At 33.4% G+C, this 144,179-nt stretch overlaps 1 long non-coding RNA gene across 3 annotated transcripts; it reads left to right on the plus strand.

Moving 5' to 3' along the window:
• Positions 1 to 18,120: 18,120 nt before the first annotated feature.
• LOC106028138 (uncharacterized) lies at positions 18,121 to 87,098 on the plus strand. Of its 3 annotated transcripts, none has more exons than XR_010046993.1 (6): positions 18,121 to 18,284; positions 19,590 to 19,652; positions 22,298 to 41,808; positions 46,498 to 46,579; positions 47,773 to 47,863; positions 79,299 to 87,098. It is a non-coding gene; the product is annotated as an uncharacterized LOC106028138 (long non-coding RNA). The 3 variants fall into 3 exon arrangements; XR_010046994.1 differs by lacking the exon at positions 79,299 to 87,098 and adding an exon at positions 59,208 to 61,744; XR_001201751.3 differs by lacking the exon at positions 79,299 to 87,098 and having other exon boundaries at positions 47,773 to 61,744.
• The last annotated feature ends 57,081 nt before the right edge of the window (positions 87,099 to 144,179 follow it).

Consider the following 144,179-nt stretch of genomic DNA (forward strand, 5'->3'; position numbering starts at 1 on the left):
GGCTGATATAGTAAATGACCTAAGAGGACCGATTTTTATTTAGTTATAGATAACATTATACACATGATCTAAAATATCTGGAGTTTCTTTCAAGTAAACCAAAATCAATGAATAAATAAGAACACGCTGTAGTTGTGGAGACTATCACAAGGTTTGGTTAAATATTTCTGAGTGATGTGGAAGGTAAGACATGATTACAACTTTCATCTTTGAAATCACTGTAATTTCAAATTTTGGATCAACTATGTGAAAAAGCTATTCAAAATAAAACATATTTAAAGCAGAAAGTAGATGAGAGTTGAGGATCACTAATACTAGGAATGATTTTCAGTTCTCTGTTGCATCTACAAATTCAATTCACTTATAGATAACAAATTAGTAACAAGAAGTGCCAACACCAATGACAATATTGCAAGGTAAAAACAAATACAGTGGTACTTCAGTTCATGACTTAATTCTTTGCACAGTTCTGGTCACAAAACAAATTGGATGAGAACCAAATCAAGTGCAATGGTTAGGTTAAATTTGGACCATGCAGGAAAGTTCAACTGAATCTTGTCAATTTGGTTGCTGATAAGAATCATGGAAAGAATTAAATCTTTAAACTGAGGCACTACTGTATAAAGTTGTGACTATTATGACTTGTATTTGGATTTCCCCTACCACAAGCTCATGTCTTCATAGGTGTGACTTTATGGAGTTGAGTGTATCTAGGGTGTGTTAATATAGATGGACGGTGAAAGGTTTGTGATAACTAAATTAGTCTGTTGAATGGGTTAGCATATTTCTGGGTGTGGGTAATACTGTGTGGACAGTACCGCGCAATAGGCTTGTAGCCTCAATTCAACAAAAGGAAAAAGAGGCTTACTCTTTCCTGCCTGCCCTACCATGAACTATTTCTTCTCTACCATGTCCCTGTGCCACTCAACTGCAGACTGAAACTTCTGTATACTCTGAGCTAAAATAAGCCCTTCCTCCTTAACTTGGGTGTTAGGAATCTTATTTCATCAACAAGAAAAGTAAGAAAGTGGCAAATGTTGCTGTAGGTAATTGGCAGCTCAATAGAAACACCTGAAAATGCTTTATTATATAGTTCTTCATTGCCTCGTCTTAACATAATTATGTCCCTACTTTAGTCCAAAACTTTAACAAAATCTACATCTTCATATCCACAGTTGAAGATTGCTGAAAAGATAAACACTCCCATGTTGACCTGTTTATTTTCAAGCCCCTGGAAGGAACTTCTGTACTGACTCCTAGTCCTTTCCATATTTGTTCTTCACTGTTTATTATTTCATATCGATTTTTTGTTCCATCTTTGGTCTTCACTAGTAAATGATGATTTCATTTTCTCTTTCCCTAAGAATATTCAAGTACTTTAAAGAGAACTTTCAATAAATGGTAATTTTATACCTGTTAATTCTGTGAAGACTTACCCCAATGTATTCTTGGGTATTTTTATTTCTCTTATTATGGATAACATCGTTATTGTGAAGGATATTACCCCCTCCATTTAAGCACACAAGTGATCATCCTGTCTCACCACTTAGTGGCATGTATACATCACTTCCATATCAGTCCCTTTGCCCTGTGCTGGGTAGTTCTCAAGGACATAGACAATAGACTACAACATCTTCATTCAGAAAGGAAAAACAGTATTTCTTCATATGTCATATCCCTCCAGCTGCTACAGTGTTTTCTCTCTTTAAACATTAAAAATTTCAACTTCTTTTTTTCTCTCCAATTTCTATCTTGTAATATCACTTAAACCAATTTCAATTAGAAATTTAACTCCACAAATCCACTGAGAAATTTCCTGCAAAAAAGAACATAATGCCAAACACATTGCTTATTTATTTTTATTTGATTTATTATCGGGAATCTATTGTGACTTACTTTTCCTAAGTTTCTTTTCTCCAATTGACTTTCAGTGCTAAATTTCTTTACCTGTTCTTCTAATTTTCTCTATGTCTTTGCCAGTGTCTGATCATATATCAAATATGTAAACATTATAGGGATACCTGTATATAAATTACTTTTTAAGTGACCACATTTACTCTCAATACTTAATATTGCTATTCAGCAGCAACTAAATACTTTATGTCTACATTTTAGACATTTCTGTAGATTACATTTGAATTCTGTCTCTGAATCTCTACTTGAATTTCTAATAAGTTATCTTCAACATAATGCATTTGACACTCACATTTTGCATTCCACTCCCCAATAACACTGTTCCACACAACTACATACTTTTGTCAATTATATGTTTTAGGTATTTGAAAAAAAATCCTTAATATCTCTCTGTTCTTTATATAATAAATGTAAACCATTAACAAGTTATGCTTGATCTGATATCAAAATATGTCCAAAATTTTACTACTTATCTCACCATTCATTTTGAACATTTTTGTCCAAGACACTGTATAATATCTGGGTTACTGAAATTATAAAATGATATGTGTACCTGCTTCTTCCCATGCTATTGGTTTTATATGAACACTCTTTATGATTATTATAACTCTCATCATATATTTCAAATTTTCTGTTATATGAAGTCCTAACTTACCAATAAGTTCTATATTGGGAGAAAATTTGTAAATAAAATTAGTTCATAAATCTGAAAAAATGAGTCTAATACAGCTTTGACATAAGTACTCAATGTAGAGCATAAAAATCTAATACATAAATAAAGTAGGCCCCCAACTGTATTCATAGCTGTGTGCTGTTGCACTGTACGGTAAGCACAGAACAGTACAATTGCAGCGATGTCTTGCAGGTATGTGAGCTACTTCTATGATTTCCTCCCAGTCATGCATGTTCCTAATGTGAGGTCTGTCTGTATCTGTAAAAGGACATATCATGCATGTTATTAAGTCAGGTTTCTGTCTTTACTATCTGTAATGCTTAAACTTAATGAGAAATGGGATTACTTTTGGATCTTTCATGGCTTATGTTTAGATTTCCCCACAAAGACTCATGTGATCATAGGTGAGAATTTTTCAGAGGTGGCTGGATATAGAAGGTGCCAGGCAATGCTAGGTTCAAGGGCACTAGGATTATGAGTGCAAGAGCCACCTACTCTACATAGCCTTAACAAAATATAAAGGACAGGAAGTGCTCTTGCTCCTTGTTTGTTTTGTTACTTTCTGACTGCCATGAACTGGTTCTCCTCTGTGATCTCCATCTGCCACACTACCCTCACTTGGAGCCAGTTGGATAGTTGCAAAGATGATAGACTTTGCTTTCAGAAGAGAATTCTAGAACACCATGTTCCAGAGTGACAGCAGCCAAGGAAATTGTGCTTTAAATTTGGTTCATAGGCACTTGACCCTTATAGCTGAGCGAAGGAAGCACGGCTACTGCTCCAACTGGTGATGGACTTGGTATCATCCATGTGTACTGTTTTTAGGTTCATTCAGAGCACAAAAGCTGTAGGGTCAGGAAGGCTTCTACCCAGATTTTTTAAGACCAGACTCTATACCAAAGAGGGCAGTGTGTAAAGCTGTGATTGGAGAGCCAAAGATGCAGTGGAGACTCCAAAAGTTTGAAGAAGCCAGGAATGTGGGTCCTCTGAGGAAAAGTCAAGAAGAGTTCAGAGCAGGCCCCCCAGGGAAGGTACGGGAGCTATATATAGGAGCAGTACTGTGGGTGTGGAGCCACCCAAACTCGTTGGAGTTCATAACTCACCAGCGAATCCCTTGGAAGCTGCATATAGAACTGCAGGAATTAATGCTTTCTCTACGGCATTTTGGACTTGATTTAGTTACATTCCTTTGTAAGCTCTTATTTGTACCTTCTGGAATGGTAATGTTTGTCTTTTGCCATTGTATGCTGGAAGTGTTTAACTGTTTTTTCATTTGCACAAGGGCTTTTCACTAAAAATTTTCTTAAATCTTCAGAGGAGTTTTGGAACTTAGATATTTCAAGAAAAAATTATAGGGCTTTGCAACTCTTAAGAATGGATTAAATGCCTTCTATGTAAAGCAATGTCCATGTGTCTTTGGAGGTCAGGGGCAGAAGTTTATGGTCTGTGTCCAGAAGTTTCACAAAGTGTCCTGCAGTCTTAGATGTTGCTTTTTCAGAGGTGACTAAACCTAGTGTATGTGAGGATAGAATTAAAGGTACATGGTTGCTATATCAGTAAACTAAGGTTTAGTTTCACCCTAATCCCAGTAGCCTAGATAGAGTTTAACAAGGGTCAGAAAGAAGTTCTTAAGGTCTCTATTTTGCTATCTTCTATCACCATTAACTATTACCCTTCTGCCACACGCCACTCTGTCTTGGAACTAAAAAATCATGGACTGAAATCTTTAAAAACTGTGATCTACATAAGGCTTACTCCTTTTAAATTTGGGAATTGAGTATTTTGTCTCAGTAATGAGAAAAATAACTAAGACAGAATCCAATGAACAGCAGGTTATGATTAGACTAAAGACAAGAATCATAGAGAAAATAAGTCAGTATTTCACATGTGAAGAAATTAATGAAATAGTAACTCATTTTTTTCTAAATATCAAAAATTAGATCTTTTATCATTGAGTGAAATTAGAATTTTATTTATGGTTAATCCTTGACTTGTGTTTAGAATTGCCAAAGAATGAATGGATATTGCCTCAATAGATAATAAATACTTATTGCAAGTATTCAGTGAATACTGGATTCTCACACATTGGAGAGAATTTCTTGCACTGGATAACAAGGTATTTCATTGGATCAAACAAATTATATCTTTCTTATTACTTTGTAGCTGAACAGTGCTTACTGATACTATACAAGCAAGTCATGCTTCTTACTCTTTCTTTTTTGTAGTTAATAGTCTGTTAGTTAACGAAAATTATGTATACAATACAATTTATAATAATACTGAGTTTTCTATCATTATCATAACAGTCTACTATAATTCAGTTTTTAGCCAAATTATGATCTTATAGTTCTGTAGGTCAGTTGTTTTACACAGAACTTGCTAAATCAAATAAAGGCAATGAAAAGATTACCATTATTTTAGAGGCTTTAAGTAAGAATATCATGATAATTTGTAGTGGAAATATGTTATATTTTTAAGCCACAAAAAACATCCTTAGAACATTGGGCAGAAATTATGTATGGAGTTTTGATTACAGCTACATATCTAAAGCTACATTTTACTTTAGCCAAAAGACCATGAAGCAATGATACAGCTATAGTCTGATACACTGTTTGTTGCACTAAATATAGTATGATATTTATTTTAATTTAGTTTTTAACATTTACAATAACACAGGATAGAATGTTCAATCAACTATGACATCCACCCTCAACTGTTTCATATATTTGTAGGAAATCTCAATAATTAAATGAAGACCACTGCATAATAAAATATAAAGTATACTAGGGCATCTAAGGTGTGAGAAGACCACTAAATAAGAGAAAAGATGAAGACGGTAGAGTATGTCTGTTAAAAAAAAGGATTTGGTAAAGTATTATACCAGACAAAGGGAAGTATGTTAGTTGAGAGTATAGTGCATCTTGAACTGGAGATGAATGCCCAAGTTAGAGAATTCATGACACAGAAAAGCAGGTCAGTAAATGAAAATTAAATTAAATTTAAATTAATATTGTGTATGTTATTTTGATAAACACATCGGAACTACATTATCATACCTGTTAACATGATGATTGTTTTCTATTCTTTTTTTTTTTTTTTTAATTTTATTTAAGGAGAAAAGAAAAAAAAGCAGAGAAAGGGTACAAGTTATACAGATTTGCAGAAAAAAAAATGAACAGTAGGAAATTACTAGTTAATGGATTACATATTGTCATCTTAGAAATAATTGTTCAAGTCACAAAATTAAAGCTTGTAAAGTGGACATTCCATCAATGATACTGCAAACAGTTCTGTTCAATGATCCAATAAAACTCTGTGATATCATTTTCTATCTTATACACTTAAATATACTTGCAGTTATATAGTACAGAGCACTTTCTTTTCCTCTCTTTTGTACAATGACTATTACACATTTTGGGTTTCATTGCTCCCATGGTTCTTATTACTTTTTTGGAAGAGAGTAAAACCAAATGTGACATAACAGAACAGAATCGGTCAAGTCAAAAGGGTGGACATAATAGATAATGTGAAAACATAATACAAGGTGATCAACAATGGTTACCATAATGCCTCCCGCTATCTCTAATAGAATTGCCTATATTGTTAGTTACAATACAATTGAACAAAACTGTAAAGAATAAAACCGACAAAACCAAAACATTGGAGACATTGTAGGTCTTCAAAAATAGATAAAAGTCAATGAGAATGGGCGTTATAATGAATCTCATTATCTTCACAGCTGATGCCTAAATTTTCGAACCTGATACTATCCAGCAAAACAGAATAAGGGAACATCAGTTAAAAACCAGATGGTGAGAGTAATACAGGGCTTTAAATCGAGGTAATGGAAAGTCAAAGTGGGTTACTATAATATATCCTGCTATTTTTTTCCTTTAATTAAAAGGATAAAAATAAAAAAGTAAATAATGGAGTGGAGATTGAGATAAAAGAGGGCATAACAACGAAACAGCACAGATCAAAACATAACCATTTAAGCAGAATAGTGTTTCACCACCAGATAATCCTGACCTAAAAGTAGTTACCATATTATCTCTTTCCTTGAAATCCTTGAGTACAACTTCGTATACTGTAGCATTAAGTATATCAAAACAATGTAAAACCATTTAAGAGAATGACAGCATTACAGAGTATTTAGAATCGACTAACAGAAAATGAACAATGGTTTCTGTATAATCTCCTTGTCTTTAAAAGGTTTTTGCTTATACTATCATACATAATAAAATCCAGTAAGATACAACCTATTTGGACCATTGGAGACAGAAGGACAAAAGCTAGATGAGACTTCAAAACAAGATGATACTAAATCAGTATTACCTATTAAGATGTCATTTTCTCCAAAATAGCTGTTCCTATCATCCAATCTTCTCTGCCTCATTTCTGTTGAGCTCTTATTCTGTCAGTAGCTGTCAGTTTGTCTTCTTCACTTTGTTCTCTGCTCCATTCGTTGTGGCCTCCATTATTTCTGGATTCTTTGTATTTTTCTTTTTTTAGAATATCCTGCAATACTCTCTGTAGAGTTGAATTGGTGGTTGCAAATTCCCCCAGTTCCTCTTTATCCTGGAAGCACTTTGTTTTTCCATCAATTTCGAGGGACAGTTGTGCAGGATATCTCAATCTTGGCTGGAAATTATTATCTTTCAAAGCTTGAATTATCTCCCCCCAAGCTCTTCGTGATTTGATGGTTTGTGCAGAGAAATCTGCTGTAATTCTGATGGGTGCTCCCTTGTAAGTGGTCTGCTTCTTGTCTCTGACAGCTTTTAATATTCTGTTCTTGTATTGAATTTCTGGAATTTTTATTATTATATGCCTGGGTGTTGCTCTGTTTGGGTTGTAGGTAGCTGGGGTCCTGTATGCCTCATACATCTGAGTATCTTTACCTTTTGCTAAATTAGGAAAATTCTCCTGGATTATTTCTGTGAGTAGCTTTTGTAGTTCATTTGTTTGTGTCCCTACTTCTTCTTTTATGTTCTTAATCCTTAAGTTATGGCTCCTCTTATCATCTTCTTGTCTTTGTATTATTGCTGTTTGTTTCTTTGTTATTTTTAAGAAGTTTTTCATTTCATTCTCCCATATTACAATTCTGCCCTCCAGTTCAGATAGTCTGTCCTTAGTTTCTTTCAAGCTGTTATGCCAGTCTTTGATAGACTTCTTAGTTTCTTGGTAGTCCCTTTGAACCTGCTTCACGTATTCTATGCTTTCCCTGTTTTCTCCATCAAACACTTCTCCCCTCTTTTTCTGTTCTTCCATTCCACCATCTGTTTTTTCTTGGGTGGTGCTTAGTATTTCTCTAACTATTTTGCATACTTCTAGCTTCAGGTCGTTGATAACTTCATTCCTGAATTGGTCTATGAGGCTCTCTATATGGCGCCTTATGTGTAATGGTGCGGTGTCTGTTATTGCCTGTTTCTCAGAATTGGGGGCCGAGGAGCCTTTCTTGTTGCTGCCTCTTCCCATATTCTCTGTTCATTATATATGCAAGCTTATATGAGAGGCCTAGCTTCTCTCTCTGTCAGCCACAGCCTGATCGAATTGCGCCGGTTAGGTGTTTCCACTCACTGCTGCACACCAGGCAGCCTACGCGGGGGCCCGCCCCTCCCGGCCACTGTCAGGCTCTGGGATCTGGGTTGGGCCAGCCTACGGGGTCCGCTGGCAGCGTCACGCAGGCCAGGCACTTTTCACCAATCCCGCCCGACAGGGGAATGTGTGGCTGGAGTCGCCAGCGCGCCCTGCTCCCGCAGGACTGCCCGGGCCCAGAAAGTCCGCTGGAGTCAAACAGTGGTGGAGTGTCAGTTTCTCTCACTCACCTCGCCACAAGTCAGAACATGCCTCCCTGCCCGTCCTGTTTTCGACTCCGTTCACAGACTCCCGTTCTCAGAGTTTCCGTGCGTCTCTCTCCTTGCCGAGCCGACGTAGAGGCAGCCAGCCACCGTGCGGCGGGAAACCCAAATGGCGTGGGGTCCAGCCTCAGCAGAGAGGCTTTTCTGTTCCTGTTTTAGCACCAGGACCGCATTCCAAGTTGGTTTCTCTCAGCCGAGTTCGTTCCTGAGTCAGCAGAGCATAACTCCCCCTGCTTATGTCTCTTTAGTCCGCACCATACCTGGCTTCTGAGCCTAGTTTTCAGAGAGCCTCCGGTAGTTGCTGTTATCTGTCCGCCATGTTCTCCCGGAAGTCCTGTTTTCTATTCTTGTTGATTGCATTTCTGAGCTACCAGAATCATTTTTCTGAGTAAACATTATAAAGTTATTACACACACCCACACACACACACAGAAGCACATCTTAGAAGTTTGCATTTGTGTCTCAATCTACATGGAGCTATAGTTAAATCAGTTACTGCTTCAATAGTAAAATATATTCATTCATTCATTCATTCATTCATTCATTCATTCATCAGATCATTGCTGGTGTAAAAATAGCCAGAAATATTATCTCTCCTACTTTCCTGAAAGCATTCTATCTTTTATTTCTTATTATCAATGTAGCTGTGTGAAATTAAGTGATGACAAAATACACATAAAATTCTGAATATCAAGTGTGGTTTATAATGAGACAAGTTAGTTGTACAACAAAAGAAATGATTGATGATTTGTTCATTTGTACTTGCAGAAGGGAAATAGATAAATATTAAAAGTCTGACAGACACTGATTCAAATTGGAATAGAGGATCAACCATTTATTTCTGTATGACTTCAGCCAATTGTGCCATTCTTTTTAAGTCTCAATTAGTATCTCAGTTTTAAGTGAAGATAATTATATTGATCTGACAGACTGGTTGCAGATGTATAACTTAGATATACACAGGATAAAATATACTTTCTACAATTTATTTCAATTCAATTGTTAATACGTAGCAGATTTTTAAAGTAACATTTAGCAGATTTAAATTTATTTTTACTTAATTCTTTTAATTCAATCACCAGCAACATCAAACTTTTTCATTTAAATGGATGACAGGCAAGTTTGCATAAGGTTGACTGCAGTTTTTTTCCATATGCTTACTTTCAAAATGAAGAATTATCACTAGAGAGGTTAATATGAATGAAGGAAGTTGAATCCCTGTGGGAAACCCCGAGAATATATATATTGGTTTCATCCAATACTAAGGAAACAGTAATAGCTGTCAATATATATTTGTCAGTGAATTTGATGGACCATTTATTTTATATAAGTTTTCATTTACTCATTAAACTAGTATGCACCATTAGTTTGTAGTTTAAATATATAGTAATGTAATAAGCTACTTGCAGACACTCTCTGGAGTCCTCACACAGGTGAACAGAAGTTAACAAACTACTTCATATTGTGTATGTTGTCTTTTCACTATGCACAAGCTATTGCATTGCTTTTCATCCTGCTCTAATAGTCTGTTGATAGTCATAAATAAACAACAACAACAAAAAAACAAACTCATGGTGAAAAACATGCATTAATATTTTGTCTCAGTCAAATTCTTTATTAGCCTCAAATATCACACTGGTAGCCTTTGTATTTAAAATTTCAAAAATATTCCATGAAATTTTCACTGAAATATGATGTAGTTTTGTAATGAATAAGTGAACCTCTTTGAAATGTTATCTATTCTGGGATTTTGAAATTGTGACAGTATCTAAAAGCAAACTGGCTCTCATCTTCTCTCACATTGCTATTACCACACATTAAATGAATTATGCAATTTTTGCCTGAAATAATGTTACAATGTTTGTATGTAGCTTTGTAACATTGAAGTTCACAGTTTTTTCTTTGAAAAATGAAAGTATATTTTGTTGAACAAGATAATATATATTGCCATGACAAGACAAAACCGAACCAAAAACACACAAACAATAGCAGCTAACCAATTTAGGTAGCATCATTCCATATTCCCTTCCCAAAGTAATCAAAGACAAAATAAATCATACAATGCAAACATAAATATCACAATGTCTCTTGTTGTTGTTAGTACTAATTATTTTCAGTGTTCTGTGTCAACTACCTTCTTGCTTAAAATATTCCATGTTATTCTTCACTTCTGCATGATCAAGAGAATCATTTTTCCCATTCTATAGCAAGAAAACCATTACAGAGTTGTTAAGTAAGTTGCCTAACACCATTAGCCAGTGAGAACAGTTTGATTTTAAACTCCACCTTCTTAATGAACAGCTCTTATTTAGGGTAATTATAAATGTTACAGAAAAGCTGACCAATTCTTTCTTCATTTCTCTTTTAAGATAAACCATTTCCCGACATACAACAAGCAAGTGCACTGAGGCAGAAGGAGAATGAGTCTAGGTGGCTGTAAGATGGATGTTCTTACATCTCACATTGCAGAACTCAAGGGAAATGATGAAAATGAGAGACCGGAAACAGTATTCAAACCCTCCAATGCCATTATTCAGGAATTTACTTTTAGCTGAAAGCATTGACAATCTTCCCTTTGTTATAGCCCTTCATAGTTTGCAGTGAATGTTCATATAGATGGTATGATTTAATCTTCCTAAGAAAACTAATAAAATATGATGATCCTCAAACTACTAATAAAAAAATATGATGCACAGAGAGTTAAAACACAGTGAAGTCATAGCAAGAAAGTTTTTGTGAAATGGGAAGGAAGTTTCTGTGAAAAGGAATTGTTCAAAAGAAAAAGGAACTAGGAAGGGTGAAAGAGGAAAGGATAGCAGGGGGAAAGGAAACAATGCATGCCAGTTATACTATACTATACGGTACTGTACTGTACTATACTGTACTATGTATCATAGAGTAATGGTCTTCTACCATTAGTAACTATTTAAAAGTAATGTGTAATGTATTATCTATTGCTATTCACCTAATATTTTATTATGAAATTTTATTTTATCTTTTCCATTGAATAAAATAAAAACAAAAACCTCATTTTTACTAATATTTCTGATTTAACATCAACCAATACACATAATACACAGTGTGTATTATGATGTCTGAAAATTGAGAACAAAAAGTCCCACTTGAGTTATAAAAATAATACTGAAATTCTGTCATAATGACTTTTTGTGATGTATCATTTTAATGTTCACAACTTTTTATAGCAATTGAGATTTCATTTAAATACTAAATTGTGACATGACTTCTCTTTGACCCAGGGACTTCACATAGGTGATTACATCCCAGGACTAGTGAGTAAAGCTATAATATTAGTGGAACACTGCACTGAAATTTTTTCTGAAGAGACTTGAGTGGAGTTTTTAATTGGGAGTGTCTACAAGGACACATGTAATTCCTCTACATTTTAACAACATTAGCAAATTCTGAATTTTGTCTTTAGGCATTTGTGGTCCCAGTTGCATATCTGGGTAATGTGGACACAATAATATTGATACCAATATATATATATAGATAGTCTGAGGCAGAATGCAAATAACAGATTCTGCAGCACCTGGAACTTTTAAGTCAAAGACAGAATAGATCTTTGAATCTGAAATACATCTCCAAAAATTGCAGAAAATGGTCAGCAAAGAAGTTTACCCACAATATCTTGCTATTCAGTAAAGTCTCTGAATTTCTTCCTTAAAGGCGAAATAGATCTTTGAGTCTGAAATAAATTATCTGAAAATTGAAGAAAATGATCAGCAAAGAGTTTTATCCACACCTTTTTGATATTCAGTAAAGTCTCTGAATGTCTTTCTTTGCCTAAGTTATCTGCTCTAGTCCTCCCATGTACTTCACTTTCTGAGCTTCCTCTTCTTTCTTCTAAAAATGTTCCCTTCAAATAAAAAAGAGGTATGTATCTTCTGTCTCTCTGTTGCCTTCCTACAATTATATCTATTTGGCTTATAGCTTTCTCATTGGGGAACACTGTCATATCAGAAACCGGCAGAAAGATGATGCTGGGGTACCATTGCATAGTGGGGACAAAATATGGTCTTTGTACCAAGTTCTAGGAAGGGCATTTCTAAATCTTTAGAGGGTTTTTGTTTTGTTTTATTTTTTAGTGTTACTTTGCTCTTTGCTATGTATGCTGGGCTCCGAGGACAATTTCTGTGTTTATGCCAGTGAGATCACTTCTAGTGGGCTCCAATATGGTTTTAGGATGGGGAATGGCCATACTCAAATGACCAAGTCTATGAATAGAGTAGATTCTTTGTGCCAAATGTTAAATGACATATCAATAAACCTCTTGGGAAGAGAGAGGTATAAAGATTGAGTTCAATTATGTGGTCATTAATTCAAATAGACATACCTAGCTAATGATACTCCCAATAAAATTCTGAATACATGTAGCTTTGAGGCACCACCTAAATGGTGAATACATCAGAATGACTGTAGAATAACCAAACCGGACTCCATGGGAAGAGAACATGGAGGGTCCTAAGGGCTCATACTTGTGTTTCTACTTTCGGCTGTCCCTGATTTGTATCCATCTTACATCTGAGTATAGGACACTAAGTACTATCAGTCACTCTACTGTCTTACCACACCTGAAATTCTAGGGGAGTTCTTGCATTTGTAGCTTGTGAGTCACAAGATCAAGTGACATGGAACCTCTGATTTGTAGCTGGTTCTGGCAGTGAGAGCATTTTTGTTTGCTATTATTGCTTAAATTTAAACAGTTCTTGTTAATTTTGGGTCATTTACCTTACAGAATAGGCATACCAATACTGATTTTATGAGATTTTTTCTTAAGAATGAGTTAATATATGAAAAGTATACACAGTAATAAGTGCTCAAAAATGAGAGAAAAGGGATGAAGAAATGAATGAAGATGTGTTATGAACATGTACCAGCTTCATAGTAAGAATGTACACATTATATACTGCTCACATGTACTAAATAAAAACTACACACACACACACACAAACACAAACACACATATGTGTATATAAGCTCAATGGAAACAAGCAAAAATAAGTGCTCAATAAATGTTTCTGTCTTCTGTTTGTTGAATGTTCTACTTCAGTTTTGAGTTTTATTTATTTTTGGTGCCACGGATCAAACTCAGGATCTTAAGCTTTCCAGACAGGTGTTTATGCTGTTGAGCTACATCCTTAATCCCTATTATAGTGTTCAAAGTAGAGATGATAAAAGTCTTTCTCTTTCTAAAAGTGCTTATTCCTACCCTAAGAAGTGAATGCATATGTCTCCTATCCCTTGCCATCTACCATGCTACAGAACATCCTCTAGCATTTGGTTCAATAGGTGCTTGCATTCATCTAATATTTAATTACGATTTTGGTCTAAGCACTAGAAATATGCAGGTAAACAAGGCAGACAAAACCTAATTATAACACATAAGGTACAAATAAAAGTGAAAAAAAATAAGGTCATTGCTCTTCCACTTGACAGAATAACTGGATTGGAAATTGTGGACTCAGTGTATAGTAGTGAGCAAAGGTCTCCCAGCATATGAGGCATTTGAGCAAAACAATGACATATGAAGAAAAGTCAGTCATGAAACAGGTCAGGGTGAAGGATCCTAGATAGAGGAATCAACAATTGCAAAAGTTGCAGTGCCCTCTGGATAGGATAAAAACTCTGACCTTTCAAAAATAAATTAAATATCAACACAATAAAAAGAACTAGTATTTTAGAGTTCTCTGACTAGCACAAATCACTTCTATTGAGATATTCCTTACATTCAAATAAAACAATCTACCTTAAAGCATCAGAAAGCAGGTCATACATTTTAGGCCCCCTCTTTGAAATTTTCCAATCAATGTAAAATTCAATATGTCAAATATGTTGATTTGATAAGAGAAGGAGAGGGAGGTAATGAAAAAGAGAGTATCTCTATAATCTGTAAAACCAATTCACATGTAAGTACCTAGAATTCCAGACATTTGATTTGTTTATTTAGAATAATGCTGAGTTCTCAGGGAGACCAGACAAGCTCAAAGAGTTAAAAAGAAAAAAAAAAAAAAAAAAAAAAAAGGTAAAATGTCAAGTATCTGCTCATTCTTACCCCAAAATAATTTCTAGACAGCTAGCTGTTGAAATGTACAGCAGTTCATTCAATCCACATTCCTCTTCAGATCTATGCTTTTCTCCATTTTGTTTAAATCAGTTTAAAATATTCCAAGATGCAAGATAAGATTTCACTGAGTTTCTAAATGCTCTGCGACGATAACACTGAAAAATTCAGTTGTGCTATCTTTTTCCAAAAGGAAGAAAACCTTGCCATAATCAGTGAAGCTATTTTTAAATTTCACGAGGGCAGGAATGAAGGTACAAATTAATGAGCTGATGTCATATTAATGTAGTCTTTTTGATCTTGTAATCATGAGCTCTTTATAAATCATGTTTGGTTTCAAGATTCTGATTGGAGACTCCTGGTTGCAGACATATAATTTAAATAACATTAAAGGGAGCTCCAGATGTTTCAAGGGAAACATTTCATACATTTAAGAATGAAAGCACAGAAGATAATCTTGTCTAACTAACAGTGTACTCACAGACAATTTGTTTTACCTTTTAAGCCTTTATATATTTTATTTAGAAGGTAGATTTAGGGGCTCTTTCTGATTTAACATAAGATGAAAATTATTCATGGTGGATAAATCCAGAAAAATAAGTCATAAACTAGAAGGTTTCAGAACCTGATCAGGTGATAAATTTTGAATTATTATTAAGAAAAAAAAATCCTTGGGGCTGGGGATTTAGCTCAGCGGCATAAGCGCCTGCCTTGTAAGCAGGCAGTCGTGAGTTTGATCCCTGGTACCAATGAAAAGGAAAAAGCCAAAAAAAAAAAAAAAAAAAAAAAAAGAAAAGAAAAAAAAAGCCTAGATTACACAATTTTTTGAGAGATTATATTTTATAATTCTACTTTAAAACTATCGTCACCTACATGTGTCCACTGGTTAAAAAGGTCAAAATATAGATAATGTATTTTTGCGATGAGAGCAGATTTTAAGCAGGACTTAAATACTTCTATGAGATCTCTAGACCTTCTACATCATTTGACGAGGTGGGAAAGTTTTCACTACAAAATATATTTTGATAAGTGTAGAGGAGATAAAGGAGGAGAAACAAGTGAAGAAAAGAACCCAATAACAAAAAACTTGACATTTAAAGGTGGTTTTTTTTTTAAAGCCAAAAATCTGAATTACAAAGGAGCTAGTTCAAGATGACTGTGTGGCCAGAAACAGTTCCTATGAGAGAAGGCAGAATAGCAGTTTTATTTTTTCAATGGTGAATGTTTTTGCTCATCTCTGAATTTTCTTCATTAGGTAAAAGCTATTTATTTATTGAAGGTCAGAAATTTTAGCTTAAGTACTATAACAATTGAATAGAACATGCACTGTGATTTCTTCAAGGACCACTCAAGGAAATTTTCCTCCTCTGTGGTTTAAAGGCTTTCTGTGGTGAATTTTTGATAGATGTGTTGTTATGAATATTTATAGTATTGTCAAACATGAAAAATAAAATGTTGCCATTGTAGTATAAAATGTGTTAGATGCTTTCGGAGGAAATAAGAAAATATAATAAAGTATGATTTTTTTTAAACTACGTATCGTGTCTTGATTAACTTTGGCACATAAGACTCTGCCATGCAGTGGTTTAGTAGTGTGTAGTTGTATTAATCAGTCTTTTTCCTTTGGTTTTTTAAATTATCACTCATAAAATTATCTCCAGAAATGAAATCTATTGTTTCACAAATAGTCCATTAAGATTTCTAGGTGTTATTGTGACTGCACATAAAATACTTGGGTATCCAAAGAAAACTAATCAGACTATAAAATGCTGAATATGATGTACAAAGTAGTAGACAGAATCTTCAGCCTGATCACATTACCTACACCTGTCAAATTTACAGTCATTAATATTTATCTATAGTCTTAATTCTATATAATGTATATGTAGAGTATATATACACATTATGTAATGCATATATAATATATATTTAAATCTCAGTTATAAACAACTAAAAGTTATTTCATTAGTTAAATCTGTTCAAATATACAACATCATTGGTTATAGACAAATGCTTACTTCACAAAAGGAATGTTATTTTTGATTGACAAAAAAATCAAGACTGAGTTGTATATGACACATTTTAAAAGAAATACAGGTGCATGTGAGAAAGATTGAAGATGCTCCTGATAAGGTCAATCCTATATATAACTGATTTCAGATCCCATATAAATGTGGACTATTTAAATGTTACTATGTAATAGTGCATCCCACTCAGGAATTATGCAATATTATTGATTTCTAACTTTATTTATTTTAAATATCCTATTTATTGATTTAATTTCAATGTCTACTTAAGGTGACTGTTACAAATATATGAACCATCAAAATTTAAAATATTATAAAAACCAAAAGCCTCACTAGTAAGTACGGGAACGTACTTTAGTGCAAATGGAAATACAAACTAAAGAATGCATTTATTCAGAAAAAGCTTGGATTAGGAAGTAACACAGAAGTTAGGAGTATACTGCAGCTTGAATGTCACTGTATGAGGTTTATTCTGATGAAAAAGAAGAGTGATCCATTTACAAAGTTTGGAGACCAGTTTCATGGTTGCTGCAGTGGCCTGGCGTAGGCTTGAGAGGAATCTCTAATATCTCAGGGACAATTTCAATTATGTGAGACTCCAAGGTCACTATACAATTAGGGTAGTGGAGATTGTGGGAACATTTAAATTTCTTTGAGAATCTGTTATCATGGTGTCCTTAGTCTTGAAGGATAATGAGATAGGCTGGGTTTTGTTTTGAAACTTTTAAACAGATACTTCCTAAATGATGACTTGGACACATGCACAGCTGAGAATAATTTGACTCATGTTTTTACAAAATGAAGATCAAGCTTTGTCGTATTTTAGTTACTTATTGTAACCTGTATGTCAACCTTAGTGAAGAGTTATGATTTTTACCCCCACAACACTTTTTAAAAAAATTTTATTTAAAAGGAAAAAGAGAACAAATCAAAACAAAACAAAGTGGTGTAAGGGTACAAGTAATATAGAGCTACAAAAACAAACAAACAAACAAACAAAAAAAAAAAAAAAAAAAAGAAATCACCAGTTAATAGATTGCACATTATCATCTTAGAGATAGTTGCTCAAGTCACAGAATCAAAGCATACAAGTGGACATTCAAACAGTGAGACTGCAAATAGTTGTGTTCAATGATCCAACCAAAAACATTAATATGGTCAGCTATTAAACACCCCTAAACACACTTGCAGTTGTATCCTTTAGAGCACTTTTTTCCCTCTCTTTTTTACAACAAAGTTTACACATTTTGGGTTTTATTACTCCTTAGTTTGAAAGAGTTAACTTTACAGCTGCAACCCCTGAGCTATCTGTACAAAGCAAGAAGGGACTTTCCGTTGGTCAAAAACCACAGGATGTTCTGTTTCAGTGAGTTAGGCAAGATAAGTAACAGTTCCGGGAACACAGTGACCGGGCTAGGACCCCCGGACACCAAGGTTACCTAACCCTGGGCCCCTCCAATCAGCTTCTGCCAAGCCCTGGCCGTTCAAAACTAACCAATGTGATCTGCTTCTGTAACATCGCCTGCTTTTGCGGTTTGTGCCTTTAAAAACCCTCTGTAACTTCCCTTCGGGGTCCTCCGCACTAGTTTGCTGGATGGACCCCATGCGCATGGAAATAAAGCCTTTTTGCCCCCTTAGAGACGTGGGTCCTTGAGGTCTTCTTCCCTGTGACACCGGCCTTACAAGTTCTTCCCTGTCTTCTTCAGAAGAAAACACAAATCATGCCTTTTGTGAGTAACAGGTTAAGGATCAGGGAGTTTGTGCTTTGGATTTATAGTGATTTCTGACTATGTTATGATATGTCAAAAGTATAGTATGACTATCTTTTGAAGAAGAGAATTAGCATTGGAAAAGATAGTGCAAAAGAAAATTAGCATGCAAAATGTGTATCACTATATAATTTTCTGCTTCTCCTCTTCTTGTTCTTTTTTCCTCTTCTTTTATTGTCTTCTTTTTCCTCTTAGTTAAAATGTAAGTTACATCATATTATGTTTTATTGTCTTGTTATTTATTCATGTTTTTTATGAGCTTGCAAATAAATACTGAAAGTTTATTTGTAAATATCTTATGAGAAAACTTATATGTATTAAAATTGTGAACAACTCTCAAGATTTTATTGTTCATCTTGAATTTATGATATAAAACTGCCACAGGAATAACACTCATTCAACAAATGTGTAATTTACAATTTAATTAAAGTTCTGACAGCACCAAGTTATCAGCTAGAAATGTAATCTCAGTTAAGACAAAAACAATATTTACCTGAATTTATTTGAATGAATTCTTCAGGAGAAACTGTGAAAGCTAGTCAATATAAGAATTTCAAAAGTGAAAGACTCTAATGTCCCAAGAAGAAATCTTTTTACCAATCTTGCATAAGTAGAGAATAAATCATTAACAGTATTCATTAATATTAATGATTTCCATCATCATCACAGTTAATCTTGTTTTCTTTAAAGTACAAGTTCATGGAAAAAAGACAGGAAAAAGGAACCACTCCATTCTTATCTGGAATGGAATCAAAAGTTCATAAAAATTTGCAGTTGCTTCTGGGATAGGAAAGAGGAGTTGTGTTATTGAGAACCAATGACTGTTATGCCTGTATATTGCTTTAGTGTATTCTTCAAATTACTTAAATAATGTCTCATAGTATTCTAAATACACTTGATTCTAATAATCTTAAACTATATTCTTCTATGACTAGATTGTTAAAGTTAATTTTTGAAGAAATTGGCTCTGAGTTTTCTTTAAATTGCATAAGAAAAAATAAATACATGAACTCTGCAACTAACTTTTTCCCATTGTTTACCCTTTAAAATTACGTCCATGTTATTTTGAGAAAAGATGACTGGGAACAATATTTGTTATTAGTATTATCATCATCGATGAGGTGTAATAGAATCCCTGAAAGTCATGAGCACTCTGAAACCCAAAGCTTTAGAATGACTTCTTACTAGTACCTCTGAAGGTGCAGGGCATGTAGCCTTGTAGTAGACTGAGAATTTTATACATAATCATGTTTCATGATTTCACAGTGAGAAGCCTGATATCCGTGAAACTCATGATTTGGTTTTCTCTATAGAGCCTTGAAAATACAGGTATCTATTTGTTTTATTTATACATGATTTCATTCCTTAGTCCTGATTACAATATGAAAGAAGTAAATAATACATGTTTTTAACAAACAGATTAATCTATGTTTTTAAGAATTGTCTTCCTAGTAAAAATATCATGCCTTATTTAACTCAGGTTATAAAACATACAATATATCTATCATGATTGGTTTGAGAATTGAGAGATTTCTAATTTTTCCCAAAGATACTTGTAGTTTTCTCACCCTTAATTTTAATGTTATTCTGTTCCTATATATTTCTTTCTATATTTCCTTTCACTAAAAATATTTTTGCTCTTTTTTATATAGAGTTTCCAACAGTTGAGATTTCATTACTTAATTAAATTATTCAAAGGCAAATCTCTACCCAAAATTCTTTATAAATTATATATACATATTTTTATCTATCAAGATCTAGTATCAATAAAGCTAATTTTGAGACATGTTTATACACTGAAATAAACATTTGCAAAACCCAATTTTGTGAATTTAAATATTGGTACAAAGAGGAAAATTCTTCAAATGCTTATATTATGGTGAATGTATGAATAAATAGTATAAGATTTGGGGGAAATATGGAAATTTGAGGAAAAATGAGAGAGAGAGTGAGAGAGAGAGAAGGAGAGAGAGAAAATCTATTTTTTCCTTATCAGAGATCCTCCTAATTCCTTCAGAAACAGTGACAAGAAAAAGCAACATGGTCTCCCTGTATAATTGAATACTTGGAGTTCTATTTTCTCACAACAGAAGGAAAAACTCAACAGGGAAAAAAATCAAAGAAAACCCTCTTTAGGAAGATTTTGTTCCTGTGCAGATAATCCACAGTGCTCTATAGACATGTTGACCCTGAAAATTACATTAGAATGAAGGCCAGATAATGGTCTCTGTATTTGAATTGCAAATTTGTGCATGGTTGCCTGCATTTATTACTAAATTTCGCTTATAGAAGAGCAGATGGTTCCCTGTGCTCCAGATCAAATACTGTCAACTACTTATTTGATCACCTGCATTGGGGTTTTGATTTAAATAATTGAGCTTTTGCAGTCATGCGCTTCTGAAATCTGACCTGTTTCTTGCAGCTTTTCCAACTGCAGTAACCATCACTGGCTCTCTATCAAGGTCTATTTACACCAATGTTTTGAGTACTTAAACCAATACTTAAAATCCTTAGAAAAAGTTTTTACTTCTCCCAAGTGTAAACTTTTCAGTCTTCTGTTGAAATAATTAAATGGATGACACTGTACTTGATTTACAAACAATTAACCACAAGGAAAGGAAATGGATTCATTGATTTTTCTCATGCCTGCTTAAGATAGATGATTTGCAAAAAAGATTCAATCAGCCCTGCCTTTTTATTTTCCCCCTTTAAGAATGAAATGTTGGAGATTTTTCTGTGAGGAGGTGGAATTTGTTTCCTCACCCTTTAAATTTGTTTTAGCCTTAGGACTTGTTTTGAATTATAATATACAGCAATAAGAACATAGTGATAAAGCTGAGTCTAGCAGGCCTCCACCCACACTTGCTACTTTTCGCCTTTCACGACATAAGATTTCTGAGTTATCCCAAAGTCAGCAAGCATCTACGTGACCTACAGTTACCACCAGTCTCCTAGTAGACCTGCTGGAGATAAACAACATGGTGGAACAAGCCTGAATTTTCAATTCATAAACCCAAAAGCTAAGTAAAGGTTATTTTAACACATTGTGCTTTGATACTGTTCGATATATAACAATAGCTAACTGATAGAACTTGTATTTTATTTTCCACTAAGCTTTCTTTCCCACATAGCTTAGGAGTTTAAACAAACACAGTTTGGAAACCTAGACAGTATTTCCAGTCTGTTTACCATTGATGAATTTACTTAACTTCTGGGTGTCTATCTCTATTCGGTCAGTCAAAAGACATCTAATTAAATCCTAACTATACACACAGTCACTATGGAAGACACTGGAAATAAGGCAGTGACCATAAGAAAAGCAAACCACTTATAATACTTTTATGCTAGAAAAATAATAATATCCATATTTTAGAGTGTTATGAGAAGTAAATTAGGTGATGAATATGCAACACACAAGCACATGAGTGTCACTGGCACAAAACTTACTACTCCCTAGATTCTTTCAGAAGAAAAAGATACATTATCTTAGAAATTATGTCTGAAAACATTTTAAAAAATATTTTCATTCTTATATAGACCTAATCAGTCCAACAATTTTTCATGGCATGTATAATTTATTTTATGTATTATAAATAATCCAGAGATAGTTAAATCATACAGGAAAATATTATACCACAGGTTATATGAAAATCTTATACCACATTACGTGAGAGACTTGAGCACTGATGAATTTTAGTATCTAAATAGTGTTCTGGAGCAGGTGTGCCTTGAATATCAAAGATGACTGTCCTTAACCTCTTTAATTTTTGTTTCTAAAAAACAAAAACTGACCTCATAGTTCTAAAATCATTTGATTAGAATAGGTCATATCTCATCTTCAATTTATTTGCCTTAATATTACACATTGACAATGAGATCGTTGTAATCATTAATAGTTCTAATTAATGTTCTCAGAAATCAAATTAAAAGGATAAAACCTTGATAAAGTGATTCCCAATATATTTTTGCTCAAGGTGTCTGAATGCAAATGAAATCACCCAGTTTTTCTCGAGCTGTGGATGATCCTCAGAAAGCTGCTCCTGAGCCAATCCCCATGTGAATTTCACAGATTGCGTAGTTGAACTGAGAACATGATCGGAACATCCAGGAACTTCAGATCATTAGTCATTTCACAGGGGGAAGCAGATGGCTTCCCTAGAAGCGGGAGTTTTCACCTCCCACAGAATTTGGACACCATTATACAAGAAGGCCTGACTGTTTAGAGAAGCATGGGTAACTTTTATCCCAAATCTGAAGTTTGCCTTTGTCTTCACCTTTCTCTCATGGTATATGCATACATAAATAAAACATTTTCCATCTGCAGAAAGGTCTGCTAAAATAAAACTATTACATTATTCTGAATTTATCATCAGGGATCCTTTTCTGATAAGTGTGCAATGGGATACAAATAATTAAATATGCATTGTTGTCAGGGAATACTCTACAGAAATATAGTGTGTGCTCTATTACTATACTGTACAAAATAGCTTTGTTATCCTCAGCATTATTGATATTTGCAATTCAATAATTATTTCTTGTAAGGGACAGTCTGGTGCAATGTCGAATGCTTGCTGCAATACTGACTTCTCCAACAGATAATAGCAATAATACCCATCTCAACTGTGGCAATTAAATTTGCCTCTAGACATTCCCAAATATTCAATGAGTTAATAATTAATAATATACATATATAAGACTATCAGTAAGAAAAAGGACATATTTGTTATATTCAGTAAAGATCAACAGAGAAAGTAGATAGATGTAAGCCCACCTTCACTTTTATATAAGTATGACTTGGTATTTATTTCACAATTATTTCATCTGCTTCTGTAGGTAAGACAATGAGGAGATAAAAAATCTTCAGCATTTTTCTCCCTGTATGAACATGATGCATAATCTGAGTTATTCAGGAACAGAGAAAGGTAGGATCACAAGCCCAAGACTGTCATGGACAACTTAGAGAGACCCCGTCTCAATATAAAAGAATAGAAAAGGACTGAATATGTATGTAGCTCAGTATCAAGTCCTTAGATTCCTAATCTCCCAAACAAGTGTACAGCAAAGTATATATGGTATGGTGTGCTTTGGTATGATTTTAGGGCTCCAGGAGTGTCAAAACCTTTTAGCTGAGTTCAAGACTCTGAGGGCTAAGACTCAAAGACTTCTCTGCACTGCCCATATTTATTAGATTCAAAACAAAGGCAAGGAAACTGAAGAAAGCATGGGAAATGAGCAGGGTCTTGGGAGCCACTTCAAAGACTCCTCTAAGTAGTAAATTATGTCAATATAGAAGAACCATCTTATTTCCAGGATGACATTTATGACAGGAGTGCGACTGCCAGAGTGAGATTCCTTTAACTGCAGTCTCTAATTATTTAACTAGTTTTGGAGCCAAGGAGTCCTCAGCTGTGGCCTTATCTTGCCCTTTGAGGTATCTCTGATCTCACAGGCCACTATAGGCCTCAGCCAGGGCCAGTGATTCATTGAAGTTCACTTATTATGAATCAGCTCCCATCACCAGGAAAGGGGCTGAGCCCTAGGACAGACTCACAGATAAACGTAAAAGCCAATTAGTTTTAAGTGGCTCAGAGCCACTTCATAGTCATCTTCAACAGCTCAGCATTAAATTGTTTACCTAGCATGCATGAGTCTATGGATACAATCTCCATTAACATATACATACACATGTGGACACTCCCACAGTTGCACATACACAAGCAGATAAACGCAACCCTTACATATCACTATAATCTCATCCTGTTTTGGAGTAAAACACTATCAATCAAACAGTATAGAAAAAACAGTTGCTGAATTTTAAAAGTACCATGAGTTTGGGATCTTATAGTAATAGATATGATGTAAGGAAATGGATTACCTAATTTTAATTCTTATATTATTAATACATGATATTGGAAAATGTCTGTCACCTTTATTATTTGCAGCACTACTTTAATAATATGTCACCAATTTGATGGAATAAATAACAGAAATGTGTTTACTCTCAGTAGATGATCGAGAACAAGGTATTGGCAGAGTTGTTTTCCTCTGAGTCTCTCTTCTGGGTTTGTAGATGGCCATCTTTTCCCTTTGTCTTCATATTGCCTTTCACTGTGTCTCTGCTATAATATCCTTTTCTTATTAAGACATCAGTCATTCGTATTATCTTAGTGACCTCACTGTAATTAATTTCTGGGCTAACAATCCTATCTCCAAATATAGTTATATTCTGAGATGAAGAGATATAGAACTTCAACATATGAATTTGGGAGGTACTCTAGTTTGGTTGATAATGTTACTGGTCCAAGTCTTCATTTCCTTGCCTGTAACATGAAGAAACATAATACATACTTCACAGTAAATTACCATATAGACTGATAGGTAATTAATCAATTTATTACTTGCTTATCCATCTATCTAGTTTTATTAAATGAACCAGTGTCCAAAACATAACAAGTGTATAGCAAAGTAACTATTATAATTGTTATAATTTTACTTTATTCTCAGTTAAGAAACAATGATGAATTAGCTCAGTGGCATAAGTGCCTGCCTTGCAAGCACATGGTCATGAGTTAAATCCCCAGTACCAAAAAAAAAAAAAAAAAAAAAAAAAAAATGATGAGCAAAAGCACTTGTCTTCAACAATGGATGAAACTGGAAAAAAAGATGATAGAGGGAAAGGAGATGCAGATAAAGAGTGATATAGGAGAAAACATAACTCCTAAACTGTTAGATGTCAAATGTACAGAGTTTGTGTTCCCTGAAATCAGTTTCAAAGAACAAGGTGGTTAAAAGTAGGAAAGGGTTATTGGGGAATAAGAATAGCTACTAACAGATGAGTGGGGAGCTAGGGTTGCCATGGAAGCCCTGTGTCTGGGGTAATTTACATAGCAAAGTCACAATGTGGTTGCATGTGTGTCAAACTGCAATCACCTATAAGATTACAAATATAGCTGCCTAGTTAATATTGATCCAATAGGAAAACAGGTCACAAAGCAAGGGTACATGGTGGGAAAAAAAGGTATTTGGGGGAGGGATAGATCCAAAGGTTCTGGTAACATGGGTGACAGATATCTGTCTGAACCTTTTTAAGCAGATGATACTTATAGTATAATTCCAAGTACTACTTATCCATTAGGGAAGGTATGTGGGTCGCTGCATACTTATTTATCTATTGATTTTATTATTTTATTTTTTGTCTTTTTGAGACATTATGGAGTTCAGATTGGCCTTGAACTCACTTTGTACCCCAGACTGGCCTTGAATTCATAGTGGTCCTCCAGTCTTGGCCTCCCTGATTGGTCTTCTTCAGATGTGTCACCAGCCACAATTCTGATGTCTTTATTTTTTTACTGCTGACTTTCTTGAGAACCTAGCCCCTCTCGGACTGTTAATTAATTTCTATCTAATTTAGATGCCTCTAATAAGGAGTTTTCAATCTCAGGAGGACAAAAATAAAAGCAGAGGTATGTAATGCCAGTGACTAACATTTTCTTGACTCTACTATTAATTTTTTTTTTTTATTTACCAAGAGTTCTTAAGAGAATTCCTAGTCTCAATTGGTAGTTGATTGCATAAAAATTCTTCTTATACATAAAGAGTTTTTAGGCCATTTTCTTGTATGTCTAGTCCTAGGAAATGGAGCCATGGTAACTTTGCATTTCACTGTAATATGGCAAGAACCATTAACTGAATATGTGAGCAAACAAGACCGTACATGATAGAAGCGTACTTCTTGGGGAATTTTCTGTTCTTCAGAAGGAGTCAAATGTTTCTCTGATCCTCAGTGACTCCGAACATAGAAATGTCAGAAGTGGAGATAAGTAGGCAAGGCAGGAGGAAGCATTCACTCTGGGGAGAGAATAAGATGCGCTGTTGCACACAGAATTTGTGCTGTTGGAACTCAATCCTTGCCCCAATCTCAAAGAAACTGAAATTATGTAGCTGCTGAAAAGCTGCAGGAATGTCAGTCTGCTTCTCACTCTTGGCCTCTTTGTTGATTGTTAGGAAAGATGAAAAAGAGAAACAGGTAAGGGCCCGACAGGACAGGTTTATTGCATAACAAACCCGAGAGGGACTGCTCAAGGTCTAGAGACCTGACCAGCTGCTCTCCCTTGGGCAACAGGGTCTTTTGCAGGGTAACAGATAGGAAGGAGTTCAGTGGAAGCACTTTGGGGCTATTTTCCAGGAGCAAGGCTTGAGAGGACACAAGCAATAATGGTTGTCTAAGGACAAGGCTTGGGGAACTGTGAGCACTGTCAATAAGAGGGCTAGTCCTGTTAGGAGCTCCGGGTGCAGCTGTGCTGGGAGGGAGCCTTTGGGGGGTCTCTAATGAGCAAGGCAGTGGTGTGGCATTGCTGGCAGTAGGGTGGCATAAAAATATTTACGTAAGGAAGTCTTTAGTAGTTGATTGTATATAACCCTGACATTTCATGTTTTCATACCAATAACACATATTCTGTACTTGACAAATTTAATACTAAATGAAATGAAAATATGTAAATCAATGTCTGGAATTCATACCAACAGAAATTTTATGTTTGTGTGTTAATAGCTTGTTCATTAGTTCTTAGAATGCAAGGCATATTTTTATGGATTAAAAATCAAATTTCACAGTGACATTTCACAACTAGAGGGCAAGAAATATTATTTGCTCTACTACACCAAAAGCACCTTGAAATTCAGATTTTTTTTAAGTCACATTTTGTTGTCCCCCAAACTTCTGTGCTTCTGTAATGTCGGTTGATGTCGATTGCATTAATGAAAAATCTATGTAAGAATCCTTCAATCGAGACAAGTCTAATTTTGAATTGCAATCATTAACTGGGTATACTTTTGTTAACTTCCCTGATTTTAATTTACGTTTTTTTTTTCTACAGAAAAAGAATATAATATTTGGTTTTAAATTTTATAGTTTTTTAAAATATTCAATAAATTAGTTAGTTAAGAGTATCTGGTAAAACATGTTCAAGATTTAAAAAAAAAAACATATTCAACGTAGGCACAAGATATGTGTTTCCCCCAACTTAACCTCATCAGAGAAATATAAATCGCTGTCTAAGGACATGTAGGAATAGAATGAAATGCATTTTCACATAAACAAGTCTCTGATAATTTATTATAACTTAAGGACAAGTTTTTTTATGGAAATACATTTCAAATTATAATTTGACTTCGTATAGCCCAAGAACACTAAACACATCATAAACCACAAAAACAAATACTTACAAAGACAGATGCACAAAGCATTTTCATCAGGACTGCATTTCCCCCAGGGAACCCACCTAACCTGGGAAGGTTTTTATTCATTTATAAAATAATATAAAATATGTGAATTTTCTCCTGAAGGTATCAGAGAAAACATTTCCAAAATGCCTCACTGGAAGAAATAGAATCTTGTCCTTTGGTGTTTTCTGTGTACATATTATATGGTGATAAAGCCAGGTTAGCAGAGACACAGACACACTGTGTGAAATACAAAGAACTCTGAGTACCATAAAGTAAGTCTCAAAATAACTGCAACAAACCAATTCTAAGTTTCATTCCATCGTTCCTCAGGATTCCCTTGCATTTCTTCATTCCTTGATAATTCATCCACTTTCCCATCCACTGCATGAGCGTCTGACTGCTATAATAACTATCGCTATACCAAAATGAACTAAAATTCAATTTATTTTGCTTACCTATCTGGATGTCTTTTCTATTATATACTTAAAAATTCTCTTTTCATGACACAGCATGATCCATTTTCATTGCCGTTCTTTCTCCTGTTTTAAATAACAGTTTAATAATGTCTGCTAGATTTTGGAAAATCTCTCGGATCACTCTCTTGGCCATCTTTCCCTCATGTCTACAATTTAGTAACTGAACATTGGCATGGTAACCATTTCTATGTTAATTTCACTGTCTATATTCTTATTATTTGACAACCAGAAGTGATTACAATTATACTTTATATTTGCACAGCACAGAAAATTAGACTCAAAGTCAAGCAAATTGTTATCAAATGCACAGTGGATAAGAGAAGGAGTGCCTGAGTCTAATGCGGCCAATTCTGCAGTTTCTAGTACAGTAGAGGAATAAAAAGAATAAAGTGAAGGCAGAAGACTAGAACATATAACTGGATTCAAAAACTTAACTTTTGGCAGATGATGATGTTGGGTTCTGTTGAGAATGATGAAGAAAAAAATTCCTTTAAATCCCCATTGTTTAAAATCTGTATTAAAGCTGCATGGCCACAGCAATCTTCCTTTTAATTTACATTTATTTAGGGCCATCTCAAAGGACTTTGAAGTGAAAATAAATTCTCTAAAATTAAGCTGAGACAGGATATTGAAATATAAATGAAGACACATTGGAAAAGAAATGGAAGCACAAAATTGATTTGTGCAGCTCAGACTTTGAGTTGCCTTCTTTAATTGTTCTGTCTATTCTTGTTTTTCATGGTATGCCCTGCGCAGAAAGCTTTTCAGAATCTGCCATTTACAGAGATGGCACTTTTAGTAGATATCTGTTCATTTCAGAGTAATGTGTGTTCAAAAAGCAAACCTCGAGGAAAAAAATTCTAAAAGTATGAACAAAAATAATGAAGACAACTCATCCTGATGGAGAGCTAATGAGACAAGACTATTCAATATCAGGATAAGGAATCAAAATGAAGGCTGTCGATGGCTTTCTTTGACTTTTTGTGTGAGGAATCAAGTCCCACACAGGTAAAGGAAGCCTTAGGTGAAAAGAGACCCTAACAAATAAGAATTGAAAAATGTGAGAGCAGAATGATGGAGCCATTTACCAGGCTGGCCAGGTAAATTCTGTAGAAATTGCAAGTGTAAGCATGCTGCTTCAAAGTTACATTTGTCTACTAGAATACCACCGCAACATGCAACTGAAGCCTTCAGCATTTTTGCTGGCATATTTTATCATGAACACATTGTCCATCCCTCTTGACTCAGCTCAAACATACTTTTATACTTCACGTGGAAGAAACATTGGTCAGCAAATTTCCTAAGTAAATATTTTTTTTATTTTTTATGATTTTTCACATGCTCTTGTCTTTCTTCAATTTATGATCCTCTGTCTCTGTCTCTGTCTGTCTGTCTCCATCTCTCTCTCTTTCAAAGTTACACAATATTGCTCTATTTTCCCTGTATACTGAACCCTTCCTCAGATGCCTTCAGTTAGATTTGAGGACAGTTATGCAATACTAAGGCACTGCGTATTAGTTTCCAAAATAGCACAGATGGTGTTAGACTTCATCTGAGTGAAATGGGGCTGTACTTTATATCCATAATTTTTATACCATAGAAAATTTTGTATTCTCTTTGAAAGACGTTCCTGCTTGTATGTTCATCAAGTCAGTTTACTGCTAACCATCACTGGTACATTAAATCTCTCTTTTTCCTGTAACGAACATCACTAATCTACCCTGCATACTTCTATTGTATAGGTGCTTTGATTCTTTCAAGATTTAGACCTCAAGACAGGATTATCATTCCATCATAAATTATCTGCTAGTGAAAGCTAAACCATTATTTTTAAATAACTAACATATTCAATACGTTTTATGTTATATTTAAAACAGGTCATAGTTAGTCTAGAATACTGTTGATCATTCTGTCATCTAATCAAAATTTAATCAACAAATATTACCTGCAGCTCTTTTTGACATGTCTTTTTCTTGTGCAAAGCATACTGAAACTTTAAAAAGTTGTTCTTTAAGCACACCCTCCATCAGCTGCAACGTGGAAACTTGCAAATATTTGAAAACTTTAAATTGACTAGTTACTAGCAACATAAAATTTTCCAAAAACAGTGGAAAGGCCATAATATTTTCAGAACACAAAGAATTCAATTCAATGGCCAACTTCTTCACTCAGGAAATATATGTGTGCCTTTAAAATCTTAGTATACTCCTAAGCATTGATCAAAATTCTTGTGAAGACTTTGCTTATAAATAAAAATGTTTCCCGTGAGGCCTGTATATGAATCCATAAGAAAGATTCCTCTTCTTATGGTCAGTCTTAATGAGGTATTGCAATGTCTTCTCTCCACATGTCTTTTGCTGTTTCCACTCTGGGGGAGGTTTTGTACATCAGTCCAGGCCTGTCCTAGTTTATGGTGGATAATATCCACCAAATAGCTAAGAAATTCATCTGTGCTCAAATAATGACCACCAATAAAAGCCCTTCAGAGAACTGATTTGCACTATAATGTAGGTCCATTGCTTGTACTAATCAGTGAACCAATGATTCTTGTAATTCCCTCTGGTGCTTTTAAGGCAGGGAAAAAAAGATTACATTCAGTACAGATGAGGTGCAAAATATCCTGGATGCTATAGCTATGTCTTGCCCAAAATGAAGAGCCACGTATTTTTTCTTTAAAAAGCCTGATAGTATTTTTAAAAATCTGACTTAATAACATTTCTTATATCTGTTGAATAATATTATTAGATAATTATTCAACCTGGCTTGCTTATTTTTAAACTAAAACACTATGCATAATAATTTTATAAGTAATAATGGCATAGAGTTAATTATACATTTTTGAAAATTTAAGCTATTGAATTACATATGTGCCTAAGGAGCTTCAATGTGGTTTTTGAAGTTATTCAGAGATTTAATTCTTATGATTATTTTTTCCAGGCATGGGTTCTCTAATACTGCTTTGTTATGCAGTAGTTAGAATGCACATTCTTTTCCTTAGAAGGATATATAGCTACTGGATGGTTATACAAAGATACACAACTCAAAATGTAATGTAAGTGTGTTCTTTATTCCTCTCATTGGATCCTCAGTGGAACCACTTACACTGCAACTCCAAAGAACTTTATGGATTCTCTGGTGCCAGAACTGCCTCTCCTATATCTTATCAGTCTTCCTGTTCCATCTCCAATCTGCCTTTGTGTTCTCCTCTCTTTACTGCCTTGGGTTTTATTTTAGGTCAGTTAGAATTGAGGCTGCATTTGTACTTAGTGAACCTGAAATAACTCCACATTTTCCTGATTCCTCTGTAATTACTTCTTTGTAAGAAAAGTAATTTATTTTGCTAACATTAGGCACTTCACATGACATTAACCTGGTACACACATTACTATAATTCAAGATGGGTATGATTCCAAAATTGTGATAGAAAACTATACTAGGGATAAATCCCTCAGACAAGGATAAAAAACTCAACCAAGAAGTTTAATAATATTGATGATTTTTGGTATATTTATGTTAAAAATGCCTAAAAATGATCGTTTACTTCTAACATCAAACTTAGTATATTAATCTATGATTAAAATGTTGTTAATAATATAGCAATACTTAAAGTTACCAAGGTAACTTAATATATTAGTTGCTAAAACTGTCAATTTATAAGTAGCTGGTACTTAATGGGCATCTCCTAAGCCTTCTAGCACATAAATAATTATGACTAAATATCAAAACTTGAGCGTAAAGAGTAAACACTGATTCAGAGCACCCTTGCCTAGATTTTCCCTCCCCATTCATGAGATTTTTTTTTCCCCTCAGTAGTCAAGAGAGAAAAAAAAAAAGGTAGATATTTGCAAACTTGGCCAGGGAAGTTTGAAGCAATAATTTTTCTGCGACACAATATGGTCACATATGATTAGGTATTAAAAACTGGTGGTCAGCTTAACACCAGCTGAGCAAAGATGTTCCACCTGAGGCAAGCTTCCAGCAAAAACAGAGATGTGGAGAAGCAGAGGTAGGGAGAAGAAGTTATGGGTTCTCCTACGTGTTGTTGTTTGAGACGTTGGTTCTCCAGAAGGACCTGCACACGACCAGCTTCTCCAGCGTGAGTTCAACCATTATTATGGAGGAGCTCGTGACTTTGTTGGTGAGAGTGGCTGTGGTTCACTTTGGGGGAGCTCTGGTCCCTACATCAAACATTGCTTCCTGGCTCTGGAGGGGAAGACGTGTGCTGTTTAATCTCAGCAGAAACTAGTTATGTTGGCTTTCTGGCATCTACTCTACTGTTCTCATCTGAGGAGCTTGAGACCTCCGTATCTCTGAGGGTGACTGTGGTACTTTTCAGGGCAGCCCTCAACCTACCAGCACAGCTCCTTAACCCTGCTGGCATAGACTTTCTATCTTCCTCTGCTCACCCTCAGACCTTCACAGAACAGATCCATAAAAGAGACTGGCATGAATCCTTCTTGTGGGCTGTAGACTTCCAGTTGGACTTGTGGGAGGCATTGTCATGGGCTCTAGGTCTTCATCTAGACTCCTGCAGGATATTGCTGTGGGACCCAGACACTTAGCTAATTATTCTGTCTTTAGTGTTGTTAACTTTTTTATGTTAACTCTCGATAAACAGCATAAAATAATATTATAAATTCTGTGTCCTGATTCTAATTGTTCTCCTCTCAACTGCTGACCACAGCAAGAGACACAGTGTTTCAATTTAGTTCAACAGAGTTGTTAAGTGAAGTCATCCAAGTGCTGAATTCAGTTAATATAATAACTTTACAAGATTCTTATTAGAAAAAGGCATAAATAAATCATTGATGAACCATTTACTAAGTACAGAGATATCTCCCTTTTTAATGGGGAAGAGAATAGAGAAAGTCATACACTTTGTCTACCTGTGTAAGAGAGACTATCTTAAAAATACCGTAACAAATTCATTCTTAGTTTTAAAAGTCTGTGTATAAGTCTTCTGGGTATTAATAGTAGTAGAAAGTGAGGGCATTTTCTATTTAATGACAATGGCAAGAACAGATTCCATGGTAAAAATATGAGACACATAAACTTGTGTTCTGAGGATTCTAAGTTGCTTGAAAATGAAGAATCACATGCATAGTATGCAGAGCACTAGGAAATGTATTAAACAATAAAAAGATGGCAACAAAAGAAAGAAGTTGAAAATTAGGTGTCTTAGCAATATGAACACTTGCATTTCTTCGTTAGATTTTTATTTCAGTGCTGAGTAGTATTTGCCAAAGTAACAACTGATAAAAGGAATTCTCCATGGGGAGATAAAATAATGGGAGTGCTCTGATTAGTGTTTGGTGCAGATGGCTACATCTCCCTTTGAAAACCCCATTGACTCCCTCCCACTCTGATATGCAAAAACTTCCACTGCCTCAGGGGTATTGCTTCAAATCTACTAGGTTCTGCCAGGCACAGTTTTAGACAAAATCTGTGGAGCAAAACCACATTCAGAAGCGGAATGTGGATACTAAAGGGTGAAACTGGAAGGTTCTGAATGCAGTTATTTTATGAAAGAAACAGTAGGAATATTAATGGTTATTTAAATAAAATCAGTAGTGTAAGGAATAGAAAGAATATGCATGGGATTTGTGCATTTTGTCTTCTTTTGGGAGAAATTTACACAGTGGTGGACAATAACTGAATGGAAGAATCTACATTACTTTTGAGATTTTGGGCTGAGGCACAAGTAGTTCTGTTCAGATATTTGCTTGCTCTAAGAGAGAGGCATTTTTGTTATTTTTTCAACACAAAATTAAAAATTCTCTTTTCTAAATGCATGCAAATTTGCATATCAATGCATTTTATTCTATTTTCTTGGGATACATAAGGTTCCTTCTTATTGAGCAGGCACAGTTTTTTACCACAGACACTGAAGCATGTGCCAGGAAGCATTTGCGCTTTTAATGTTCTTTCAGTGGAAATATACTTAGTCATAATTAAATTCAGTTGAATGGCTTTTAAAAGAAGTTAGTTGTTAATATGATTGGCAGTTTCCTGTGCCTTTGACAACATCTAATGAAAAATGCCTGGGTGGTGCACAACACAGACAAATGAGGGGGTTTATCTTCTATGATCTCTAGCTAATGTAGTGTGATTATGCCGAATCCTGTATTTTCAGAAGGCGTGTTATTACTTCCCATTATCTAAATAAGAATGATAAATGTTCGTGATTTTCACCAAATATAAACAAAGCTTCAAGTTAGTGCATGAATACTTATTTACTTTAAAATGAATACTGATTTGTAGGGGCAAATATACTGAAAGAAAAGTCTCTTATTTTTCTTTAAAAGAAATATTAGATCATTGTGTATTAGAAGTTTCAAATTTATGGAGATAAGCAAGGAGAATGAGAAAGAAATCAATTTTGAGTCAACATCTAGTGTTTGCTTGCTACTGCTAGATAACTGCCTATGTGTTTGGTGATTGTTATCTTTCTGGTTTTCTTCTGGTAAGTGGTCTGAGGATCTGGGAATAACTTGTTTTCTATTGGTCATCAAAGAAAATACAAATATGTGAATATTTTTAAATAAACTTGACACAAGTTTACAAATGATTCTCTGTTGTTAACAGGATTATTAGTGAATTAGAAATATTGGTTTAAAATATTATTGTAAATAGCTTTTTTATATTCTCTACAGTTTTGATCACTTTTGCTCTAACTCATCTAATATTTCTTTCTGAAATCCAAATTTCCATGTTTTTGCCTTCTTTTCTTTTCTCTGCTGATCTCAGTTTACACAGTCAGGACAGGTTGCCTGCTGATCTGTGGCAAGAAAGTTGATGAAGAAATTCTTGAAACTAAAAACAAAGCTCTCCAACATGATGGGTTAAAATAAGGGGCAGTCATCAATTATGGAAATTGTGTCATGGCTACTCATATAACATGAACATAAATCCTGACCCAGCTTTTTTGTATGCTTTATTCTAACTAGGGCTTAGATAAGACAGGATTTGGAGGACAAGGTCAAGTGGCTATGTTTCTCTTGTCATAATGAACACTAACATAGATAATGATTTATTCACCCATTGTAAACAGTCATTTAGCAAAACAAAATCTAGTCCAAAATACCTAAAGTCTTCTCTATGGGTGACCCTCTTTTACTGCTGGGACAAAATATCTAACATCCACAACTTGAAGGAGGAAGCGTTTATTCTGGCTCACAGTTTACATCATGGTCAGCTAGTTCCCAGGCATAAATGGCATGGGGAGGACTGGATATAGGCCAACTGCTTATCTCAGGGCAACCAGGAAGTGGGAATAGAAAGGAGGAGCTGGGGAAAACGATGCACCATTCCAAGACATATTGCAGTCACCTGCTTTGTCTGACCAGGTCACACCTCCAACAGTACCTTCAACATCCACATGATTAGCTCTGAAAGATACACTTTGATGCTGGAGATTTACCTCAATGTCTTAACTGTCAGACTGGCAAGCACTGGGTCATGAGTTTGACCCCTTTACAAAAACAAGACAAAACAAAAATTCATACTTATGAAAGTCCCATTTTAGAATGCATGAGGTTTTGGGGGAGTCATATTAGGTTTAAACTATAATGGATAACTGCATCCAAAAATGTCATTAGAGCCATGAGGTAGGAATCTTATTACCTCTGTTTCAATGTTTCATTCCCAAAGCAGGAATTTTCATATCAAAGAAAAATGTGAATTCTTGAGTGAGACCTAGTTTCTAGCTACATGATTTTCTGCAAATTTTCTTCCTAAATTTTCTGATTGCCTTGTTACCGTGTGTGTGTGTGTGTGTGTGTGTGTGTGTGTGTGTGTGTGAAATAGAGATGGTATTGAATATATACAATATTTCTGGATGGCTTTTATGAAGTTTAAACGGCAATATTATTCAAAATTTTAGAAGACTACTTGTTACAAATATGAAAGTATTTTTACTTCTGTTTTTCATTTCAATTACTCAGTATAAAGATTGTCCTCAGTATTCTGCAGAACATGGGTTATATAGAGCACCATACGAATATTTTTATAATTATTTATGATAATTGTATTCATGTAATTTAGTTATTTGATCTTAGCCCCCTATTATTGGGGTCATGACTATTTTTGGTATTTTTGTCTCATATATGTAGCAAATTTGTTACATGATAGCAAATGTCTAAAAAAGATTGTCATATTGGTATCAATAAACAAATTGCATAATAAGTCATGGAAGACACAGAATAAGAGACAGAAGAAAAAACTGGAAGGCAATGAAAATGAAGTTAAAAGACCACAGAAATGTCAATCAACAATAAATATGTTTTAAATTATTGGGTCTGATGAGAATGAGCATTTCAGAGACTTACATTCTAGCTTCAGGTTAGATTGGTAATAATTTTATGATAAGACAAATCTCCTACCATCTAAAACTCTATTCTGACCTCTGAAAGTACAGAGATTTAGCTTTGACTTTTGAGAATCAAGTAACAAAGTAGGTATAAATATTCTTTGTAAATTGTCAAATGAATAAAATCATTTTTGTTTCACTATTTCAATTTAATCAAGATACTAAAACTTTGTCAAGTTGAAGTTGAAGACACAAAGTCAGAGGGACAGTTTGGGACAATTTTTGTGTGTAACATTTTGTAGTTTTTAACTTATTACTACTAGCAGACTGAAATTCATCTCATGGAATGCCATTCAATAGAATGCATCATTTAAAAGTGACAGTTCAACAAATTTAGGAATATGTAGTGTTCAGCTATGAAATTTTGATTTATTAACACTATGTCTTCATTTTTATTTCTTTAATGGGGAATCTTTGCCTCAGTCAGGGAAACAAATGAAAACAAAAAGAATAGATAATTTTTCATTTTTTTGCCTTCCAATTTTGGCATTGGATAAACAAAATGGAATACCATAAGTGTAGTAATGAAGGAGTTTATTACATTATGCATTATCTTGGTAAGAAGAACCTGATTTTGTCTTTCTTATCATTTTTAACAGAGACTTAAAGAAAGCTCTGTTTACAGTGGCCATTATCTTGAAGGGAATAGCAAAGTAGATAAGAGAAAGACAGTGGAGAAGACACATAAATAAAGTAATGAGCAGAGCTACTGATAGGCAGAGATTCTAAAGACCTAGAAGTTGTGCATGTGGTCCTGACTCCATAATTCAGATGCCCTCTGAGGGGAGGAGCACAGCCAGCACATCTCCTGAGGTGAGATCCTTACCTTCAGGAGCAGCCTATCTTAGTCTCCTGTGCTGCAATTGGGGAACAATCCTGCAGCAGTGACATCATGGTTTTCTTCAGGTTTTGTGTGTGCATCAAAACAGAAGCAAGTCATATGCCTACTGGCCCATACAAGCACACCCCTGCTTATGTTTTAAGGCACTCATAAAACACTGTGCTCCAAATAGGATGTTTTATATCACATGGCAGTAGCAGGATCAAATAAGATCCTTAATTTTGATCCAAAAGTCCCAACTATAATTCTATGTAGGATGCACTGAACATATGAGAAGATTCAATCTTTGTAAATATTGTTAAATATGATTTCAGCCATTTGAATACAATCTAAAGGCAAAGAATACATTTAAGAGGGTAGTGATTTCCAAATGCATTTACTTTCAGTGCAATTAATGCAAGAAGTGACTTAATGGAAATGCTTTAACTCAAGTTACACAATTACAAAGATATATTTCCATCTGCATCTATAGTGATCAGCTCTTCACACTAATAGGCAATACTATATGTGATGTCTCACTACTGTCATTTCCATCTCTCATCCCAGTTCCTTTATTTTTTAAATCTTTAATGGAACTGCCTCCTCCTCTTCCTCTTTCTCAACTATCACATGCCATAGTTTTGCAATGATGACTGCTCCATTACCCAGAAGTTGTAATGCTGAAAAAAATGTCTCCTCAAATCAGATCTTTCAAATGAAGAGGTCATGACTTAGCGATGGAATTCAAGATTCCACATCTGTTTTCCATAGTCCACAAACTTAACTGGAAAATAAAAAACCCTCAGTGCTACTAACACATTTCTTTTACAGTAATTGCAGATAGGAGAAATAGGCCCATGGATATAGCTCAGTGTCACAAGTGCCTGCCTGGCAATTGCGAGGTTGTGAGTTTGATCTTGGAGCAAAAATAAATTAATAAATAAAAATTTAGGAAAATTAATTAATTAAAATGATTATTTTCTGCAGCTGTACATACAGAATGCCTCTCTTTTTGAAAAAAAATTGGAGAAATTATGCTTTTGGAAATGAATAAAAAATTAAAACAGGAAAATGACATACCTGAAATATTGTTTCATGCTATTTTGTGTGAATAAATACAAGAAAAAACAAAACTCCACTATAACGGAATTCCATTATAACGGAATTATATTTCCGTTATAACGGAATTCCATTCCGTTCCAATTCCATTATAACGGAATTATATTTCAGGAAATATAAGTTAAGGCAAGTCTTTGGTATTAATAAATGACTTTATAGAGAAGGTTTAGACCTGAATTTTTAGGACAAACAATGTCATTCTAGAGACATCTGGCACATTTACATAGTGAATTTGAGATAAGAATTAAGATTCTTTTATCTTGGATACAGGTGACTTTTCCATGTCATTTCATCTTCTGATAGCATGTCAGTCACTCAAAATATCAGAGCCATTTCAATTAAGGATTGAAAATTAGAAATTCTATTTAAAAATTATACACTTTACTATTATTCTAATATGTGATCATATGTAAAATCATATGTGCTTACAATGTTTTCTAGCTTATCCATTCAGAGATTAAATTTATTTTCTCCTGCTTCAAACTTGAGCTGATCTTACAATTTGTTTATACCTACATAATGTGATAATAATGATACTGGTTCATTTGGGTATGGTGCACTGACCTATAATCTCAAATCTTATGAAACTGAGATAAGAGGATTTGAGCTCTAGGCCAGTCTAACTGTATAATGATATCTTGTCTCAAAAACAAATGCAGTGCCTTTCCTGTGAGCATGTAGCAGCTGTGCAGGGCTGGGAAGGGAAACAAGCAGATAGTTCACCCTTCTCATGAGCCAACTGGCACAGGGGCTGGGAGAGAAGAGGATAGCCACTCTTATCCCCTTAAGGAACCAGCCGATTCAGAGGATCACAGACTGAGTGGATAGCAACTGAGGTACAAAAATAACTTAATTCTTGCATTGTGTGATTGACTTTGAAGGCCTGATGTTGGTAGTCTGAGCATCTATGTAGAGGATAACAATACGCAGTATAACAACTAAGGAAAATTTTCTTCTTGTTTTTGAAAATCCAATATTTTTTCTCATTGCTTTGTTTTGTTCCATTTTATTGTTTTCTTGCTTTCTTCAATGTTCTGTTTTGATTTGCTTTATTCTGTTCTGTTTTGTTTGATTTTGTTACGTCTGATGGTATGTGCAGCAATTTTTAAGATAAGAGGAATTATGGTAACCATTGTTGACTTCCTATTATCATATTTTGAAGTTCTGTGTCATTTTCACTGTTTTGCTTTTATTGTTTTACTTTGTTTGATTTTATTCTCTTTAAAATAAAATTTTAAAAAATCAACAAATATAAGATATTGTTTGATTTTCATATAAAGATTATACTTGGAGCTATGACTTTTTCTCGTTAAACCATGATTATCAAGCTCTGAATAGGACTGAGATGAAAGATCATGTGGAGAGGCAGGCCTAGTAATCCCAGCCATTGTGGCGATCCTGGCTGAGACCCCCAGGGCCACCAGAGAGTCCATTCCAGTCCTCCTTCAGCCAAGCCATCAACTGGTTGAATTTGTCTGAGCAAACTCAGATGATTCCAAGTGAACTGTCCATTCAACTTGTATAATGATGAAAGAAACATAAACTGTTGCTGTTTTAACCCATTTCTCATTTAGAAGGATTTTTCACAGCAACATTTAAATCAAAATTATTTTCAAAATTAATCTCATTAATAAGCAAAATATACTGAAACACAGAAAATATAGGAATGGATTATGAAAAGACATTCTATAGATACAATATTGACATTCACTAGTTTCATAAGCCATTTTCTTATAGATTAGAAAAGAGATATGCATGCCATTGAAATGCAGTTTGAAGAAGATTTTGACAGAAAGGTTCAATGAAAAAGAAAATATAGAATTACACAGAGCATGCATATTCATATGCTTGCCACAACATAAATGTATAGCTAGCTATTTTCTAACTTATTTAAATATAGGATGTTTTGACAGATGTGACAGACATGTAGACAAATTACATATATATATATATATATATATATATATATATATATATATATATCAGGTTTTTTTTAAAGGCAGTGTGATATATGCCTATTTGGTGCATTTCATTATTTTTTTAGTTACAGCTTACCCAAAGAACAACTACATCTCATTTTTAAAATAGGCAAACCATTTTGCTTACTTGTTAACCTCTGACAGTGCAAAGTAAAACGATTCATTAAATACATAGTCTATGATTATTTATGAGATGCTAACTAGATACATGATGTGCTAATTATTAAGAAAATGCACATTTGGAACATCTCCAGGTGCCTCTCTAATTCTTCTTTTTCCCCCAGGTGTAGTTGCTCTCCTCTGAAGGAACATTAGGGCATTAGACCATCTCTGCACTGCAGTAAAAGAAATTCAAAAATAAAGCTAAAAACTGTTACATGTTTTAGTTTTATAATAGTAATAAAAATAAGGAAATGAGCCAGGGGTTTAGCTCAGCATTGCAAGTGCCTAACTGATAAGCGTGAGGTCATCAGTTAGATCCCCAGTAGCAAAAAAAAAAGACAAGAAAATTAACGTATAATAATTTTTGATGCAATGACTCCCACTATGCATAACATGACATCGATATACAGAGACAGAAGAAAAAGCTTAGCAGAAAGACAGGAAGGTATTATGTCAAAATAGTATTTCAAACAGAACAATTAATTTCTTAAAATATCATCTTTCTCTTTTTTGTTACATTTCAAAATTTTAAATAGAAATAGACATTTTTAATTTATAAGAATTTATTTCATGAGTCAAGAAAATTGTACTTAAGTTGCTTAAAAGTTTTGCACAAAAATATGCAATTTATTATGGATGTTAGCAACAATACAAATTCTTTCATTGATTATTTGTAATGCACATGAGACATAGGTGAAGTATTTATCATCTCATATGGGTATCTAAATCCTATCAGTTTGGTAAAATATCACTTCGTGGTCAGTTCACCCACATCTACCCTTGATCTCCTCCAACCATTTCCATGACTGATACTTCTAAAACAAACTTCTGATCATGCATTCTTTGTCCTTATTTAAAATGCTTGATTACTTCTCATTATTTTAAGAATAAAGGCAAGAATTTTTGAATGTATCCTCTAGGGTTATATTAGGTCTGTTTTCTGCATGGCTCCTGAGCCTTAACTTTTATGGTGTGCTCCTTGATTTCTGAATTCTACCCTTATCGCCTCCTTCATTTCTGCAGACATTGCAGTGTTCCATGATACGCCTCCAACTTTTTCCCTCCAACTGGAATTGTCTTCATTTGACTTTGTCTAGCAAATACTTATTCATATTTCCAAACTGAAGTTTTTACTTTCCAAAATCAACCACCTTCGAATTTTCTAACCTTCTAAAATTCATGTTACAGACACTTATAACCCTTGTAGACTTTATTTTTCTGACCTTTATTTGTCAGTTTTCCATAGCAACATTGAGAGCAAGATGTAGCTGTGTCTCACAGACTTGTCGCCTGCACTCATGGGCAGGCTTCACTGTTCTCAGCATCTGTATTTCAGGTACGTGGAGTACAATTCCTAAACCCACACTGATAAAGGCATTATCACCCAAGTCTGTATTTTGTATTAAAGTATATTTTTAATATGCATTCTATGAAGTTAGGAAAACATCAATGTCACATGGTCAGCACTTTAATATTTTACAGAGTGATACTATATAGTATGCTTTGCTTCAAAAATCTTTTTATTCTACCTGTTCATCTCTCCCTCCCATCAAATCCCTCTGTAACCATAAGTCTTTCTTTTTAACTTACTCTATTATCTATCTTTTTGGAAATGCCATTCAGTTGCACAATTGGAATTGTACAGCATGCACACTTTTCAGATTTGCTTCTTTCACTTAGTAATAAATAATTGTTTCCTCTATATCTTTAAAGTGATTTTTTTTGAACAAAATAAATTCACATACTTGCCAGTATTTTATGGTGTCAATATTCTCAATTTGGATCATTGAAACGGCTGTAGAGATGTATCTACAAATAAATTTAATTTTTCGTGAGGAATGTGATATGGGAAACATTTGCATATACTTTTTGCAACTAAATATTTTCTTTCATGTCGGATCCAGTAAAGGTTTCTGGTCCATTGTTTTCAGTCAAGTCATTTGTATTTTATTATTTAGTTCTGAGATATCTTTGTGTATTTTTAAATAAAAATCCTTTATCATATATCTCTTTCAAGTATTTTATTTCAGATGGTGGCCTTTTTTATTATTATTATTATTTTTTTTTTTTTTTTTTTTTTTGCTTTTTCATTTTTACCGGTACCAGGGATCGAACTCACGACTGCCTGCTTTCAAGGCAGGCGCTTATGCCGCTGAGCTAAATCCCCAGCCCCCTTTTTTATTATTTTTAATAGCATCTTTTAAAAAGTGAAAAATTTAGATTTTATTGAAATTGGAATATTATTTTTCTTCACAGATAATGCATTTAGTGTTATACCAAAATATTATGGCAAAGTCAGTGGCTATCTAAATTTTCCATGCTGTTTTATTTACAATTATTTTTGCACATTGAGGCTTGTGGTCCATTTTGAACTAACTGGTACGAAGTGTGTGTTGTCAGGTTCTAAGTTCATTTTTGTTTTGTTGTTTTTTGAGTGCAGTTATCTGCTGGTCCCATTCTATCATCAGTGGAACAAGTAGGTACTGACTCTATCTGTGGAGACTGAGTACTTCTTCCCACTTGCTGAAAAGGTCAGCCTTACTGACTGAGCCATCTGGGTGTGAGACAGCTGCCCTTCTTACTGCTACCACCACTGCTTGTCCTGCTGTTGTGGCCACCACAGCCAAGGCTGAAGTCAAGGAAGAGTCGGATGAATACATAGAATACATAGAATTTGATCCGAGTAATCATCAAAAAGCAAACTATTCATGCTGCTCAATTAGCACAAGTAATGAAATAATGACATAATTTTCTTTTAAACTTGACAACATCCACAAAGTAACTTGTTGAGATTTTTGATTTGAAGTTGCACTGAATAGATGACATTAAGAAAAACTGCTAGCTTAATGTAATTGAGCTGTCTTTTCATGAACATGGAATTTCTGGTTCAATTTGTTTTATCAGAGGTTTTTACTTTACCTTATATATAAATCTCATTGATGTTTTGAGAAGTTTATACATAAGAATTTAAATTTTGGAAGGGCTGATGTAAAGCATATTATGTTCAAATTTTAATGCCACTTGTTCATTGTCAGTATTTAAGAAAGCAAAATTCTATTAAAATTATACCCTGAAAATTATTTATAATTGTTTATTCTAGGAGTTTTTCATTAATTTACTTGCATTTCTTACACATCTGAACAAAATAATTTATTTTCTTTCCTTACCAATTTGTATATCTTTAATTTGCTTTTCTTACAGCATTGGCCAGGACTTTCTGGACAATGTAAACCAGTAATAAAAGGTCACATCCTGGCCTTGTTTCTTCCTGATTTATGTGAGATATTATTTAGCTTCCCTTCCTTGAATGTAATTTTAACTAGAGAGTTTCTTTATCAAGATGAAAAGCTTGTTTCTATCCCTAGTTTACAAAGAGTTTTCCTTTTGAATTGGTGTTAGGTTTTTGTTAATGTTTTGTATCTATTGTTATAAACAAGCAAATACTGTTATTTAGTTTTTTGATGTAATAGATTATACTAGTTTATTTTATATAATTAAATGTTTAATTCTAATTATTTGGAAAGTTAAAATGTGCTGCATTATATAATTAATGTCGGTCTACTATGTTATTGTAAAAAAACCCAAAAAACTTGAGGACATTTTCCAGGGTCACATAAATACAGAATACAAAAAACAAACAAACAAAAAACTAATGCCTTAAATTACTAAAGCTTTAAATAAGTATGCTTTAAACTATTATTTCTAAAGTTCTGAATCAAAGTAAACATTTATTTGTAAGATATGAACTAAAAAAATTGAATGAAAAATGTGAGAAAATTGTACTCTCATCCATGTTTAGTGAGAAATATAGTACTTTACATTTAAGAGTTTAAAGTCTCTCTAGATGAAAAGTGAAATTGTCCCAATGTTTAATAAGAAATGATATTCTGTTAGAAATATAATAGAGACATTGAAAACCAAGGTCATGAACACGCTGCACCATTGACCCCGATGGCGTGGCTATCAGAATATTTAGGTGAAGCTTTTCAGCAGGACAAGACTGTTCACTACAACATCTGCGAAGATGTTTATGATATTTCTAATCATGTCATTGCCTTGATTACATTTTAACTGAGTCAGTCTATTGCTTGGAAGTATGGATTTGTTATTTCAATAATCTATATAATCATGTATTTCTGATGAGATATAATTCATGGTCAAAGAGAAGATAGAAAATTTGAGACAGAAACACATTAAAATATTTATTGTTGGATTTAAACAGCAGCAATATCCAGGAAGCAGTCGTTTTTCCTTTTTTCCTTCTCTTTCCCCTTTCTTTTTTCTCTTTTTCTTCTTCCTCTTTCTTCATGCTCCCTCCCTTCCTTCCTTCCTTCCTTCCTTCTTTCCTTCCTTCCTTCCTTCCACCTTGCTCTCTTGCTTTTCCTTTCCCAGGTGTATTATGCATATGCTCCCATGTACCTGTTCCATAGAAGGTATGCTGCTTGATTCTTTCCACTGAAAGGAAAAAAAAAAAAAAACAACAACAACAACAAACAAAAAAAAAACATCAGTTTTATCTGAAAACAGATGGGCTCAGCATAGGTAGTGCTTAGGACAAAAAAGTCTAAAATAATAGTTGAATTCTTGGTACATGGAAGCCAATAAAAATAGTGTAAATATTTTTTAAAAATGGAAAAATCCTTAGAAGGAATCAAGTAAATGGAAAAAACACACAAAAGTGAATATTTCAAGGCAATACAATTGGCTGTCCAGAGAAGACAATACATAGTAAGCATGGTGGAGGTCCTGTTAATTAGGTAAGGGCTTTGGGAAAAATAACAAGTTATTGGAAACATATTTATATGAAATAAAAAGAGTCACTATTTCAGAAAATTCACTGATATTAGATTAACACTTCCCAAGTGGCTTTTGAATGTATGAACTCATACTCCACAATGCTGTGTCATTTCTACTGTTTCTTGTCCACATCATATTGGGCAATTATTAAGCTTCCTTTTACTAATTTCTTCAATGTTAAAGGAGAAATAAAAATTCTACAAATATAGCATTTAACATCTGAGGCTACTGAGAAGGATCCATTAGAAGACAGGCACAGAGAGATGCCTGCTTTTAATTCCAGAATGCTTGGAGGGTTAGGCAAGAGATTCACAGATTTGCCAGCCTGGAAAAATCACTGACTTAGCAAGACCCAGTCTCAATCTCTCTCTCTCTCTCTCTCTCTCTCTCCATATATATGTATATATGTATATATGTATATATGTATATATGTATATATGTATATATGTATATGTATATATGTATATATATACATAGAATTAAAATACATATGAAATTATATATGCATATATATATGCATATATATAAGCATACGATATACAAGCATAAGCATATATATATATATATATAAGCATAAGATAAGCATACAGCTTAGTTAAAGGTCCTGAGTTTAATCTCCAGAACAGCCAAAAAAATGAATAAAAAAAGTTTAAATAAATAAATAAATAGTACAATAAGCATGGTTTATTACTTATAATGCACACATGTAACAGACGTTAAATTGAATTAAATACATTTTACCTTTGCTATTCATTAATAGGAGGATTTTGTGCTGAAGTTTTTCTCTGTCTCCAGAAAGTTAACAGGCCTGGAGTTAAGTAATGAAATTATCAATTAGTGGCTAAATACTCCATCTCGTTCAAGTTTGTTGTGGTAACTTCTTTCCAAAATTTTCGCAGAAATTCTGCTGAATTCAGTTGTGACAGCAGTTAACATCTCATTCATGCAGTTTGCTCGCTTTCTATCTTTGTATATCATTTACATTCTCATAGGTGTATCTAAGATCATTCCCCAAATAAACTACTAGATCTCAACTGTTGGCCTAAATGTCTAATTCTTAAAGATCCAAAATAGTGGCATTGGTTAATGCATGTTAGTCATTATCTAGGAGCATACATTTGCTACTTGCTGAATAACTTTCTGTATGAATTATGTGCCTTGTATAAAGACTATTTCTCTTTCCTCCACTTTAAAACTCAAAAAGAGTGAGTTCCTAATTTATTTTCAGCTTTTACTCAACATTCTGGTGGAGAAATACATACTTCCTTATTCTGTAGTAGAGCTTGTGACATGACTGAGAAACAAACCAGGTAAGTAACTTACAAATTTATCCTGGAAATTTTACCCTAAGTTTCTTCTAAGTTTGTTTGTTTGCTTTTTGTTTTAGAGGCTTGAGGCAATGATTAAAAATGATCATTTACCTGTTTGCTTTTTTAGAGCAGGTAAACAGGTGAATATCTATTACTGATAAGTGAAAACATGTAGGGAACTCAGGAGAGATAAGTAACTCTAGGAAGTACTGAAGTCAAACAGAAGAGGGACATTAAAGATATAACAAGTTGCGCAAGGGGATTTAGCTCGGTGGCATAAGTTCCTGCCTTGCAAATGCGCAGTGGTAAGTTCCTAGTCATGGTACCAAAAATAAATAAATAAATAAATAAATAAATAAATAAATATAAAAAAGGACCAATATTTAGCTTAGCATTGTAAGTGCCTGCTTCACGAATGTTTTTGTTGATCTTCTTTCTGGTCTAGGAACAACACTAGAAAAACCCCTGTCTTAAGCTAATATTTTGAACATTATTCTTAAAGTATTGATACTAGCGTGTTAATTTCATATGATACGGAATCATGGATTTGTTCTATTTTACTGTCTTTCCAAGATTTTGAAAACTGCTTTGCTATAACAATTAAGCCCACTTTCACTGAGGATAAATTTAGCTTGTTCCATGATATCTTCTTCCATTCCATAGCTATCACTTATATCCTTACAATGCTCCAGTTTGTTTCAAAAGGATATGTTCAACTTTGCATGTGAAATGACCTTGAAAGAGTTGAAGGAGATTATGTAAGACTTTAGATGGACCATATGCTCTTATGGATTTTACCTAAACCTGGTATACTGTCTGATTTAGCAAGAACAGACTACTATTTAACATTATTATTACAATGAGAGCCCTGGGGATTTCCCTCTGCAGGGGAATACTAAAAAATAATTAGAAGTGAAAATATATTTTATATTTATGATAACAAATGGTTTAGACTGTGTCTGTATCCCCAGTATTTAAAAAAAAATATATAGAATGGAAAAGATACTGAAAAACTATCTATGAATTGAACCACTGAATCAAAGTTTCACCTTATCTATCATGTGTGTAAATTTCAGAAAGATAATGAAAAAAGTGTATCAAAATAAAATTTTTTCTCACTACATATGGCTGAAAGCCTCACTATATCCATCCTCTTTTTTCTTCTTCCCCTCTACACAAATGCATATGTGAAGTGTACACCAAGATATTTATGTTCATCCTTCTTGGATGATAAATGAAGAATAACTGAAATAATAGAATTTGGCAGCAATCTCAAGAAACATGGTACGTATGATCTTGATTTAGGTCAGTGATCTCATTTCTATATATTCTTTTTCCTTAGCCTTGAATACAGTTTTTAATTGAAAATGAGAATAACTGTGAAAACAAGGGAACTAGCTCTATATGTGTTTATCTTAGGAACATTTTGAAAGTCATCTTTAGTTCACATAAAAATTTTAGTAAGAAAGACATTTTTATTTCCATCATTTTACTAATGAACCTAAGAGACAGTAGCTTGTTTGCTCACAGTTATACAACTATGAGGAGATTTTAATAGAAAGGAACCAAGCTGATTAACGGCATGTTTCTGTCACTTATATCTTAATTTTTATGGGTAATCTCTGTATCTAATTAGGCAGGATGCTGTAAAAATAAGTAGATGAAATTAAGAATAGTTCATCAAGTAGATGAGTCTGTTAGTGGAATGGTCTGCCTTCCTTTGAAATAATCTATACATAGAAATGACTTTTAAAAATTAGGGGACTCTTTTTCAAACTCTGAGAAACGTAGTGCCTTACTAGAGATTCAGAAAAAAAGGATGAATAAAATGTGTTCAACTAGATTAATGGTGATACTCTCTAAAAGACTTAGTTGCTGCATATAAAATAAAGGACAAAATGAAACAGGGAGAGAGACAAAGGAGGAATCATAGAAATGTTAGAATTCTATGAAATCTGAGAAATACTGTATCATATATATATATATATATATATATATATATATTCCATTTAACATATAAAACTATATACCTAATTGATTATTAGTTTGTGTATATCAGTAACAGTAAAATACTTAGGGAGAATTAAATTTTTTTGAAAATTAAATATTTTAAAGAGGTTACTGAATAATTCATTCAGAACTTAACCTAATAAGAGAAAGAACTATTTTTAAAGCACAAAGTTAAGAATAATAGAAGACAAACTGAAAATTCTGAATCTTTCCTGGCAGGTTTTTCAGAAACAGAAAAAATGAGAGGAGAATAGGGAAAGGCATTTAAAGTAGAATTTAAATTGCTGTTTCTATAATTGATGGAAGATATTGTTTTTTAGCTTAAAGTGCTTCACAGAATCCCAAATAGGATAAATAAAAAAGGTTAAAAAGTGAAAGGGTTGCTGGCCCAGACCGGATACTGTAGCCCATAAAGCCAAGGAGCTCCTATCTCCCCCCACCCTTAGGAATTACCTCTGGCACCAAACTAAGACCAATGGGCTACCTGTGCATCCCTAATGCCCCCTTGGGTTCTACCCCAGGCTGAGGCTACTTATGTGCCTCACTCCACGTGTTCCACGGAGGGATCGCCGGCCTGGGGTGGAGATGCCACCCCCCAGGCGTTCGGGGGTGTCTCTCCCCGCATTCCCAAAATAAAGGTTACTTATATTTTATACTTCTTATCTTTTCAGCCGCCACCAGTCCTCTTCCTCTTCCTCCCCTCCACAGTTCTATAGCAACCCTTTCAAAAAACAGAATGACAAATTTTAAAAAGAATAAAAGTAGGATCAAAAAAGAACTATTCAACACAGACCTTACTGATTTTAGATTCGAAATAAAACCTAAGATCTATAGTAAATAAATTACAGATAATCACCAAGTAAAGTGGACTGACAGTAGTATCAACAGTAAATATTATCGCCAGAGAATTGAGGAAGCGATATTAAGTTCCAGTTTATTTTATCTTTCATTGCACTTTCAGATTAAGTACAAGTGGTCCATCCAGGGACTTGAAAAATAAAGCAACATTTAAATGTTGCACTTGAATAAGAATGCAACAAAAATTCAGGAGGAAGTGGGTGAAGATTGGAAAAGCTAATCAGAACTAAATGGACTAAAACTTTTATGAAAAATTAAAGTTCCATACAAGAAGCTAGAAATTTTTTGGCTATAAAAATATGCTAAATTGTATAACTTACTTGATTCTGATTAGAAATTCTAAATATCTGTCTGTTCAGAAAGTTTACAATTTTGTGCATGTTAAAGGAGATATTTACTAAGTAATATGAAATTAAATATTACATTTAAAACTATCACTGGAAATGATGAAAATAACACTAAAAATCTGAAGTTAATAGAAGATAATAAAGAAAAAAAGTGAAAATAAGAAATGACAAATATATATTTCTAGAATATTTACTAAGCCCAAAAAATACAAGCAATTTAAAATTGACATAGTTCTACTAATATTCCATAAGAATAGTATCATTAATTAGAGCTAGAAAAGATCAGATAGGACATTTGAAAATCCAGCAGCACCATGTTATTGTGTTTCTAAAAGAAAAACTACTGTCAACTATATAAGATGATTTAAATAAAAAGCTGGAAATATGATATTCATGCATTTAATAAATGTGGCTACTAAGGAGATACAAACATAAGAACTGAAGTTCTGAAAAAGCATTAAATAGAAAAATGACATGCAGCTTCTATGTTCTTTATCAATAAATTTGTAATTGAGTCACTGTAAACTCATAAAATACAAATGTTATTAGCAATTTAATGAGTCAATATGAATAAATATCCCATATATTACTGAGCATAAAGGGAAATGTCAGAGTGTTTTGTTCCTATTACATAAAACATTCAGAATACCAGAAACATGTGCGTGTGTATACCTGAGATGACTATTCACCAAATTTACTACAATCCTTACCATAAAGATTGGACTCGGATAAAAATTTCATTACAGAATCTTAGAAATGAATAAACAAAAATAAAAGTCTAATAAAATAGCAAATATATTTTAAAATCTCATTGTGCAGGTGTGTGTGGTGTAGGTGATGGGATGAAGGAAAATTTGCAGTTTGAATCTTTGGCATATGACTCCCTTGAGACTAGGACACCAAGCCATAATTAGCAATCCAGGCCACTAGGCAGAGGAATGAGGAAATCAATATGCAAAACTCCTTTATGTAGAAGTTTCAACTCTCAGAGGCAGTGACTTGAGCTTTGCAGAGCATGTTCAGCCCTTTGCTAACCCTCCTTCTGCTCTGATTATTCTCCTAGCTCATTCCCATCAGTTCCCCTCTTCAGAAGCTCCCTCCTGACAATTGCACAAACCCACTTTGCATCTGTCAGGACAGGCTTTATAATCAGAATTCATGCAAATGTCACTTCTCAGCCTTTAACACCCAAAGAGAGATTCTCATTCTGCAAATGGGCAAATAGTGAGACAGCCAGTCCCAGTGTGTTCCTGTTTCAGTAACAAGTGTGTTAAGGGTTATCTCTAGATGTCCCCCAAAAGCCTCCTACTTGGAGATTTGGGAAGATGATTGGAACATGGAGGTAGGGTATTCATCTGTAGGTTTTCTCCGACAGGTTTATGGCTAAATGTGATGTGGGTAGGTGAAGCCTGATCTGATCCGGTGGGTCACTGGAGGCATGGCCTAGAAGGTGTAACTCTCCTGTCAGGATCTCTCTCATCTTCTTCACCTTCCCTTTCTTCCCTTTCCCCTGTCCTTCCTTTTTGCCTTCCTTTCCCCTCTGCCTCCCTTCCCACTCTTTTCCAGGGCTAAGACATGAACAATTTGTTTGCCAAGCCCCTCTGCTATGCTGCACTGCCTTGGAGCCAGTCAACTCTAGATAGCAACCTTTAGAAACAGTGAACCATAGGGGGGGAAAAATATTTCCGTCTTTAAGTTGTGTGTGTATTAAACATTACATTCCAGCAACAAGGGAAGTGGAAAGTAGTTAAAAGAAAATAATTTTAATTACTTTTACCTCCCAAACCTTGTTTATTGCTACTATTAGCCCTTAAATCTTCTCACATAGATTATAAACAAATCAGAGGCCACCTTATGGAGATGATGGCATCAGTAATGAGACCAGATTCTTTTCTAGAAAAAATTGAGACTGGGCCATCAAATCTACCTTAAACCCTGGATCAACCACTTGGTGGCTACAGCAGAAGCTGCCAATCTCCCAAAGTGCAGACACTTTGAGAGCCTTACTAACCTGCCTGGTCTGAGTGGTCTTTTACCTAGATGCATCTAGTTCTAAGATCCCTCTTCATTTTTTGTTTTTCTTCAACCATTAATTCTATTTTCTTTTTTGGTTCTTCTTGCAACAGTACATTTTCACAAGCTCTGTTCACTGTCTAGGAAGATTCTCACCCCAAACCTCACCCCACATAATCAAGTTAGCCCTATAGTTCCTTAGATTACTCTCTTTTACCATGTTCTCAAGGGAATCTATTTTAATGAACCACATTTCTTCTATAGTGGATTCTCACAGCAACATATTTTCCTAACAATATAATGAAACTTCATTTACTACTACACTTCTTGTACTAAAGGTTATCTACCAAATAACAACGGAAAACTAGGAGTGTATGACATGCTGCTTAGTTTTGCTTATTAATCTCACTGCATTAATGCCCTCCTGGAGGTGGCTTGCAATGTGAGAGCACAAGTGATTAACGCATTGATGAGTTCATAGCAGGATGGACCATTTCATGGTTGGGCACAGTTGGAGGAAGTGATCCTGGGGACCTTAGTTCATCCCTTATCCATTCCATTCTGGCTTTTGTCCATGCCACTCTGCTTCTGGGCATCACAAGTCGAGAAGTTTTCCTATTCAGTGCTCTTTTACCGTGATACCTCTGCTTTGGGCCAGATGACCACGTATTTGCACATTTGAAAGCATGTGACAAAACACAGCTATCATCGCTGAAGTTGTGGGATTCAGACAGAATATCCCAGTATTGGAAGAGCTGAAGAATGTAATGATCATGTGGATTGTGTGTCCCTTTCTCCAAACTCCACAGTTACTTAAGCCAAAAATCCATCTCCTGACTTTTTCCATGCTTCTCAGACTGAGGATGTGGGCATAGTTAGAACCAAAGTTCAATTCTTACTTCAGATCTCAGAATGATCACAGATAAATAATAACCGGAATTAATTCACTCTGGGAATACCTGACTAATTTTTTGAAAGTAAAATTTAATTTCAAGTCACTTTATAATTTTATAAAAGGTAGCAAAGTATAGTGGCTTTACATATACCTTACCCCCTAGTTTCCCTCCTACCGTGGCTTGGTTTGGATGAGATTACCACAAGAGTTAGAGGTCATTGGGGTCATATTTTGAAAGAGGTGTTGGAACACAGATTTTGTCCTTTGTTCTATGTCCTGCATCATCACTTGTGATTTACTTTGCCATATATTCCTGCCAGGGTATACTGTCTTCATCGGGCCCAAAGACAAGCAGTACTTGTTCTTGAATTGAAGTCTTCAAAATCATGATCCAAAATAATTCTTTTCTAAGTTAATTGAGTCAGGTATTTTATTTCGGTGATGGAAAGCTTAAACATTATCTATCATTGTTATGGCACATATGTCAGAGTTAATGGACTATCAAAGTTATTAATTTAAGTTCATACTTCATTAATATTTCCTTAGTTTTTACTACTGTCATTTCCTTTTTTATTAGTATTTCATCCAATATACTTGCTTATGTTTGATCCTTATTTTTCTTGAGGTTTTAGCAGATGTGACAGTTTCTTACTTTTTCTTTATGAGAATCTTGATAATTTTGAATTGCTCTGATTAGGTATTTTATACAGTTTTCAAGGAACTTTTGTCTCATGGTTTTGTAATCCTCTGATTGGAGTTACGACTGTCAAGAAGCAAGTCCACAGAGATAAAGAACATTCTTACCACTTTATATAATAGGTACATGATATTGATGTGGTAACTGATAGGCTGGTTGTTTTAGACTGCAACTAGTCTTTCATTTTTCCTCTTTTAGTACATTATCTACAAGGAGATCAGTATGCTGCTCTCACACTTAGGGTGGGCAGAAAGAAGTTTTAGCTATTTGAGGGCTCAATATGTATGTAAAGTAGTTGTAGTTGATTTTCATGAAAAATTTATTTCTTCTTCTTTAATTATTTATTCATATAGGTATCAACTCATGGAAGGTGCTTGTTTTCTATATAGAAAATGATTAATTTTTATTAGAAGTATCAATGGAGCTACCTGGGACATTCAGACATGTACTCACAGTTAACATTCCAAACTTCTGTCCAACCCAAATTTATCATAGCCCCCAACTCTGTGTAAGATAGTCTCATAGCATATTGCAGCATCAAGACATACATATGTCCCTAGCTCAGAAAACATAATTCTTCCCTTTCCTTATTAACTATTATCGTCCACTTTATTCCTCTTTTCTTGGATTTTCTATTAATGTAAGAATAATGTACTGCAAAACTTGATGGTAAAGGTCATCTATGTATTACATTCCTTGATTCAGATTATATAGATCTAGAATTCCATTGGGGTGTAGCAGACATCATTGCATTCTGATTCTCAGGGTCTGTACTTTAGCTATGAGGTTCAGGGTTTGGTTTGTAATTCCACATTTTCAGATTGGTATTGTCTCAAACTTTGTTCACAGACACGTCTAACAATTCATACTGGTTGTTTATTTGGACCTTAGCTAAGTCTGTAGAAAGGTCAACTACATGTAGCCTCTCCATGTGTTCTGGAATTCTTCAAAATAGTGGCAGAAATAAAAATACAGGGGAGGGTTGCTGTTGACAAAGGTATCACTTTTCATAACCTGACCTAAATTGTCACTTATGAGTGGAGAAAAAAAAAAAAAGTTCTTTAACCAGAGATGCAACACAGTTAAGAAATATTAGAGACTGATAAAAGACACCCATATGACCTTCCCCCAGAGAGTCCTATCATGAAAATATTAACTTATTGGTAAGGAAAAAAAGATCGTGACTCTATAGTATTAATGGCTGTGTGAAATAAGATCAGAGTGGAACCAGGAACATAGATAGTCCAACCTAGTAAATTTATAGCACTCAGAGATTCAGATGAAATTGATTAGTTTCCCTAACTAGCTGACAAATAACCCGAAGGAGAGCTTATTTCATATGCTTAGAAAATTAACAGTGGCTTATATAAATCATAAGATGATTGTAGTATTTTATAAGTAGAAAATTATTCTACTATAGGAATTTTCATCTTGCTTTGTAAATTCTGGATTTTTGCCTTCATACTAAACCTGAAAATTCTAAAGAGCCATATATGTCAATAGTAATGTTCACTATTACTTGTGATCCTACTAAAATCAAATTGACTTATAAGAACTTTTAAGAATTTCCAAATGCTGAACCTCTGCAATGCTTGAAATAGCACACATAGGTGAATCTTAAATAAACTGGGATTTGCATGTTATAGAAATTTGCACTTTATAGAAATTTCTCCTTAATTTAGACTTATCTTACATGTTTGGAATGTAACTTCACAGAGCTGTTTCTAGATATATTTATTTTATACTTTTCCAATGATGCTTTATAATTTCTTCATGGTGTATACTCAATATAGCACACATAAACAGAAATAGTACACATGTATGTTTTTGGTGGAAAGAGACAGAAAGAGAGGAAACTAGTGAGTGTATCTGCTCATACCTGTTTGAAACAGTAAAATAATTTTCTTAGGGTTTGGTACTGTTTCTCATTCATACAAATCATTCAAGACACAAGATTCAATTTTGTTTGTAACCTGAGTTTTAATTCTAGAATATGACATATTCTTTATTGCTTGTGTGGATAAAGCTTCACTTTTCAAAAACTATATCAAAATTCTTATAAATGAGGATACTGATATTCTATTAACTGTGAAATTTTGGCTATATCATATGGGAAATTGTTAAAAATATTTTATATACTTGAATTGAAGTGCGTTGTTGATATGACCTTAAAATTACTGATCAAAAATTGTTTTTAAACTGAGTGCCATCAGCTCGCGTGTTTTATTTTTAGTAAACAAAAACTTTCACAATCTAGTGAAAAATTTTTGAGCAATGTTTTCAAATTCAGTGTGGTTTATATTTTGAAATTATTCATAGATTAAAGTGCTTTTAACCTATAAAATATATTACCAATTGCAAATTTTTCGTATATAGCAAACCAGTCATCTTTTAAATATTACTTTATTTAAAAATGAATTTTACCTTCACATATTAGAGCATACATATGAATGAATGTGTATGTATATTATCTCCTAGTATATGCTATATAAAAATATCTATTTAGCACTAAAAATACCTAGTTAAGATTAAACATGCAATACATATTGCACAGCTAGTGGTATACATATTTTTAAAATATTTAGTCCTGAAATGGTTTTATAAAAATGAAATGGAGCTTCTAGGTTTTCAGTCCACCGAGCTTCTTTCATTCCGCTAAAGATCACTTTAATTTGAAATGTTCAGAAAGTTCAAGCACATGACAGTGCCACAACAGGAGCAATTTTATTGAAATAGAAAGTGAAGAACAAAAATATTCAATAATTATTTCATTGATGTGCAGGGAATGAATTATTCATGGTTACAAAGTATGTGTGTATAATTTTAATTCTCTGAATTAAAAGGCTGCTAGACCCACTGAAAGTACATTGACAATTTTTAGGGATCATCTGCTACCCAGTACTGTATACCATCACCACTGTTTATGTGTATATGTGTGTGTTTGTGTGTGTTTGACTTTCTGGGTGATCATTATATGCTTTGTTGGCCTTTGATATATTGGTTTGATAGTTATAAAAATGGATCACTGGAGGTGATAAAGTAAATTATTCTTCACTCAAGTGCATTATGCATTTTCTAACAATCTGTTTGTAGCTATGACACACATTCTGAAACATTAAAACTGCTCCCTGCAAAGATTTCCTTGGAGAGAGAATTGCTTATATACTTCTGAATTCTCTTCAATGACTAATGGATAAAAAGTCTCTGTCTGCCACTAATCAGGTGTAAAACTGTGAATCTGAAATGTAGTCACTTAATGCCCAAAATGAATTAGGTGAAATTAGATATGGACTTAAAGAACATTTCATTTTTTTCCTGTTGTTCCATATCACATAAATACGACTGACTACATTCTCTGTCTTTCCCTCTCTCCCACATAGTGGTTATATGTTTCAAGGGAATACAATATATACTTTCAAAATATTCCTTCATGCAAGAAATGAATAGCTAAAAAAGGAAAATTGTTTCCTAATCATCCTCTACATCCATGCAATATTCTTCTGTGATTCAGTTAAATACATTGTTGATAAATAGTGTTGAATTATTGAAATCTGTTCATGTCAAAAGGCAAGAATCCAATTATTTCATTGACATACCTGCACAAGTTCATTTACATAGACATACATAATTGCCTCCCATAATTTTTATGTATTGGGTGAACTATTAAGCAGCCCTAAATTACTACTTGCCTGACAAAAATAGGGTCAAATTTGATTATAGCCTCTCATAATAAATACAATGGAGTATTGGACTCCTCTCAAAATTATTGGAATAAAAAACTTTAGTTTCAGACATACATTTACATGACCTTAAGTAAGTCACTTAAACTTTGCAATCTCATTTTCCAGGCATTAAAATAAAATAAACCAGTCATGGTAGCAAACTCACAATCCAAGGACGCTAGAATGGCAAAGAAGGAAGATTGAAAATTCAAACAAAGCCTGTGCAATTTAGGGACTTAGCAAGTCGTTTCTCAAAGTTAAAACTTTAAAAAGACTGAAGATGTATCTCAGTATGCAATACCTAGATCCATTGCCCAGTACCACAAAATAAGCAAACAAATAAATAAAAATTTTTAAAAAGTATTTAATTATGACCTCCTCATCCATTAAATGGTATAATCATATTTCATTGGTATAATGGTATATAAATGGTATAATCATATTTCATATTTCATATAATTGATTCACATCACACATTGATGCTATTGAAGGGTTTATAAACCTATTAGTTATTTTATATTAAAATGTAGAGATGCTCACACTTAGATACATATTATAAATCGTTTATTACTATGTCATTAGATGAAGGAATCATGGATTTTTTCCTTTTATTATCATTGATATGTGCAAGGTAATTTTTTTTAATGATTGAGAAGTATCTTCTATTAATTAAATATAAATTAAATTAAGGGTTTTTGGTTAAGATTTAAGAGCACGCTAAAGGCAAATTTATTGTCTTATATTCCTGATCTTTATAAACAATATAAACACAATACTTAGGAATTATCATACAGAAATATCATGATTTACCTTATCACAGCCATTGTAATTTTCTGGAATTATAAACTCTCTGGTGGCTGCTTTGGCCTCATAGTTAATGTTCTCAGGCTTGAGGCTTTAAAACACAGTAATGAGCACTGTGAAGGTCAGGGAAGGTCAAGGAGCTTTTTTAATGAAAGTAATTAAAAACCCAATTAATGATCTACTTTTTATTACAAGAACATGGTAAAAAGTTAAAATCGTAGAAATGTGATTTTCACTTCATGCTATCCTTTTGAAGCAGAAGAACTAGTTGGAAAATGTATTACAAACATTATAACCTTAAATCTCTAAAGTATAGCCAGTTTACCCTTTGGCAGATGTGAAGATAGAAAATATTCGATATTTCTGCATAAATGTTAGAGTTCTTCTTCATTAATCTTTATTATAAAATGACTTTTGAAAGGAAAAAAATACTAAATGTAAAACAGGTTTTTAATTTTACTATTAATATTTTAATTCTAAAGTTTTTCAATAGCAAAACATGTGTAATGCTGAAAATGTATTCAAATAATTTCAAATTCCTTATATTTATATTTAATGTGGAAAAGGATGCATGTTAAATTACTTTTAACAGATTAGTTTATCAAATCCATTATATTATAGATATTACCATGCTTGCATACAATTAATGTAGAATTATTGAGGTATTTGACATTTTTTGATTTGTTGTTGTAATAAGTCTTTGAAATCAATTGTGTGTTTACGTATATAATTCATTCCAGTTTGCATTAGTTATATTTTCTTTGTTTACTTTTTAATTTTATTGATATTCTGTTGATAGACATAAGATCATATTTATTATAAGGAATTTGTACCTGTACTAATACACATCTTCATTCTTTCTTTTCCCATCCTTACTTTCAACCTTCCTTCCCTTCCCTTTGTTTCCATTTTTTCCTTCTATTCTCTTTTTTCTGCTTTGTCTTCCTGCTTTTCTCTTTTTTCCCTTTTTGCTCTACTTCCTATTTGAACATTTTCTTACCACTTGCTAATATCTTCATCCAATTTGGCTTTATTTTTGTTGTTTCTTGAGACACAATCTTGCTATACAGCATGATGTGGCCTGGAACTTGCACCAGTTCTCCTGTCTCAGCCTACCGAGTGCTGGGTTTACAAACACATATCACCAGGCTTACATTAGTGATGTTTTATGTACACGATAGTCAACTCTATCTCAAGACTTCGTACACTTCAGTGTACACTGGTACACTGTGAGGACAGCAGCAAATGACCTGAAACTGACATTCTTATATTGTTTATCCAGATTTAAAAGATTTTCATTCTTCAAAGAAAAATACGTTAAAAAAAAAAAAAGACAACAGAATGAACAGATTCAAGTGAAGCTGACTGCCTTGCCCACTTTTGTCTGCAAGACACAACAAACTAAATTTTCATTTCAGCTCCCATGGAGTGAATCAGCACTGGGACATTCACATATCATTCTAATTTTTATGATTCACTCAAGATTTGGTTTTCTTGTTTGTTTTAAATTTTAGGTTTTGGCATTATTTTGTCAGGTCTGCACTAAGAAAGCGGTTATTAAAAGAAGCAGGACCTCTTCTCTTCCAAAAATTTACTTATCTAAACTTAAAGTTTCAATATGCTACAAATTTCAGTAGCTCATTTAGCAGTTGACATGTGTGATAGATGTCATACTTTGTTATCATCTCTCTGAAGTCTACAATACTTCTCGACCTGTCCTGTGTGAAGGATACTATTCAGTAGCACCTGACCTAAGAAAGCTCCAGAAGAAAGTCTGACGATGGAAAAAAATTTGATTCTTGAAACTTTGTCTTGGCAGAGAGTTAGAGCTCTTGCCGAACACCTTTGCAAGCTGCATTGTCTGTCTTATTTATGGCATTTTGTTCACATGGATATATCATTGCCAAACAGAAAGATGGCTCTCTAGCCAGGTATGGTGGTGGGAGATTGCTTTCTGCTGCACAGGATGTGAGGAAGAAGAATCACAGGTGCTCAAGAGTTAAGGACCAGCCTGGGAAACAGAGCAACAAAACAAAACTGTAACACACATACGCAGAGAGTGGTCATGTGTTGGCAGTTAGGAGACTGATGAGGGCAATTCTACTTACCGGCAGTGCCCACCTCAACATTTATTAGGAAGGCTCTGGACTTTCTTCTTGCCAATCATCCCTCAAAACAGTGATAAACCCCATTTACTAGTTCTTAACCACCAAAGCAAACCTTGTTTTCAGAGAAGCAACAGGACAAATTGTCTGCAAATCGATTGCGTCGCAATAAAATAATCAGTATTCTGAATAATAATAGCAATTTAGTACTTTGATAATCACATGTCTAGATTAAAACAAAATCTGTTTCAAGGATGGCTACTGGGTGTCAGGGATTTGGTTCAATGGTGTAAGTGCCTGACTGGCAAATGCTAGGTCATGAGTTCAATTAATGGTTCAAAAAAAAAAAAAAAAAAAAAAAAAAAGGATGGCTACTTGATTACATGCTCTTCTAAATATAAGTTTTTGAGTTCCTTGTGTGAATACCTATCATGCTATTGTTCATGATACTTTCACCCCTGTATCTATCTCTGTTCTATAAGAAATCTACTATTACTATCTCTTTTAATAAAAAAAAAAAAAAAAAAAAAAAAAACTCTATAAGCATGGTGGTGTTAAGTAAAGTGACAACTTCCTTGTGAAGATTTTGTAAACAATGATACTTTCTTCCCACAATATATTATTACTACTTCTTTAATGGATCTTAGCTAGAATTCAAGCTCAAGGTAAAACTGGGCACTTGGAATTTAAACATTTTTAATTCCTTTACTAGGAAAAAAAAATATTTTCTCGAGTTGAGATTTATCACATTGTTCAATATGGTCACCAGTGAGCAAGGACATTACAGACAGGGATTATGTGTCTCACTGACTCCCTGACATTCTTTTGAATTGAAGGAAGGAAAGGGGAATGTAAGTACAATGTCCTCTGAGCTTTCCATCTCCTGTGTGTCCAATTCACAAAAAACATTTTAAGAATTAAGCTTGTAGTAGAAAAAAAGTTGTTTAAAAAGATACAAAAATCTCTTGACAAAAGGAAAAGAAGAAAATCTCTTGTTTAGAGAACACTATCTAAATTATTTCATCAAATAATCAGTACATAAAATAAAGTGTCCCAAAAAGGGAATTGTGGATAATGCATTTGGTTAAATGTATGGCGTCGTTTTTACTTAAAGTCACACTTTTTAAAAATTTACTCAAATTTAGATGTTTATGCAAAAGTCAGTCAGTCATCTTGCTGCCTTGCCTTTAAATAAACACATGAAAATGGTCAAAGGTCAAGAGTGGGTGGCAATACGTAATCAACCTGGAAGTTTTTTGTCATTGACCTTATAATTAGAATGGCTCTGATATGTTTTTAAGGAAGAGAGCATACTACTGATGCTTTCTGTCCAAAGCACTTGCATTAACATTCTCAGGTTTTCCAGCCTCCTGTAGGATATCCGTCATTTTATATACTCCAGTTTGTAATTAGTTTCTTCATCTTGATACCTGACTTACATTTTTCAGGGTCCCGGAGTCCCACATGGATTACACAAAATTGTCTTTACTCTTGTTGGAAACAACAGAATGGGTTACAAGAATTGTGAAAAATATAGTGTCTTTGTTCACATTCAATACCATAGTGTCCTTTCTCTTGATAAATGAATATAGTTCTTTTCTAATTCCTCGTGGCTTTATTAGAAATGATCCTTTCATAATAAAGATCTGCATTCCTGTATGTGCTGGTCTAGCTATCCTGATTTTCAATAAAAGCAAACAAAATACTTTACAAAAACATCTTCAATAATTGGTTTAAGCCAGATCAGCTATTGCACAGATTTACAATGCTAAGATTTGAAAGAATTTTCCCAAAGGTCTATGTGCAAAGGTTTCACTTCTATCATGAAAGAAGTAGGGATTATGTAAATTTGAATAAAAGAAGCTCAAGTAAATTGGCTCAGAAATGCCACACCCTAGGGTAGCAGACACCCACCCTATAGCAGCTTGTCACCTGGATGGTATAAGGGAAAAGTAAAGTCTGCTTCTCTTTCTCCAGAGGAGCTCCAGTCTTCACTTTCATCTTGAATATCATCTTCTGGGTCCCGAAACAGATTCTTTAACTTTTTGAGCAGGTCCTTCAGCCTTCCTGTGTACTCCTCTGTCTTCCATCGCAGATCCATGAGCTTCCAGAAACAGTGTGCACAGAGTTCCTTCACTTGGATCCTTCAGTTTCTGCACTCTTCCTCATCAGACTCTAGGGGGGGCACTCTAAGCCAATCTCCTCAACTCTTATGTTCTTGTATATGTTGTGTTCTGTTTCTTTAGTAAGTGCTGATTGATATAGGGTACTAGGGCTTTAAGAGGTCAGGCTTTCAGAGAGACATAGCCTCCAGGGGATTATGGGAGCCCCAAGCCTTGCTCTCTCTCTGTATCCTTCCTTATGACTGACCACTCACTCAGACCAACACTTGTGCCACTGTCATGCACCTACCACGTGAGCATTCGATTTCAGTCTCCACACTGTGATCTATGTAAACCTTGTATCTCTAGAAGTTAGTTGCTAGAGGTATTTGTTTTATTAATATGAAATAAAATTGACTTACATCCATAGTTTTTCCAAAGTCATTGTTCCACAGTTTCTTTTCTTAGTCTATATTATTCTAAATATGCACTCCCAACCTTTAAGCTTTTGAATTTTTCTGATCCACTAGATAACCCCAAATATTTCTTGTTATTTTGTAAATATTAAAAAAATCATGGAAATATTTGTAGCAAAATTATCACAGTGTTATTTTTTGATGAGTTCTCCCTTAATTGAAAAAAAGTTTTCTCAGATGTTTCAACAGTCAACATGTATACATTATCGAATGTACTTAGTAATGATTTTTCAGTTTTAGTAAATGAATTAATAATAACCATTCATTTAAAAAGTCTAATGCTTTAACTATGAAACATCACCCTTTACAGAGTTGTGAACTGGTGCTAAATTAGTGGTATGGGTCCAACTCATGTGATGCTGGGGGCCGAGTACAGATGGATTCTAACAGAAGCATGGCAAAGGAAGTTTAGAAAAAGTTCATTATTTTATGGGACAGGGTAAGTGATATAACCTTATAGAATACTTCAAATATTCAGATTCCAGGAATAAAACTCTTCAGAGATTCATCCTTTAACTTAGTATTTTCTAAGCTACTTCCATGTGTTAAGTTTACAAAGAATCAAAACTCAAAGCAGTCAAGATGGAAGAATAAAATAATTATTTTATTGGTAGAGAATATATGTCTGCAGATATCATTTCTGATACATATTGTATTGGATACAAGTTAATGAACTAGTCTTTTTATTATAATTAAAATACTTCAATGACCAAAACAAAATTAACCTATTTTATCCTCCTAATGAATTTATATTGCATACTTCCACTAGATCCCATTAGTACCAAAAGGAGAGAAAAATAAACAAAAGGGAAAATATTCTTGGACATCCCATTCTTAATCAGAATAAAATTTGGGTGCTTGTTTCATAAACTTTCCCTGGTAGCAGTTTTTTTGTTGCATGCAAATGATTCATCAATATTTTCATGGCACTTAGGTACTTTATGGCCCTTTATCCTGAGGCACCATTTATTGAGACCTATATTTTCTGAAGATTTCTGGAAGATCTCACAGGGCAGTGGAGAAGCAGACATGCTAATATGTCAATCATATTAAACAGAGTAAATACCATGACAGAGCAATGAATAGGGCACTTTGAGAGTCCAGAAAATGGAAGTCACAGTTCTTTCCTTAATACCACTTAAGTACTTGTGGGGAAGATGGGGATTAAACACATGAGAGCACAATCAGCCTCAGCATCTTTTGTGCAGAGATTACACTGCATTGCGATTACTTCTTTGTATCTTCATCCAAAGGCTCATGGCTAATTTATATGCTTGAATGAAAGACAGCAAGAGCTTATGCATTCATGCAGTGGATAAAAGACTGCTCTTGCAGAAAACAAAACAAGCAAATCAAATAATATAAAATGAAACAGGAAAGAAAGGAAGAAATGAAAAAAGAAACCAGAGCCTTACAGTGGGCACAAAGCTTAACTCTGCAAGAATGTTAAACCCTATTTGATTTTTCTGCACTGAATCTAAAATGAGCTTGGAGGGCTGTGTTGAGAGGAGTGAAGCAATTTCAAATGACAGAGTTCAAAGGAGGTGGTTATGCATTTCTAAATGGGTACTGAATCTTCTTTAGAGATATTTTGCACTTAGAAATAAGGAGTTCAGTGGAGACTGTCACCTAACTTTCTGGAGAAAATGGTCTATGCAAATGGACCATATCTTTTACTGGAAGCCACAGCCATAGTAATTGTTGACTTCACTCATTTGACATTCTGCAAATATTTATTGAATGCCTACAGTGTGTTCTAGGAGCTAGGGAAAGAAAACATGATATTTCAAAGAGATCTGTATATAATTTATATTGCAAATTGATATGTGGTACTAAACAATCTTAACTATAGGCAAAAATAGCAGTGTTTTTTTGATTCTGTCTCTCTCTATATAAATTTTGGATAAGAGTCTATACGACTTGAGATACAATTATTTCTTAAAGAAAATAATCATTTCATTATATAATAGTACTTGAAATAAAGTATATCTTTCTTTGCAGTACCTCAGGAGATAATAATTGTTTTCATCTAAGGCTTGACGAAGTGTTTAATAAAAATATGTGAGAGTTTAATACAATATAACTATAGAAATTAATATATAGGATGAATGTAAACTAAGCTTTAAATTGATATTCCTACTGCAATAGTGTACTAAGTATAGCATTCACTTTACTTTCAAAGCAGTATAGAACAACAGGCATAGTATGCATAGTTAGCCACATTATACACAAATTCTAGGTTTGGGAGAGCACAACATATATAGCATTATTTTTAGCTTTCTTTCCCCTTTAATTTGATAAGGAAATCCTTAATTTTGCTTTGGGAAACTATCTCCCCTCCTTCATTTTCTCTCTCCTTTTCCTGAACCTTTACCTCTCTGCAAGTGGCCTTTGTTATATTATCTTGCTTCAATCTCTATCTCATTGTTCCCCTCTCTGAGATCATTTACATGTCAACCAGTTAGAATATGTTATCCTCTGACAAAGATGTGTCAGAAAGATGTGTGATGGAATAATTTAAGTATTCTATCAGATTTCTAATAGGTACACTAAAAAAGAAGTCATCATTTAGGAATTGTAATCTCTGAGAATGAGATATGTCAAAAGCTGCCTATGGGACATGACATCTACAGAATGGATTCATACCATGTACAGGGGCCAGGCTTGGTACTATTTCAAACACAGATAAAGTGGATCAGAGTAGATGCAATTTAGTATTCTTAATCTATTATTTTAGTTTCATGGTGGTAAATCCATTATCAAGCAAGTTTCCTTCCTTCTTTGGTGGCAAAACAGTTAATCAATTTGTACTGTTTTCTGGGAAATTGTAAAGGAAACACCTATCTTCTTCATAATCTCAAGCGGAGTCTCAAAAATGAATCTAATGAATCTTGTAGTCCTGCTTTGCGAAACAGTTTCTTTATGGAACTAATGACAGGGGTTGGAGGGCTAGGATGAAACATGAACTAACCAGGCTGAAATGATGCGGGTTTTTTTTTTTTTTTTTTTTTTTTTTTTGTTGTTGTTGTTGTTATTGTCTTTTTCCTTTTTATCGGTACCAGGGATCGAAATCACAACTTCTTGCTTGCAAGGCAGGTGCTTATGCTGCTGAGCTAAATCCCCAGCCCCATGCATTTGTTCTTGATTCTGGACTTTGAATTCATCCTTACTCAAACCACATGGATAAAGGCCAAATAAGTGATAGTATCTCTTTTTCTTTCTTCTTTTTATTTTTAAAGAGGGTAAAATTAAACAGAACAAAACAGATCATATGATAACAATGTAACAGACAGATTTCAAAGCAAGACAGTAGGAGATCTTCACTATCTATCATATTGTCTCTTGTTTTCTTCCAGATAGTTGTCCATATCTTCACACACAATGAATTCATACAAAATAAAATAGTGTAAAACTTATCAGAACAGAATGATGAAGGCATTTTAGGTCTTCAAGACCAGACAATAAGACAGTCAACAATGGATGCGATAATGTCTCTCATTGTCTTCAAAATAACTGTCCATATCTTCATGTATGTTGAAATTAAACAATACAAAACAGACTAAAATCACTCTGAAACAAATAATAATAGGATTGCTAGATTTCACATCATGATGCTGCAGAATCAGCACCAAATATCTTAAGTGTCTCTTTTTCTTCAAAGTAGCTGTTCATTTCATTGTGCATTATATTATTGATTCTCACAAGCTTTTTAGAAGTTCTAGTCATGCATGAGTCTCTACATGTACACCTATCTTTTCTCTAATAGAAGAAAGACCAATAAGATAAAACAAACAATTCCTAGAAAAACGCAAGACAAAAAAATACATATAAACAATGATAGCAAAGGGCCCTGATCACTGACAATATAGGCCTTCAAAACAAGGTGGTATGAGCATAACTAGGGTTGTTATTTTACACGATGATGTTCAAAGATTCTGTTGATCACCTGTACAATAATATGCACAATTGTTCCAATCTATGAATGTTGATTATTTTGTTCCAAGAACTTATAAAGTTTGTAGCACAATCATCTTAGCTATCCTAAGTGTGTTACTATAATTTTAGACATTTTTCTTGTCCTTTCCTATTACATTTTCCTCATTTTTCCTGAGATATTATTTTCCCCCTTTAAGCAAATTCTTGTCCTTTCACTGTAATTATTGAGTTTTTTGCATCTTATGTACTCTTACAATTTCTTACACTAGAACTAGGGGAGAATATATGGTATTTACACATGTGAGTTTCCTTTATTTCACTTATGAGTATCGTCGCAAGTTGTATCCATTTATTTATAAATATCTCAATGTGATTTTTCTTTATAGCAGAGTAGTACTCTATTGTATAAAAATACCACAACTTTTATATCCATTCCTCATTTGATTGTCATTTAGGTTGTTTCCAAGATCTGGCTATTACAAATTGTGCTGCTATAAACATGGGTGTACATATATCACTGTTGTATAATGTTTTCAGTTGTTCTGGGAATATGCCCAAAACTGGAGTAGCAGGGTCAAATGGGACCTCCAATCCCAGCTTTTTGAGGAATCTCCAGACTAACCTCCATGGTGGTTGTACTAGTCTACTAACCCACCAAAAGTGCAGAAAAGTTTTTCCCCCGCAGGCTTTCCAGCATTTGTTGTTGGTAGTTTTTTTTTGATCCTCGCCATTCTTTCTGGAGTGAGATGGAACTTCAGTGTTGTTTTCATTTGCATTTCTCTAACGACTAATGACGCTGAACATTTTTTCATGTATTGGTTTGTCATTTGTATTTCTCCATCTGAAAACTGTGTATACCCATTTTGGAATGGATCTTTGAAATTTGGGGATCTGATTTTTTTTTAATACTTTGTATATTGTAGACAGAAGTCCTCTGAGGGATCATTAAGTAAGAATTTTCCCAAATTATGGGTTTTCTTTTGGCTATGCTGGATATATCTTTCAATATGCAAAAATTCTTTAATAGATATGATCCCAATTATTGATTCTGTGATGTATTTCAAGTGTGGTTTGATTCTTGTACATGAATTCTCTACCTACACCTATGTCTTCAAGATTTCTACCTACTTTGTCTTTCAACAAATTTAATGTTTCTGTTTTACCATTTAGATCTTTTATCCACTTAGGCTTTAGTTTTATCCACTTAGACTAAACACTGGGTTTAGTTTTAATTTTGGCATATGGAGAACCAATTTTTCCAGCATCCTTTATTGAAGAAACACTTTCTTCCAGTGGATGCATTTGGCCCCTCGGTGTGTTTGTAGTTGTACTTGTATCTTCTAATCTATTCTATTGATCTGCAGGCCTTTTTCTTATACCAGTACCATGCTGATTTTATTATAGTAGCTTTGTAGTATAACTTTAAGTTCAATTGCAGTGCGTCCTCCCTTGCCTCTGTTGCTTAGCATTGGCCTTTGCTACTCTAGGTTCTTCTGGTTCCAGATGAATTTCAGGAGTGATTTTTCTAGATATGTGAGGATGCTAATGGCATTTTGTTTGGAAATGCATTAAATCTGTACAGCAATTTTGCAAGAAAGCCCATTTTTCACAATGTTTGTTCTTCCTACCCAAGAAAAAGGGATGTCTTTCCATTTTCTGAGGTCTTATTCGATTTCTTTTTTCAGGGTATTATAATTTTCTCTGAATAGATTTTAGCTTCTTTTGTTAGATTAATTCCTAAGTATTTCATTTTGTTGGATGCAGTCGTAAGGGGTATGGCTTCTCTTATTTCTCTCAGTGGTTTTGTTATTAGTGTATAGGAATGCTATTGATTTTTGAGTGTTGACTTTGTATCCAGATACAATACTGAATTTATTTATTATGCCTAGGATTTTTTCAATAGTGTTTTGTGAGTCTTCTTTATAGACTATCCTGTCATCTTCAAATAATGACAATTTAACTTATTCTTTTCTTTGTCTTGTCTTGCTCCTGATTTTATAGTAAATGTTTTCAGTAGTTGGCCATTTAATATGATGTTGGCTGTTGGTTTGTCATAGATGGTTTTTATCATATTGAGGTGAAGACCATCTATTCCAATTATCTGTATATTTCTTACCGTGAATGAGTGTTGGACCTTAACAAAAGCTTTTTCTGCATCTAAAGAAATTTTTATATGGTTCTTATTTTTGGCTCTATTGATCTGGTAGATTACATTTATTGATTTGCATATGTTGAACTGCATTTCTGGGATGACTCTCACTTGGTCATGGTGTATAATCTTCTTGATGATTTGCTGCATTCTGTCTTCCAAAATTTTATTGAGAATTTTTGTATCTATGTTCATTAGGGAGATTGGCTTGTAGTTCTCTTTTTTAGTTGGGTCTTTCTCAGGTTTTGGTATCAGAGTAATGTTTGCTTCCAGGAATGAGTTAGGGAGAATGTCTCCCTTTCAATATCATTGAAGAGTTTGAGGAGTGTCTGCGTTAAATCTTCCTTGAATTACTTGTAGAATTCTGCAGTGAATGCATCTGGACCTGGGCTTTTCTTTGTAAATCTTTGGCAAGGATTTAATTACATTTTCAATTTTGTTAATTGAAATTGTGGTATTCTGCAGGTTTACATCTTTTTGAACCAGCTTTGGCAATTCATATGTTTCTAAGAATCTGTCCATTTCTTCTGTATTATCAAGCCTATGAGAGTAGAGATTTTCAGAATAGGGACTGATGATCTTCTGTATTTTCACAGGGTGTAGTGGTTTCATCCTTTTCACTCCTTATTGCATGAAATTGAGTTTTTTCTTTCCATTTACAAAATACTTTAGGATAGGGGCTAGTCGGTTTTATTTATTCTTTCAAAGAACCAATTCCTTGATTCATTGACTCTGGGTTGTTTTCTTAGTCTGTACTGAATTGATTTCTGCTCTGACCTTCATAATTTCCTCCTTTCTTCTGGCTTTGGGCTTGACTTGCTCTTCTTTTTCTAGGTGGTTGAGGTTCAGGTTGAACATCAGGTTGTTCATTTCTGTTTGTTCTGTTTTCCTGGTTTGCGAGTTCACCATAATACCTTTTCCTCTGAGGACTATTTTCATTGCATCAGACAGGTTCGGGTAAGATGCATTTGTAGTTTCGTTTACTATACATATTGTTCAATTTCTTCTTTAATTTCCCCTGTGACCCACTGATTGCTCAAGGGTGTATTATTCAATTTCCATGTGTTTGTGGAGATTTTGCAGTTTCTTTTGTCATTAATTTCTAGTTTTATGGTGCTATGATCTGATAACATGCATGGGATAATTTCAAATTTTGTATTTACTTAATCATGTTCTGTGGGCTATTATATGTTCTATTTAAGAGAATGTTCCATGTGCTGCTGAGAAGGATATTCTAATGTTATTGTCAATTGTTGTGGAACACTATGCATTTACTAAGTCCGTTTGTTCACAGGTGTGATTCAGTTCTATTATTTCTTTACTAATTTTCTGTCTTTGTCTTTGTGTCAATGATGCCTTTGTGTCAATGATGTATTAAGATCTCCTGCTATAATTGTGTTGTTGCTTATTTAATTTTCATTTCTGTTAATACTTGTTTTGTGTAGCTTGATGCTCCCAAATTTGGTGCATATATATTTAAGATTGTTACCTCTTCCTCTTGAAGTTTTCCCCCAAGTCCTATGTAGTGGCTTTCTTTATCTCTTTGGATCATTCTTGGTTTGAAGTTCACATTGTCTGCAAACAGAATCGCTACCTCTTTTTTTTGGGGGGGTCCTATTATATGGAATATTGTTTTCCTTCCTTTGACTTTAAGTCTATGTGCTTCCTTTTGGGTTAGAAGGGTTTCCTGTATATAGCATATAGTTGGATGTTGTTTCTTGATCCATCCTGCCACTCTGTTTCTTTTAACTGGTGAATTGAGGCCCATTTACATTAATAGTTATAAAGCATATACATTAGTTTACTTTTGACATGTTATCTTTCTGCTGTTGAATTTTTACCTTTCCACTCTGTTTAATTGTTTCCCTTGCTTAGTATTTTTTTCCTATGTCTGTGTAGAATGTCATTCAGTATTCTTTGCAGGGTTGATTTGGTGGTCATGAAGTTCTTCAGCTGTTCTTTTTCATGGAAGTATCTTATTTCTCTATCCATTTTGAAGGACAGTTTTGTAGGGTACATCAGTCTGTGTTGGAAGTCATTTTCCTTTATGATCTGAAATACATGACTTTATTCTCTTCTTGACTTCATTGTTTGTGTTGAGAACTCTGTTGTGATTCTGATAGGCTTTCCTTCATAGGTGATCTTTCTCTTCTCTCTAGCAACTTTTAATATTTTGTTCTTACATTGGCTATCTGGGATGTTGATTATTATATGTCTGGGTGTAGTTTTATTTTGTTTATGGTTATTTGGATTTCTGTATGATTCAATAGTCTGTATGTCAGTTTCCATTATCATGTTTGGGAAACTTTTAGCTATTAGTTTAATAAATAGCTTCTTGGTATTGTCTGTATTGTCATCTTCCTTTTCATTTACACCTATCAGTCTTATGTTGTTTTTCTTTGAATCTTCTTGCAATTGCTAAATTAATTGTTGTTCCTGGTTCTTTGTTATTTTTAAAAGATCTTTCCTTTCCTATTCACTAGCTACTGTCTTGTCTTTGAGGTCTAAAATTCTATCTTTGCTTTCATTGAGGCAGATTTGCAAACTTGATGGAATTTTTGATTTCTTGTATATCTCATTGAATCTCCTTCATGCATTATGTTTGTTTCTTATATAATTCATTCAGATTTTTCATTTTTTTGCATTGTTCCTCTAATTTTTTAACCTTGTCTTCTTTAGATGTGTTCAGCATTTCTTTCATTACATTTATTGTTTCCTGGGAGAATATTTCTGATTTGAGTTCTTTTAATAGCTTCCCAGAGTTTTTTCTTTACTTCAGTTGTTATCATTTCATGAATTTCAGGTGCATGGCTTATAGATCTTCTGTGTCCATGTCTCTTAGGCCTGCTTAGGTTGGGCTTTAAGTTTTAGATTGCATTTTTCTCTTTCATTTTGTCATTTTCCTATATTTACAGTTTTTGAGCAATGTTTCAAGACTTCCCCTGTTCACTAAGAATCACCTGGCCAACTCTTTGCTTCTGAGGTAGACAGCAGGCAACAACTAGCCATTTTGAGTTCACTGGGCATGGGCCAGTTAGGCCTGTGGGGACTCCCGTGTGTCCTCCTGTGATTCCAGATGCAGGGTGTGGTCATAATGCCTGGGAGCGATGTTCCAAGGATTCTCTGTGTTCTGGGTTTCAATCCATACACACTCTGGGCCCAGGATTCAATTCAAGCCCTTGCCAGCTGCTTACAGCTCAATAGGGAAGTGGTAATTTCTTAAAGGTTAAAAAAATTACTTTTGAAACCAAAGTAAAAACTGTTGATGAGGTCACTAAATAGCAAATTCCATGTAAGAATATGGCTTCCATTGACTTTTAATTAACTAAGAAAATAAATTTTCAGATAAAGAAAATGAATTCAGAAACCTCAGATTCTCTTACCCAGTATATTTTAAGTGGTTTATGTATATTAATTCCACTTTAGTTGAGCTGGTTTAAATTACTTTTTGTCTTTGAAATCAAGAGTCCTCTTAAAGGCCTGGTGTGGTGACACAATCCAGTAATCCAGGGACTCCGGATGCTGAGGCAGGAGGATCACTGTGGGTTTGAGATCAGTCTCAGCTACATGCTAAATAATGGGTTCAATTCCAGGCTGAACTACCTAGCAAGATCCTGTTTCAAAAACAAACAAACAAAAAATAAACAGAAAATATCCTTTTTAGATACAGGGCTCAAGAGGGAATACATCCCAATTGGCATCTAAAGTTCAGAGACATACTGTAAAAAACAGTAAGATTCATTATGACACCCATTCCGGTTGACTATTATCTTCTTTTAAAGCCCTGTAATATCTCCAATGTTTTGGTTTTATTCTTTACTTGTTCAATTTTATTATAACTGATGATATAGGCAATTCTTTTTAAGATAGCAATAGGCAGTATGATAACCATTGTTGATCACCTAGTTTTTTTTTTACATTATCTATTATGTTCATCCTTTTGATTTGACTAACTCTGTTCTGTTATGTCACATTTGGTTTTGCTTTCTTCAAAAAAAGTAATAAGAACTGTGGGAGTAATAAACCCCAAAATATGTAATTGTCATTGTACAAAAGAAAGGAAAAGAAAGTGCTCTAAAGAATATAACCGCATATATATTTAAGTGTATACGATAGATAACCATATTACTGAATTTTGTTGGATCATTGAACAAAACTGTTTCCAGTCTCACTGTTTGAAAGTCCACTTTATATGCTTTAATTTTGTAACTTGAACAACTATTTCTAAGATAACAATATGTAATCTATTAACTAGTGATTTCTTATTGTTTATTTTTTCTGAAATTCTATAACTGTACCCTATTTCTGTTTTTTCTTTCTTTTTCTCCTTAATAAAAAAATTAAAAAAAAATAAAGTTCAGAGACATAATTTGTTTGCCTTTGGTCATATAGATAACCTACTGCACTCTGGTTCGTCTTTGTTTTGCTATTTAGTCATTGAGTCAAATTGAACATGAATCTTACAAAGTTATTAACATTTTTGTATAATATCCTATTATGTTTATACAGTTTTGATTTCATGAATTTCTATATTTATATTCTTTCTTCATTTTGGAATGATGTCTGCTTTAAGTTAAAAATATATTTATCTCTTTTAACTCATTTAGAGTGAAGAGTTGAACTAAATATTAAAATATGAAGTTACTAAAGGAAAAGGCAAGAAATAAATGAAACACTTTAGTATAGCAACATGGTACAAGGTTCTTCAGTTCAAAACCTTAATTCATTTCAAGAGTCTGAGGAAATGGCTGAGGTTGTGTTTGTCACCTGATGGGGAATTCACCAGTAGAAATGAAATTGTGCTGAAATCTTCTGCTTGCAACTGAACTATCTGTGACTAGAAGTATTCTTGAACCAAAGTTGTTACTGTAGCTGGGAAAAATTAAATTATTCTCTTTATTGTATAACCTTTTTGTGGGTGTTATGTAGAATCCCCTGGAAAAGACTACTGAAACAAAAATTAGTTTGCAAGAGAGCTGTTAAGAAAGTTATCTTTAGAAAACCTAGTAAGAAAATGGATGAAGTAGGAGAAAAATAGGAAGGAAAATTTCTGATCTCAAGAAGATACTTGAGGAAAGCTGTGAAAGTTAAGTTGGATCTCAGAATCACTCTCATTTGGAGAAATATAACTGGGAATCAGTAGGGATGCACCATTCTGTCAGTGGATATGAACACCCTATTTTTGGGTCACTATGTAAATGTGTAAATTTCTAGATTTCTTTGATTCTGTGGATAGGGAAGATGAACAGATTTTGTTATGCTTTTGTAAAGCCAGATATGAAATGGATTCATATTTAAAATAATGGCATTAAGATTCATTTATTGTAAAGACATTAATACTTACATCACCTTTATTAATAATCTGCCAAAAGATGGGTGTTTATGGTGTCCTTTTAGTGAAATTTAGAAAACTTTGCTAAAAATACAAACTATTATACTTAAAGTGTTGATTTTGGAAATTATGCCAATTAATTCATTTAATGCATATTTGTTTATATTTTCTAGACACTATTATTAGTGGCACTAGAGTTATCTTAACTATGATTTTATTTTATGTATTAGGAATGTTTTGAGTTCTGGAGGCCTTATAGATCAAGGGCACTATTGGACTTACCTGATTAGCTAATTCTTAAATATAGCAAACAACTTTCCTTTGAGCTTTGACATTAAGCTAATGAATCCTCACTCCCTTTCTAGACCTGTCTCCATTGATCAGACTCTACAGTGCACTGTCTACTCTAAGATGTATCTGGAACAGATATAATGTAGCTAACTGACAGCCCCCATGGCTCAGAGGTTTCTTAATTATTCAAACTATCTAATCCCAAGTCTACTCAGATGCTTACATTACCATGTTGGCCCCACTCTTTCCCTCATGCTTCCCAGTACAGCCTCCTGTGGCTGCATGTGGTCTCTTTCTCTGTGGAGCTTCTATTGACATCTTCTAAATGGCTGCCTTCTCTTTTCTTGCTCTATTGACCTCACCACATAGAACAAAATAAATATTCTCAGTATGTTTTAGAGCCGTGGCTCTGAACAATGCCCATATTCTCATAGAGGATAGTTATAGTAAATGAATGAATAAACAAAGTTTAGGGAGAAGGATATAAAGGTTCTAAAGAAAATGAAACTGAATGATGAGAGAGAAACTGGTCAAAGGTAATCTGAGAGTAAAGAATAATTTCAATGAGGTAGTGGCGTTTGAAAGGACAATCACAATGTAAAAGAAACTCAGCCACAATGCTGGCATGGAATGAAGAGGTTTTTCAGTGTGATCTTGGGACATTTTTTTGACTAGTAGCATCCATATGCCAGGGATTTAGATTGAGTTTATTTAGCTGTACTCCATAGTAATAATTTGATTCAATCCAACAGGCCTGGTCCATTCCTCATTTCAGATCTCAGATTGATAGGATACATATATGCATTTTATTTCTATGAATATGCGTTAAAAGTGATCATACACAGTTAAAATAAGAAGTTTTTAAACATTTATGGGCTTTAGAAACATTAAAAGTTGGCATCAAATTCAAACTTAAAATTTATTTGAGAATTGACATAACTGCCTTGCTGAGCAATTCTGCCTGATTACCATTTCTGTTGCCTTTAAATAAAATGAACTAAGATAGCAGAGAAATATAAGTGATAGATTTTCTCCTCTGATTTTAACAAAACCATCTGATGAATTTTATCCTGACCATCTTACAAAAGAAAATTAGAGGTTGGCATCACTCTCTACATAGAAAAGTAGCATCTTTACCTAATGAAATACCTTTCTTATATATTTGAATAACACTGTCTTAACTAACCGAATTCTTGCTTTCAAAAAGCAACAGACTTGAGTTCCCGGTAGAGAACTGAAAACGGATCATAGTTGTAGTAGCCAGAATCATTTTAACTCATCATGGGAACAATACAGTTTATAGGAGACTCAGAATATTTTTATTCATTTGGAAAATTTTTGGTCCACGATTGAAAATACAACCTAAACTACAAAGTTCATGTAAGAAAAAGGTAATTACTCCTGAAAACATAAAGTGACTCTATAAAGTGACTCATTTAAGGTGCCACATTTGATACATACAGCTCAGCATTTTTAAAGCAATCATGTTAATAATTCCATCTTTTATTTGATCAGTTTATACACAATATTATGCATCATGTAAAATCATTTTCAGGAATTATTATTAATAATACTTAAAACTCTGAATATAATTTAAAACATTGTGTATAGATCATCAGATATTCTAACTTTCAGTATTTACTCAGGTGAACTGTAAGGTTATTCACACAGAGATTTGTATGTACATTTCACTAGAAACTTCATTCACAATAGCCAGAACCTGATGTAGTCCAGGAAAACTTAAACATCCATCAACATATAAATAAATAATCTATATAAAATATGTAGTTACAGTGGACTAATACTCAGCAGTAAAAAGGAAAAAATACAAAAAGCAGAACTACTGGCACGTACACAGTATAGGCGAGTTTTAAAATCTTTATATTGAATAAAAAGTGTCGTATGTAAATGTTACTATGAATACAAAATACAAATCAATCTATGTAGTCAAAATATAAGTGAATAGCTATCCATGCTGGAGGTAACAATAGAGACTGATCTCAAAAGGAAATCATTAACCTGTGTTAAGGTATGGAAGGGTTCTCCAACTTGATTTCACTGGAGATGTTATTAGTATAAGGGAGTACCGACTTGCATCAAATGGACAGTTTGTTGTATGCAAACTATTTTGGCCAATACAAGAGTCAAAAGAGATAAAGGAAAGAAAGCACAGAGAAACTAAGTGAAAATCAAAATCCACAAAGCAGAAACATGGACTGGATTTCTATTTGGTTTTTTTTGGCCCTAAATTTTGGATTTTATTTAACACAACCTGTGTAGGAAAAAAATATTTCTTGAAGAAATTTTTCCTTATGCCTTTAGATCTGTAACCATCTCATGTTAGCATTCATTATGCTATTAATTTTAATATTGAGAAGTCTTCCAAGTGCTTATAGTGCTATAAATTTTAGGTATGAATATACAAATAAGACATTATTGGGAAGATTTCCCTTTGACAGAAAGACTTCAAACTTCATGTATGAATATTTAGAAGTTATTTGGAGAGGGTCACATTATATAAATTCAATACATCTTTTACTTTGCAGTTTTCTGCTAAAATTATGAGAAGCATGGTTTGTATTTCTAGGAGATCTAAATGAATGGTTGAGAGTTAAAAAGGTGGTCTTCATGGCTAAACAGTGCAATGGTAACTATGAATATGCTTTGTTCCTTTCCCGATGCAAGGATTCACACACAGATCCAAAGCTTCCTTCTAACTTTTCCTATTACATAGCTGCAGAAACTTAGGCCACAGAATTTTTGACAGCATATGTAAGGTCATTAATTAGGAAATATTCAATGCTGTGTAAGGAGCAAATGAATGAATAAATCTAAAAAGGATTTTAGAATTATTCTTAGTAGAAATTTATTAACTCATAATCACCATAAAAGTGACAGGTGGTTTTGAGATCACTATTGTTTTTAGCATTTCTTTCAAGTTTGCATTTCTATATATGAGTTCATAAATTTATCAGCTTATATAATGAATCAATTCATGGGTAACTTTCATTGTCTCATCGGGTATTCCTGCACTTCCCAGTAGCAGTGAACAAATGAATACCATAGGATTGGTAAAAGCAAATAAAAGTGTTGAAAGAGAATTGTGAATAGGCTCAAATTGAAAGGCAGTACCAACAATCAAAATAAAGACTCACCTCAAGATGACCTGTTTATTACACATTAACATTCTATCATACTTTTATGTTGCACTCAAATGCAAACGAAGTTAGCAGACAAAATCCAATAATGAGATGACTGTGTATTATATTTTAGTATTAATGAACTACCTTCTGAATTTAACCTTGATCATACAAATGCAAATTAGTAAATGGGGCGAAGACATTGTGGAGGATTCCAGATTTACTCACATAAATAAACATGTTTCCATGCAGGTGTGACTAACTCCATGAAATGGCATCTGGTTTCTTCCATACACAAAGCAATGTATCTCCCCCACCCTGGTTGAATAAAGATAAAAATTGCTTCCTATTTCCATCAAAGAAATACAAGGCTAAAATAGCAGGGAAAATGTAGCTGGGGATGTAGCTTGGCACACTTGCAGTGTCTGCCTGCAATTGCAAGGCTGTGAGTTCAATTCCTGGTGTAAAAAAAAAAAAGAAAGAAGGAAAATATGTTAAGACTGTGGCATTATTGTAGCTAATTCTCTTTATCAATCCATAATAAAAATACCGAACTACTATATTAGTATCACTGCATCAAATACTGACTTTGAGTAAAATCCTGATTTTGAAAAGAGTGGAATTAATGTATGTTGACATTTTTAGTTATAAGATAAAAATTAAAATATTATTTCAAATTATATTTTTTGCACATGCATCAATCACGCATTACAAATCACAAATTCATTCTGTAGAATTAGCATGTTTAAGTAGAGGGAAATTAGCAGAAGTATTTAGCTGACATATCCATTGCCTTTCCCCAGACTTGGAAAGACTTTCTTCCAAACTGAGTAATCTAAGGATGCATTCAGAACTAGTAAGTTTTAAGGGTCAGAGGAAACTTCGCTTTGGAGAGAGGTATGCGCTTTGAAGTTAGTCGGATTTCCACTTATATTTCAGATCATATTCTCGTGAGAAGAATATCACTGTGGATTAGAAAAGAACAGGAAATCAACTGAGGCTTTATTTTCTCATTCATTAACTGCTGTTACTGACAGGACCTTGTTAGTTAATCAATGTGAGTGCATCCTGTTAATTAAATGAAGAATATTTGTATGATAAGTAGCTTTCCCATCCTTTATTCACTACTGATAAATTTATTATTTTTATTGAAACCCTTTCAATTCTGCAAATAGCATCATTAATGAAGGTAACATTTAATATTTCTCTAATTCTTTCTCCTTTAATATATGTTCCCAAATGTTTTCTAAACTGTGATATTAACACTAAATTTAGATTTGAAAACCTTCTCAGAATTATTCAAGATTGAACAAATTATTAAACAGTGGATTTGTTTCTTAACCAATAATTTTTCTCTCGAAATTAAAAGTTGTCCTACTATTCATCCAATCTAAACTGGATTTTAGTATGGTGCTGTGCTGATTATATTCAAATTTGTTTCTAGAATTCAAGTCAAACTGAGCCTGACTTTGTGACACTGGGTTGCAATTAAGCCTTCATAAATTCATTTTTTAATGTTTATTAAATTAGATTCATATTTTATCTGTCACATGCTTGCTGTAACAAGCATACGACATAGACATTTGTACGACCTAAAATGCTTGCAACAAGAAAGAGATTTTTCAGAACAGCATACCTATATTTTTTTAATAAAATTCACTCTTCCAACATCAGCCTTGAATATATGGTCCTAAAACCACAAAGAAACAAAATCTCATTTTCAGAACAACCTCTTTCTAAAAATTTCAGAAGAATACAGCATCCACCATTGTTCTCTGCCCTATTTCATTAGTTCTTGGATTTTTTTTTTTTTTTTTTTTTTTTTTTTTTTTTTTTTTTTAGATCAAAGAATAGAAGACTTACAGGTCAGGCACAGCTGAAGACTGCTTGGAAAGCACGTCATGGACTTGTACCACAATTAAAAACAGTGAGTGCTTTCAATCATTAAAAGAAGGAATATTCACAATCTTTTAATTTTTTTGTGAACAGTTGTGAGTCCTAAAAAGAGTAGGCTCGTGTTCTGGTAAGAGAACAACTGACAGACTTAACAATGGCTTCTACCTTCCATTTGCCAAAGTTGCACCACTGTCTTCTGGATACTGAGGCTATATTCGGTCATTATTTATTATCTTCCTTTTCTCATTGTACTCATGAGTGTTCTTTCTGGCTCTTTGTATTCTTGTAAATTATCTTTCTCCCCCATGGGATCTGTTTGTGACTGCTGATACTCATAAAAATAAACGATTGAAACATTTTCTTTTTCTTTCATGTTTAGGGAAATGGTCATTATTTTTAGTTTTTCCTATTGTTGAGTTTCCGGTTGTTGAGACTGTCTTATTTTTTTCACAATTTTCCCCTAGAACAGTAAATGAATCATAGAAGGCCCTGAATAACTATTTTAGTAAATGTATGAATGGTAACTTGTAACTCTTTCTTGAAATTAAGGACCCATACTGTTGGCATCATTAGGGATAGAGAAATTAGTAAAAAAAAAAAAAAAAAAAAAGAAATTATTCTGTACCAGAAATTAGCTCAAAAAGAATATTTCACATGCTATATCCATAATATTATTTGTTATCAGTAACTTTATATAATATCCTATTTACATGGTATATATACTCAGACAATAATGAACAAAAGTAAAAGAAAAAAAAATCCCTAAAATGATGGGATAAATCCTTCAATCCATAATTTCATGCTCAGATCCAGACCCTGTATACCTCTAGTAGTACAGCATCTTACTTTGCTGATGAGAATCTGATGGTGACTTGTGGCTCAAAATTAAGAAGCTTCAGTTTTGCAAGGCAATTAAGTTTTAGTGATCTTTAGTATAATATTGGTAACATCTAATATTAACAAATTAATCTAACTATGATTTCTAATACAGTACTACGTTACATACTTGTATATTGTGTTACATACTTGTCATTTTGTGCTGTTCGTTTTAAAAATGTGGAATATTTTAGTGGAGTACATTATTTCATAGCTTACTCAAGTTAGGGCCAACTATTTAACCTAGTAATGTCGTGGTGGCCGTGGCAAGAGTAGTGGAAGTAGTTGAAGTAGAAGTGGTGTCATTAACAATATAACTAATCCAGGGCTTTCACATTTGAATAGTGGCTTTATAGTTTTGAACATTACACTAATTTTAGAAGACTAATTTTAGAAATTTCACAAATCTAACAAAATAAGTCATGGTGTTTATTTTTTAAAAGATCATGACATGATATAAAAAATAACTCTGCAAAAAAACGAACACAGAAAAATCTGACACAAAATGTTCTGCCAAAAAAAAAAAAGCAAAAAACAAAACAAACAAACAAAAGCCCATGAGTCTATCCATCTATCCATCTATCTATCTATATCTACACCTATATCTATTGGGATAGGTGGGATGGATTCCCTGTATTGGGAACATGAAGGAAATCCTTGTTCAATATATTTACTAGCCAGGGAAAGTTTTAGATAAAATAAATATTAAAATTATATAGACATAAGTAGATTCAAATTCACTTGGATGTATGGTTACATAAAGCACACATACACATCTACATCTAGATAGATCGATAGATAGATGGATACAGCTGTATAGATCTTTAGTGCTATCATATGTCCTTGTGAAAACTTGAAAATGCTGCTCTTATTTGCACTACCTATGGCTGTACACTGTGTTACTATGACAACATAGCTTAATTACAAGTCTTCCTGCTATGATTTTTATTTTCTCAGGACTTGCAGGATTCAGCTCTCCTCCACCTGTGTATTTTATCTTGAGGAATAAAATAGCATCATGTGCAGAAGTATTTGTACAGCCTTGTTTATTCTTACTTCCCACTAAAATATACTTTGATTTGAAGGAACTCTTCTTTATTCAGTATGATCTGCTATTGTATTATGTAAAAGTGAGTAATACTTTGGAATATAACTTTTTTCTCAATCACCTAAATAAAATATCATTATGTAATCTATGGAGATGAATAGAAATAATGGTGCTTTACCCTGTATTTGTAAATGCAGATCCCACAGTTACTATATCACTAGAGGGAAATATAAAACGTTTTCTTTGTCAATATGTTTATGGTATTTTCAACTAAATTGGACACTTTTGGAGTATTTTTGAATGATGAAACAGTATTTCCAATGTTAATGTGATCACCACTCCCTTTATAAATTTTAAATGTATGTACAGATTACAGCAGTTTTGACATTGTTATGTAATTTCCATTAATGCATCATTTTCAATGTATATCAGTCTATCAGAGTTAAGGATATTTATAGCATGCTAAACAGCTATTGGAAAAAAAATTGACTTAGCAGTCACGTTTTGAAAATGCCTTCTCGTTCCTACAACTAAAATGAAACATTTATGTAATTAATTCAAGTCTTATGGTTAGTAACTTCAAAGAAACTTTTAAAGCCACATTTTACCCATAAGGAAGTTGGATTTGAAGGTGTCATGCAAACTCAATTAACACCTTTGCCAGCGTGTGGTATTTAAAGCGGAGTCTGTGTGTCTGGACAATAGCAGTTTTATATCAATTTATGCCCCATACATTTCTCATAATGTAAAAACATTTTTCTTTTTATTTGTAAATTAATACGACTTATTCCTGATTATGAGGTTGCCATCTATCATCATGCATACTTAATAAACAAATATGCATTTAATCTCCATTAATGCATTTCACAGGTCTACTCACCATACTTGGCAGCATAATGATGTTCTTCTCCTCAAAAAGTTTGAATTTTTCTCCCTGAAAGCAGTCTGAGCCATAGACTTGCACTACGAATTATTTATATAAATATAATTTGGAAAGTCCAAGTGAAGAAGACAGGACACAGATACAGGGAAAGAATAAAGTTAATAAAAGGAGAGTTGTTAGATTTGTTCATCCCCAGTGCCCTTCTGGATTTCAAACCCATCAAAAACTCTCGAGGGTAGAATACATATTGATGTTACCTTCCCCAACAATAGGAAGTGCGGGGCACATCCTAGGACTGCTGTCCCTATTAGATGACCTGTATTTCCAGCAGCAGGATTCCAGGATTTTAGAGAAAATACAGAGGCAGAAATAGCTTAGAGAGGCAGAGACCTCTAAAGGATAGGAGTTCCTCTCAGGGTGTACCGAGCTGTCAGCGGTGTGAGTGCTGAAATTGTCAAAGGTGGGACTATTACATTTGTATCGTAAGTGCTATATACACTTCTAAAGTTAGAGCATAATTTTTGCCAAAATGATTTGTTCACAAAGTGCTATTTTCACTGGCGACAATGAGATAAGATTTAGCTGGGTTGTGATGGAGTTTTCTAGGAATGGATACAATTCAAATGTGAACTGAACTCCACATCTAAAATGTTGTCCAGCAGAATAATATCTAAGCTTCCAAAAGAGCATTACAGGTCTCAACCAGTTGCCTTCAACTAATCTCTCCTAGATTCAATCCCTCTTGCCTCTTCCTATCACATAACTTTCTGTAGGTTTATCAAAATATTTACATGTATTCAAACATTAAAATCTGAACCTAGCACACTGCTTGCAAATGCTGTTCCCTTTCCTGAGGAAGAATTTTCCTGAAAAAATTAATGAAAAAATATTACATATTATCAACCACTTAACAGACAAATGTCAGTCAGGCAGCTTGCTTGCTTATGTATCATCTGTAGCCTCACTGAGGCAGGTGTCATTTCAACTGGTCAATTCCTAAACTGAATAATTTTTATAAAATTGCCATCCCTATATTTCTTTTCATATCAGCATATAAAAATTAATGAACACATATAATTAGTTCATTTTTTATTTAAATAATTTGACTGGTAGGCCTAAGTCAACTCTTGTGTCTATTCATTAAGCCTCTACTAATACAGCAAATGTGTATGGATCCCCACTTTATGCCCTCTAATCACATTTGAGTGATGAAGGAAACAGATTCGTGCCCTTGCGGCTTTTGCAACTTGTTGCAAATCAATGTGCATATGTCCTTTTATCTCATGAGTTCCCCAGCATCGCCATGTCTTTACAATACTTTGTATTTGGCAAATAATTCACATTGCATCTAAGATTGACAAATGCAGTTATTTAAAATTATGTCACTTGTGCAATCTGTTAGACTGTAGTTTATCTTTTTATAGCAGAATATACAAGAGAAATGTATTTTTAAAACCTAGTATGTATTATTCCAGGTTTATTCAACATTTCTTAAATGAAACTTTAAGATATGATAAGAATGCAGAGAATCATGAGTATATTTGTTTACTTTCCTTGGGCATGCACTTCTGCAAATTGTTTTGCTGTAAGAATTTCTTCAGAGAGACATAGCTAGTTTGCTGAAAATTTCTGTAAGTAATGCTCTGTGAAAATGTGGATGATGAAGTCTTTCTTTTAAAAAGGATTAGAACAACAAAGAAACAGACTTCTGCTCATATTTGAGGAATATTTTAAAATAGTTATTCATTTATTTTTTTATATCAACAAGTTGCATTATTTCAGAAAGTTAATACATTTATATATAAGGTAATCTGGTTTGCTCCATCTAGGATACCATTAGTATTAAGGCTGTTCCACCAGTGTAAAAATAACAATTGAATAGTTTCACCTGAACAATAAGACTCTGTCAACTACATGACTAAAACACTCTCATATTCTGTCATTATTGTCCTGAATATCATCAGTGTCACTGGAAAAGAAAGGATATTATATTGGTTATCTGCAATGGAGCACTGAAAAAACTGTGTTATTAGTGGAACTGGACAGGATTTTGTCAAATGTGGATGTGGGTCAGAGAATTTGCAATCATTTGTACCCATAGACAAGTATTTTGCTTTCAACAGCTCTGCTCAATAAATTCGTACGAACGCTAACTAAATTAATTATACACTTGCTATATGGTCCATATGAAAATTCCCCCAAATTAATCTCTAATTTTAATTGATATAGTTCTTTACTGCTTGCTGACACTTTGTAGGTCAGAGAAATAAAAATATTAGTTATAAATTTGAGTGCATTTCAAGATAAGTGCAGATTTTTATGCACCTATTTTGAAATGATAGAATATGGAAATGTACCAAATACAATATGACTATGCAATTCACCAGATTCTACTATACTCATTTTTTTTACTCATTTTGTTTTTTTTTCTTTATACTCAATTCATTCTTTGTCCATTATATTTTCACAACAAGAAATTTGATTTCCCATTTCTGTCATTCTTTTTATCTTATATTTTGAACAGTATTACTAAAGTATTGAAATCAAAACAAAAATTTAGAAAACCTATCTTCTGGAAATTTTATGAAGGCGAGAGTCCAGATTCTTTTATTTTTAATTACATGCATTCATGGGCATGTAGACACATACATACACATATGTACAAAAATGTTGATCAGTGTTAAGGGATTGACATATTGTGTGAAACTCACACATGTTGTGCCTACTCTTAAAACCACGAAATGATTTCACCAAATAGCTTCTATTGGATAATTTTTAAATTAAATATTTTAAGGCTATATCTTAAAATTGGGAGGAAAATTTCCTGGTTGTCATCTTCAACACTACATACACCGTATTTTCAAAAAGTATACAAAAGTTAGTAAACAATTAGAACTTACAAGCTTATTTTTAAGGGTTCAGAGTAAATTTTCCACAAGTGTAGTCTAAAAGATTGTCTAAATAGGTTGAAATCAAATGTGACAGTATAAAATATTTTTTCACACAATTATACATTACTAAATAAAAGGAAGTGTCCAAAATTTTAAAAATTTGCCAGATGTAAATGATAATCATCATTTGGAAAATGTATTTTGGTGAAGAGAAGATGCAATTTAAAAATAAATAGAAGCCAGGCATGCTGATGCATGTCTATAATGCCAGCACTTGGGAGACTGGGACAGGAGGATTGCCATGAGGTCAAGGCCAGCTTGGGTTACAAAGTGAGCTCAAAGCTAATCTGAACTACATAGTGAAACCCTGTGTCGAAAAGAGGCTCATTTCTATTAGCCTTAATTGTTTTTATCTATTTAATGTGATGATAATATTATTTTAAGCAACTTGGATGAAAATTTAGCAACATGTGAAAGATATAGTTCATAGCATACAACACACTCAACTATTTTTCCTCTGTTTACAGGTTTACTTTTCAATATCCATGATTTAAAAACTTAATTCTAAAAATAATATAAAATATTTTCTTGACATTAGATTTTATTTTAACATTCAATTGCTTTACATGTGAAGGACAAAATGAAGACCAATTCACTTCAGGGATTGCAGTATATAATTTAAAGTGTTTTGGGAGAAACCACTTTGGGTCCCCAAGGAAGATAAGACTTTTCGAAATAAAGGCTAGCTTGTGGGGTGCCAAATCTGTAACACTGATGAATGATCAACCTGGGTCCTACAAATGTGAAATAAATTAATGAACTTATCTCAGAGGGAAGTTTCTGAAGTATCTCCAATGAAGTAAGATTCATTTGAAAATAAATATAGCCTTCCAAGGTAATCAGAGCAACTGTATTCACTTGTCTTTCTCCAAAACTGTTTAAAAATAATTAACACGTTGTACATACTGCACTATATATTCCTGTTCCAATTCCAGGGGCACTGTCTTTTCTCCAATATTTACTGTTTCCCTGGATTGTACAATTTGTCAAGAAGTAATCCACTGTGGTCCTACTTATTTTGCTAGTCCAGAACTTTGAATAATTGGCTAACTCTACATGAGTTAACAAGTTTTTCCCCACTTTAAAATTCATATCTTATACTTTGAATGTCAACAAATAGTGGTTTCAGTTCTGTACCATATCAATCAAAACTTACTGTACTATGACAGCAAAAACTGACCCAGCACTGTTCTAAGTCTTCACATTCCTTGGATCCAGAAAAAACATCCATTTCCCTCGGAATAAACGGCACAGGTTTCTTTTTAATTACTTCGAAATTTAAAAGTGGGATCCCACTCTCTTTACTCTTACTGTGTGATCATTGGTTTACCTTTTGGAAGAGTGTATTCATGTGCTTCCAAGTGCCCTCATAGTCCTCTAAAGAAGGCAAATTCACTTCACTGTGCTTACAAAGGGAAGAAACTGCTTTTTATATGACTTTCCCTAATCTTTTATTTTGGTCAATTACATACATTAAAATTTTTGTCTCCCCAACTGTTTGTTATTGTGTGAGTCGACAGGATAGCATCCACAAATAGTGTTGTGCCAATATCACCTTTATCTGTAACTACAACCCTTGTCATTACGCAAATCGACACACTAACAACTGAAGAGTAACTCTCCATCCCACCTACTCCTGGCTCTTGGCAACAGTCACTTTACTTTCTGGCTCCATTGTCACTCATTTGCATGTAGATATTCAGTTTCCTGCCACCAAGTTCAAAAGACTATCCTTTCCCTTTTGAGTAGTCTTGAAATCCATGTCAAAGGTCACTTGATCATATATACAAGGAGGTTTTTCCTGAAATTCTATCTATTCCATATTTGAATCTGTATGCTGATACCACATTTTTTAACAAGAGTAGTTTTGTAGTAAGTTTTAGAATCACAGACTATGAGTCATAAAGTTAGCTTTCTTTTTCACATTTGTTGTGATTATTTGGATTTTGGAAATGCATATGGTATTTATATTCTGTAAAATATCTTGTTCGAATTTTGATGGAATAGCATTGAATCTGCAGTTTGCTTTGGATAATGTTGATAACTTAATCATTTAAAATTTCTATTTAAAAGCATGAGTCTTTTATTGACTTCATTTATTATTAAGTATATATTTTTTCTGATGCTATTTTAATAAAATGGATTTGTAATGTTTTTGTTTTTGTAATTTTTGTGTGTACAGCAATGCAACTGAATTTTGTATTCCCTTTGTATTTTGATACTTGGCTGAAATTATTAGCTTTAAGTGCTGTTTTGTACAATCTATAATATTTTCTACATAACACCATCCATGAACAGTTATTTCATTTTTTCTTCTCAAAATATATACCTTTTAACTATCTTTTCTTGCCTAATTGCTCTGACTGGAATATCCATTCTCTGTTGAACAGAGCTGACAGGAGTTACTACCCTTGTCCTGTTCTTAATTTTAGTGGAAAACCTATCACTTTCACAACTGAATTATTTTTTCTGTAGGTCTTTCATACGTGACTTTTAGTTTGCAATGTTTTATTAGCACATGTTTGCAATACATAATGATGACATTCCTCGTGAAGATTTGGTACATAATCCATCTCAATTCTTTTGTCATCTTGTCCTCCCTCCATTTTTAATCTTCCCCCTTTGATAAAGATCTATTTCCCTACTTCTTATTGTCTATATTTTATTCTGGTCTTTATATTTTGAATATCTTATATTGAATAAATCACGATACTTAAATTTTATGTCTGAATTTTTTCATTTAACATTACAGCTTCAAGGTACATCTATATTCCTGTAAAATGACTACAGCTTATTCTTCTTTATGGTTCAGTAGTACTCTGTCATGAGTAAATATCATGTTTTCTTTATCTAATAATCTGTTGATGTACGTATATAGACTGCTTCAAACATTTAGCTATTGTGAAATTTCCTGCTGTGGACATGCATCAATGATGTAATATGATGTGTAACTCTCTTAAGAAGATACTAAGAAGGAGAATAGCTGGGTCAAATGCAATTTCCAGTTTCTGTTTTTCATGAGTATATTGATTTTTATAGTAATTATATCAGTTTATACGACCACTGACAACATACAAGGATTCAGCCTTCCCTACAGGATTCCCAGAACTTGTGAATATTTGACTTTCTGATTATAATCTTTATTTCTAGGATAAGATAAAATTTTAATGTTTTTTTTTAAATTGTATTTATGTAATGGTCAGAAATTTTGAGCATTTGGTCATGGATTTATTGTACTTGGTTTAATGATTTTGTCACAAACTTGTATTTAATATTGTCAAATGTATTCATGCATAATTTTAAGACAGCTAAGTATTCTTCTTTAGACTATAAATGCTCTGCATTATGTTGATTGATTTTTCATGTATTTAAAATTATTGTATTTCAAGAATAAATACCTCTTTTCCATGGATTATAATCCTGTTAATATGGTGTCAGATTTGGTTTGCTAGTATTTGTCAAGCAAATTTGTGCCAATACTCATGAAAGATATGTCTGTGTTTATATGTCTTGTATACTATTTGCCTATCTTTGATATCAAAGTAATACTAGAATCATAGAACAAACTGTTTCATGACCCTGAAAGTTTCTGAGAAACTCTAACGAGTGTTGTTCTTTAAATATGTTATAGATTGCACCAGTGAAGTCACTGGATTTAGGGCTTTTATTTATCAGGAGATTAACTATTATTGCTTCAATCTCCTTATGGATGACAAATCTGATAAAATTTAATAATTTACGTTTATCCATGATATATTATTTATACATTGCAAATTTTAAGGATTTTAATCATTTCACTAGATTATCCAATTTTTTTCTATTCATTATTTTAAACTACATTCTTGTAATTTATTTTATTTGTGTAAACCCAAGAGTAATGTCCTTACTTTCCACTCTGATTTTAATTATAATTTCTGTTTTCCTCTTAGCCCATATAACTAAAGATTTGTAAATTTTATTGATATTTTTTAAAAGACAATTTTGTTTCATTTTCTTCTAATATTGTTAGTTCTTATTTTTCTTTGATCTTTGTTTTCTTTTTTTCCCAACTAGCTTAGAATTGAATGTCGTCATTTTCAGGTAATGTAAGTCATAAAGTTTTAAGTTGCTTTGTTTCATTGCTTTTGTTTGCTTTTGTCTTTGATTTTTGTGTTGTTTTTATTTTGGTGTTTCTTATACCACTGGGGTCTGAGTTACATTCCTTAGTTTCTTTATCAAACAATATTTTGAGATCTGTGCTCTTTAATTCACTAAGTTGATCATTCTGGGCTCACGTTTGCAGTATCCTGTCTCCCAGAGGGCTGGTGTTCCAGTGCATGCCAGTACACCAGGCTAAGTGAGGCTATTAAAATCATTCTTGCCTTTTAACAAAACAATTTTAAGTTTAAATTTCTCCCTTAGTTTTGATTTTCCTATGTCTCATGAGTTTGATTTGCTGCTTCATTTCCATTCATCTATAAGTTTTTCTGTTCAGTCTAGTAATTTACTTTTATCCTTGACTGCCTAAAATATTTTTAAATTCCTACTCTTTTGTGACTCTTTCTGCTTTACTTTCATTGTTTTCTGACTTCATTATGTTTGTTTCAAAGATGCTCCGTATAACATGTATCTTTTTAATGCTATTCTGAGGGAATTCAAGGCCTAATCTATCCTCTTTTGTAGCAGAATTTTTATGAAAATTTGTGCAGAATGTTTGGATGATTTTTATTAGATAGAGTATTTTGCATGTGCCTGTTACACCTACTTGGTTTACCACATGGTTCACATTCTCTTTTTCCTTTCTTATCTTCAGTCTGGCTGTTCTAAGCATTGAGAATACAATGTTAAAAATCTCTCAATTGTTATGTAACATCATTTCTCTCTTAAGTTCTGTCTGTTTTGCTTCAGTTCTAATGGTCTGTTTCTAAGTAATAAATGTTGATAATCACTAACTTCATTTTTATTTGAGACAGTGTTTTGCTATGTGTGCTATGCCTCAAATTTACTAAGTATTCCAGACTCTCTGAGATCCAAGCGCTCTGAGATCCAAGATTCCAAGCTCTCTGAGATCCTCCTGCTTCAGTTTCCCAAGTTCTGAGATTACAGGCACATGCCACCACACTCAGCTTATAATCATTACCTTCTTGTTGATTAATATATATTGGTACTTCAGTTCATGAAATCTATTTGTAAACAATGTGGTTTGAAAATAAAAACATTTGGGAATATCTTATTTTCATTTGTGAACTCTGTATCCATTGACGGATTGACACAGCTGTGGGCATCATTCCCACACAAACAGGAGCATGTCCATCTTTTCAAAATAATGGAACCAATTAAGAGGTGCCACTGTATAAAGACCTTCCTTGAGATCTGTAAAGTTTCTGATTAAAAATCATCTTTGTCTGACATCTGGAGAACCACTCTTCTTCTCTTTTGATTACTGTGTTACCAAACTACGTCACACATTCTTCTTCTTTTTCAAGTAGTTTTGGTGTGATCACTGGTGTGACCCAGTGGGCAGAGGGCTGATGGTGTCCAGTAGGGCAGCTGGCAGGCCACGCTGTGCTAAGGGTGCCCAGGCCACAGTTAAATTCTTGCCCTTATCAACATATGGCAGTCACTGAAAATGTATATTTTGCAAAAAAAAGAAAAAAAAAAAAAAAGAATCTATTCAGGAGATGACCAATCTCATGAATCAGAAGAACTAATCTCCTATTCAGCCTTCCTGAATATAGAACTTAGGAACATTTTTTTTGGATTAAAGAAATAGAGTTTTCTGAAGGTTAGAGAAAGGAAATAAGAGGTTTCAAAAAATGTGAAGTCATCATTAGTCTGTGCATGTATAATAGGCCTTTATTGGTCTTCATGGACTCATTCTGAAAGCCGGCATAAGTGTGCTGTGGGGATGGACTTGGGGCTTTCTGATATTAAGCTATTGTTCCTTGGGACAGATCACAGGACCAGATGAAGGGTTGTTGCTTTATATCTATTTGGGATAGACACCGCCTCTTAAGTTTACAGATAACAATTTAGGACCTGGTCACCCTTGTGACTCCTGTATTAAAGGTATTTGTAGCAAAGATAATGGGAGGGCACTGCTTAGCTAACTAACCTCTAAAGTTAGTGATAAAAAAATCACCTAAAGCAATAAAGTTACAGAGTTTATTTAGCTTCTCTAAGTTTCAAATGTACTCCTTTTTTTCATTTTTCTACTCTGTATTTATTTTAGATGGAAAATGAGGATTATCTTATAGGAACATTCAATAGATTCCTGTATTTTCATCCATTATGTTTATCTCAATCTTTTAACTGGATGGTACATATATATTTAAAGTGATTACTGATGACTGGTGTTAACTTCTGTCATTATGTGTTTTCCATATCATTTACAGGTTTTTGGTCCTTTATTTCTGTATTTCTTCATGTTTAGTTATTTTTTGTAGGGAAATAAGTTTGTTTCTTTTATTTTAGGGTGTGTTGTTTTGTTTTCTTCATTGATGTTGTATACTGGATCTATGAAAATGTGTACATTTAAAGTCTACTTGAGCGCCTTTGGAGTCTAAAAATTCTGCTGGACTTACATATTCATTTTCTACTTGGCTCATTTATGTTACCATTTTTGACTGTCTTAGCGTTCAATTTTGTGACTCCCAAAAATTGAGAGAGAGAGAGAGAGAGAGAGAGAGATGAGAGTTTAGAAAAGGAAAGGGTGTGGGTGCTTTCAGTCTCCTGCAAGTCTTTCCAATTGGAAAAACACAGATTTGCAACAATGTACAAGAAATATGAAGCAACAGCCCCTTTTCCCTTATCTCAGTGATCAGAAGAAGCAATAGTCCACTGAAGAACAGAATGGCACAAAGGCGGTGGTGAGGCAGGAGGATGTAATTGGGAGCCCACTCTTGGCAATTTAGTGACTTATCTAAAAATAAAACACCCTTGTTTCATTGTCTAAAAACACCCTTGTCTAAAAATGAAATCTGCTGCAGAGATAGCTCAGTACCAAGGCCTTATTTTGGTCCCCGTATTGGAAATAAAAATAAATGAAACTCTATGTGGAAAATCATGACCTTTTTGTCTATTCTGGCTCATTCTAGCTGCTAGCAGGCTTCTTCCAGGACCCAGGCCTGACGTCCTGCACAGCGTTGGGCATGCAAGCTGGACAGCTACTCCTGCACTAGCAACAGAAAGCTATTAAAACTAACCGAAATATACTGTCCAAGCCTTCCCCAGTCAGAAAATGGACTTCAGAATTCCAAGATGTACTTGAGAGAACCTGCCAGTAAAATTTTGTCTAAGTGAGGCAATGATTCCTCCAGCTGTTTCAATTTATCTTCTCAGTATCTTGAGCATTTCATTTGGTGTTTCCTTTCTAAATTTATTTCAAAAACTTGCAAGTGACATTTATTGGATTGCCCTCTCTGAGCCCACAGAAATAGGTAAACCAAATGCACATACTTTTTTGAGGAGAATTTTGTCTTGAATTTGTATTCTGCCATCATGGGAAAAGGTTTTTTCTGTCTCTTGTCTTGAATTTGAAAATACGTCTCTCAGTTTCATGGGACCTGAATGAAGATGCAGAAAGCTGGGTTCAGACAGTATGTTATTCTACCATCATCAGTAAACAAAGCTTAAATAAAAAAGAGATGAAAGTTACCAAGCCCCCAGCCTCAGGATACACTTTCACAACACAAAAGATATCTATATTAAAATCGAGTACAGCTGTGCTGACAATGTAGTCCTGGAATCACTCAGGAGGCAGAGGCAAGAGGATTGCCAGGAGCTATGGCCAGCCTGGCTTCACAGTGAGTTCAAGACCAGCCTAAACTACATAGTGAGATCATGTCTCACAAAACAAACAAACAAAGAAAATTTAAATTTGAAATGGAATGCAAACTTCGGGTGAACAACAATGTGAGTGCAATGAAAGAGGCTTCTAACTGGAGCATTTTGTTCAGAAACCTCATATTATCATTTGAGTTGCTCTCCATCAATATCTAGTCCTTATACTTTAGCTGATTTCATGAAGGTAGAAGCCTAATTTGGCTTTGTGAACTAAACGAAAAATCCATCATTACCTGGGATTTTTTTTTTTTTTTGTACTGCAGGTGATATGAATTTTAATTCTGCACTGAGTAGCACTGTGACTGAGATTTCAAGTACCAGATATAAGTTTTTTTTTTTTTTTAATGTATGAAAAGGAGTTTAGTACATGTACCTCTCACATTTGCTGTTAGCATTATTTTATACAAATTACATATAATGCAAATGAATCCAAGCAACCAAGAGTCTTCTGTTAACTTTGTTCTATAGTAAGCTGTTAGGAAAAGATTTGAATTTATAGGGCAAAGACTAAAATAAAAGTGACATTTCAGATCTTAGAAAAAACATTCCACTTTTAAATAAAGATAAATGATAATAGACTTTTGTTGTTTCATTGGGTATCCTAGTAAACATAGAAAATACTTCTGAGCTACAGCTTAGCAAAGGTATGCTATTGTATGGTGAAGGGTTAAATAAATGCTCTTTATGCCTCCCTACTGAGAAAGACAAACGATTTTCCTAGCCAGTGTTAGTCCAGTTTCTTATCTACATTTAAATCAATTTGCTTGGGTAATGTTGATGGGATATAGTGCTACTGATACTTGTCTTTAGAAAGAATTTGAATTAGCATGCCAACAAAAACTCTGTCTAGAAGATAAAGGATAAGCACTTATAAGGGTTCTTTTTATTTTTCCTTGTTCAACAAGGACATTTTTATAGTGATTGATCTTTTAGCTACAAAAATGATCAACAGTAAAAAAAAAGCATTGAAGAAAATTTTATACATATGTTATAGTTATTTATAATGAGGAAATGTTAGACAAGGTCTAAATATAATGCAAAGGAAAACTAGTTGTCATTCATGTTATGTACACCTCTGTGAAGTGTATAATAATAGTGATAATTGAAGCCTGAGAGTGTAACTCAGTGGTGGAGTATTTGCCTAGTCTCTGTGCCAGCATGGGTTCCATCCCCAACAACAATAAAAACTAAAATTTGGAATATTTACAGTAAAATAGTTCTTTGTAGCAAAATCATAACTACATGCAAAAAATATTAAGTGAAGAAAATCAGTTTAAAAATAGTTTATCTTACATGAACAAATACTTATAAAGGATAGAAGAGAATACCCATAATTAATAAAGGCTGGGTAAGAATGAATGTTGTTTTCCTAATATCATTATCATGGTTTATCACTATTATGATTCAAAATTAAAAACAAATGTCAATCAGCCATGAAAAGAAAGAACAATGTTTTTTAAAAAATCATAGCTGTATAAGTGTATGTATTTGATAAAGATATTCACAACTTTTTTGTTTTATGGAAAAATTGAGAACATCTTAAATGTCCAGCAAGACATTATTAATTTTACAAATTAATGTATGTTCCATAGAAGGAATCTTGTGTATATGATAGTAGTATATTTTCAAAAATTATTTAATTAGGTTAGCAAAGAATGCTAAATCTCATAAAAAAGCTACAGTAGAATTTTACAATCTATATATATATATATATATATATATATACCTTAAAATTACTGGAATTAAATAATACATAACAATGTATTAGCAGAATATAACTCTGGAAAATTTGTATTGTAATACTGTCCTTTATTTATTTGCTTATCTAAAGATTTAACAAAATAAAATTTCATTATTTTTAAAGTATTAATGAAACAAAACACTTTCCAAAGCTTGCACAATTTGCTAATATTTTCTTAGATTAGACCCACATCAGTTACTGTGAGGAGCAGCTGACCAGGAGATCAATTGCACTTTAGGGCCAGAGGAAGCCCTGCCCCAAGAACATGGAGCTCCAGAGGCAAGCCAGGGGAACAAGTTGTGAGGCTACTGCAAGGCCAGTGCAAAGATCTTAGGCCTCAGTGTTCTTTCCGGGTATCTACGGCACAGGCAGCCCTGGGAATGTTTTACTTTCAGTGTTCTCAGCAGAACACTAAGATCTTGCTCTTTGCACATCCCTCTCCGCTACAATGAATAAATAGAGGCAGACCTTGCTGGGGTGTCATTGCCTCTCCATCAAAGAGGTCGGGCTCCCCTGCCCCAGTTCCAGATTTCCTTTTAGTATACATCTAAAGTGTTTCCTTAATCACCCATCACAACATTCAGGATGCAGCTGGCTGAACGGGTCATGGCAGGCTCCTGACCTCTCATCTACTTGTGGAGTCCACTCACTGTCTCATATTGCAGTAAGCATATAATAGATGTCAAAGGCCACTTTTTCTTGGTTGTTTCTTATGTAAATGGAAGGAATATAATTTCCTTAGAAATAGCATCACTGAGTCTCAGTAGCATTATGGAGATTATTTTGTGAATGAGTCCAATACTTATATCCTTCTGGATCTTCACCACCACACATTTCTGCTCCAAGAGAGCTCACTGTTCTGGGAACCCTGTTGGAATGAAGGTTTATTCCTCTCAGATTCTTGCTTCATGGCCTGCTTCTCAGAGAGCCACACTAGACAACCACTCCTCTAGATACAGTCTTCATTCAAGGTACAAATATGATATGAGAAGCCAGAAATGTATAATATTTGACTAATCAGTTTTCATGTGCAGAAGTATCTCGTAGACAAGATCTTGATCAATTCATCCATCTCAGGTGGAGAAAACCGCTGATACTCTGATTGTCAACATACCTGTAGAATCTCAAAAAGGATACATGATCTGTGTACTCCAGGAAAGATGATGAAGGACTGTTTTACTCTGCTATATGATGTATGAAAAAATTAGTTTAGGCTTTTTTTTTTCATATAATCAGAATTTTTCTCCAAAAGTATTTGTTGGTTTGTTCTGCATAACAGTTAGGCAGAAGTAGCAAAGATAAAGTAAAAAAAAAATAATAATACAAGGAATATCTTCTGTTTTCAGTAAACATTAGAGTTGGTATTAAGTGAAATAAAAAGTATGACAATTATAAAATTTTTGTTCATTTTAATAACTAAAATTTAATAAATTACCATTTTGAATGTGATTATCACTTATCATAGATTCAAATAGAACATCTGTGGCCCTTTAAGATTAGTGGGTGAATTATGGATCAATGTAAGAATTATGTTGTTTCTTCAAATTATGGAAATCTGTTTAACAGAAGGAACATATGGAGATTTTAAGGGGAAAGAAATGCTAGGAGACTGTTTCATAAAATTGAAGATATAAGAAACACTTCCTTTAATAGCAAATATTTTGTGTTTGGATTGGTAACAATATTAGTAGAAGTCATTTCTTTAAGAATTCCATGCAAAATTTCAGTCCATGTTCTAACCAAATGCAACATTAAAATTCTGGGTCTTTATAGACATAAATGGTCTGAAGTAAGGGTTCTTCTACAATGAAAAGCAGGGATCTATCTAGGAATTCATTTACATTTCTGTATATTAATCTATTGTAAGTTTTTTTCTTGAATGCCAATTACATTGAGACCACTGTAGAAGGGACCAGAGCCCAATAATGAACAAGACAGATGTGAATCAGGCAAATTTATTTCCTCATACAATTTCAACCGATCCATCATGATGTTGCTGGCAAAGATAGTAAATTGTAGGAAATGTCTATGTTTGAATGTCAACACATGTTCTCTTTACATTGGAAATGTGTGTTTTCTGTGTGGCACCAGCCTAAACGTTTTAAAGGATTTTCCCTGGGACTTAGAGTTAATATCTAATTCCTCACAGAGCAAACAACAAATGTAAGGGAGAAAACCGAGCACTGTAATGTGCTTAGTAGACTGAAAGATGAACGAAATAGAGTTTTTCTTTTTTCTTTAGTTTTAAATATATATGATTACAGCACAGAGTCCTTGATGTTCTGTAAGTTTTACCTTCAAACCTAGCTGGAGATATCTTAGAATGGAAAATTTGAACATCAAACTATTTGCCTTAGAGATTCTCCTTGTAAAGTTATATGTATATATGTGTGTCCTTAGAGATTTTCTACAAATACCTACATCTTGAGATGAGGTAACTCTCATGAATATCTTTAGTTGTGCTCTCATGGCAGCCTCTCTGCTCTGAATTAACTCAATATGATTACCTGTCATGGTCACTTTAGCTTCGGGGAGAAGCCAAAAGCTGTATGGCTATAGATCTAATGAGTAAGGTGGTGAGAACACATCACAATATTTCTATTATTTCAGTTGGATAGCACTCAGCAACAATAGTCAGCATATTTTGTTCTCACAATTTATAAAGATGCTCAGAAAGAGGAATTCCAAAAGAGCTTCAGAAAATGGAAAGAGCAAGTGGATAAATGCACTGGAAAAGAGGAATATTTTGGAGAGAAGTGATAACAATGTCTTTTACTGCAGTGATTTTTAAAATTTATATATCCATTGAGTATTTCAATCATAGTTCCTATAACAGCCTCCAGATTTCCTTACTTTAAAGCATGGACTAACTCTGAAGCTTGTGATGGTTGATTGATAAAGTAACAAAATGAAATCAAAATCAATTTGCCATAAACCAATGCCACTTAAACTCTACATAATGTAATACAATTTAATATGCATATTGTTATAAACATGATGCATAAAACTTCCTTAAAGAGGCTATATATTCCTTGAAAAGCAACTTACTTTCAAGTTTGTTTTAAAATTGATGTTTCAAAATTGTCTAATGTCATAATGACTGTCAAGTTATTTCTATTTTAAAAGCCAGCTAAAGATTCACAGTTCTTTGCAAGCTATGACATGTGCAGCAGAATCAATCTCAAAGGCCGAGGACAGGGAGAGCTAAAATGTCTCATGCGATGAGTTCAATTGAGTAATGAAATTTAAAGTAAGTATGAGAAGTGCTTAGAATGTCAAGCGTCAAGTTAGAAAGAATTTATGATCTAGATAAGAACTGTAAACTCTTGTCCACTAAGAATGACACAGGTATCTTCTGCAATGAATTAGGCTTTGCTGAAAAAGAGAAAGTTTCATGAGTAAGTCTGTAAGAGAATTCATTCAGAGATGTGGCAGCTTTTCAAAACATTGAGAAACTCTTATCATTGGTAAATAGATATTATTGCTTTAGTGCTTTGAGCTAAATTTCTCTCCGAAATTATTTGCTTCTCTCTCTCTCTCTCTCTCTCTCTCTCTGTCTCTCTCTCTGTCTCTCTCTCTCTCTGTCTCCTTCCTGTTACAACCTGTTCTATATTTCATCTTTCACAATTTTCCATGTTTCCTTCTAGTCTCATTGCTTGACATTATAAATGTAAACAGATATCAAGACAGTGATGTCAAAGTATGCAGCATGGAGTCTGTAAATTCTGCCCGATTGAACATACACCACATGTAAAAGGGGCAGCAATTAGTATATGGGTTAAAAACTTCTGCTAGGTAATATAATGCATGCCTACAATTCCAGCACTTTGGGAAGCTAAGATAAGAGGATTGCAAGTTCAGGTCTCACCTGTACAACATACAGAGTTTCTGTCTCAAAATAAAAATTTGTACAAACAAGCAATGGGAATAAAGTTTAGTACAAAGTTCATATGTTCCGTCTCCAGTACTACATAAAGAATATAGATGCTAACATTGCTAGCATACTTCTCTAGTTATTAGGAACATGGTTTTGGTCAAGCAAGGAAGACACATACTGACTTTGTATATCAGTAACTACCCTTGTAACCGTAGGGATAGGAGTAACAGTTTCATAAGAATGGGATTTATTCTTTCAATAATTATGTATAATAGTCTTAATTTGCAATGGCAGTTGTTTTAAGATTATCAGATCTCACTGTGCTAAAAAATGCAAAGTTCTGGACTTCTGTAACTTACATTCCAATGAGAGATATGTAACTTACAATGTTTTTAAAATGATAAATTATAACATGTAAGAGTGTATTATTGAAAAAGACTGCTTGAATACAGAGGTGGATAAAATTGTATTAGTTTATTTTAATATAGAAAAAAGTGGTCCTTTGTGTTGTATGTGTGCCTCATTTATATAGATTTTTCTCTCTGTAAGGAAAAGATTTGAAGAGAGAAGTGAATAGGTTTGGAGATCAGGATTTGAGTTAAGAGAACTTTACTATACTCCACTGGAAAGTCTATGAGACTAAAAAAGGACAACATTTGGAAAGAGCATAGAATCTAAGCTTCTACAGCAGAGGAAGAAGTTGTAGGTGAACTTGAATCATCATTCAAGGTGTGCTAAATGATGACAAGGATCAAAGTCTTTCATCCTGACTAAAAGGACATAGTAGGGGATGTTACTGAGATGAGGACCGATGAAATTGCAATGAGACTTTATGGCAGGAATTACTTTCAGAAAAAACAGAGTCTACTGATGCTGGAAGGGGGACATGGACAGACCAAGAACATCAGGTTGTACCTACAATTGCTTGAGCCAAAGACATAATGGAAAAGAATATGCAAAGTAGAATTCTCTTACTATCTTAAACAATAGAACTAAGAAAATTTAGTGAGTTAGAATAAAGGAGAAGTTAAGTTTGAAGCCAAAATTGTGCTCCAGAGAAATAAAGATTGGATTAAATACTTAATGAGATGGTGATGACAGTAGGTAAACATAATTTGAGATTAAAAATACCCAGGAATTCTGTCATAAAGATAGATTAAGAATGTAAGGTGTGGTGTTACATGTCTGTATTTCAACAGTCTTGGACATAGAGGCAGGGTGATCACAAGTTTGAGCCTAGTCTGGGAAATTTAGCAACGCTGTCTCAAAATATTTTTAAAAAATTAAAATAAAATGGTCTGGTGTTGTAGATCAAGGTGCAAAGTTTTTGGCTTCAATAAGTACCAAAATCAAAACAAATCAAGATAGAGCAAAAAAGAAAGAAAAGGTAAGTCAAGTACAGAAAATTATACCTTGCATACAATAGGTAAATAATGTTTTCTGTAATTATTATTACCATTTCCTTTTCTACTGTATCAATAAACACATAGTACTTTGGTACTTTTGATTCTTTCCAATAAAAAAGATGCATTGAACTTCATAAAATATCCTTATTTTAACTTTCAAGGGCCAGGCTATAAGCCTCTGATTTTCTGCAGCTGAAGTGGATGGTCCTGGGTAGACACTGATGACATATCACTCATGCAGTTGTCAGGGGAAGCTTTGCTGACTTAGATCTTTCTGTGATGTGTAGAGGATTACTCCATTTACAAGGAAAGAAAGCATGGTTGTATGGGACATTTGTCTCTCCAGAAGTGTCCTTCAACCAATGATGTCCATATTTTGTTTTAAACTAAATTATACAAAAATTTTAAAAGGGATATTATAATCTGTGCGACTGATTTTAGTTACCCAAAGTAAGGAGCAGCTTAATACCATCAACTTTATTAGGTTTTCCTCTGTCCTGTTTTCATTTGTTTTGTTCCCTCGTTTTGACTTCCTGATATCCTTTCTAAAATTATAATAATAAACTACCTGAACTCAAGTTTTCATCTTGGTTTTGTTTGCCAGATTTTACATAAAAGTGAAAAGAAAATACAAAGGCCAAAAAATGTATAGTTTGCTACAAATACCCAGGCTGTTGTACATGTCACTATGTTTCTTTCTCAAGGCATTGCATGCCACTGGAACTTTGATCTTATCCACAAATTATTGCAGTACAAAATTCCACTGCTTTCAGGAGAGTTCAAATGTTTGTAATGCATTCTTATTGTCCTTATTCTTTTTATTTAGCAAATATATAAGTGAGTCTGTGGAAGATACATAGGAACACATGGCTTTTGTCAAATTCTAGATGAGAAAGCAAGAAGTAATGTATTAGACATATCTGTTGATGTGAAAACATCACACAGTTCTTTTACAATAATTCACTGAATTTCCACCTTTCATCTGGATAAACACAGACCTTATATTACAGATGTAATGGCACATAAAAAATAAATGGTCCAAAGGAACACAGTTAGTTTATAGAAAGTTCAAGATACCAAAGATCTTATTAGAACTGTACACAGGTGTAAGTAGTGAGCTCTGTGTTGCTCTAGATGGGGCCGAGGACTACGGGAATTTAGCTGGGACCACCCGGGGCCTGCTCTACAGATCTCAGCAAGCCAATAGATTGGCACAAGCTAGTGTAGTTCCCACTACATTTACCTCTGGAGAGGAGGAAACCAAAGTTCACTGCAGCCCCAGGAGGGTAGCACCTCTACCTTCTTCCCTGGGAACAGCCTACTGTTCACACATGACTGCAAATATAGCATCTCCTCAAAAACAAAAAAATGAAATAAAATAGGATCTTACTGATACTCTTTTAAGTCCACAAGGAGATAGACTTTATGAAAAGCTTTTCTTTGATCAAATATTTGTTAATTTCATTAAGCCTCTAAGGGAGAGAGTCAGCTATTACCAGTTAAAGAAAATTCTAAAAATCTAAAAGTTGGATTTTGTATGTAATGGAAAAAATGATGGAATAAGGAAAAATGGAAACAAGTAGGTGAACGTATTATATTGCTTTTAGAGTGAGTGAAATAATTTCAAATATTCATAACCGTGAATCACTAAGAATATTTTCTTTTCCTAATTCCTTAAGAAATTTGAGTGTTATAGTATTTTAAATCTATTCAGTCTGACACAAAATTGTAACCATTTTTGTGCTAGCTATTTCTTCCTTTAGAAAAACTTACAAGAAATATGTTTCTGTGGCTCTACAAAGACATGAGGATTAGCTCTGTGAGATAATGTTTTATTTTCTAAATTGAAAAATTTTCTACCACTATATATTCTGACACTATTCCATTTATCTTATTGAATTTTATTCTAATTTGATAATCTCAAATTACATAATAAAAAGCAATTTATTTTTATTAATTTAATTAATACTATTAGCTACATTCTTCTTCATTAATTTGTTATTTTCAGTTAAATCACCATGTTGTTAATTTTTTCTGTAAATTTTAATCAATTTCAAGTTTATTCTACTTATAGACTTAATATTATATAGCCAATAACAGATACATGTTTTACATTCTGCTCAGCTGAGATAAGAGCTAGTCTAGCTCATTTAAACTGATGTGACATATTATAGTACCCATAGAAATTAATTATTTCAGTGCTGAGTATCAATACCAGTTTGCAGTTGCTAAAATTGTTTAAAAAATTGTAGTTTAGTAAACATTGATTTCATATAATTCTGCCAAGGTTCACAACCTGTCATGAACAACGTTTGAACAAATCCATTGTCCGTGTCCCTAACTTTTCAAACAGTAGCAGCAGAACTGCTCCTGCTACAGTGAAGAAAAGAGAGCTCTGGAACCAAACGGATTGGCTTTGAGACCTGTCTGTCAATTCTTTGCAGTGGTACATATGTTGGACAAAATGCTCAACCTATCAATGACTCAGGTTTCTTCCACAAGAATTACAATTTCTACTACTAATGAGTTACTGGCTTTTTAGAACTCTTAGTGTCTGACCCATAGAAATTCTGATTTTAGTTGTAATTAGTACTGTGTTTTATGGTTGTAACAACTAACATTTTAAGTGCAAATCATGCAACAGAATCCTATTTCTGCTCTATACATACTGATACATTATCACTCAAAAAAAAAACCCCTATAAATCAGGTAAGTTTTCTTTGATTTGCTGATGAATTTAAGCTATAAAGAGTCGATAAGGGTCCAAATGTTATTCATTGATAAGGACAGAATTCAGCCAGTTGCATTCTAAATTGATTCAATAATACTGTGATGTATTCCAATATCAAGATATACTTCCCTGTGTCAGATGTTTTTTATAAAATATTACTGTTATAATTAGCTGTTCTCATATCAGATATACGTTTATGTATTTATTTGCACCTAGTGAAGAATAATATTTTGTAAAGGCAGAAAAGATAATATCATAGTATGCTCCCCATCATTAAGACTAAAAGGACTACAGAGAAGTGCAGTCAAGCTGCAATCCCAGTGGCTTGTGAACCAAAGACAGGAAGATAGCAAGTTTGAGACCAGTCTAAGTAACTCAGAGACTTTGCCTAAAAATTAAACAACAACAAAACAAGAAGTGGTATGTGGATTCAGGCCATTGTTAAGAGCGTGGGTTCAAATTCCAGTACCACACATTGACACAGAGGGAGGAGAGAGGAGAGAGAGAGACAGAGAGAGAGAGAGAGAGAGAGAGAGAGAGAGAGAGAGAGAGAGAGAAAGAACACGAAGACTAGATTATTTACGAACAGCTTCATATGCAACAGTAACATTAACAAAATCCATAGTTTTTAGATAAATTATGGAAAATTTTCTAAGGATGAAATACCTATTAACCTTTATTTAAAATAATCAAATAGCGACCCACCAGGCATCTTTATGTGAGCTGTCATGGATATTTGGAATATAATAACTTAATACCTAGAAATATATCAGCACTTTTAAACTACAGAACAATGGCTGAGGCTAGTGAGGAAATATAATATGGAATATTCTACTACATTTACCTGAACTAGAATATCAGAAATTTAATTAGAGTTCAAAGGTTTTATTGAAAACATTGGATTAATATCAAACATATAAAGTACAAATAGTGCATCTAAGACAAGACACAGAAGAGCGAATATGTTACGGAGGCAAATATTGGATACTGGATAGAAATGACTACAATATTAAAACAATATGGGAACCAATTGAGAGAATTTGGGAGTGGGGACTTTTAAAAATTCTTTTGGTTACTGTGGTTCTCTATGATCTATCATTGCAGAACAATGCAATGTGATGACATTTCCTGGAATCTTAAAATCAGAATCAATGAGTTTATGAATTCATGTGATCACTAGTAAATCAATTCAACTCATTTATCTCTGCAAACATTAATCAACATGCAGATGAATTATGTCTCACAGTAAGAATTTGATGAGGGTTTACTGACTTCTCTAGTGGAGGCCATGATCAATGGTAGTTTTTTTTTTTTTTTTTTTTTTTTGTGTGTGTGTGTGTGTGTGTGTGATTTTCAAACACACTCAGTGAAAGAAGGATTACTTAATTTCTTCTTTCAAGAACACATAGGTCAGCTTCCTCCTGTAATGTACGATAAGATTTAAAGGCACCTGTGATTTTTTTTTCCTTCAATATGTCATGATTGTGACATTTGTGAAATAGCAGTAGTATTAGAATAGAAGGGTTTTAAAACTCGATCAATTTAAGAGAATTATGGTAATAATGATGCTTTGTTGTCTTCTAGCACAGTTAAATCTGTGTACCCCAAATCTGAAAAGATTCCTTCTGCCTCAATTTCAAGACAATGGATGAATTCAGAGCAGAGGTTGGGATGAGGCGCTGAGTGAAGTCCTTAGTGGAGCTGTTCAGCAGATGCTTTGGAGCTGGACCATTGATGTGGGAGCTATGAGGTTTTTATAGGCAAATGGAGGCAACTTGAGACCATCTTCATAAGTGAAATAAATCAGACTCACATCTGTAAATATCACATTGTCTCTCTGGTATAAAAATAAAAATAAACTGAAAGAGTAATAACATCTAAAATGCACAATAGATATTGTAATGAAAGGGAAAGAAAGTGCTCTAAAAGATAATAACTGTATGTATAAGAGTGCAGGATAGACAGCCATGCCATCGAACAAAATAATTTGTACTGTCATTGTTTGATTATCTATCCTTTTTTATGCTTTGATTTTGTAACTTGAACAACTACCTCTAAGATATGAAATTTATGTACTAGTGATTTCTTATTGCTATTCTTTGACTAGTCATTTGTTACTGTTATGTTTTTTTGAAATTTTGTATTATTTCTGCCATTTTTTTCTATTTTGTTTTTTTCTTCAAATGAAATTTTAAAAAAGAAATTCAAAGTGTTGAAAAGAAGAATCAAAAATTATAGATAAATATGAGAAGAAAAAATTTTAACATAGTCATGAAAGAATTAATCATCATGAATTCATTTCTTATCCTTCTACCACATCTGCTAGTAATAATACTTTGAGTGAGATTCATTTTTACACCTCTTCTGAGATTCACTAATCCTTCACTGCTCTGGTATTTTAAATCCAGATTTCTTAGTGAAAAGATTTTGGTTCAGTTGCTAAATGCGTACCATTTTACATTTGGAACAGTGTAAATAATTCAAGTGTCTTTAGTGCACCTGTCAGAAGAATGAGAAAGATTTGAAATTCACATGTGCATGAAAGAGCAAGGGTATAGGTAAGAAAACAAAAGCCTGTGACCACTTGAGTCTCTCCTGGCACGCGACAGCTACATTGGGTCAGTATTTCCCATTATGAGACAAGAAATGAATCCATATTGATCTCTAATCTCTCTTGGGCATCCTTTGGAAAAATGATATTTATTCACAGAAGAGATACCATCACGGGGAAGCTCTAATGATTTGTTTCAGGTGAAAAATGAGTGTGGAGTCAAATTATATTGAGTTCTAGGGCAATGTGTTTGTTTTATTTTCCCTTCTCTCAGCCACAGTGAACACTGTTATTTAAAACTCTATTACCCTTTATATTTATATAAATGCCATGGCATCTTGTTATATAAAGTAGTTACATGTAGTACAAACATAATCTGTATATAAACTCTCTTTTTCTCAAGAAATTATAGGCTTTAAAAGACAGGAGTTTTTATTTAATCTGCCTTCCCTCACCAATCCATTGAGTGAATACTGTTTGATGCTGGGAATATAGAATAATAACAGTGCCTTTTGTCTGATGAATGCCTGAAAAATTCCTGTTCAACTTGCAGGAAACTAGATGTGCTTGCACTAATTTCATTGGCTTAATTGGGTTCTGTTGCATACATCCTTTATCATGAACCAATGCAGAAATCTTCTGGTAGGTGGAGTATAAATTATACATTAATGAAAATTATCATAACTTATGGAATCATGTTCCCATAAAAGACTAAATGTCCTACATTTTCAATCATTTCCACAATTTCCAGAATTAATAACCTGGTTCTTTTGTTTGCATATATTGTTCACTTACTAAAGTAGTAAAGGTTAAAAATGACATTTAAGTCACTGGTGCTAATTCCAACAGTCTCATGACTGTACATTTCCTTTGACTTCTATTAAACTTTTGAACTTCTGGTAAAATATCTAGAAACTTGTTGACTATAAGCACATATTCCTAACCTTGATTTGAGAAATTGGAACTGGCTGTAATTTACATTAGATTGTGCTTAAGCTTTTATTCATTAATTCATCAAGAAGCAGATATGTTTCTAAAACACTAATTTTTAAATTCACATTAAGTTTGTAGAGACATTTAATCCATATGCTTCTTACTGTAACTCATCATTTTGTAGGCGAGAACGGGTCTAAGTTCAGGACTATTTTTTGACTGAGATTTCTTTGAATGTTTTTAATTAACATTTAAAACTTTTTTTAAGGCAGGAAATTATGTTTGACAAAGTTAAGGCCAAACACCAAAAGGTTAGTGTTTTGTCTAGAACTCGGCATACATGAATCTTAAATGAGCTTTAAACTTGACTAAAATAAGCTATTTCACCTTTTGAGAAAATTGATGGAGGATAAGAAAGTTTACCATTATGGAGCTTATAGGTGAGTATTTAATAGTCATTAGAAATAAAGGAAAGGTAAATAGAAAGAATTGTTTAAAGGAAAATATTTTGTAACACATTAATAATTAGACCATGCACACCTGAATAATTTAATTTTCCTGAGGCATTCCGTAATCTCAGATAATTATTTTTCTTACTTTCTTTGAGTCAAATTCAAAATATACCCATTAAGGTAATTATCACGAAAATTTCAAGTAGTTTCTAGTGAGATGTGTGTGTGTGTGTGTATTTGTGTGTGTGTGTGTGTGTGTGTGTGTGTAGAGGGCAGAAGGGAGGACAAGTTTGATTATGCCCAATGTTAGGGATTACTTATGTTTTTGGTCTGGTAGGGATTACTCATGGGTTTTGGTCTCATAGTATCCTAAAGAAGGAAGAATACTGAACAAGTTATGAGAAGTAATTCAGATTTTTCTACCACAAGAGGTAAACAGGAGTTAAATAGTATGCAATGAGGAAATCTTGGGAGGAGTGATGGTACCATGTTGAGGATATAAGAGGAAGACAAGTAGAATTAGACAGAGCTCTGTAGGGATCCAGTATCCAAGAGAGTCTCACTGGTTCCTCTTTTTTTGTTGTTCATGTTTTGGAGTGTTTTACTTACACCTTGAATCAATAGTTACCTGGCAGCAAATGACGTATTATGGGAACATCCGATTTGTGATTTCCAGGATTAGATCATGTAAGGCAGTGCCTCTTATGCTCTCATCTCTTGGGTTACCCTTTATACAAGAAATAATTTCTAGATTTTCAGAGTTATCAAACAGCTCCATGTGGACAGGTGTTGAAGCTTTTGCCATAAGATAATACAACCTTACCATGCTTTGGAGTGAGCCCTCTTGGATTCCTACTCTCCAGACTCAGTGAAGTCTTCAGATTACTGAAATCTCAGTTGCTATCTGAATGTAACCTCAAAAGACATTCAAGCAAAATCACCTAACTCCCAAATTTTTTACCTATTTGGAACATGACAAATAATCCCTCATTATTGTTGATTTATGATGTCAAGTACTGTATGGGGGTGGTTATACAGATATAGATAGTGAGACAGAAAAAATATTGATTAAAGAATAAAATATACACATTACTTCAAATATTAAATACATATTGTGTTGAATTAACTAATGTTGGACTCGGAACACCCAGCTGAACTGAGTCAGGATGGTTCTGAGTAAGGAACCAGAACCATCCTGACTCATTTCAGCTGGGTGTTCCGAGTCCACCATCTGAAACTGACCTTTGGGCCTTCCTACTGCAGATCCTTGACACAGACTTGTATGAGACAACATCATGGACTCTAGGTCTTCAGCTGGACTCATGTAGGACATTGCAATGGGATCCAGGCCCTCAACTGGATTCTTTGAGTCTCTAGTGTATGGAAAGAACTCTTGCAACTCTTCTGTATCTGACTTTTTGGGTGAATATTATTCAATAATTCTACAAATTAAATGTACTGTATTAAATGTATTCCTTTGCAAACTCTGAGTTACAACATATCAGGTACCTTGAATGCAAGGAAATCAGGTCTTTAATGCAGGGAAAATTGATACAATCTTGATATAGAAAATTTACATTTTAATGACAGTGGATGCTTCTGTAAATGTTGAACATTATTTTAAATGTTACTATATATTAGAGTAATTATAAATAAAGACATTCTAATGGAGGGTATTTAAAAAGGAGTTAAGTGAAAATTAGAAGTAAATTGTGAGAAAACTAGGAGATAACTGCGAGAAGAGGGGTAGTCATGACTATTCACACTGAGATAAAAAGGTTGAGAAGGATCTAGCACAGTCACCCATAGAGGAAACCATAGACTAGTATGTGCGAAGGTCCTGAAATAAGGAAGAACACGATCAATCTGAAGGGAAAAAGAAAAGATAGGGAAATAAGAGTGATAAAGATTATGTACTATGAATGTGAAACCAAAGGCAGTGGCTAAATTTTACATGATGATATTGCCTGTTCTATGGACTTAGTACATTTGATTACAATTTTACAGAAGAATTTTGAGCAGAAATAATATTTTGAAAAATTCAATTAATGAGTTGCATAAAGGCTGTGCTTATTTTTTAACAATACATTTTCTTAAGAGGCAGAACGTTAGTGTTCATTGGTCAGGGATTCATAGCTTAAAACACTTTGATGCATAGAAATATTTCTACTTATTTTGAATATGTTTGTTCAATAGAGAATCCTGAGGCTGTATAAATTGTTCAAATATTTGGAGAAGGATCCCTGGTATAAGAATTTGTTATTGTTTAGTTTTGAGAATTTAATGTCCTGAAAAATAAATATTTTTGGCTCAGTTTATATTTGAAATTTTATGACATACAAAAATAACAAAAAAATTACACTCATTTTTATGAAAGTTATGAATATAGAACTAGAATATCTTCTGGTGGTTAAATCCTGAATTATAGATTTCAAAATTTCCCATCATAATCAGGAAAAAAACTCTGACGTAGATCCTCACATCATTATTCCAAAGGCATAATTTTAAGTAGCAAGTGGAATTGTCTTTTTCTAGTTTAAGGAACCCTAATTGTGCTGAATCCTGTGCAGACCCAATTTGACAAAATGTAATAATGCAGATATCATTTACAAAAAGAACATATTAATATTGAATCTTTAATTTTCTCCATTTCCAACAGACCTATTACTTTAATAGTGAATATTCAATTTAAAATTTGTAATTTTTTCCTAGAAGAGATTAGTGTCAATTCAAATTCAGTAATTTGCATTTTAAAAAAATACATATTTCTCATCCGTATAAAGTACTATTTGTCACCTGACAGGTGATAATTTGCTATCCATTTCTTAGTTCTGGTGAATATTTCTGCTTTCATAGAATATATTAAATCCCAAGAATGCAACATATTATGCTAATGTAATCTTTGCAAACATTGAGATAAAGTTTCAAGTACTGACAATTAAAAAAAAAACAGTACTTTATAAATATGGTTTTCCCTTTATTTTGGGATGTTGTGCCCTCAAGAACAGAGATGATTTTATGTACTCATTTTCAGAAAACTAGTTGTAAGGATATATTTTTCCAGAACATACCTTTCTCAAACATGGCATTCAGTTCAGCCACTGGAAAAACTCCGATTCATATCATACAATTTTCAAATCACTAAAATATCACATCTTTTATTTGTCTTTTGAGTGATTATTTTGATTTTAAAGTATGTAACAGCTCAAATTATATACATTTTGAGTATTCTATTAGTAGTAAATAATTTTAGAAGCATTATTTAGCACACATGTTTTCTAAAGATTTTGCTAAGAGGTGAGAATCCCAAGAAAAAAATCTTTCTGCTGTTTGATATTAGTACAGTTAAAAAGGTGAAGCTTTTCAAGTTATACAGCTCCTGCTTTTCAATGCAAGTTAAGTAAGACAGCAACATAGGAAGTATGAAAAAGGAACAAAGAAATGAGGCTTCCTGGAGGAGGCAATGTTTGAGACAGATTTTCAGGCTGAGTTACAGAAACTGAGAAAAGTGTCCTAGGAAGACGAGGTAATATGTCTGAAGAACAGAGTGAGTACGGTATGCTGAGTTATGGAAAGGAAGCTGCATGATTGAGCATATTTTTTGTAGTGTGAAAATATTATCAAAGAGCAAGATTAAAAGGGGATTCTTTGCTCAATGCTAGAATGTTAGAAATTTATTCATAAGGTCCTAAATGACTATAGGAGTATTTTTATTAGATTCTTAAATCTATTTCAGAAAAAACCTTAAACAAAAATAGCTTATAGATTTTTAAAAATCATCTTCAGCTGCTTTGGCAAGCTAATGTTGCCTTAACTCTACATTTTTAGAAGAGAAACTCAATATACTAGTATTCACCAAGGTGGCTGCCATGTTAACCTCAGAGGGCAAAATCCTTAATTAAAGGCTCAGATCAGCCACAGCAAAGCAGCAGTCATTCTCATATTGATCTACCGTTTAAGAGAGGGAAAATGCCATTGTTTCTGTTTATTTCCCTTACACAGCCAGACGGTGAATTTCTACCATTAGGGCTTCAGCAAAATAAACTGATGACTTTCCACTTGGCATTGACCATCTAATCACCTTCACTCCTCCCTTATTTCAAGAGGTTGAGTAAAGCAAGAGCCACCCATCTAAAAGGCTCTCATATATTTTCCTGTCAGTCTCTTTGGAGACCTTAGTCTCAGCATCCCTCAAAGCATGATGTTCTTAAGGACAAACTGTCAGGCAATCAAGGTCCTGATCTGTGAACTTGAACAAATAGAGAGACCATGTTGTTGGATTTTTTTTTTTTTTTGGCCATTGATCCAAGTGAAAAAGAATCTTCTTTACACCCACATAAGACACTCATACACACTGTGCTTCTGTCTGTGTATTTATTTATCTATTTTGGCTTTTTGAGACAGGGTCTCACTATGTAGTTCAGGTTTGAACTCACTCTGTAGCCCGACTGGTCTCGAATTCACAAGGACCCTCCTGCATCAGCCTTCCAAGTGCTGAGATTACAGAGGTATGACACCAAGCCTGGCTGCTGTCTGTGTATTATAAAATTAATATTGAACCCTATCAAAGATTTTTGCAGAAATGAATAAAAATTCATGCTATATGGCAAAATAATCATTGTACTGCTTTTAATCAAATACCTGGGAGTTCATATTTGGATTTAAGACTTTATCTTATATAACTATGAAGTTCAAGTGCCCGGGCATATATATATAGTTGAAATGTGTTACAAAAGTTAGTGTACGATTATTAGTTTCAAGTATGACGCAAATTGTCCGTATTTGGTGTCTTAAGATAGGTTTTCAGCTGCATTCATTCACTGGGATGAAGTCAGTAAGGAATACTGAAAAGAAACTGCCTGAGGTCATGTGTTGTCTTAAATCTCAACCACATTTTGTTCTATTTCCCCTGTCTTTCTACCAGTTTAACAAAGGCTAGTTTCATTCTGCTGCAATGGAGGTTTGTAGTATATGCTATGCATCAGTATCTCTTGAGTTGATTGAAACATATGTACTACAACACTCAACCACCCATTTGCTCAAAATCCAAAGGGGATTAGTATCTGAAAATATTTTAACTCTTTACGTACTAGTTCTTGGATAATGGTTACATAAATAGTTTTAAGAGAAGTTATAAAGACCATGGAAGATAAATTTTCAAGCAAAGTTTTCCTAAGAAATCATTGGTGTTCAGCTTTCCAAAAGTAATATACAAATCACTATTTCAAAGATATTTTGTGTGAAAATTTCCAAAAAAGATTTCTGTGGTTATTTGTATTACAAACTGATTCTAGGGAGTGAACTCTCAAGAAAAGATCACTGAAATAATTGCAGGAATGAGATTCCAATCTCAATGGTATTTTAAAGCAATGATTCAGGAAATAGGGATAACTCAGAAGATTTCTGCCTTATATGCTACACTGAATAAAGTGGTGCACTAGTAAACCTCTTCTCTCTGGACAGAAATGCATATTTCCAGCATCTGCTAATAGTGCCAGGCACTGGTTTTTCTCATTGTGCCTTCCCCAGGAAATTGTCTTTAGCCATGTGTAGCTTCACCCAAAGCTAAACTCCGTCTTTGGCAGCATACACCTGGTAGAATTTAGAATACAAAGATTTGATCTCGTGCATTAATTTTAAAATGCTGAAGGATTTTCCAGCTCCAAAATGATTTGACATATTGGCTGAGTCTCCCTTTGCAAATGCACCACAGTTTGTCATCCTTCCAAGTTCCTCCTCCTCCCTGTTCTGTTCATCTTGCTTACAGTTGCTGGGTCTGATTGTTCTCTCCAGTAGATTTCTTCACTCCAAACCCTATCTTCAGAAGAATATGATAAAAGATGTCAGTGACATTGGGAACCCAAGAAGCAAATCTTGAATGAAATTTTATTTTTACCATGGACAAATACATTTATAATAAAATCTGCCATTTTTAAACATGTTAGTAGGCAAATTGGTGATACTGAACACGTCAACAATGTTTTGCATTCATCACTATTTTCTAGTTTTGGGGATCTTTTCATTTTACTAAATGGAATCTTTGTGTCTATTGCTTAGTAATTTCCCATTTCCTTTCTAACAGAAAAAGAACAAATCTCTTATTTATACTTGCCTAGTTTACCTAGTTCTTCTATTTTACATAATTTGAATCATACATGAAATTTATGCCAATCATCTTTAACTCTAAAATAACATTTTTAAGATTTCTTCACATTGTAGCAGGTGTCAGTTTGTTACTGATTTTTATGGCTGGAGAATATTCCATTATATGAATGTAATACATTTTGTTTAGAAATGCATCTATTTCTATTTTTAGAAATAGATTCCATGCATCTATTTCTATTTTTTGGCTATTTTGAATTGTGCTATATTAAACACATTGTGTGACGCATGTTATTTGGAGTATATACCCAGATATGGTATTTAAGGCTCAATTAAGAGTTCTGTCTTTAACTTATTTAGCTACTACCAAAATGGTAGTATTGGCTACATATTGGCTACATCATCTCACATTCCTGAGTGATGAATGAAGGTTCCACTTTCTTAGCCTCCTCATAATTTTTGTTGTTTTCTGCATCATTTTACTATAGCCATCCAATTGGATGTGAATTTCTATGTAATTGTGGTTTGAATTTTCATTTTTCTTATGACTACTGTCATGTAATATTTTTTCTTGTATTCATTTAACATTTGTAATCCTTTAAATGGATTGTTTATTCTATTATTGTTGAGCTATGGGAACTTCTTTCATATTTATGAGTTTTTAAAGGTGTACCTTATATAATATTCAACAGACTGTATCATTGCCAAAATTTGGTATACCACAGGGATGCAACTGTGAAAAAATATATCTATAGAGAAGTGAAATGGGGAATAGGAAAAGGAAAATATTTAAATAAGTACAATATATTGTCCATTTGAAAACTTTAAGGAATCTCACAATTGTTAGGATAATGGAATCACACACCCTTGGCTGGGAATTATAAGTTACTGAGTGAAGACATAGAAAAAATTTCAGAAAATAAAAACCCAAATTACTAATTAACAGCTAAATTACGAAGCTAGTACTCTTCTGTGGCAGCATGTAAAAGAGTCTCTTCCTCAACAGCCATGGTTTTAGAAAATCTCAGGATCAAGTTGAAAGTTTAACTGTAATAGTAGCAGCTCCTTGAAAACATTGGTTTTATAATTATGTAAATCTATGTTGTCAAAGCCTGGATGCTGAGAAAGACTTAGTGAGCCTTGAGGTCTGGGAAGAGAACAAGCATGCTGATTCATTCCAAGATTTGAATCTTTGCACATTGTGGAACTTTTTCTACCCATGGGAGTGTCTTACTTCTCCTATACAAAGATATCAAAGATAATTTTGGCAAGCCCTTTTATAGGAATTGTAATGTAGAGCCCTAGGGTTCTGGAATCAGGTTATGTTCTTTGTAGGAAAAATCTATACACCATGTGAAAAAAAAATTCTGGAATGGTATAATGTCCTTGTCCAAAGCAGTTCTGGTAGTCATGATAGTAGATTTTTAAATATATTTTAGGCGGAATTGCCCACAGTGTAATGGAGTCTGTCAATCCCAATAAGCAGTGAGTTTGGAGTTTGCTGTTGAGCAATCCTTCCCAAATTGGAAGTGGTGAATCTAAGAGATCAACTGAAAGAAAGGCGAGAGACTAAAATAAAACTGCAGGAACCTTATTTTAGGACACATTGCAACATGGGTTCCATTCACCTAGGTTACACTTAGATCACTTTGGAAATCTTTATGGCCTGGAGATGAAGGAATAAAAAGGGTAAATTTGTTTGCCAAGAATGTTTGCTCAGTATTCAGATGCATGCCTAATGTGAACTAGTGCCATCCTATAGTCCTACTTAGAAATGCCTTTACAGTACTTAGATTGTCAAAGCTGAAGTTTTGAACTCGATGTATGACTATTTTGTGCAAAGAGAAGTAACCCAGATTACAGATACAAGCACACTCTTGACTGAAGAAAAATGCCATGACTTTTTAGTCTGAGGCATAGTAGGTAAAGTTTTAAAAATCAGTGAAAATAATAATGTATGCAACAATATTACATGCATGGACCAATAACACTGAAAACTCATCACACATGAAAAACTATATAAGCAAGTAGATAATAAAAGACTTGATAATAGCAATGAAAATGCATTGTCAGGTTTTAGTTGCAGTTTGTAGTCCAAAAAATATCTTTATGAACTGATGCGATTTTAGGTGGACAGTAAAATATTCAGGAAGTTTTCTAAGATTTTGTGATATATATATATATATATATATATATATATATATATATATATATAACGTGAGAGAGAGAGAGAGAGAGAGAGAGAGAGAGAGAGAGAGAGAGAGAGAGTCAGGCAGAGAGACAGTCAGACAGAGACACAGAGAGGCAGAGAGACAGCCATTGAGATAGACAGAGACCATGAGACAATGAGAGAGTCAGAGAGAGAAACAGAGAGAGACAGAGATAAACACAGAGGCAAAAATTATCTTAAATATGCCAGAAATAAAATATAGTAACAACACTAATGTGCTTAATTTTTATAGTATTCAATTAATTTCAAATGCAATTTTCCATCTTGGCATAAAGCATTCTTACTATAATTTATAGAAGCAAAATAGTGTATACTAGTTTGATTTAACCACTCACATAAAACTGAACAAACAAACAGTTCATCTTTTTAGCATTAATAGTACAAGACTATATTAGTGCATACAATTTTGCATTTAGGCTTAAATCTCTAAAATAACATCACTAGCAATAACATTTTAAGACACATATCTTGATTTTCTTTGTATTTGTTAATATTAATTAGCAGTTTAAAATATGTTTTATATGTATGAAATAGTAAATATAGTACATACTACAAATAAATATATATAACACATATATTAAATATGTACATATATAACATTTGGCAGTATCAGAGATAAGATGTTACTTACTTTAAATTTCTCAATTTATTTTGTTACAATTGAGATGAAAACATTTTTTCAAATATATTATAACTGCTTAATATTTCTTTTTGCCAATGGTCTGTTCAGGTCTTTTTTTCTGTTTTAATTCTGGAGTTCAGGTATTTTTATTGATTTGCTTAACTTTTCTATTTTAATAATACCTGTCAGTTTGTCACATTTACTGGGAAAACTTTTGGCAGCCTTTTTTTGAAGGAGACTTTTTATAGCTTTTTGTTGATCTGTTGCTTTGTGATTACGTCTTTATTTCTAAATTTAAAACTGTATCCACATGTCAGAATTTCTTCTCAACAATATATTCCATTTTCTAGGAGTTTTCTATGCTTTCATATTAATTGTGAATTCTTTTTGTTTCCCAAAATATCTCTGTCTATTTAGCGACTCATTATTATATATTTAAGGAAATTCAAGAAGAAAATAAGATGCAGTACCAAGATCCTTCTGCCCCATCTCCTGTCCACTTAGTTGATAAGGCACAACATTCTGTCTGAATAAGAAACTATCTTAAATTCCAGCAAGACGTTACCAGTATTTCTCATGGATGTTAGAGCTGCTGCTTTTCAGTTGATTATTCAACTACTATATGCTGTAAAATATTTAAAAAGAGAAAAATCTTCCTAATGCAGAAAAACTCTGCAAACCTGTAGTACTATTGTCTCTCTTAATTAGCTGCTCTTCTTCCAAACTCAGGTCACTATACTTGTTGAATAAATGTAACTATGTTTCTAGATGTTTCTGGGATTCTAATATAATGACTGCTTAAGTACAAAACAAGTACTATTTATCCTTGATTTATTTTCTGTGTCAATCTTTCTCAGACAGATAAATTGTGGGTGCAAGTGAACCAAATAATTCAATAATACTTTAATGGTAGAGAAATAAATAAAACAATGAGAAGGAGAAGGGAGAGTGAAACCTGTGGTAATGTTTAATACACTGATGTCAAAAAGCATTTTGTTCATCATCATGACCAGAAGCTGAAATTACTCAAAAGGGTTCTTATTTGCTTGAAAAGAAGCAGCAGGTTTGCTAACAGCTGCTGAAAATCTTACCCAATTTCCCTTTGAAGGCTCTAAATTCATTGTCATGTTTTCTGCCAAGTCTTCAATGAAATAAGCCTGAAAACAGAAGGATGTTTTACAGAGAAAAATGACTGACCAAGTCATTACATCTTTGCTTACATCTCTCTCGTACTAGTACAGTATTACTAATGATAATGATAATGATAATGATGATAATAATAATAATAATAATAATAATGAGAAGAAAAAGAAGATAAAGAGGAAGAGGAAGAAGAAGAAGAAGAGGAAAAAGAAGGTAGATTTGGAGTAAAGGTCTGAACAATAGGACACTGAGTCCTGTGTCCAGATCCTGTTGTGACTAAATTACTTGATAGAAGAGATACGTCTTGATAAAAGGGAAAACATCTCCTCAATCCTAGCAGTTAAGCTGGTTCAGAACTGTACCTTCTTTCCATTCCATAAGACTCATAGGACTAAAGAAAGAGTAAAAGGACTTTCTAAACTCCAAACCCAAGCTTTGGGCTCGATTAAGTTTCTTTTCTTACTTTTAATAAATAAAGATGGAAGAAAGTACAATTTTTCTACTCTTATGCACACTACAAAATTTTCTTTAGTTAGTACTGGTTAAATAATCTTGAAAAAGAAAAAAAAATGAAAAGAAATAAAAGAACAAGAAAGTAGTTATTTTCTTGTTTCTATTTACTCATTTTTCTAAATGCATTTCTAATATTTATTGTTTCATGTACATTTTTTCTAAACTTTAGTGCTTTTAGACCAGAGTATAAGTTAGACAATCAAAATATAAAAACTTTTTTCCAAACAGTAAGGAAGCACTGACTGCTCAGCATGGTGGAGCATGCCTGTAAACCCAGAAACGTGAGGTTGAGGCAGGAGGATTGCTGCAAGTTTGAGGCCAGCCTGGGATCTGAAGTGAGCTCAAGGGCAGCCTGACCTGCCTAGTGATACACTGTCTCAAAAGACAGAAATCAAAATATAAAAAAAACAAACTAACTACAAAAACACTGCCTCGCTTATAATACTCACAATCTATTCTAACACATTTTGTTGCTTATTGAAAATAATGTGACATTTAATTTACTTTTCTAAGATTAACGAAGGCTTTGGATTAAACAAACCTATTGAAATACATTGTTCTAAGTTACTAGCTAACATATACAACATTATGTAATCACAGTTAATACAATAACGTGATGAGCATATTTAAGTTTTTCCTAAAAGAAAATTATGTGTCTTCAAAATAAAATGAAATATTACTGAAATTTTCAATTTTTTACAAAATTTTAAGTAATTTATTAGCATTTTGTCAAGAAATTTTACCTGGACCTGAAGTATTATTTTCATATTTCAATGGAAGTTAATTTACAGAACTCTTGCATTTTGATTCAATGGACTTTACATAGATTTAAAATATTTTACTTTTGTATTCTATTTTCTTAACTGCATTGATAGTACCATTACTATAGCATGTCAATACAACTTTGAAAGTTTTCACCAAATATCAAATTCAGATACAAATCAAATGAAGACTAATTATTTTCTCCTTGACCTACCCGTAAAAATACCAATATAGTTTCCATCAAGATGTTTTGGACCTCAAAACACTTTAAAAGCAATATGCTTATTTTGGTAAAAATAGAAATATATTTTTAAACATGTGAACATGATAAAATATTTTTATTTATTTGTAATGAAGAATACAAGGTGAGCCTGAGACCTGTTTATTTCCTTCAGAATACTGTGGGAGACTATTTTATTTTCTCTGTTTTAGATGCAAGTGAAAATGAATGTAAAATACTGTGGAGACTCTTCATATTGGACAGAGATTTCTTTATTGTTAATATCTTCCAAGACATTTGCATTCACGGTGTAATAAATACCAGTTGTTTTTGAGATGCCAAATTTAAATCCTGCCTACCAGGAGAAAACACTGTGGCCCACAGGCTCTGAATGTAGTATGCACACACACACACACAAAGACACACGTTCATGCACACATGAATTTAATCTCATATCTCGAAATGTAATTTGTTCATCTGGAAACATTTCCATGATGTATGAATCAAGAATGAAGATATTATTCTCTGATTCTCTGAAATGTGTTCTGTTTAAAGCATGTTTTTATTTGTTTATTTTTGTTTTTCAGTACTAGGAATCTAACTCAAGGTCTTGCGCTATCCTGGCAGGCACCGTGCTGCTGAGATACATTGCTGGTCCTGAAATATGTTCCTGCACAGACATAGACACCAGTGTAAAAGTCTATGGATGATAAAATTGATGATAAGTAAAATAATGCCAATATGTTGACAGAAATATTATGTTTCTTGTTTTATTTGATTCTTATAATAGTCTTATTAGGTAACTTGGACTATTCTAGTGGGTTGCATTATGCCGCCAATCCCAAATATGCCAATTTTCTAATCTCTAAATTTCAGTTATATTAAATAAAGGTTTATAGACTTATTACTTTCAATATTACACTGTGAAGGTAAATGTCTTGGTAGATATCTTATTAACAAACTGTTAATAAGGTAATAAAATCTGTTATTAAGGTAAGGATTTTTAGACAGCATTCTATAAGAAAGGATTTTTGAGACTATCCAAATGGACTTAAATCCAATTAAGAGTATTCTCTTAAAATAAAAGGAAAGAAATTCAACACAGATAGAAGGTAATAGAGAGAAAAGAGAAACCTAGCTGAAGTTTAAAGCAAAGATTATGTATTTCCCAGTCAAAGAAGAACTATAGTCACCAGAGACAAAACCAGGCAAAGGAAGATTGTCATGTGTACACTTTGAAGGGAATGTAGCTCTTACTGATATCTTGGTATTGATATTCAGGTCTTTATAATTTTGAGGAAATAAATTGCTTCAGGTTTAAGCCACTATCTTTCTCTCAATTTATAAGGAAGCCATGGGAAACTAATGTAAGAATTAACCTTATTCCACAGTTAAAAAATGATAGAGCTGAAAATTTAATTATTGAAAGAATTTTCAGTGTGATAAAAGAGAGAATATAAAGAAAAAAATACCCTTTATTCCAAAGACGTGGAGAAGAGTCCATGACCATAAACGGGCTTGGGTCCCTCTGACAGGCAACAAGGGGCATGGGATATATATATATATAAATAAATATCCTCTGACAAGGGGTTGCGCTTAGGATAGGCAATGATGATGCATGAGGAGCTGATTGGAATTTTCTTCATGTGCAAACAGGAAGGGGAGTTGCAATTAAGGCTGAGGAAGAAGCAGGAAGTGGTAGGCATTCACGCCACATTAGACCACCGCCATAACCATACAGTAATTTATTCTAGGTCAAGAACCTTTTAATTATCCATGTTTATCAAGTTAGAGGAGGCAAACCTTGGGTTGAAATCTGGGCCTATGAAATTTAAAGATCTGTTCTTTGTTACATTGCACCTAAAAACATGCCATTAATTCATTTATTTTTGTTTTATTTCCTATATCAGTGTTCGCATTTCTTGTACAAAATGTTTGACTTACAGTTTCAGCAGTACAGTCCATGGTTGGCTGGTTGTGAAGAAGCATCATCATGGCAGGGAGGATGGTAGAACAAAGCAGCTCACTGCAGAAAGCAGAGAGAGAGCCCAGGGGAAACATGCCATTGGGAGACACGCCCTCCAGGACACAGAGCCAGTTATTCACCCTTTCAGACTGGGCCTTGTCTCCTAAGTACATTCAGCTATGAACATCAGTGAATTAGCCCATTGCTGACTATAGCGTCCAGAGCAATTATCCAGAAATCTTTAAATCCACTCAGTTTGACCATTAAGATTAACTGGCACACTGCCTGATGTAGGTAAGGACTGAGTAATGATATAATTCATTGTTTTTATCTTACAGCTATTGAAGACTTGACTTATGAATTCAGAATTTTAACAACACAATTTCTAGAGGAGTATTTCTATTGCCTACAGTAGTATAAAATACCATTTCAAGTTTTATTGGCTTGGAGCAAAGATTTTATTTTAGTTTCCTATTTTTTGGAGCAGGAATTTAAGACCTGATTAGCTAGAAAACATGTTTTCCTTCCTGTATGGAGCTTCTTTGAGCTGCATCTTGATTTTTGGTTCCCTGGTTATTCTCCTGATACCTTGTCTCTCTCTCATAATGTATGAAAATTCTCTAGAACTTTTCTGATGGGTTAGAGTTCTCAATCATGGAGACCTTAGAATAGTCATACAAAGCTGTCTTCCAAAACAGAAGGTTTTTTTTTTCCTGTCCCTATTGAAAGCTAATCTTAGTACTAGTGTAGTATTAGTTCTGTAGCATTTTACTTATTAATTAAGCAATAAGCCTGTTTATAATCAATGGATGGGATAGATCTTTTGGTCAGAGTCAGGTCTCTTGATTTGTGATCCACATATATGGAAAGAGAATAACTAATGAAAGTGTAAAAGAGGGTTTCCTATCTTGGAAAATGTAAATACTATTGGGAGAGTTAGGTTAGAAACTCCTAATAACTCATATGGTCTACTTATCATAGTCATCAAGAAGAATGTGATCCATTAATATTCCTGAATTTCAGATGGAATAAATCAATAGGTGTTGTCCTGTTTTGGAATACCCAACTAGCCATCATTAGTGATTAGTGTGGCAATGAACATTTATGTCATTGTTTGTCTTGAAGAAGTATATTGAATTATTACAACTTATCATTCCAACCTGGGTTCAAACCTGGATACTTTTGCCATCTGTGCTCCCCTTTATAATTCACAGAGCAAGTGTTTATCTCAGGTCACTATGTCACCACTGAATTTTTCAATTACTGTATTAGAATAATTTCAAGTGGAATTCACTGCCTCCTTTCATAAAAATGTTTAAAATCAAACAGAAAATTCTATAAAGAAATAGTCTCGATTGAAGAGACTCATATCCTGCATGTCCTTTTCTTAGTGCTTCCCATCAATATTCCTGTGAATGAACAAGCTCAATTTCTGAGTAACAATAAAGTATGTACAAATTGGTCTCATCTCCAAGTTAGCTTTTACCTAGTTCTTAAAATTCATGGTTTTTTATACCACAGATGCTAGCCTTCTTTTTCTATACCAGACACAAACCTGTCCTATTTCTAACCTTTACCTTTCTTCCCCAAAAGGAAGTGTCATGGAGTAATGAAGTAACCTAGACAATTTTAGCTTTGAAACTCATCTTGTCATACTAGTGTAGAGAGTTTTTTAGACATCATGAAAATCTGAGGAAGTCTTTTTACACCTGCTTTCAAACAACCTACATTATCTTTCCATGAATATTCTTATTGTCATTATAAGGAGTCCTATTATTTTAATGTGTGCAACTGTTCTTTCCTTTCTAGAAGAAACATAATTTCCTTCTAGAAATTCCAGTGTCCATTAACAAGATGCTTCAAATAATATTTCTGCCATAATCTGAGTCTTTTGTTTTCCTAAATACAGGAATATTTACCTGGAAATGTTTTTCCAATTAAATTCATGACTAGAATTGTTACTTCGGTGAACTTCTTTAACTATGCAATTCATATCAAAGATCTTTCTACATTTTAGTTATTTTACCTCCAATTTTCTTCTTTGTAAACCATAATCATTTCTGTGCAATTACATACACAGACATATTTAAATCTAACCCGCAAACATCATTTTTAGACTATAACCTACACCTATATCTACACCAAGACTTATTATTCTACCCAAAGAAGATATTCTTGCTGCATTATATTCATGTGGAGCAAAAAGAATGATGACGATAGAACTTTCTTCATTTCTCCCATCTAAATCCCATGTCTTGAAGGATGTAGTCTACTAAAATACATCTTCCTTTATCTCCACCTTGATGTATAGCAGAGCCTGACCTGAGAATAGCATAGGAAAAGTAATGATGTGATCTCTCAGTAAAACATTTTTCTCATGCACTACAACTTTCATATATTTACTGATTCCAGATATGCACATATATGCATTATATTCATACATGTGTTTGTGTATAATTTTAGTCAACCATAATGTATATTAAGCATAGAACCATTCATGTGTGCAATATTTACAAGAACTTTTGCAAACATTTCAGTGTAAGTTTTTCATCTGGTAGTCTTAAAACTTATTGTGAGAAGGTGAGAAAATGAGAAAGGTAAGAGGAAATTCAATTTAAAAAGCATTACATTAATGAGCAAGATAATATGATGGATCACTGTGATTAATCCTGCCAGTTATCATGTGATACACTGCATAAAATGCATAATTTGAAGAATGTTGAGTTATTCATGCACCAGTCCTGAAGTCCCATTGGCCTGGGTTTGTCTGGGAAGCATTAACTCAGTAACACTTATGGGGCTGTTCAATTTACAAGCAAAATATGTGCCTGCAGTCAGAAAATTCTCTCAGGTAGAGGGAGGCTAGCAGCTGAGGTAAGAAGTAATTAGGGCATGGGGGAATTGTTCATCAAGCTGTGTCTGGTCTACAGAGTATGAGAAGTTTCATGAGTAGAGCACTGAAAATGTCTGCAAGAATATTTTGACTAATTTTATTTTTTCTGCACCCAAACAGATTGCTCTACATAACCCCTGGAGTGAAAGTGCCCACTTTGGAGGACCAAACCAAAAAATTCTGAGATGTGTGTGAATATTAGATGATTTCTATATTCAACTTTCCTATATTCATTTATTTCATCAGTATTCATTTCTCACTGTAGATGCTCAACCAGTTCAAGTTTCTGTCCAGATGGAATATCTCATGTTTAAATAGTAGTAGTCCTTTTAGTCATTACTTAATTCACTCAAATCCCTTGGCTTGAGATCTGGCTTCATAATAAAATTAGCTTTTATTCATTTTCAATTTAAATTAATTTTCAATAGCAAACCAATGACATTTGGAGACTAAAAAATCAAAGAATATGCTTCCAAAGTTTCTATTTGAGTCTTCTCAAAAGATGGTAAAATTGAATGCATTAACGTTTTAACAGTCCACATTGCATACCAAAGCACTCTGTAATCAAGTGGCTGGTGAATAAATTCTTGGCACTCACATCTAGCTTACTGTAACAAATAGCACTAACTGATTTCAGGAATAAACCTTGACCACTCAGGCTAATGGGAATCCAGTTAAGTTTGTGCCAACCTCAAGAAACATCCATTATCAATGTGTGCTGAGAAAATTATATTAGAAGTAAGTGTTTAGAGAGAAAATAGAAAGTGCCTCAAAATTAAGAGAAAACAGAATCCATAATGGTATTATGATTGATTTTAGAGATAAATAGCTGTGGATTCTTAAATGTATGAATTGCTTTAAAACAACTTAGCTTTGGAAAAGGGGAAATTATTGGCCTCAAAGACACTAAATTATCTCTGTGACTTGTGATTCATATATAAATACATATTAGAGATTACTTAAAATTCATATTATTGATCTAATTGATTGCAGGAGCTCCAAGGGAGTCATTGAACATTTTCTAAATAATACATCTGGCAAAGATTGGATCGGTGTTCACAAATTCACAAGAGCATGCTTGGCTTTTACTCTGAGGGCAATTGGAATATTACATAAGGGAAAGGGATGTGAAAAGCTAGGAATAAGCTCCAACCATGAGCATTTCAGTTTTGTTTAAATACAAATGATAGTAAGTTTTCTGTGCAACATTAAAATCATCTATTAAGTTCTCTAAGATAGAGAGAGGAATATTATACCTCTAAAACAATATTTGACTGTTGTGTTTTCATTGTGATAGTTGGCTTCAAGGTCAAACCCTTGACGTTAATTTTTTCCTTCTATTTCTCTCACACATGAAGAAAAGGAAACAGATATATATATATATATATATATATATATATATATATATATATATATTCACTTTTGAATATCTAGGAATTGTTAATTCAAAATAAATTCTAGAACATATTTTTATATTATTTAAAGTCTGCAGTTTAGCTCAAGACACGGCATGCAAGAAGTAAAAGAAACACATAGTTGACATGCTAAGTTACAGACAGAAACTTGACTTTCCGAAACTTTTTGATTTCAAATATGTGATAGTATTTACAGATTTTAAAAATAAATTTATGAATTCTAAGCCCACTAATTCTATATGCCAAAAATATAAAAATCAAGTCATTTATCATTTCAGTTTTGTTAAAAATTACACTTGAGATTATAAATGGAAATGAAATCAATACAAGTATTTTTGACGGCATAACTGTAAATTTGTGTCTTTGACTTATAAATATGTCAAAATAAATAACATACCACACATCAGTTTCAAAATAAACCTTGAAGTTATGTTTTCTACATGAGTAGACTCCTCATTGAGGATGACAGTAGTCAATACTGCAGGAAAAATTCAATCTATTCTTAATTAAAACATTTGCCTCTTAAAATAAAAAAATAAACAGCTTCAGACAAAGAGATAAATTATTATAATGTTAACTGTGGATTTTTCCTTACATTTTGGGCATGAGTAAATCATGTTCCCTCTTTCAGATCAGTGACCTCAATGACTGGATGAGAGATCTGAATTAGATGAGTACTAGACAGCAGTGGCTTTGGCATTCTTGAGGGCATCTTCTCTTTGTGAGAATATAAAATCATATCCAAAAGGGCTGAAATGAGATCGACCCTTTCCCAGTCTCTGAATCAGCTATGTGGATGCAACAAAATTCTTTTGGTAAAGAATCAAGACATTTTATTTCCTAAACAAGCTTAATTTTGGCAAACCATTCTTATTCATTAATGTCCTTCCCCAACTCTTCAAGTATTTGCCAATAACAAAAGCAAGAGATATAAGAATTTTGAGTGCCTTTGCTTTTTACAGGAAAGTTAGTATGTGATTCTCATATAACTAAATCATATTTGGTACTTTTATTAATACTAACTTTCTTCTGTTTAATAATCTTCACACATCTCAATTCTATCATAAATTTAGAGACAGAGAATCTTGAACAGTTTAGAATTACATTAGTAAATATATTATAAGAACAATTAGCATCAACCCAATACTGCTTTGCAGCAGCAGATGACAATGGATTATATAAAGACAGTGAAAATCTGGATTAAGGCTTCTATACTCACTACCATACTATGGATAAGAATATGGTAACACAGGTCAGATTATCTGTGTTCCAATCAGGTCTCACTCTTAGTAGTTATGGGACTTTGGGTTTGCACTGGTCAAATGAAAATAATGATTATGTTTGCAATATCAGATAGTTGTGGTGATAAACATTAATCTGTATGAAACATTTGGGAAAATGACAGAGTTTTAATACTGGATGAAGCTATTGTAATTCATGTTATTAGTAGGAATAATGAAGTAATAATTTGGATTTGTCTAATAATGCAACTGAAGAGAGGACTAAAGAGCTAGCTAGTGTGTTCAAAGTTGAAGGTAAGGAAATAAGGGTAAGAGATGTGGTATTTTCACTCCATGTCATTCTCTTGTTACTACTTTGGCAATTTGACATTTTGTGCAAAGAAAAAGTGTAAAAGAAGCGCACATAAAAATAACCGGTAGTAGCAATTTGGTCTTAAGATCAAAATACTATTTCTACCATCATCTAACATTTAGTGAGAATTTTCAACTTGCCAGGCAATTCCCTAAGCAGGTTATATTCATATTCATGCCTCATGTAATGTTCCCAGCGGCTTATACAGTACTAGAAACCTCCTTTTTACACATAAAGCTATTCTGAATATAAAGTTTGCAAACCTTGAAGGTCTACATACAGCACAATATTACATGAATTTTCAATCTTAGACATGTTTGGATTTGGATTTTATATAAGATGAAGACACAGTTAGAAACAGACAAACTTCAAATATACTGAATGTCCTGCTGAATTCAAGCTCTGCCACTCACTAGTTTTGTGACACTGCCCAAATCCCCTGAATCTGCTTCTGTGAAAACAATAAATATTTAATTGCAACTTCCAAAGTTAAATGAGTTTAAGTACTAGTCATTTTTTTTCAAGATTATTGACACAAAATATGAGTTATCCAAATGACATGTACTGTCATATTATTATGACTGATACTACTACAGTGAACCATTTTATACTTTCTAATTAATTATATATATTTACAAATAGCAAACCATAAAAATCTAGAATGATAAATATCTATACTTGTAGATGTATCAAGATGATACAAACTATCAATCCTCCAGAACACAAACTGTGGAACAAATATTCCAAGACAATAAATCTTGTTTCTTTCATTTGTTTTTAAAGTATACTTTAGAGTGAGCATTAATACAAACATTTGGGAAAAACTTGGTACAATCTCCGAGAGCTAATATAAATGGCAAGACACATGGGATGACTTGATATGCATTGTTTCTTGGAAAGCCTGTAATATTGCTTCTAGAATGTAAAAAATTTTGAAAGCCATTTTCCATCAATTCTAAGTTTCCTCCTAGATAACCTCTTTTTTTAGGCCTCTTTTATTGGTAAGATTTCTGTGGGAACACGGTAAGTTATTCAAGTATTTCAACTCAAACCTCTTAATTCCAATTTTGTAACTCTAATCCCAAAAGTAAACATTTCCTGAATTTTCCTTTTAAATCCATTAAGGTAAGAACCTTTAAAATAAGAATCTGAATTGGAAAGTATCCAGTGACGGGAGAACAATCTCCTGTATAGACTTGATTGCACCCAAGAAATTCACTAGTATCTCTGGTTTCCAGAACCTCTCTGGCACAGTTATCACGAAGCTAACAGACATGTTAGGTATAAAACTCTTCCTAATCAGGCATAATTCCTAGGTGATCATTGTCAGAGTATTTGATGCCTGCATCGATATTAATTGCACAAATTTCAGGCAGGATTAGGCAGAGTACAAGAGAAATCAGACAGACCAGGAAGAAAAGGTTTTCTTAAGCTATTTTAGCAGCTTAGAAGTAAATCATAAAATGTCAAGCTACAGAAATTGGCTCCGATAAATATGATTTTTCCCTGAATTAGTTCACTAAGCTCTTATCCTTTCTGAACACTTTCACTCAATCCTAAATACTTTAAATGCCAGGCTTAATATTGAACAGTTATGCTACAGCACATATAGAAGATTGAAAGCAGCAGTTATTCTAGGTGAGAATAATTTTTTTTATTTAGATGGCAAAATGGATGAAAGTAGCTATTATGCAAAATATTATAAACAAATGAATATTTCCAAAGACCCAAGTCATGCCCACCAAATTGGAAAACATAAATTGTGAACAAAAAATATATAATGAGCTCAACCAAGTTATGTTTACGGGTTATAACTTCGCCTCACCAAACCCCATACTCCTCAGAAGATAACAGATCCGATTTCTTATGAATGGAATATGTGATTCTAATTGTGACTTAATATTATATTCTTAATTAGGGGAAATTTAGACCTGAAAATGACTTTAAAAATTGCATACCAACTCTCACTTGGCATCCATTCCTGTCTACACTAGATGCACATAATTAAGTCCCAATAATACTCAAAGAAGTGCAGGAAGGGATATTTTGTATTTCCAGATCTTCTGTTGCAAACCCTATTTTCTTTCTTAAGATACACATATACTAGCATTATTACCCATTCTCCAAATTTCCCAAGGAAAGAACATTTTATGTCATTTATGTCTCAAATTGTGATTTTCTAATTATTTGAGGGTATCACTTGTGACTACAAAAGTTCTAAAGTGGAAGTCAGGGAATTACAGTTCAAGGAACAGAACTTATCTATTATTAGGTGACTTGATATATATCAATAAATTAAACTGGCAGAGATGTGTCTAATTCCTTGTAAAATACTTGATTTGGATTTAAACTTTGAGGTCAGGAGTCATGTAATCTTTATTTGCATACATACAGTGCTTTATGTAAAGTCAGTGAGCAAAATATTCCTTGAATAAATGAAAGTATTTTGGCAATGAATTTAGTAGAACAATTTAGTAATTTTTGGTAATGTGAAAAAGGGGATTTAGAGTAACATAAAATTTCAGTGCCCTTTTATTAAAAGATACCCTCAGTTTATTTTATTGGCCTAAAATACAGCTTCAGGCTGAAATTCAAAACTTGCTTAGAAATATGAAGAAATCAAATGGGTTATTTTTTGTTTAATGTTCATAGATGTCTACCAAATGGTACTGTTTGTATTTTAGCAGCTGCTGTTTTATTTTCAGTGCCAACAGAATGCTTCAATACTTTGTTAGCAAAGAGTCCATTCGTTACTTAGTTTTGCATTTTTCCAGAACCCAATATGGGTGTGTAAACTGAAAGTCAAGAAACTCTATTGTCTTACAACTCCTTGAGAGAGCTGCTCTGGCGACCGTCATTTGTGTTGTGATGCTTGGAACTCAGTAGAGGCTAAAGAATATTTGCAGCCTGAATCCATGACACAGAGGTAAAGAAATTACCCAAAGGGAATATAATATCACAATTTAAAAACCTGGGGGATTGTTAACAATGATTTACTATTTAATTCAGAATTTTAAAAAATTCAATTTAGTATTGAAATAAATAAAAAATTATAACAATTATCCACTTATGATTCACTCACAAAGTAAAACAAAGCAGCTAAATATCTAAAAACTTAGTTTCTTTCTCAATTGCTGAATATAATCTCTTCATACAACACCAAAAGTACATGATTAGCCAGTGAAAAAGTGGAAACTCATCCAAGTTCCATTCTTTTTAAATCATGAAAGTAAATTGCTTAAGACCACCAGATAAGTCAGTATTAAATGATTTTACTCAACAATTAAACACTGTCTCGCAAGTATTTTTTATAAAATATGTGAGTAATTTTCAAAGACATTACCCTCTATGATCTTCTTATTCATGGGTTACCTATCTGAATTTAAATATTAAATGTCTATGTTTGATATTCTAGGAAAAAAACTCAAGATTTATGGTTATACCTCATATTTCCAGTAAGGAACTTATTGAAACAGAAGAGTAAATTTCATTCCATAACTGCTTCATTATGTTTTATTAGATATGATTTAAAATATTAGCTGTAGCCTTAATAAAATGATTTAGAAGACTGTTTCTTGTTGTTGTTGTTTTTACTTGTTTTTTAAAGACAGTTAATCTAAATACATCTTTCTAGAAATTTGTGGGGTTGCTCTAATAAAGTCTGTTTCTCTTGGTTATGTAAGACATTGTTCACTGATGGTTAGCAGTGTTTTTTAAAACACTCAGCTATTGATGCTTTCGTCAAGAGTAAAATTATTTAATAAACTTCACAATTCTCATCTTCAGTGTTAGAATTGTTTTCCCTGAAGCATTTCTCAAGGTAAAAGCAGTTTGCAGTCTCATTATTCTCTAGCTCATCTTATTACACTAAAACTGAAAATATTAAATTGGACAAGAGGACTGAAAATAAACAGTGAAAAAATATTTGTTTCTCCAGATGTTCTAGAAATACAACTTTCTCCCAGGTTACTCTATGAAGTACTTATAATTTGGCATTCTCTAAGCCAACAAATGCCTACTAGGAATTGTGCAGCAAATGAAATGCATAATTGTAGAGACAAATTTGGTAAAGTGGAGGCTGGGGGTTTAGCTCAGTGGCATAAGCACCTGCCTTGCAAGCAGGCAGTCGTGAGTTCGATCCCCGGTACCGATAGAAACGAAAAAGACCAAAAAAAAAAATTTTTTTTTTTTTTTTGGCAAAGTGATATTACTTTTTTTTTTTTTTTAAGAGAACAATCTTTCAGCATCTTTAATGATAGAAGCTGATCGCTCCAAATTGCTGGGATCCTGAGTGAAGCACTGGTAGCAGAAATACTTTCTTGCGCAAGTTAAGCATTGGTTATACAAAGGAGTCACCCAAGCCAACCTTGATCGGAAAAATAATGCTCCAAATTGGGTCACTTGGGCTGATGAACTTTCTTGTTTTCTCTGAGAGTCATGGTCACAGAAATATACATTTTAAAGCCAGGATTCTCATGTACAAATTATCTTGCTTTTCTTGCAACTGAAATATTTCTCAGAAAACAGAACAATATCACAGCTAAGAAAATCTCAGGCAAATTGTGGTAAGTGGATTCCAAATGGAAGAAAACAATCATCATACAAATTTTAGGGTTGCAGAAGCAAAGCATGCATATTGAAATTTTGAGCACAAATAAGTAATATAAAAACTTTGGGGTGAGATGGTGGCCTTGAATTAATTACTCCTTAGGTTGGTTACTTTCTAGCTTTCTGCCCTGGAAAACTGAAGAATTAGATGCACCAAAACATCTGAAATGACAATCATTTTCCCAAAAAATGGAGCTAATAATTCTATATTGCAAATTTTATAAACATGGAATCAGAGTTTTAAAATGAATAAACAGTTGGCCAAGTTCTTGTTGTTATATTACTTATCTCACTTAAAATATTAAGAACTACAACTGAAAATGGAAAGAATACCAATGTTTTATTATACGTAGACTTTTTGTAAAAGTAAACCTATTTTGTATATCTAGCATACATTTTTGATGATTTATACTATTCTCAAGTGAAGATGCAAGTGAATGTTCTCAGAAGTCTCTTAATATATTTGTTACAGTACTTAGACATGCTGATTTCCTCATTCGAATAAAAAGGTAAGTGCTGAAGAGTACAGGGAGCATCCTGAAAAAACATAAAGGCGCCAAGGAAATTTAATATATACATTCCATATTGGGAGTTCACTTGGTTGTATCTTACAAAATACCTCCCTTTTCCTCTCGGAACCTTTCAGAGTTTAGAGGTAGAAGGCAAACATTGATGTTTAAAGCGTATTCTAACATATACCACCAATTAAAGCCAGCAACAGTATGTAATTGATTGCTTTTTGACCTTTGATGACTAATTCGGGGGATAAATATGGCTGCTGATTAATGTATCAAATCCAAAATCATCATAAGACAGTTTTAAAAACTCTCTCTTTTCAACAAACTAGACAGAATATCATACTGGTAATTATAGAGGAAAGGAACTTTTTAAAGCGGTAATAAAATATTTGCAGATTATCTTGTTTATATTCTTTACTTTGTAGATAGGGCAAAGGAAGTAGAGATTCAAGAAATGTCATTGCCAAACGACTTAGGTATATTTTTTTGAGCTTTAGGAGCAATTTTAAGAAGGGAAGAAAAAAGTCACATTAGTATTGGAAAAATAGTCACTTTAAGAAAATGTGACCCTGCACTGGAATCTTTTAATAACACTGGTAATAAATAAATTTGTAATAGACTTAGGGTGGGAAAACAGTAGTTTTTAAAAATATTTACCTGCATTTTTAAAATAATTTCCTACTATTTTTGTTTTCTTTCAAATTCTATCCATAAAAAGCAAACCAAATCAAAACAAAGAAAACAAAACAGCCTATCACTGTATTTGTAGAAATTATATTCCATTCAAAACTGAAACTTCCCAGGGGAAATTATATCACAGTAATGGATAAGAAATTGTTGTTTGCATCAAGGGCTTGAAGAACGGCTTAAGGAAGAGCACAGTGTGTGTGTGTGTGTGTGTGTGTGTGTGTGTGTGTGTGTGTGAGTGTGCTGTAAAAGGAGACCTACAAATGGTGAAAAAGGAAAATATAAGTTATTGAATGGTAAGTGAAAACAAAACAATCAAAAAGTTACTGACAACTTGGTGATTACTGCATAATTGAAATAGGCAATTGATATTAAAATTAGAATAAAAATTAAAATCAGTGTAAGCTGACTCAGTAATTAATATATCAAATAAATATTTTCTTCTTCATTATCATACAGAATGGTCAGAGCATTTTATTATTCCTCATAACTTCTTAGACATACAGGACTATTTCCCTTGCTTTGCAGGTGCCAGTTCTTCTCACTTTCTGACACAGATTATTTTTGCTATTTTGTAAGTTATGAAAAGTGATTCAGAAAAGACTTTAGTGCAATAATTTGGTCAGACTTCCAAAGTATGCAGCATAGTTAGAGATTTAAAAGCCACTTTATGGTACTAATGTTTGACTCATAGCTATGTCCTGCCCTCTCTTTCCAAGTCACATTGTTACACATGCACACACACACACACACACACACACACACACACACAATCTATTGGTGCTGCATTCCAGCTACTGTGTATATTCAGCTCTACAAATTTTATCTTTATGTTTATGACTATCCCCAAACTTGCAATTTTCCTAATACTTTAGTCCATTGAAATCCTCAGGCTATACATTTCTAGGCTGTTTTGACCTTAGACATATGACAATCTGCAGGATATCTCAAAGTATTTGGCCAAAATGTAAGCTTAATATATATTTAATAACTTCAAATATATGCCGAACTGACTTCATGCAGCCCTTTCCTGGTAGGTAAATGTTTATAAGGCATTTTGAAACACATATTCTGAGAAGGTTTTGCACCAAGCAGTTGTCCTAATTCTGAATATCAATCAGTCAAAGTCATACTTCACTTTATAATTTCTGTGACTGGAAATGAAATCTATTATATAAAGTTACAATGTTAAAGCCATTTTCAGAGGGATTGAACATTAGTATGCTTCTGCATAAAATGTGACTTTTTCATAATTTTTCAAAATAAAATGTAGTTCGCTCTCATGCTGTTATCGAAGTATTTAAAGCTAAATATGATTTAAAATAACATGTTCTATATAATTGGCGGACTATTTGAGAAACGCCACTTGATTTTTCTGTTAAATAAAGATATGTTTTCCTTTTTTCCCATTAAATGATATTTTGTCCTTGTAACATTTTTATTTCCACAAGGCATTAGCTTTCAGCAGTTGTTTCTTATCAATGTAGACAAAGCTTTCAACTTAATTGAATTTGAAAAGCACCGAGATTGAACTGACTTACCAAAATGTATGTTGTTTAAAAACGTAAGCAAAATAGAAGAAATTGGCGTGTTGGCGAGTGTACCAGTTGAAGAAAAGGTAAGATGAAAACAATTTAATTAAAGATTAAAGATTCAGTTAAAGTTAATCATTTATGATGAGTTTATATACAAAATGAAATTTAGGGTGATTAATTTGACTATTTTAGATTTTAAAATATGTGGGTAGGTATACAATTTAAAAATGTCCACAAAGAAGATCTGCATTAGGGAATATATTGATGTAGACATATTAAGGTGAAAGCATTGATTAATGTCATAAACTTTCCCCCACAAAGAATTAAAATCCACATAAGCAAAGAACAAGTAACCGTTGGTTCAGAAATCAGCGCAGAATTACTGAGTGTGAGAGGTGAAACAAACTAAGCATACCACACCTGTATTGTACTGTGCCCATTCTGGTTTAAAGTGTGACTCTGGATAAGTCACTTCAAATTTATACTCCTCAAAATTTAGCAACTAAATCAAAGAGTTTTTTGCCCTCTCAAGTGCTTATTTTTTACAGAACATCAGATCTATTCCCCCTGAAAATTAGTGAAAGGCCTGAGGAGAGAAAGATTGGTCATTTTCCAGTCTATATTTCTTATTCCAAAGAAAATTCTTCTAGTTCTTTTTCTTCAAGAGGTCTAGAGCAAAAGGAAAAAGAAAAAAAATAAAACATACGCTGTCAGGAAATCAATAATAATAATGAGTTATGATATGCAGGATTATAGCTGCTGCAGTGCTTCTGTTATTTTCGTAAGAAATCCTTTGTTGATGTATTTCATTGCTTTCTGTTAGTAATCACTTATAAATGGAATGGATGGATAATGCCATGGGTTAGTATATATTACTTTTAAAGACAACCCAACTGTGTTTTAAGGGTTGTATTATTTCTCATGGCTGCTGTATTTTATGAAAACTACAACTGTTGCACAGGATTTCCAGCACTAGGTCTAGTTAACTTTTTAAATACTTGCTGGATATGAATGGTAATTTGCTGGTTTTTAACTATGCAAAATTGATGATATTAAGAATAATTTTCATGAGCTTGTCAGTAATGTATTTTTCTTAGTTGCATTTATTCAATTTTAACTGAATAATTGTGCCATCTATAACAAGAATGTTTAGGTTGGTTTTCTATATTGGATTAAAGTGTTTTACTGGATAAATATTTTTCAAATATGTTGTTCCATATGTGGCATGCATTTTCCTATGCTTAATAATGCCTTTCAGATCAAGCAACCAGCCAGCTCCCTGGTAAGTAGAAATTGTGTGGGTAAGCAGTGGCACCTCGGGGGGACAACCACCCAACTTTTCCTGAGATCTGTACCATGTTGGAACTTAGGGTGCTGGGAAAACAGGCAACCAGCTCGTCTCCCTGATAAGCAGTCATGAGCCTACCAGTACAAGGGCTGAGAATCAAGCATCCCAACCTCCCTCCTATTAGCAAATGGGAGCCAGAATTCTGAACATCTCTTGGGAGGTGGACCAAATGCAATGTAGCAAATAGAGATATTTCCTTCTACCAGCTCTTTGGAGGCAAATGTTTCTATCACTGTTTTGCTTTGTTCTGATTAATTGTATTGCTCTACTCAATATTCTACTTTGTTACATTCTAAAATGTTCTGTATTTGGTTTGATTTGGCCATACCTGATTTAAAGTACAACTATTGTGAGGATAATGAGATATACTATGGCACCTATTAATGTTATCCAGGTAACTTGTTGTGACATTCTGTACCAATTTCACTACACTGTCTCAATTGGCTATGTTCTGTTGTATTTCACTACTTTCAAAAAAAATGCCTTTCAAAAAACTAAAATCTTCAGTTTTGACAATAATTTGCAATTATATTTTTCTTCTTTGCCTCCTTATAAAACTTTTGCCTAAGTAGGTGCCACTAAGAATTTTTTTCTCCTGTATTATTTACTAGAAATTTTATAAGATGATATGGCTAGTAAAGATATCTAATATTTGGTATGGTTACTCAATTGTTCTAGCAGCACTTGTTGAAACGTTTATTGTTCCCTGTTAAATTTACCCAATATATCTGTCAAAATTAATTTACTATGTATGTCTGTGCTTACTTGAGGTCTCCTTATTCTGTTCCACTGATGTATTTGCATATAATTTCAACTACGCAAACCTGTCTAGATTACTGTTGTTTTGTAAATCTTAGAGTAAAGTATATATTCTCCAACTTCATTGTTCTTTTGTAAAAGTTTATGGGATGATTTTATTTTTGACTGTTCTGTAAAAATGATCAGACAATTAGTGACTTAAACACTCAGTATTATTTAACAACTTCTTTAAAACAAACAAAAAAAAAAACTAAACATAGTAGGACTAGATTTTTCATTTAGAGTCTCAAAGCTGAAATCAAGGAGCCCACGAGGACAATATTCTCATCTAGGTCTCGGGGTCCGCTTCCACCTGCATTCAGGTTGGCAGCAGTATTGGATCCTTTGCAGAAAAAGTGTGAAATGCCTGTTTTCTTGGTGAAGAGTCGTAACCCACTCTCAGCTTCTGGATGCCTTGTCAAGGTCCTGCCACATGACCTCCTCAGCAGCCCTTACACACCCTTGTGCTTCAGATAATTTCCCTGAAAAGGCTCATCTGGTGAGAGCACGAAAATCCAGAATAATCCACTTTATGATGAAATTGAAGTCAAGTGATGTTACGTCTGCAAAATCCTTTTCTTTTTGACATATACTATAATTTACTCAGCATAAAATCTCATGTTCACCATCCCACTTAATCCAGAGATGGGGTTTACGAAAGCAGGCACATCAAAGGGCAGAAGTTTAGGAACCCCTTTTAAATTCTGCCCATTACAGTCATTCAGGTTCTTCTCCATTTTTCTCTACATTTTAGAATCTTTGAACTTATATTTTTAATGTGTTGGATTTTAGAATTTTGTTGAGAACACAGGTATGTAATATATCACTTATGTACAATATGTGTGTTTTATATACATATATGTATAGATATATATGCTTTCTAGATAATACAATATACACAGAGAGACATAAATAAATGTTCCTTTCTATGTCAAGCTTGCTTTTGTGCTATAGGGACATTAATCCGTTTTGTGGACATTAAGAAACATCAAAGCAATTACATTATGCAAAATGTGGTATACATTTAAAAGTCATCCATTCAAAATTTTTTCATAGACTTACCATCAAGAGTATCTAAAAATTATGGCCGGCCATTAGGAAGGAAAAGGAAGATAGATAGAGTGTGTGTGTGTGTGTGTGTGTGTGTGTGTGTGTGTGTGTGTGTGGTGAAGGGGTAGTGTAACTTATTCCAAAATCAGTCTTTGGTAAGCAAGTACTGAGCCTGATTTAAGGAGTTTGTTTTCTGAAAGAGCTATTCTAAAACAGAGAGGATGACTGGGCTGGAAACTAAGTGCAGATTATCAACCAGGGTCTGTGTATATCCAAATCAGAAAGGTTTTCAAAAAAGCAATGATATTGAGATAATTAAAAATTCAGAAAAAAGAGCAGAGTTCTCTTCTTTGCAGACAGATCAAAGACAATTAATTCAGAGGCAATTCATGTAGTACTATTGGAGCTGATCCGATATATACATTTTCCTCTTGATGACTCCAATTGTTTAATGACTTAAGTTGTGGACTCTAAAATACTTCAATCTGTATGAGAATTGTTATCCTAGCAAAGATACATTCCAATAGCTAAACTATCAATAAAATATACCAATAACTAATAAATCATTTTTTCTTTATAAGAGTTGTCATAAATCTTTGAATTTGATACTTTAATTTAATACACAAGATAGTGCAGATGGAGAATGGGGAGTTGCCTATGTTAAGATAAGGACAGAATGAACAGTAATGGACTGTCAAAGCAGAAATCAAAAAGGAAGTAATTTCAGAACACTGAAAGTGGTTAGGGAAAGGAAAAACTAAAGCAAGACTAGGGTAAATCTCAAAAGAGACATCAGGTAGAGATTCTCAAAGGAAACAAAACAAAACAACAAACAAGGAACTGTAACTTTATCAATGTACAGCCAGGATGAAGTCGTATTCTCAGAGTTCACACAAAGTAAAAAAAAAAAAATGTATCTCATCTGAAATTTTAGGAACAGCTACCTATTGTGGTCAATACTTTATATAAACATCCACGATATTTACTAAAGACCTTTGGCTTTTCCTAACTTACTCAAAATAACTGTGGCTGTTTGATTAGGTATCCCTTAAACTGCTTTCTCACATATTTTGTAGTCACATATCATTGGCCATTGTTACAACTGATTAACAATAGATATGCCTACCCCATCTTATGGACATTCTCTACTCTCCTGGACTTTCTGCGTATTGTAGACTTGCCGTTGTATACGTAACTTGGAGTCCCTGATTGTAAATTTCCTCATCCACAAAACTAAACTCATAGATTTATTGTGACATTTATATAAAACAATACATGTCATATTTAGCCCTGTTCTCTGTGTCTTTTGAGTACTCAGTATATGTGACCTATACTCATCACCATGTTGTGATTATTGTTTTCATGCCAAGAATATGGAAACTTTGCCATGTATCAAAAACACATTGGATCTGATAATGTATCATCTGAAATTATATCCATGAACGAACTAGAGGAATCTGAAAGCAAACATAAAAGTACCTTGCTTTATGGAGATTACATTCTAATGAAGAAAATTAACATTAGAAATGTAATTAAGGTTTTGTGAAGAATAGTCATAAAATAAGTAGACTGTAGAATACGGAAACGCTTCTAATCTGCTGAATCAAAGAATATTGCCCTAAAAGGTAAAACTTTGTGCACACCTTGAGCTCATGAAAAGTTACAATATTAAGAAATTTTGTTTCCATATTTTGAGAACATAGAACCTTGCCAAATATCATGCTCCTTGAGAAGGAATTATTAAGGTATATTAGCAAATTTTATTGTTTTTGACCTACATGTAGCTGAATTCAGCTCTGTGACCTATTGTTGATCTTCCTATATAAAGTTTTAACCCAAAGTCTGAGTTATAGAAGTACCAGATTTACTATATTATTAATTATAAGAAATGATACTCAGCAGTAACTATGTAAGCTACTGCTTATTGTTGAGAAAGGTGACAGTACTATGTATATCATAATTCTATAAGACTTAGAAAATTGATTTAATATTAAATAAATTGATCAAGTGGAGTACTGTTATGCCATAAGATTTTGCAAATTATTACAATATTTGTCAAATTGATGCAGAAAGTTGATTTTAATGCACATAATTAAAATAGCAAACCAAAGAAGGGCTCAAATAAAATGTTATAATGTAGAATGCCTACCTATTTGAGGAGATTTCATTTTAAAAGAAAAACAAGCATTAAATGTCTTGATTTTAGGTATAGATAATAAAAATCCCCAAATTAATTCAACTCACTCTGTGAATGAGACTTTTTCCATTTTGTCCCTAAATCACATCATCAGTCACCCGGAGAGCACTTCAAGAATAATCATTATTGGATTTGACTCCATTCGTTAAAAAATGTATTATTGTGGAAGCAAAATAAGGATTCCATAAACACACTTAATTTTACAAATATTTTGAAAAACATTTTTACATTTTGAAAATTATAACCTTAAAGATTTCACACAGATTATCACGTAGTTAAGGTTTTAATATGTTACTTTCCAAAAGGATAAAATTGTACATACGAAGATTACTTTCATATTGAACAACAAATGTTTGCATGGATAATAATTCTGAAGTTGTGCTGGAAATCTCAATTATGTTAATTTGTATAGCAATCAGTTTTAAAATGCCAGAAAATATTATTGTAAAGTTAGACAATTTGTTTTTTTCTCATACAGCCAAGTATATTAATTTGTCTGGGATACTAATGCTTAAATGTTATTTTCCTTACACATACATATGAAAAATCCAGTGAACACATTAGTGACAGGAAAAATGTAGATTTCTCTTCAGAAAGAGCTAATTTTAAGAAGAAATACACAATTTAATCTTGTTCTCATTATTTTAGCATTTTTTTGTATTCATTATTGTAGTCAAGGTTTGCAAGGTGTTAGATTCTTAAGAATATCTTACAATATTTACCCAAAAAGTCAAATGTAGTAGAATTCATGGTAACTTTCTCCATGAGAGACCAGCCAAGGGCCTTGATCCCATGGCCATGTTCCACACAGGTTCAGCAGAAAGCCTTGAGTCTACAGAAATGTCACATGCAAATCCACATTGAGGACCTGCACCAGAAAGGCTCAAATGTTGGAAGCTAGAAAATCTGTGCCACAGAGCAAATATTTGTGCCAGAGCCTGAGGGATCCTCCCTGGATCCAGGATGCCATACTCAAGGTGAAGACCATAGCTCCCAGAAGAGAAGAGAAACCAAACCTAGTGAGAAACCAGGACCAGAGCTGCTCCATCTCTGAGGACAGCCCAGTTCCTATGAGAAAAACCAGTGGCAACAAAGCTTCTCCTGGGAAATCTGCATCATGCAATCTTCCCCTCCTGCTTATCCCATTTGGGAAACAAGTTTTCAGGTGGGTCCTCCACACCCAGAAGCATGGTGACTCAGGTCAGCTGAGTCTTCTCTTAATTAGACCAGTAATTAATCTGCCACATTCATCATCAGGAAAAGCATTCAAAAACTTATTTTTATAGCAGTTTAGGTAAGAAAATAAGTAGATAACATAACCAATATTTACTGCTCCAAGTGAAAGTGTTCTTTATTTTTATTTGATTCGTTAGGATCAATTAAGATCATTGATTTTGAGAAAGAAAGGCATCTAGATTAAATGCTATAGACTTTCTTTTCTAGATAGAGATGATATAACCAAATTTAATAATATGATTTCCAGGTATAGTTTCAAAATTATGCTTCACATACTATCTGAATGAACTAGAACTGGCTATGGATGTCAAATAATAGCTGGTTAAAGTTTTATTAGACCTGATGGTAGAAACCATAAACTTCATCAAGATTGATTTGAAGAGACAAGGCACTAGGTAGAGACATAGTAGATATTTCCCCAATTAATTATCAGCATTGATACCTTGTTTCCCAATTATTGTGTGACTCTGAGAGCAATTAATATAATTTCTAAGCTTAATACTTTTTTTTTCCCCCTGGGAAGCAAACTCATAACCTCACACTTGCCAAGGCAAGTGCTTATGCAATCGGTCTAAATCTCTGGCCCCCTAATCTTAAATTTTTAGTTTCAGTTTGATTCTGTTGTAAGGGCTCCATCTATGTCAAGTAAAGAAACAAACTTACAATAAGACATGAGAAATAGTGCAGATTATTTATGACCTCAAAATTCTTGTTGCATTTCTCAGAGTTTCTCTTAGTTCTTCCCTTTTTTGGGTACTGGCTTTGTCTCCACAATATTGTTACACACAGCAAAATCCCAAAGAAGACAAGAGAAGCAATCACTGTTTTACTCATTAGCAATGTTCCCACTCATGATGTACCTAGCAGGATTACTTGGTGTCCCATTCTCTAACCAACCACTCTCTAAACAAGGAGAACGTGGGCAGTATAACCTATGGACTGTATCACTGGGATAGAGTGGGTGTTGGTAGTCAACGTTATTCCTGGGTGTTCTGATCAATCATTTGCAGGATTACTCTTAAAATGGTTTACCCAAATTATCAAGATTGTATTTTCACTGTTACATGAAAATAAGAATTAGAGTTACAAACTAAGCACAATGGAAGAATAAAATTAGATACATCATCTTTAAATTCTAATTTATTCAGGGATCTCATCATACTTACTGTAAATGTGCATAAATACTTCAGAATTTTAAAGGGCTGGTAGCATTCCTTTCAGTCATTTTTTCCATATATTAGAGGTCTCTCATTATACTGTAATTTGGGTGTGATTTGAACATTATTAGTGGCCCATTGTAGCAAAAGCTTGGCCCTAGAGTATGCTGAAGGTCAACATAAGGCAATGAAACACTTAGAAGGTAGGGCTTAATTTGATTTCCCTAATTTTGGGGTTGTGGCCTTGGAAAACACTGTATAATACCAGTGTCTGTGCGTTTGTCTGTCTTTCTTTCTCTGTCTCTCTGATTTCCCATTTGACAATCTAACCTCTTCTGCGTATACCTGCTCCTTCCTTGGTATGTAACCATGTGCCAACCTCACAAAAGGCCAAACCAAAGAAGTCAACCAGATCCTGGAATTTTCAACCTCAAAACCTGAGTAGTATTTTTTAATTGTAATGAAAAGATAACTTTTATCCTTATAGTTATAAATATAAAAAGAAGTACATAAAAAGCAAAAATAATTACTATTATAGATCAATGACAGCAAATATTTGAGAGATTTTGATGATAATAATAGCTGGCTGAGGCACACATCCCACAGGTTTGCAGGCACTGATATAGCCTATGCCAGGTGTTTAATGGTTAAGGGGTGTGTTCAATCTCTAAAATCTCCTTACTTACCCAACAAATGGACATAAATGCTCTAACCTTTGTTCTGTACACTACTAATATTATCGTTTTATATTTTGGAGCTTTTACATTTTTAAATTAAAAGAAGATCACATGATCATAAAATTATAAAGTTTATTTGCTTCCTTCTTATTATTCTTTGGGTAGTAATTTCCTGATGCAAACGATCATAAACCTTATATCACACTTTCTATATTCAGTTTAAGACTATTAAATAGTAATTTAATTTCTTTATTGTTGTTTGATAAGCTATTTGCAACTAAGTGTCTGCAGTGAATGTCAAGAAATATGGATTTGAGGTTTGAAACAATTTTTCATCAAACTGCCAGGCAAACAGCAGAAGTGGTACATATTAAAATGTCTAGTATTATACCATTGGAAAACATAGACATTTGAAAAAGCAGTGGAACAGTATTGGATTGGATTTGAAAGAATTGGATTTTAGATTCAAATGTTCCATTAAATATATACTTTAAAAGGTATTAACTTCATTGTATTTGTTACCTTCTAAGTTATACACACACACACACACACACACACACACACATATGTTGGTATATATGTAATTTTATCAGATTATGATTTATAACTTAATTGAGATGATCAGTGAATTTACATTTCAGTTTTGTGTAATTATATGATATGAACAAATACTAAGATCTTCCATGTCCTTCTCCAAATATTTTTTTTCTGTTTTTCTAGGAAGAGTCAAAATGAGGCAGTGACATCTCCACATATACTGTTACTTCATATAACTGGCGATGTAGACATTTCACTTGTAGAAGCAGATACCATTAGAGTGTCCTACATATTTGATGATTTAAAATGCTTATTAGTGTATTGTTTTTTCATGTGTGAACAACATTCCCTTGAAATTTGTCATATTATGTTATGTTATATTATTTAGAAATTGAGTAGAATATTGGTGTTTTGCCAAATGGAAAGGAAGAGGTATTTACTAACCCCATTTTGTGAGTAGAAATCAGAGGGCAAATAAAATATACTCCTTAAGATTGAGACAAAGTTTAAATAGGCAAATCCTGTATCTATATTCTTATAGGAACCTTCTAGAATATCTTTGAGATTTTTGACTTTCATTAGGTGCAAACTCAGTGGACATAGTGGCATTTGAGAGGTTTTAGTGTGTATGAGAAATAGGAAGGGAGAGAGGGGGGGAGAGAAGAAGAAAGAGAAAAAGAAGAAGAGGAAGAAGAAGAAAAGAGGAAGGGTAAAGGGAAAGAGAAGGAACGGGGAAGGGGAAGGGGGAAGTAGAACAAGAAGAAGGAGAAGAAAGAGAAAAGGAGAAAAAGAAGAAGGGGGAGAAGACAAGAAAGAGACAGAGACAGAGAGAATGTGTGTGTGTATGTGTGAGTGTGTGTGTGTGTGTGTGTGTGAGAGAGAGAGAGAGAGAGAGAGAGAGAGAGAGAGAGAGAGAGAGAGACAGATTTTTGTCATTTACACATCCCTTTTGTTTAGAAAGTGGTTCTTTCCCTGACACTGGAACACATAAGAATCACAGTAAAGACAACTCATATAAAGTACATAATAGGAATATCAAATATGCTTACTGCTTTTCTTTTCTTAGATACTTGTGAATATAATATATACTTTATTTTTGTTCCCATAATTATAAAATATACCTCATTCTGTAGAAGATATGCCTTAAAATATGTAGAAATTAGAGTATGTCATTTGTCCTCTGTTCTAATCATGAACACCAAGTTGAATAATCTTAGACCTTTTTGGTTCCTTTTTTAAATGTGACTATTTTTTAAGTTGTAATAGAGTTTTTCCAAGCATATTAAAAAATACATCTCAAAGAAATCTTTTTAATACATTTTTACAATGCAGTCTTTGTAGATAGTAACAGGTCTGATGGCAACATGGTATCTTTCATCTTGCGGAATTCTCAAATGTAATAGAAATACTCTTATTCATTATAAATATTCTATACAATTCTACTTTTTAAAAATTTTTTGGTGCAGAAAATATTTTCATCTACCCAGAAAAAGAAACTAGGACATAGTATAGTGAAAAGGAAAAAGCAAAATTATATGCATAATTAAATAATTTTTCAAAGAAAAATATTTTTATGTAAAATAAAATCATATAATAATATTTTGTAATATTTTACTTTATATCCCTAATATAGTAATCACTATGATTATTTAGAATGTCAAAATAAATAAACATTTTAAATTCAAAATGAAAATATATTTAGTATTCCATAAGTATAATTTATAGATGTGAATGAATGCAAGATAAT

The sequence above is a fragment of the Cavia porcellus genome, unplaced genomic scaffold, assembly GCF_034190915.1.
Source record: "Cavia porcellus strain 051 isolate PalLab524CR breed Dunkin Hartley unplaced genomic scaffold, mCavPor4.1 scaffold_4, whole genome shotgun sequence".
Classification (NCBI taxonomy): domain Eukaryota; kingdom Metazoa; phylum Chordata; class Mammalia; order Rodentia; family Caviidae; genus Cavia; species Cavia porcellus.